Source organism: Pimephales promelas, chromosome 7 (genome assembly GCF_988280905.1).
Source record: "Pimephales promelas chromosome 7, fPimPro1.hap1.1, whole genome shotgun sequence".
Classification (NCBI taxonomy): Eukaryota; Metazoa; Chordata; class Actinopteri; order Cypriniformes; family Leuciscidae; genus Pimephales; species Pimephales promelas.
Genome location: NC_142775.1, coordinates 17,573,232 through 17,695,127, shown reverse-complemented (window position 1 = coordinate 17,695,127; position 121,896 = coordinate 17,573,232). Strand labels below are relative to the sequence as shown.

Genomic DNA, 121,896 nt, shown 5'->3' with positions numbered 1-121,896 from the left:
CTTGCGCAAATAGAAGGGCCCTCGCCCTCAGATCACTTGGACGTGGCTGTAGTTACAAGAGGTAAAAACTATTTAAATACTGTTCGTTTTCTCACACAAACCGCTCGTTTCGTGTCTTAGGCCATCATTGTGTACTTACATTTACGAGTCATTAAATCATGTTTAATTTGGACTTCTCTGTGCATGCTCTTTGAGGTGGACCCCATAGACCTCCATTAGATGACTTGACAGACAAGAACTGTTTGACCTAAAAATATCAAAATTGAAATTACTGTGGAAACAAAGACACCGACATCTTGGATGCCCTTGAGGTAAGCTAAAACATATCAAACATTAATTTCAAAGTGAACTATCCCTTTAAATTGCCTTGTACAATTGGTTCGAAATGATCTTGCCTGCCTTGCATTAGCAAACAAGATCTACTATTGCAACCAAAAATTGCATATATACTATATATACACATACATACATCATCACATACATCACACACAGCCGTTCGAAAGTTCGGGGTCGGTAAGATTATTTAAAATGTTTTTGAAAAGCCTCAAAGCTTGTTTGATTTAATTTTTATTGTTACACAGTAATTTTTAATATCTTTTAAAATGTCATTTATTCCATGGGTTGGAAAAGCTGTCACGTGACTCTTTAGAAATAAAACTAATATGCTGATTTGGCGAACAAGAAACGTTTCTTATCAATGTTTAAAATTGTAAAAAAAAAACATTGTGAAATATAAATCTTTTGTCTTTACAGTCACATTTTTTTAAATATATTTTAATGCATCCATGCTGAATTAAAGTATTTATTCAATACTAATTTTTTTTTTACCTGATCTTACTGACCCCAATCTTTTGTGGATATGTATAAAGCAAGACACATAAAGGCATCCAACAAAGATAAACAATTTATCTGTAAGTTGGAAGATATAAAAATTGCTCCTGAGGTTGTGCTGTGTGTTAATTGTGTGTTGTGGGAAAAGTTTCCATCTCCAAAGCCTCGGCTGCATCCCTTTTTCTCCCCGTCCGAGCCTTTAACGGAATAAACCAATTACATGAACTGATGAATTTAACAAAACTGCAGTCTGTGTAAAAACCTACCAAGCAGTGCAATGTTTTAAAAACCTAAAACACTGATAACAGATGCTTAAGTAAATGAAGAGAGTAAAATAGGGAAGAGAAAATATATAATTTGTAAATAGATATAATGTAATATACCGTACAAAGTGGCCATAAAATATATTTTTATGTAAAACACACACACACACACACACACACACACATACATACATATATATATATATATATATATATGTGTGTGTGTGTGTGTGTGTGTGTGTATATGTATACATATATGTATATGTGTATATGTATATATTTATATATCATATATGTATATATTTATATATGTATGAATGCCATTTAAGTACTAGGTCTATATCAAATCAAGATTTTAAAACGAATTGTTACATTACCTCATCAGATTTGCTCTTGGCTTTGCGAGCCTGCAGAAATAGAAAATAATTAGCAATTTATGCTGATTTTGCTGATTTATAAGGATATTATGCCTCATCATTGGGTGAAATTACACACTTTCCCATGTCCGTGTACTTACTTTGGCTCCTTTTGGTCTTATTTCCTGATATTCATCATTTCTTGCTCCTCTTAGTTCCTAGAAAAGACACCAACCACCATTTAGGAACGATCAAAACATGCAAGTGCACAACTGTAAACAACCACAGGAGGGCAGCAGCGATTAAGCTGTCGCTTTAGGTTACCATGAGAAGAAAGTTTTATCTGGTTAAAAATGTATCTTTTTCTCAGATCTTATCCACATCCTTTCTGACTAATAAGTGGTTTAACTTACCTGATAATGTGTCTCTGGCTCCCGTCTTCTAATCTGAAATATGTTGATATTGATTAGATGAAGTTTGGCTTCTAAAAACAACTTTTCTTCAAAATTGCATTTTCACGTTTATATAATGTATATCAGATTACAAACAGGATTGGATATCATGACACGTCACGAAGTAGGCATAACGTCTGTGTACGATGTACTATATTTGCAGTTAACGCACTGATGTTCAAACTGCCGTGTGGCTAATTTAAATAGGCTTGTTAAATGAAATGAAAACATAAAATAATCTCACCGGTCGGTCCAGTTGCTGATAATCGGAACTCATCTGTGGCAGATCCAAGTCCTAAGAAATACAGCACACACACATTGAATAAAGTCTTTATTAATCGGGTCATTCCTTTTAGTGCAATTTGCCTTTTGCCACGTTAAAAATCAGTAGGCCTATATGATTCTGTACGTAGTAATTTAACTAGATATTTTAATATAGGGTTAAACCATCCTTTTAGAAGCTCTGTCCAGAAATTAATGTTTAGCGTGTTTGTGCGTAGCCTATGTGCATATTTTTTTTTTTTTTTTTTTTTTTTTTTGTCATTTACGTAGCCTATTCTCAAGTTGTTCCAAACATGTATGTAGCCTATTTATTTCTTCTGCTGAACAAAAAAATTCCGATATTTTCAGAAGATACGGTTAACCAAACAAAGTTGATGGGCCACACTGACTGAAACATAATGGAAGTCAAGGGCCTATCAATGGTTTGGTTACCCATATTCTTCAAAATATATTCTTTTTTGGAAGGTAGGGGGCCTAAATGTACGCCTACTATATCTATTTGTTTTTTACATTTAAGTATATAGGCTTAGTAAAATTTTTATCATTTCATTTACCACAAATGTTAGATTTGAAGTTAGACAGGGGCCCAAGGGCTCATATTTTTACCTGGCGATAAAGACCCTAGCGAACAGACATCGCCAGAGCCGTTGAACGCTGTGGTAATAGTAGCTACAGCGCTCAACGGTCAAATGTTTATTGTTAGGATCAAAACAACTCCACAAAACATTAACACTGCCATTATTTATCACTTTATTATGTCATAATAAATATACATCACATCACTTTAAAATAGTCAACTGGCTGTTCTCAGATTGCCAAAAAGACAATTTATGTTGAGTTTCATCTTTGCATGAGATGAAACTCAACAGATAGCGAAAGTAACACAACATTAAAAAACTTTTTCATTATAGATAGGTAAAAGGAAGTAACTAAAGCCTAACAAATACATTATATGTTCAGAAGTGCATCAACGATGCACATCACAAATATAGCAACATCCATCCAAACAAAATAGCTATGTTCACTTAATCATGACTTTGTCGATAATCGAGTTTAATGTTTTATCAAATACAAAGCACTTTCATAGTAGGAATGACTCATTCAATGCAATACATGTCAACACATGAAGTATGTTTTGAACCTTGAACATGATCTGTGAGATATGTATTAATGATAACTCACTGTATAGACGGGCTCATTGGGGTTATGGGCCGGGGCTGCAGGCTCTGCTGGAGGAACAGGCCCTTCCTTTGTAAACTAAGCATACAAGGCAGAACACAAGTCAGTGGTTAAAACCATGAGGTATTTATTCACTTGGAACAAACTGTGAATGTTAAGAGCTCAACTTACCTTCTCTCGGAAGTAGAGAGCAGTAAAAATGATAGAATACAGCAGGAGAAAAACATCTAAAATATAGCAATTTGTTGGGTCGCTCAAAGAGGCCTCTGCGAACAGAACAAACAATTTGAAAGGCCTTCCATTAAGCAAGTACACTAAAACTCAACAAAAATGTGGTGGCTCTACTTATTTATCAAGGTTCTGAATGATTTGTCTATGTTAATAAAACAAGAATGAATAAAATAATTGAAAAATGAGAAAGACAGTCAATTTATGAGAAGCACCTCTAGAACCTAAACCGCCAGATGATTAAATACAGAGATAAATGTTATATATTTAGATTACGGTACATTAAGAGGTTGACTAAATTTTGAGGAAACTAAGAATTTCTGTATCTCAAGGCTTTTCATGTCTAGTTCTGGAATAACCGTCTAATACGAAGACTTCCTCTGATGTTAATTCTCGCCAAACAGAATCATAAACACGGGACGTGATGGAAAACTGTCCATTGTGCCAATAGGTGGTATGCACATGAGTTTTGCCTTGATGTTGAGAGTGGCGTGGGATATATTAACATTTAAGTGGTTTAACCTGAGGCAGCCAAATGATCTGCTATAGATAACGTCGAACACTTTAACTAATCAGTTATCAGGATGAATATGCAAACTGGCTTTACAAAAATAAACCACTGAGACCAGTCAAAACTTCTTGACATAATTGAGGAATCGATCAAAGCTGAATGGATCACATTTATTTTAGATGGTGACCTAACATTGCACACTTTATAGAACATTTAATCGGATAATACTGTCATTCACGGGCTTCAGGAAACTAATAATCTCAAACATTGACTATAGATTTTTTTTTCTTGTTTATGATCTCTTATAAACAAGGCAAAATAAATCTATAGACAATCTTTGAGATTATTAGTTTCCTAAAGCCCGTAAATGTCTTGATTGGGCAGACAAGTATACATTCCTTTTTTTTAATAAAACATAATTATGAGCAAGTGTGGTTTGAAATAACTGTGGATATGAAAATCTAACTATGTTTGCCAAAAATTCAACCAAACAGACAAAACTGGAGATACAATGCCTTTCGAATTTAAATTCATGGCATTTTCATATGCAATATATTGCATTAACCATTAACTATTATCCCTCTTAAAAAGTTTAAAAGGGGCCACCTCCCAAAACTTTACGAATAGGCTATCGTATTGCAATCTATTAATTTAGCAAGATTTTGTGGATAAACTTCAATATCCAACTTGAATCAATTACTTTTAACTGTAATCAGTTCTCAAAGATGTAGACATTCTTGCACTAATGATACTGTATCATTAGGAAAAATAAAAAACAACACTCAAAAAAATAGAAACAAAGATAATTGTGTAATGCAGGACTCTCCTACCAAATAAACAAGTCAACCCGCCACCACGCCAGTACTTTTGAAATATATAGGCTAAATAATGTTTTGGATAGGTAGATTAAAGACGTTACACTCTAAAAAAATGCTGGGTTGGTTTAACCCCATTTTGGGTCAAATATGGACAAACCCAAACGTGGGGTTAAAAATGTAATTTAAAAATTTAACCCAAAGGCATTTTTTTTTTTAGTTTAAAAGAAAGTAACTAAAACTAACATGCACCATGCTATGTACAAAGCTTTGTCGACACACGATGATTTGGCACAATTATCTGCATGTACTGTAATATTAAACGGCTTGTTTGGTAGCCTACTGAAACATCGTCCAGTAATATTTTAGCTAATTCCTGCATGATTAATAAAGAGTCTCATTCCTCACTCTCGTCTGTCATTTATTTCCACATTTAGAACATTGAGTGGGTCCTTTATGAAAAAAAACAAAACCCTGCACTCATGCCTTCCTGTCAGAGGCAACAGGGGCCCAAGCGCCTCTACCTGTCTCTCTGTGATCTCTGTGTAAATGTGTGTGTGTAATCTAGTTTGGTGGTTTCTCTGCATGAGTCTAGTTAAGTGCAAGAACGAGCACAAAACAGTGAAGGTCCTGTTGCATCACTGCAGATCAAATAGGTGTTAATGGGGCCGGTGGATGAAGGTTAGCAAACTGACCACACATTTCACATACTAAATGAAAGTTTTCTGCAAGGGCATTACATATACTCTTATAAAAAAAAAAGGGTTAATTGGGGTTCTATATATGAAGCATAGGGTTTTTTACTCAACTCCAAATAACATTTTATGCTAAAAAGGTTCTTTTGGCACAAAGGTTCTTTATAGGCTATATATCATTCCTTCATATATGACATTTTTCTGCAACATTTCGTAGTTGGAATTCATTTTTTTGTTGTAACTTAATATCACATAATCAGGCTGATTTTTAGAGGAGAAAAACTGAAATGGCACTCTTCGTGTGATATTGATTAACTAAATAACATTATATAAATATATACATTTTCTAAATCATGTGACATGCATTCATAAATACATTTTAGGGTCTTGATGTTTGTCGATAATATGAAATATTGAATCCGGAAAGGACAAAACAAATGATAATGAATGAACCCAAAAGGTTCCATATAGTACCTTTTTCCTGGTTACAAAGAACCCTAAATGGTTCTTATATTATTGAACCCTTAAAAATGGTTCGGTATATAACCTTTTAGGGGTTCCAAATATGTAGCGCTGATAGAACCTTTTAAGGTTCTATTTAGAACCTATTCTTCTAAGAGTGTACAGAAACAAGGACTTATTAACAACCAATATAAAGTATATATTGGTCTAGTCTTATCAAATGAAATCTTTACACATTTATCATAAGCTGTGTTTTAGTTGCTTCATATAACACAAGAAAGTGCTTTAGTTAGAAATTTAAAATCAGCAGTAAAAAAGATTCTATGCTTTATCATTTTACGACCCTATAATTACACTGAAGAAGCTATTAATGCTAAAATAAAGTTGTTTATAGGCTACTTTGTGTGATTCAATTCAATGACAGTTATCAAAACTGATGAATTGAGAAAAATAGGCATAGTTTTATAAATACTGACTGTTAAGAGAGGATTATTATATACATCATATTCAGTGATTTTACAATTCTTTCCAAATACCAGAAACATCTAGTAGATTTGAATGTAGTTGTGCATTCAAAGCATGTAAAGGGTTTCGCCATTTATCTAAACGCCTAATTATTCATTACTGAATACATAATCGGCTTGTGCAGGTTTTTTGTTGTTGTTGCTGTATCTGTTTACCTTTAGTTGTAATAATTACAACCACTACTACACATATAATAATAATTATATTAAAATTATTTATTATTTATTTTAAATTCAATATGGGAAATAAAAAGTATCCTATACTTTGTGTGTCTACGCGGTCGTTAGACTTTTGCAAAGACACCATTTACTGATCTTTCGATTTTGGCTTCAGGTTTCACAAAAAGTGAGTGTAGGTTTTCGAGTTGCTTTTGTTGGATCTTCATTTTTTTTAATCTCAGGAAACAACATTTAAACACAAAGATGACAGTTACACACCATCATAGTACAACTGGAAAGCCTTTCTTTCTTCAAAAACTTTCATCTTTTTAAACATTATGTTGCAAACAAGTATTTTGCACTTAAGAATGTTGTAACATGCCATGTTACAATTCTAGGTTGTGCATGGAAACTAAAATGGCCACATGAAGAGGTGTGTGACCCCAATCTTTCTTTAGCCTACAGGAGATAATGCACGCACACACACAAAAACATAATAAAACATGTATAATTTTCAATTCCTAAACATTTACTCAAATGACAAGTCCATATTTTTTAGACCATAAACCATCAAAACTTTGCGCTAAATGTTATGTGTTTTTGACACCCTGTGCAACAAAATGATGTAAAGAGCCAGAGAAAGGATTTTACCTGCAGAAGACACATGTGTGGCCAAGAACAATACAGTGGTTGTCCTGCTCATTTCCATTACATTCCCTGAAACTATATTTCTGTAGATGCCGTTCCTTCCTGTTGTTTGGCCTATAAGTGATGTGTAACAGTTTTTAGCTTTTCTGTTTTGATTGCTTGTACTGTCAACTTTTACCTAACAGGAAGTGGCCCTAGCCCTAGGTTTTCTGTTCTAGTGAATGACAACCACTGCCTCCACCAAAGAGTTGTCCTCTCTCATCTCAAAAAAGCTCACCATTTCCTGTATATTTTTAGACCCTCACGCTATAAGTCGTCTTTCACCGGTGTTGCAGGTTGCATGCAGCCTGTCTGTTGAATTTGTTGTTTCCTTTTTTTAACAACATTGGACTGTAAACAAATTTGAATAAAAAAATGTCCCTGCAGGAAATCATACACTAAATATTTGTTCAAACAGCTGGGGAAAAAACATAACCAGGCAACATTTTCAGAACAGATCATAAACCTTCACCTGTATTAATAAAAATAAATATTTTTTTTTAATTTAAAATAGACATAGCTAGTACTAATTGACAGGGTAGTTTGTATGTTGTGCCCCCTGCTGTTCTGCATTTGCCATTGGTATGGTTTTGTATGTTGGTTTCAATCAAGAATCAATGTTTTAGCAAGGTTTGACTATATGATGATGGCAGATTTTAGTACTTCATGTCAGATCAAGCAAATTCAACAAACTAGTATTTTCATTGTGAAATATGTAAATGTATGCTAAAATGTATTGTTATTTTTTAATTACAATATTTGTTGTACATTACCTTTTTTTTTGATGATTAAAAAAAACCTTTTTGATAATAGTTTTTTTTTTTTTTTAAAGTCAGGTTCCACTGTGACAACTTAGGCCTACTTATAGATAGAGTGACATCATGCCATTCAATTTTCAACATCATGCCATTCAAGATTCAATGAATTGTAGGGCCTATTATATATATATTTCCTGGGTATTGTAAGAAATGTTCTATAGCTTTAAAGTCTTTATATTGTGTCTATATATTGACTTCTCAAAATAAACTACTACCTTATAATAAATATTTACTGGAGTAAAAAGATTTCTCCCAGTCTCCCAAATTGCTGCCATAAACAGTGTTTGATTAATTTCATCAGATCAACATATCAGGGCCCTTACTGTTAATTTATACGAGTCTTAGCAGAGCGATTCGGGACAGATCTGAGAGCAACTCTGAGTTAGGAAAAGACAAAAACTTTCATCTGAGTGAGGAGGCGGGGTTGACCCCGTTGCTATGTATGACATCATCTTTTGAAGACTGATTGGTTGGTTGTTCAAGAAGGGAAAAAAAGAGAGTGATTTAACCATAAGGTCTATTCTAAGCCTTCACTTTGAAATTACATGCATAATTTTTTCCTATTTTACTGTTCACACACACACACACACACACACACACACAGGGCGCGCTAAGGGGGGAAAAGTTAGGACGATTCTAAGGGCCCAAACACTTTTAGGGGCCCCAGAGATCGATTTTATTAGCTAATTGAACGGGTGCAGTAGGGGCCTTACCTCATAATTTTTCATGGGGCCCAAAATCCCTGGCCGCGCACACACACACACAGACACACAGATTATATATGTGTATAAATCCTTTTTTTATTATTATAACCATGCTGTTAATTTTCTATAAGGTATTTGATTGGCTTAGAATGATACAACTTGTTCCCAGTTACACTGATTGCTGGCATGTCTATTTAAGCGGTGGTTTGAATGTTAATTGGTTTTATAACAAACATGAAATCAAAACCAAGAAGGACGAGAAAGCCCGACTGGACAGAGGAACAGTGTTTACTGCAGTTAATGGATGAACACAAGGCATCCTTAAAGGATAATTTGGGCCGGGTTTCAATCTATAGCGTATTATTAAATAATTATTAAATTATTTAAATTATTAAATTATTAAATTATTAAATATATTTAAATAAATTATTTCATGACTATCCTTATTTATTTTATCATTAATATATTATTTAATTATTTCGCTGATTATCCAAGAACCAAAAGAAACCAAAACACCAACAAAAAAAATCACAACACTAGGCTATCATCAATGAAATGTGACAAACTGTCGTGCTTGAGAGATGAGCTAGCAAATATAATAAAAGTAATTTTACTACTAAGTTTAATTATTATAATTATTAATTGAAGCAACATTTGTCGTCTTTTTGTTCAAAATCAAGACATAAATTAAAATAAATTAAAAACGAGAAAAACATGCGCATGCGCGTTGCCGCTGTTGCGTGCTTTAGAAGCAAGTCGCTCACATCACATGACATGACGGTGGCGTTTCCTACTGCGGTGCGGTTACAAGAAACTAAACAAATCTGAGCTACTGCGTTTTTTAGATGTAGATTTGACACAGCGGTAGCTCAAACCGACCGTAAACGTCTGCGCCATAACAACAGTTATCTGAAGAGCCCCTCTGAAGACGCAGATTGCACAGCCTGATATCATCTGTTTTTGTCTCGAGTGTGTTTTGATTTACGTTACTTTGAAACATGATCCCCGTTATCCGCAAACAAAACATGCCCGCCGGGGCAATTTTTTGCCTGCTGTTTGGTAAGTTTTATTTTAATATAGTGTATTTTGAGCAGCAGGAATATTTGGTCTGGTTACTTTGATTAATGTGTTAATTCATTAATTAATTGCTTAATTAATAAGAATAAACAAGCCATGTATGGTGGACGCTTTGTTTCCTTTTTAAATAATAATGTTTATTCCTGCAATTCCGTAACGTTAGGCCTTTGGTGTAGGGAAAGCTCAGAATGAAAAACATTTGTAAATTATCATCAGACATGACTTCTAAAACAATAACGTTAAATTGTTTTTGTTACTGAAAACCACTACCATCATGTATTTGACTTCGGTGCTACCTGCTTCTATGCGTTTAAAGGTGGACCCAGATATGTTTTTTGTAATTCTTTCTTCTTTTTTTTTGTTACAAATAAAGAAATTAGAAATATAATTGAAATTTTGTGTACATAAGATGAAGAAGACTCAGTATTATATCAGTGAACGGGTCGCCCCCTTATGTTGACGTCAAAATAACATAATAGTGATAATCATGTTAATAAAAACTATAAATAAAACAGGTCTGGTGTGAAGCAGTAGAAGTTAGTAAACAAACAAACATCATGCATCCAGGCTGATGGGGGGTCAATATAAATTCTAAAACCTCTTTTGCTATTGGAATTAATAAAAGTATAACAACAACTTACTGAGTACACCTTTAACCCTAACCAGTGCTACAACTCATCTATCTCACCTTTTAAAATAATGTTTTCATTACAGCTCTAATTATACATCCGTCTTTGACCACTAATGTATCGCCCACTGTGGTCGCCCCTGAAACCAGCTCTCCTCCGGCCTCTCCTGCAACCCCCGGCCCCCCTGAGCGGGGCAGCTACAATATTACCAATGTCAACGACACAGTCTGTCTCTTGGCATGGATGGGCCTGCAGCTCAACATAAGCTTTATTTCAACCTCTCATGGCACGGTACTATACAGCACACATACTGTAACTTTCACTTTCTTGGGACAAAAGTAGCTTGGAATATTCTGCTAATTATCTACTTTTCTCTTTGGTGGGTAACAAGCATATTTTTAATGTTTGGTTGAACCATTCCTTTTCCCAGCTTATTACTGGAAATGGCACATAGAAAAACGACACATGTATGCTTTATTTCTATGACAAATGCTATTATAAATTGCCGCTATTAAAATTCCTTGGGTTAAAGGGATTTGTATGCAAGTAATTCAGAGTAAGGAAGGTTTGGTCCTCATTTCTAAATGTAATCATACTTTGCTTTTCAGATTGTCCAGGAGGTCTTGAACCTTCATCCGAACCTGATTAAATTCTCTGGATTCTGTGCGCCAGACTTTGCAACTCTCAAACTGACAGAGGACAACATTAATTTGACTTTCAGCTTCTCTTTAGTAAGTTCTGAATCTCTTGTTATTATTTCTAGGGATGCACTGATCAAGACTTTATGGCCGATTTGGGTTCCGTGTTTGTTTTTTGTTTTTACAAGCAAATTGTGAATTTCCCTAAAAAAGGGCAGACATAGGACACAAATAATACAATTTCATGATTTGTTTGAAAAGCATGACTTTTTTATTTTAATATTTGTATCCCCCAGGATAAGTTGGCCCTTTTGGGGTATAAATTCATTGAAAACAGAAAGCTTGTTTGGCGATGCTTATAACAACATTTTAGCCACATTTTTTAAAACATTTGATTCTTTCATAACTTACAGTGAACATTCTTTATAACATTTAGTCAAACAATCAGGATGATGCTTGTCGTATATTAGCCTACTACTGTATTATGTGCTGTATCATATTTGCACTCAAACACTATAATACAGAATATTATATGAAACCGTTTTAATAAAACAATATTATACAATATTATTTAAATTTTCGAAAGACAGTCAGTTCCCTTCAGAGATACTTGAATAAAAAACCCCACCCTAAATGCTATATATTTTTCTTCTATTATTTTGAGCATCGCAAACAGTGAGCTTGTTGTGCCTTTTTCAGCATCTGCTGGCACATCTGCTCTTCTGTCTTCAGCGTGTCCCATCTCTGTCCTGTGTTAACGCTCTGTTTATCGACTTGTAATATTTCCGCACAATTTACATTTTGCGCAAGTACGGAATGGAGATCGGTCAAAATAAAATGGAAAAAAACGGCCATTCTAATTATTTCCTCTAATTTCCCCTCAAATTACCCAGAACATACTGATGTCATCATCACATATGGAATATACTTAACTTGCTTTTCAGAATACCACATCAAACAAATATCATCTTAGTGGTTTGGAGCTGTCAGCTGCATTGCCTGATATGGCTAGTAAGTCAGTTTTAAAAAGCCCATGTATGATACAATTTGTAGTTCTTTTAGTTAGGTTTTCTGAAAAGCTGAGCCTTTTTGTTTTATTTTTGCTTAGAGGGCCTTGTTGTCGGTAACACCACTCTGAACTACATGGTGGGATCACTGGGCCACTCTTACATGTGTCAGAAGGAGAAAACCTTGAGCGTTACACAGGATTTCTCCCTCAACACTTTCCAGCTTCAAGTGCAACCTTTCAGCGTCAATGGAGATTTTGGAGCAGGTATTTTTTTTCTTTCTCTCTTACCCTTTCTCAGTTTTGTTCTCTCATTCTTCAAGGAATTTTCTGGCTTCAACACATAAAAGGCAACATGAAAATCTCAGTTGTCATAACATTGAAGCTGATAAACCCAGTAACTTTGTCCACACAAATATACTTAAATATAGTCCTTTATCTGTTTAAGAACTGTAGTCCCATCCAAGGTTTTTATTGTTAACCAAAACCATTTGTGTTACTTGACGACAAAACATCTTGCTACAAATTGTTGCTTTTCAGCCTCAAAATGCAGTGTTTGAGGGCGGGTCAAAGTAGATGTTGTTTATGGGCTGCCAATGAAAACCGTAGGCTGCCATAATGCAACATTTTTACAAACCTACGGCGTTATGGAAGTGAGACTGGAATTGCTGACGATTCGTTTCAGCATTTCAGAATCAATTCTTTCTTTTACGAGACAATTTTATTTATTGTGCACTTTGATATTTAAAACTTTGCTGACCTTTTACGTTCCCTAACAGCTATATTACACACTGCCTTAAAGGTAATGTATATAAAAAAAAAAATAGGGACACTTCAACAGAATTGAAAGGAAATGGAAGAAAAAATAATGCAGTTTTTTAACTAATGTTAGTGATTAATGATTTAACTTCATATTTTGGCTTTTTTTTGGGACACCATTTTCTACTTATTTTACAATTTGATTTTTGCTTGAATATGCATACGTGTTTAAAGGCTCTGTAAAGGCAATTCTAAAAAAAAAAAAAAAATTCTTAACACATTATAAATGTTACAAATCTATTGCTAAAACATATTACAAAGAATGTGAACTGCAAAGAACCGAATTGTGGAGTTAGACCGATAAACAGTTTTACACCATTGCTATTTTCCGGATTTTTTGGGTGGGGCTAAAACGGGCGCTTGATGACGCACTGGAGCCCCTGAGCTCCTGGACACGCCCCTACTTGATGATGCACTGAGGCTGGCCCCTCCCCTAACAATATGTTGATTTCACGCAGCCGCCATTTTGAAATGGCTCCGGTGGGAAGAAAACAGGAAGTGTCGCGAATGTGATGGCGCGTTGTTGTGTTTAATGTAGAAATTAGTTATTCTAAAAAAATGTACATATGTTTCTTTCATACTTTAGATTATATACAGTGAAGTTCATTTATAAATAGATTTTTTTAATATATATACATGTGTGTATATATATATATATATATATATATATATATATATATATATATATATTTTTTTTTTTTTTTCAGAAACAAACTATACACATATCCTATATTGGATAATAACATCTGTGTAAATCGCGGCAGCAGCTTCAGATTGGTACTCCAAGGCATTTTTGTCTATCTGTACTTCCAGGGTTCTTCCCACCGGAGCCTCGCTTTCGATTTCAAAATGGCGGCTGCGTAAAATAAGCGTATAGAGCACATTCGCATTAGTTCGCCGCTCAATAGCGTGTTACTGTCAGTAGTACTATTAGTTATTACAGCCTACAGTTTGCTAGCTAGCCATGCCTTCGACACGGTATGCGTAGGCTACTACCTGGATGCGATCATGTACAAAATAGTTCGGTGTTTTATTTAAATTCACAATCACATCAAGAAGAGGTGGATTAATTTTGTGAAGAACCATCTTGGAGGGCTGAGGATCACCGCCAACACCCACCTCTGTAGTGATCATTTTACTCGTAAAATTTTATAAACTTTCGTCAGAGACAACTAGGATTCACTGATAATCCGCTGTTACTGGTGAACGGGGCCAAGCCAACTATCTTCCGCTTCGGCCTTCATCCTTCCGTCCCGAAAACCGTTTTACCTAATATCATCATCAGCAGCTTTCCCACAAGTGGGCGTGGTTTCAGCGAAGCCAGCGGACACGCCCCCAGCATTTGAGAGCAGATTTTGATTAAGATTTTGATAGCTTATTTTACTTACTTGCCGGCTTTTTTATCATTCAAATTTGTCTGGGTGGCTAATAACACATTTTTCTGTGGTGTGACAAACTCAGAACACATATCAACATAGAAAAACTGCTGTCTTTGTGTAGGTACACACATTATGATCATTAATTTAGATCTTGAAATAGTGATATGATTGATTGAATTGGTTGTTTTCCTTAACTGTTTCAAATTCTTCTTTTGCCACCCTCTCCTCTCGCTCTGTCACTGTTCTAGCCGAGGAGTGTGAGTTAGATGAAGACGACATGTTGATCCCCATCATTGTGGGTGCTGCCTTGGCTGTTCTAGTGCTCATTGTGATCCTGGCCTACCTTATTGGCAGGAACAGAAGTCATGCAGGCTACCAGACCATCTAAACCCTCCCCATGTAATCTTTAATCCAGGATGTGCAGATACCTAGATTTTAGCCCTCTGGTGGTGTCTCACGCTGCCACTGTCCAGGTGGATTTGTGTTTCCTGGACTTTCTGTTGGATAATGTTAAACGTAATATAATTAATGCACACGTAAGGGTACAGGGCAAAATCTAAGGTGTCTAGGTCATGCTAAGGTATTGTTTCCAGGAACCAGATTATGCTTACCTAGAGGAATCTGTTTTGTTTGGTGTCATTTAGGCTTAATCTGGATTTTGGGAAACATACAATCTGTTTGGTACCTTATATTGTTAATTTAATGTTATGCATTTATTTATTTATATGAATAGGAGGATTTAGGGATGCTGATAATGTTGTTACTGTTACATACTCGGTCTAAAAGGGACTACATATTTAACACTACTTTCTAATCTTGATCCTGACTACCTTTTGTGAATTTTTTTTTTGTTTTTAAGCTAGTTAGTTCACTTTTGGAGTTAAACACTACAATACTGGTCAGTTTTTGGGACTCACCAGATTGGAGGGGGGGAAAAAAAACACTTATTGCTGTCAACAAAGCCTCACATAATAGGTTTGACTACATTTTAATGAAGATTTAATGAAATTCCACATCTCTCCAAATCTGCTAATTGAGTCTGTAAATTGAATATCCACTTTCTAGAGTAGAATACCTTTCAATAACACAAACTAGTCCTGTTTTTCTCTTATACTACATATCAAAACTATATAGCCTGCTTGCATCCATTTAGCATTGTATTTGCATCCATTCAGAAACGTTAAAAGGGAAATTCTACTAGAATGAGGAAATATGGTTTTGCACTACTGGATGGGCAAAGGGTACATTTGACACTAACACAGCAGGAAGTTCTGAATAACTTGAAGTAGGTTTAGACTATTATAGACCTAGGTAAATGGTTAACTGTTACAAACTCAAGGAGTGAACTGAGAGAAACATGCTTTATCATGTAGTGGATAAATCTCTCCTTTCTGACAGGCCTTCATATGGAAGGACTGCATAAATGAAGTTGTTGTGGATATTGAAGTGTTGCCTTGATTGCTATGAAGTTCATGTTGTTTTAAGGGAATGTGATTCTAAATTTCTAAATAAAATGAAAAATAAAACACAAGAAAATGAGTTTGCCTCCTAAATATTTATTAGTTAAACATTGCATTTCATCAACAGGATGTATATCTAAACAGACAACTGATTGTCATACACAAAGCAATAGGGGGGAAAAAAAAGTTAAAATTCATTCCAATTAAAAGAAGGTAAATCATACAGGTTTGGAATAACAGCACCAGAATGTTACATTTTATTTATTTTATTTTTTTGAAAGAAATGATTACGTTTATTCAGCCAGGAGGCATTAAATTAATAAGAAATTCCATCAAAGACATTTAAAAAGTTATAAAATATATATATTTTTTTTAAATAAATGTTATGCTCTTGAACTTTCTATCCATCAAAGAACCATAAAAAAACATCATTATGGTTTCCCAAATAAAATTAAGCTGTTTTCAACAAATTAAATTTTTTTTTGGTTGTTTTTTTCACCAAATCAGCGTATTAAAATAGTTTCTGGAGGATCATGTGACATTGAAGACTGGAGTAATGGCTGCTGAAAATTCAACTTTGCCATCACATGAATACATCTTAAAACATAAATATATTTTAAATTGTAATATTGCACAATATTGCTATTTTTAATCAAACCCAGCCTTAGTGAGCATTAGGCACTTTAAAAACATTTAACACCGACCCTAAACTTTTGAACAGTAATGTATCCCTTGACACTTATTTCTTAAACATTTCATAGTTATTTAATGGCATTAAATGTTTATTTTTTATTCCACACAGTAGATCTCACATGCAGTCAGAACTTTATATCCAGTTCAGCATTTATTGTGAGGGAGGGTTTTTGGCAGAAGTGATGCGATTTCTGCACATCATCCTGAGTTTAGTGATCGTTTCCATGGAAAGACCTCCTGGCTCCATAAAGATTTTCTAAAGTTATAGGACAAAGAAACATCATTCAGAGCAAAATTATCATTAATATTAGCTTAGTTTATGAATAAGAAGCATCCACAGAATGTACCTGCATGAATGAATGGCAGTCTTCTACGTACTCCCCACGAGTGATCTGTTTGAAACGTTCACAGATTTCTGGGAGACTCCGTGCCTGTGAGATGAGGTTCTGATGGTGACCGATCAGTGTCAAAGCCACACGGAACAGGATCTTGGATCCCTCATAGAAAAGGCAGTCCCATATTCTCAACACTGTCTGAGAGAAGCACACAGATACCGATCATTACGTTCAACATTTGCATCGAAATGTCTACTTATACACCATAAAACTGGCTAATCATTTCATAAGGACTGAAAATTGTTGAATGACTGCACAGCTTACCATTGACCACTTTTCACAAAGAACATCCTTTAACTTTTATCCTCACCTCTACAGGAAGGATGTCAATGTATAGGCAGATGAACCAGCGCGAGACCACCAGGGTCCACATTACATTGTGCCGATTCATGGCCTGCCAGACAGAAGGGACCTTCATCTTGACAAGCTCTCCAAGCACCTCTTGATCCACTTTAAGCCCCAGCATAGTTGAGGTGTAATAGTCTAAAAAAAAAACTATATATATATACTTGCATAATAATGTCAGAATTTTCATTATTGGGTGAACTATCCCTTTGAGTCAAGGTATTTTGTGTTAAATTACCTACAACAATACCCTAAAACAATGACTAAATAGCTTTTTGGCTCTTGGTTATTTAATATACAACATTATTGTCCTCACTCACAAGGTCTAGGTGATCTCACTCCAAAAACAAAATCATTTCAAAGGTGGAACAAGTAATTGCATTTTGATTAATGTAATGATTAACCTATGCATGATGTTTTGAAGAAGTCCTAGTTGTATACAACAGTGGGTAAAAGTGACAGACCTGGTAAGATCTTGCCAAGTAAAGCATCCATTAACCAGAACGACTTCTCCTCATCTTTGGTGATGATGAGGAGGTATCCAGCGATAAAGTTCATTCCCTAAAAATGCAACAAGGGACACATTTCGATTTCAGTAGCCTACTACTGATTTGAACGCAGACGGGTACAGCAGGTTCTGTATTGACAGGGTAAACAATGTGTCTTACTTCCTCACAAGTTATAATTGACTGTTCACTAGTATCCTTACACAACAATAGTTTTAGATACTCATAGGAAGTTCAATACATCCTTAAATCAAGTTACACTTAAGAAATAATTATGTGTAAAAGGGCATGTGTATATGACAGTAGTACCTGACAGTAACCAACATCCTTATTGTGGTGTGCATAACCCAGGAGTATATTAAACAGAGCTTTTTGTAAACATGGTTGTGAGGAGTCACGGAACTGAATGTTGTCAGGGAAGGTTCTGTGCATATCTGGAAAGGAAAATTAATCTCAGAAGTATTTTATTTCCAACATTACCCGTTCTATCTCTATTCAGGTTTGAATTAGTAGCCTATAAAACTTTTAAATGATATGGTTTCATGAAAAGTAACTTGCCGGCAAGTATGGTCTCCTCTATTTTAGGGTCATGCTCAGCCTTTAATAGAGAATGATAGTACCCAGGATTCCTCTCCAACTGGTCCTGGGCTCCACTAGCTGCCATCCAGATCTGAGTGCGATGTTCACACGGAACCCCCTTCCTCACATATCGCTTCACTGCAAACCCAAACGACAGCTTCACACATGTGAACCTTTATGTCTTATAAAATATAGTAATGATTAAATTAGTAAAAATAATATAGAAATGGCCACCTTTCAGGTTCTTCTCTACTTTCACCGTGCCCTGCAAAAGTTTAGACCACTTCTTTGACCTCCTAGTGAGAACAGCTAAGTACTCGGCCATTAGCTCCTCATTGGATTCATAGCTGAAATCCTCTGATCTCTCAAATCCATATGGGTCTATCCTACAGACACATTTACAGACTTGGTTCTCACATGTGGGAATTATTTGAAACAAGAATAACAGAAACTTATGAAGAAGTTATGAGTTCAGTATTATTTTCTTTACATAAAAAAAAAAAACTTTTTAAAAAGTGTTTATGACATTGACGCAAACATCACCTGACGCACAGGTGTTTTGGACCACATCTCGTGGCGACAGTCACTATCAATAATAAAGCGAATGCTATAAGGCCTATATCAATTCATCATATGAATATAAAGTTACGTTCATACCTCTTGCAGTCGTTGTTGTCTGAACTGGCAGAACATTCCCTGCTTTGATCATTAAAGTGATTCTCCATGTAGAGTTTAGCGCGTCTCTTGCAGCGAACACTATCTGAGACGAGCTGTTTACATAAACTCCTCCCCTATACCTGTTATACTGTATGCCCAGGCTATGTAAATTGCGTTTTACCTGTTTGGTTCATTGAGTGCAAATGAATGAGTAATCTGTATAATTTAACTCAAGGGCTAGTCTGTTTTAAATCATTTGTATGATTTAGATGATTTATATATATTTTTTTACCTATTAATGTTGGAACTTGTGTTCTACTTGTTTCAAAAGCTATAAATATATTATGCTATTAGTTTTTAAATTAAATTAGTTTAATATAATATATAAGTAATATAATACTTTGACCCATACCCAATCATTTATTAATGAACTGCACTTTGTGCGTCAGTAACCAATATGACATGCAACCATTTGAATAAATGTAGTTTGCGTTTATAATATCATTATTTTGGCAAAGTATTTCATCCATATATATATTTCCTCAAATCACTCCTCTATAATATTTAGAAAGGAATAATGTTTTAGTTAGTTAAAGTCCAATTCAAAATGAAAAGCACTGTAAAAAAACAAAAACAAAAAACATACACTTCATAAAATTAATTCATTTCACTTTGTCATGCTTGCTGTAAAACGGATATGCTTTTTGTCAGTTTGCTTTGGCAAAATAAAGGTCCCCAGGCTCTCCTATTTTAAGCTTAAGCAGCTAATGTTACTTATACTGTTTTTGAACTCCTTAGAAAGAGGAAATGTTTTTTTTTTTTTTAAAGAAAGGTTATTTTTAAATTATAATTTACTGTGAAAGACATAAAGAGAAATACAAACAAATTGAATCATTTTAAAAGTCACGTTTTTGGCTCTCAGACTTTTATTTTTAATAATTCATCCAGCGCCATTTAGGAAAGAAGAGTTTTGTTTCCTGCTTCAGCTCCAGTGGGTGATGGCGGAGCTCCATCTCTCCACATCTTACTGGCTCATATTTTCTTTTCTCCATGGGTTGAAATTGTTTCAGCAGGATATAAACATTAGGACGTACGCGTAAAAATATTCTCTCGGCCTAGTTTGCGGTAAACGCGAGGGGGAAAAAAGGGTCGGACCCGTAACCATACATTGCTCCCGCTGTATTTAAAATGGCTCCAGTTCAGATTGGTTCGGACGGGCAGCTGGTCCCCGCCGGGGGTCCGACCTCAGCCCCACAGCCTCCTCCGGGAGCCCCGGCCACTCAAGGAGTTCGACTGAGCGTCCTGATTGAGTTTCTGCTACAGCGAACCTACCATGAAATCACTCTGTTGGCTGAGCTGTGAGTTCATGAGAGAGAGGCTGGTTGTTTTGAATGGTCATTAACTTAGTCAGGCATGGTTAAATAAAGTTAGATTTAATTTAGCGTTGGTCCATATGTTTACTTTACAACAGTCTTGAATGTAAATTGGTAGTAAATAATACGGAAATCTTGCTGCATTCTAGTACTGATAGGCTACATAACATTATTTGGTTAACCATGGCAAAGTGATATATAATATATTTGAACATAAAGCTATATTTGACTTTGGCTCCAGAAGTTACTCTGCTTTTTGCAGCCTACGTGATTTTGAGATATGGCAGGTGACCCAGACATGAGCTTTTATCTTTTAATATTCAGTTGATATATTGCTATCCCAGTATATTGCATTGCTTTAATTAGAGCAGTTATGGAGATTTGATGTGTAGATGTAAGATATAAAATGCTTTGTGCTTTCATTTGATATTTTTAACCATATCTTTATGATTTTCACAGACTTCCACGGAAAACAGACATGGAAAGGTAAGAAACTTAAACAGTTTCCATTTGTATTCTCCAATAAACATTATTGTAATATTGGTTACATCTCAGGTTTTCAAACTCCAGAACCCTCTTGCAACTAGGAGTTTAAAGAACAGTGTAAAAATAAATACATTAGTATTTGAATAAATATAAATTATTAAAGAAAATGCATAAATAATACAGTACAGTAACATGAGTAGAAAAAACATAATAATGTTACTATAGAAATTAACTAAATATTTTCCAAATAATATTTTAGACATAATTATAATATTTTATTAATATATAATATTAATATATTTTTTCACAGCATAAACTGAATCTTTATACAAGAAACCATATCTATATGATCTATATTCTATACTGTCTTTAATTGAAAACCCCTGGGGTACATTATGCATGCATTTAAACGTAACCGATTTTACCCGTCTCTTACAGGAAAATTGAAATTGTTCAGTTTGCCAGTCGGACGCGGCAGCTCTTTGTACGTCTGCTTGCTCTTGTGAAATGGGCAAGTAATGCTGGGAAGGTGGAGAAATGTGCGGTACGTGATTTATTTCCCACCTCCAATCTGAGTTATTTCATTCTTGTTTATGTGGTATTCATTCTTAGCTCTGTTTACAGATGATCTCCTCATTTCTGGATCAACAAGCATATTTATTTGTTGACACGGCTGACCGACTGGCATCATTGGCCAGGGACGCCTTGGTACATGCGCGTTTGCCTAGTTTTGCCATCCCTTTTGCCATTGATGTACTAACCACCGGGTCTTATCCGCGTCTGCCCACATGCATCCGAGTGAGTAGTCAAACGTAGTGTTTAGCAGCGTCTAAATGGATGTTGAAAACAGAAAATAATGGGATTATTTGTTTTCAGGACAAAATTATTCCTCCTGACCCTATAACCAAAACAGAGAAGCAGACCACACTAAATCAGCTGAATCAAATCCTGCGACATCGACTAGTCACCACTGACTTACCCCCACAGCTGGCCAACTTAACTGTGGGTAAGTTCCAACTTCTACACATCATGTATATATTATATATATCAAAAAAATTGTATCCATAAATTTTTATCCTTTTGCTGTGTTTTGTTCTTACAACATATGATCTTACATGTTTTTATGAACTCTTTGCATGTCAAGCCAACGGGCGAGTGAAGTTTCGAGTTGAGGGAGAATTTGAAGCCACGTTGACAGTGATGGGGGATGATCCTGATATCCCTTGGAGACTTCTTAAATTAGAGATTTTAGTTGAAGACAAGGAAACCGGAGGTAATACATTCTCAATGTGTTGGCTAATAAGGCATCAGAACTAAGATATCATGCAACCCATCTGAATGTACATTTGTTTTCACAACTTTTTTTATATAAATAGATTTTTACTATACAGTTCAAATGTTTGGGTTTGGTAAAGTTGTTTTTAATGTTTTTTTAAAGTCTCCTTTATGCTCACCAATAATAATACAATAATATTGTGTAATGTTATTACAATTTTAAATAATTGTTTTTTAGTATATAAAACGTAATTGATTTCTGTGACAAAAGCTGAATTTTCAGCATCCATTTCTCGAGTGTTCAGTGTCGCATGATCCTTTAGAAATCATTCTAATATGCTGATTTTGTGCTAAAGTAACATTTTTATCAGCAGTTGTGCTGCTTAATATTTTTGTTGAAACTGTGATTTAAAAAAAAACTTTCTGGATCTTTTATAAAAAACTAAAAGTCTTTACTGTCACTTTTGATCAATTTAATGCATTTTTTGCTAAATAAAAATATTTTTACTTTAAAAAAAGCAACTAAACTTTTGAACCAGAGTGTGTATTTATGCATGTTCATAACTTATTTATTAATAACATCTCTATGTTATTTATTTAGATGGACGGGCATTGGTTCACAGCATGCAGGTGAATTATATCCATGAATTGGTACAATCCCGCCTGTTTGGAGATGACAAGCCACTTCAGGACATGTATAGCTGCCTCCGTATCCTTTCAGCTCAAGACTTAATATTGTTGTGTTTTAGTAGAGCATTTGTTTGTGGTTGCTTAAAGGGGTACTTTACCACCAGCAAAATGGGCTTTCAATAAAACGTGGCTGCTTGTACAGTAAAAAAAAGACAAATAAATCTGTGCTACCTGACCATAGAAAACAGAGAAAAAAATACTTATATCTCCCAGTCTGCTATGGCTACGCTCGACTGGACTCAAAAAGTGCAGTGCTTAAGAAATACTTGGCAAACTTTCTAGTCATAATGGAGTCAACTAGTATTGTACCCACCAGGTCCTTCTCTCAATTTCACCTCTTAAATTTGGCTTTGCCTCCCCTGATGAGCCACCACTGGAGTTACAGAGTATTATGGGAACTGTTTTCTTAATAACCCTCTGTCGATCCAACCTTTGTGGCCTGGATACAAAAATGCTTAAGTGTAATTCATTTTCATGTAAGCCCTGAAGCTGTCAAAAGTCCACTGGATGATGTGATTAGTGGAAATGCATAGCTTTTGTTTTACCAGCCCAGACAAAGTGTTAAATCAAAAAGGTTTCCTTGATGACTTGTATCAGACTCTTTTTGCCTATCACTACAGCTGGAGGTGTTGCATTCACAGACTCTGATGTTGATCAGAGAGCGATGGGGTGATCTAGTGCAGGTGGAGCGCTATTTCCCTGCCAAGTGCCTCACGTTGTCAGTCTGGAAGTAAGTTAAAAAAAATCACTACAGAGTTTTTGTGCAACTTTACTCTTGTTTTTGCATCTCTTGATTTTTGCCTTTCAGTCAACAGGTCCTGGGTAGAAAGACTGGCACAGCACCTGTGCACAAGGTCACCATCAGAATTGATGAGACGGATGGTTCCAAGCCATTACAGATTTCCCATGAGCCTCCACTGCCTGCCTGTGATTCCAGATTAATGGAAAGAGCCATGAAGGTGAGTGTCACTGGTTAAACTAATATCCTTAACAAGCCAAACCGTTATTTAAAATGGTAATATCTCACAATATTACTTTTTTTTCTTCTGAATTGTTATACAAATAAATGGAGTCTTTAGCATAGGAGACTTCATTCAAAAGCATGTCTTTTTTTTATTAATCAAACTCAATCTTTGTAAAGTTTGTGTATAATAACAGTAATGAGGATAAAAGCTTATCAGGGCTGTTTGTGGGCTGTTCTTTCAGATCGATCATCTCTCAGTGGAAAAGCTTTTGATCGATAGTGTGCATGCCCGCTCGCATCAGAAACTGCAAGAACTCAAAGCCATCCTGAAAAGTAGCAACCCTAGTGATAACTGTGAGTATTTTACACCACAAAGATCTTCACCCTGCTTGATTTACCAGAGGCTGTGCTTTATTGTGTAGGGAAGCAAATATCTAAATTAATAACATCCATTTTCATACTGTTAATACTGATAGTAAAATAATGTAAAAAAAAATGTATCTTTGAACCATCTTTGAACTTGAAAACTGTCAGTCCCTGGCATGGACAGGTTAATAGTTATTAAACAGACGTAGGGTAAATCTATTACAAGTTCTATGTGCTATGTGTTTTCATTTTTCAGCTTTCATAGAGACTGCGCTGCCCACACTAGTCATACCAATACTGGAGCCCTGCGGGCGATCCGAGTGCCTCCACATATTTGTCGATTTGCATTCAGGAATGTTTCAGCCAATGCTCTACGGAGTCGGTTAGTCACATATCTGTTGGATTTGGCCCACATCTGATCATTTGAACTACTTGACCTACTTTGCTGGTTTCTTTCCAGATCAGTCCATGTTGGACGAAATTGAAAAGAGTATCAACGATGACATGAAGCGCATCGTCACCTGGTTACAACAGCTAAAGTAAACAGTCAAGCTTCCTGTTTTAAGCGCGTTTCATATTATGACGGTGGCTGTTGTTAATCTATTATGTTTTGAACAGATTCTGGTTGGGCGAGCAGAGATGTCGACAGTCTGTGAAACATCTGCCCACACTGTGTGCAGACACTCTCCATCTATCTAACTTAACCACGCATCCTGTTGGCAACCTGTCAAAACATCGCCTCTTCATCAAACTCACCCGCCTCCCTCAATACTATATTGTAAATACTTCAATATTTGATTTACTTATCTCACAGATGAAGATTTTTGTAAATTTATGTAAATAAACATTTAATTAACTCTTGTCTTTACTCAGGTGGTCGAGATGTTTGATGTGTCCAGCAATTCGACAGAGCTTCAGTACAAGTACTACTTCCTGTCTGTGAGTCAGATGGAGAGTGAGGACGGGCTGCCTGCTGCTCAGCTGCTACAACAGTTTAAGCCCAACCTCGAGGAGCTTGTGCAGGACATTTCGTCTGGTCGAATGACTCGTCCTGGGTCCAAGAGGAAGGTGGGATACTCACAGGGATAACGCAGAAACTAAAATATTTCTTATCTTTTTCTGAGGGGTGAGGCGGGTGAAATGGTCAAAAGTCGGCATGAAATGGAAATTCACCGTACATCAGAGTATGTGAGCGGAGTGGAGCGGCAACAATTTCCCCTCCACGCTCCAAGCATTATATAATCACTCCGCTCCAGCTCCGCTCCGGGTTCACCATTTACCGCTCCCGCTCCACTCCTCGCTCACTGATATCAGAAACACCGCTCCGTGTTCGCTCCCCAAGGAAATTCCGAATAAAGTATTTAAGTATGCTTTAAAATCTCACAAAATGTCTCCTCATCATAATAGATACATAGGCATAGTAAATAAATAAAAAAAACAACGTTAGGAGAATAGTTGCAATGTTGTTTATTGGATTTGGATAGTGTGCAAACTTTTCCTATGACATGCTATGCTTATTACAGGTTATCAGCATTATAAATTAAATATCATTGCTGCTTTTTGCAGAGCACATTTTGTTTGGAAAGAAGAAAATAACTACGTTTTCATCAGTTATTTATCTACGGGTCGCTACATTTCTCACAGATTCATGCTCATTTAAAATCAAATACTGACAGATAGCCGACTGTATGATTACATTTGTTTGAATGCAATGCATTAGTGAGAAAGCGATTGTGTTAGTGAATAAGTGTTACCTGTTTAAAATGTGCTTTCACCCCGCCCGATCCAGCGCCCCATCTCATGAAAGTGCGTAGGCTATCTATATTTTATTTCTCGTGGGCATAGCCTACGATACGCACTTAATGGCAAGAACGCACTTCACACCCATCCTAACCAAGGGGTTTAGTGTGCGTCATTTGCACGCACAAACAATTTTTTGGCATATAATAATAGGCACGAGAAATAAAATGTGTGCTATAGATTCGCACTTTCATGAGATCGTGGTGCCCGCTCATATTCAGTACAGGCTTGATAACTATAACCTCCCGCAGCCACTCATGTCCATCGGCGTCATCATAACCCTCACATTTTTTTCTGATTTGAGTGATCCATCTGTATCATGCTAGCGTAATGTGTTTAACACGTGAATCCTTACTAAAAATGCAGTTCTATAATGAGCCGTTGGTATGAATTGTCCTCGTGATAGAGCGGTAGTGGAGCGCGCTCGGAGCGAGTGAAAACCACGACGCTCCGACTTTTAAAAAATCCGCTCCGCGCTCCATTCAAAATCATGCCGCTCCACTCCTCGCTCCGCTCCCACTCCACTCCGCTCACATACTCTGCCGTACATATATTCTAAAGGCATGTTATTGATCTTATTGTCAACAATTCATACATGCTTGTTTAATTTAAAAAAAAATATATATATATTTTGACTAGGGCTCGGCTGGGCAACGATTAATCGCGATTAATCGCATCCAAAATAAAAGTTTGTGTTTACATAATAAATGTGTGTGTGATGTGTATAATTATTTTGCATATATAAATACACACACATGCATGTATATATTTAAGAATTATTTGCATGAATAATTCTGTATATATATATTTATACATAATTTATATTAAACATAAATATTAATATTTTATATATTAATAAGACATTTTTTTCTTAAATATATACATGCATATGTGTGTATTTATATATACAAAATAATTACACACACATATATTATGTAAACAACACAAACTTTTATTTTGGATGCGATTAATCAAAGCATTTTTATTTTTTTACAAAAATTGAACATGCATGCATGAATTGTTGTATTTATATGCAGAATAATTATACACACTACACGCACATATATTATGTAAACACAAACTTTTATTTTGGATGCCAGCCCTAGTCAAAACATTGTTTTTTTTTTTTTTTACAAAAATTAAACATGCATGTATGAATTGTTGTATTTATATATGCAAAAAAATTATACACACTACACCCACATATATTATGTAAACACAAACTTTTATTTTGGATGCGATTAATCGTTGCCCAGCCCTAGTTTTGACCTTATAATTTTAAATTAAATGATCATAAATCGATCTTTCGGTTACGCAACAGACTTGGAGACTTGCCAGACTTCTCCAATCATTTGGTCCGCTTAAACCTTAAACCACTTTCTTCCAATCATCTGCAAGTTTGCATTCAGATCTGCCTCCATTCAATCAAAAACCGATTGTCCCCGCCCCCTAAGATGTATGTCCCAATACAGAAAAAAGGTTACTGTCTCTATTGTGTTTAGTTTTATATTGTATGTAATTAATATTCTTGTTTTTGTCTCTACATAGTTGTCTGGAGAGCAAAGTGCCATTGAACCGAAGAAACCCAAGAGGTCAGGAGAAATGTGTGCCTTCAATAAGGAGCTTGCCCACCTGGTGGCTATGTGTGACACCAACATGCCCCTCATCGGATTACGCTGTGAGGTACTGTAACTGTATATCCATTAGATGGTGATGGCAGTTTTGTATTATCTGAAGCTATTTCTCGTAAACGTCACTTTTTGTGTTTACTGAATGGTCTTTTACTCGCAGTTGTCGAATATGGAGATTCCTCATCAGGGAGTTCAGGTCGAAGGAGACGGTTGTAGCCACGCTATACGTATTCTGAAGTAAGATTTGTCTTTGGCTGTCAGTCCAGCGTCTCTGAAGTTGATAAACCAGATTGGCACATGTGGTAGATGTGCATATAGCAATTTTTTCTCATTATTTTAGTCTTTGTCCCATGTACACTACCATTCAAAAGTATGGAGTTATGATTTTTTTTTTTTTGTAAAGAAATTAACTTGTATTCGGCAAGGATGCATTAAATTGATTGCAGGTTACAGAATATACAGTTATAATGTTACAAAAGATTTATGTGTCAAACTTCTGAAGTTAATCAAGGAATCCTGAACTTTTTATCAGTTTCCTTAAATATTAAGCAGCACAAATGTTTTAAACACTAATAATAACAATTATTACTGTAATGTTTCTTGAGTAGCAAATCAGAATGATTTCTGAAGGATCAGGCAACACTGAAGCCTGGTGTAATGGCTGCTGTAAATTTGTGACTTGAAACACTGAAAAAATGTACTGACCCCAAACTTATGAACAATTGTGTATTAATCGCTTTCCTTCTTTCTCAGAATTCCATCTTGTAAGGGAGTGAGTGAGGAAACGAGAAAAACTCTAGAGCGTTCCCTGCTGGACTGCACGTTCAGACTACAGGGCCGCAATAATCGCACCTGGGTGGCAGAACTGGTTTTCTCCAGTTGCCCACTAAACAGCACATCCAACAAAGAGCAAGGTAAAGAGAGTTCCTTGTTTGGCAATGGCTTTCAAAACAATACAGTGATGTGTGAGGGATCACATTTTTTCCTTTTCTCAATTTATTTTCTATTTCAATTCAGCTTCCATGCGGCATGTCTACCTGACGTATGAGAATCCCCTATCAGAGCCAGTAGGTGGCAGGAAAGTGGTGGAGATGTTCTTGAATGATTGGAACAGCGTTAGTCAGCTTTATGAATGTGTGCTGGAGTTCTCACGCTCTTTACCTGGTATGTAACTGTTCTAACCAGGTAAATCACTAGTAGATTTTGCCATAACCAGCTATAACCTGTATTCCTTTATGTCATAGTACATTTATTTGTTTTAATTTTATAGTTTACTGTTGTTTTAGAATTTAGCTGACAAATTGGTAATTTTGTATTGATTGAGATATTGACCTGCACTACCTTTCAAACGTTTGGGGGCAGAGCGATAAGATTTCTTTCTACAAAGTACTAAGCAGCACAGCTGTTTTCAGCATTGATAATAATAAGAATTTTTTTCTTGTGCAAATAAGGATATTAGAATGATTTCTGAAGGATTATGTGACACTTGTTACATTTACATGGACACATTTACTGATTGATGAATCTGAACTTAGTGATTACATTAACACTTAATAAATTGATCGGGTTGATGTGTGTGTTTATATATCAGAAGCTTCAAATCGGAATTGATTTTTTTGACATGTCCACACTGCACGAATATACATAGTTTCCCCTGTTTGCGCATACTATTGTCCAACATTTTCTTTGTATGTATTAAAGAGCAGACTTAATATTTATCTATTTCGGGTCCTAAATTCTAATAGGTGATGATGAGCACATGAACTGTTGTGCTGTGCTGCAGTAAAACATCCCTTAAACATGCCCTAAGAAATTGCGCTTCATTCATTCCACTCATAAAACGTCAATACACTATCTCTGTTAGCGCAAATGCACAGTACTTTCCAGTTTCGGTTCTCAATCCGATCAAGAGTTTACATGTCCTCTCAATCGGATTAGAAAAGGTTTAAACCGCCCCTTACAATCCGGATTTGGCCAATTTCATTCCGATTAATTTTATTTTATTTTTATTCTGACTGTGCTACTAGTCGATTATAGTCGGATGCTGAAGATTTCTAAAAATATTCCACAATATTGCTTTATCACTGTTTTTTATAAAATAAAGCCTTTGTAAGCATACAAGACTTATTTCATAAACATTTAAAAAAAAAGAATCTCACCATCTCCGAACTTTTGAAAAGTAAATAGGTATGGGAAAAGACATGATGTATTGCTTAAAATTAAAAATGAATTGTCTACATTTTCCAGAGATGCCATCATATTTGAGCCTTTTCTCAGAGATACGACTGTATAATTATCGGAAGTTGGTTCTATGTTATGGCAGTACCAAAGGCAGCTCGGTAAAAACCTTTTCAACTTCTTGAGATCTTTATTTAGTGATTTTACTTTAAATCAGACTTGTTTTATTTACTACAAGATCCATCCTGTTTCTTTTAGGTGACGATACAGTGGAATTCAGTAACCCAGCGTTTCCATCTGGCCCTGGGCACTGTTGGGCCCAATTCAGGCTGTAGCAACTGTCACAACATAATTCTCCACCAACTTCAAGAGATGTTCAACAAGACACCCAATGTAGTACAACTTCTACAGGTATCTAGAGCCTTGGAACTAGAAAGCTTAATTTACTTTATTCACTTACTAAAATCTAAACAGTCACTGGTCCATGACCCGTAATTTGTATTATGTTGGTAAATATAAATATACTGTTGGTATGTTTTCAAACCAAAATTAATCACCACTGACCAATTTGAAGTGTTATTTATTAGTAGCTGCTAGTAATATTGCAATATCACATACTTGTCTGTTCTTAGATCCTCTCAGATACTCTAGCTCCTCTAAATGCCATCAACAAGCTACCCACAGTGCCTATGTTGGGACTCACCCAAAGGACCAATACAGCGTACCAGTGCTTCTCCATTCTGCCCCAGTCACCAACTCACATCCGACTGGCCTTCCGCAACATGTACTGCATCGACATCTACTGCCGTAGCAGAGGTGTGGTAGCTATTCGTGATGGGGCCTACAGTCTGTTTGACAACACCAAGATCGTTGAAGGTTTCTACCCTGCCCCTGGACTCAAGGTGGGTGGAGCAAACCATGTCATTAAAGTGATAGTCCTCCCAAAAAAATATGTCATCATATACTCACCCTCATGTAATTCCAAACATGTATGACTTTCTTTTTTCTGCACACAAAAGAAGATATTTTGAAGAATGTTGGTAACCAACATTTTTTTTTGTCAATACAACTGAAGTCAATGGAAACTTAAACTATTTGGTGATCAACATTCTTGAACATGTTTTTTTTCTGTTCTGCTGAAAAAAAACCCCTCAAATGTTTGTAACAACCTGAGAATGAGTAAATGACAGAATTAAATTTATTTATTATTCCTTTATCCAGTAGAGGAGTAGTAGAGGCGTGCATGGGTTTAATTTTCACTCTTCCATTATTTTCCACAGACGTTCTTAAACATGTTTGTGGATAGTAACCAGGATGCGCGCAGACGCTCAGTCAATGAGGACGACAATCCTCCGTCCCCGATAAGCATTGATGACAGCTTCATGCCCCATACTCAAACACAGCCTCCAGGCAGAGGGGTGTATCCACCCCTTACATCGCCTCCCAACCCATACCACGTGCCTCCTTCCCCTTCCATGATGACAACGCAGTCTCCAGGTATAAATGCGTGTCTTTTCTCGTGTCAAATTCTGTCCATTTTCTGTCTGTGCCGTGCTGGTCATGCCACCATGGTGTTAGGGAATCAAAAGGAGAGGAAACATTTTTTATTTGGTGTCCCACTCATTGCAAAACCGTCCCACGAGCTGCTCTTGTCTGTGGACATGCATGCTTTTATTGGTCAGTCTGTGTTTGACACCATTACCGTGCATCCTGGCAGAGAAGCATGCCCACAGTCATAGACGTGCCCACCCATCTCCATTCGGGGCCTGCAGCTCCTGTCACACTTTAGCTGCAGCGTGTGTGAAAGGGAACTCTTGTCAGATGTTGATAAGGCCACTGATTGGTTAATTTTGTGCAGGGAACATCCACGCAGCCAATTCCCCTAGTGGAGCTCTGCGGGCCCCTTCTCCCTTTGGGCCCATCCCTTCTCCCTCCTCTCTGGGCATTTCTATGGGGCAGACCTCCAACTTTGCCAGCCCTCATGGTAAGTGTATGGGAGGCCTGGATCTAGGGCTTTGTTGATTAGCCTTCCTTCTTACCTGTGAGGACCAAGACTTTCAATCTTTGATGGGCTGGTGAAAGAGTTCTGATTTGTTGCTACCACTCGACCTTCCGCATGGATGAATTAGTCGGCTTAAATGGGCACTTTCTTGATGCTTGTATTATTTCTGTTTTTTGACTGATGGTACAAAACATTCAAAAACAATCTATATATGTATATATATTTAGGCTGATTGATTGGGCCACTTCTTTCTTTATTTTATTTTATTTGGATTTTTTTTTATTTTTTATAAATGTTTTATAATATTTGTTTTGTGCATTTCCAGTCGAGTTTGGGGTCTAAGATTTATCTAATGCTCACCAAGGCTGTATTTATTTGGTCAATAATACAGTAAAAACTGTAATATTGGGAAATACTATTACAATAATAAAATGTATATATGTATATATATATATATATATATATATATATATATATATATATATATATATTTTTTTTTTTAATATCTAATTTACTCCTGTAATGACTTTTTTTTGTGTGGAAATTACTATAAAGTTTTCAGGATTCTCAGATGAATCGAAAGTTTAAAAGAACAATATTTATTTGAAATATAAATATATTTTGTAACATTGTAAAAGTCTTTACTGTCACTTTTGATCAATTTAACGCACACTTGCTGAATATATCTTACTGACCCCAACCTTTTGAATTATAGTGTATTTTTTTGTAAATTAGGGATGGGTATTGTCTACTACCTCACATTAGTCGCAATATGTCACTATGCAATACATTTTGATGTGTCAGAATGTCATTACTGGTCTGCCGTTGAAACTGTGAAAGAAAGTGAATCTGCGGCATCAGTTTTTGCCTGGATCGCATCAGTACGGTGCTTCATAACTCATAACCAACTCTGACTTCACAGAGAAATATTGGTTTCAGAGTTCCCTATACTAGGGATGTGCATTACTGGGGGGCGGTGTGGAGCACCATTACTGCTCTGGACTGAAAAAAATAACTGTCTATATTGTCGATGGAAATTGCTACCCACCTCAAAATTTTGAATTATGGTCCAATTGCTTTTTTTTCTTTTTTTTGGCAGGAACTCTTGACCCAAGTTCACCCTACACAATTTTGTCCACCAGTCCAAGAGTTGCCCCCTGGCCAGGTTCCCCGCAGGTTTCTGGACCCTCCCCCGGTGCACGAATCACTGGCATGTCACCAGGCAACCCTTCTTTGCACTCACCCATTCCAGACCCATCCCACTCCCCTCGAGCTGGTACCAGTAAGTCCATAGAGATGGATCTGTCATATCAAAACATGTTTAAAGCCAGAATTTTACTTAATATTTTTAAAATATGCATACACTATCTTTCAAAAGTTTGGGGATTGATAGTTTTTTTTTAAAGAAATTAAATGGATAGTTCACCCAAAAATGAAAATTCTCTCAACATTTACTTGCCTTCAAGTTGTTTCAAATTTGTATTTTTTTTTTTTTTTTGCTGGACACAAACAAAGATATTTTGAAGAATATGGGTAACTAATAGTTGATTGACTTCCACAGTATTGAAAAAATCTAAATCTCTTCTTTTGTGTTTTCAGCAGAAGAAATAACTTCAAACTATCCCTTTAATACTTTTTTATTCAGCAAGGAGATATTAATTTGTGACAGTAAAGACATTTTATAATGTTGCAAAATATTTCTTTTTCAAATAAATGCTGTTCTTTTGAGCTTTCTATTCATCAAAGAATTTAGATGTTTTTTTTATCATGATTTCCAGAGGAACAATTAAGCAGTAACGTTTTCAACAAAAATATATAAGGAGAATGCATTTTGTTTTTATTGCAGTTTTTTTTGTGCTTAATTGTCTTAAATTATGCTGCAATTAAAAATATCTTGATGTTTTTAAAATTAGACTGTTAATTTTATCTGAAATATATATATATATATATATTTATTTTTTTCATTTTGGGGTAAAATATTATTAGATATTTTCCTGACGGTGTATGTGAGAAAATATCTAATATCCCGATATATCCCGATAATTATAAATTATCCCGATATAAATTAATTATAAAATATCCCGATAATTACTATTATTGACTAGGTTTGATGTAAATAAAATAATTTAAATTAATTCACATTTGAGTATTTCTTCAAACAATATGCAGTAGCTGAATTATTCCAATCACTGTGTGTGTGTGTGTGTGTGTGCAGGTTCACAGGCAATGCCCCCTCCTCGAAAACTGCCGCAACGGTCCTGGGCTGCTTCTATTCCAACCATCCTCACCCACAGCAAACTACACGTGCTGCTTCTGCCTTCACCCATGCCGTGCCCGGTGCCAGGGCTGGCGGGTAGCTACCTGTGCTCACCTCTTGAGCGCTTCCTTGGCTCTGTCATCATGAGACGACACCTACAGAGAATCATCCAGATAGAACCCAACGTGAGTCAGAAACCGTTCAAATATTGTTTTTATAACCTCATCATTTGACACATCAGAATGTTGATTCTGCTTGTATAGACCATTTCACAAGATGTAAACAACATTGGTCCAGAAACACTTCCTGTTTCAGTTTGTAACTGTTTTCTTTATTTCACATGTAAAGAAAACATCTTAAAGGTGTTTGTTTAACTTTTTGATTCAGTTTTAAATGTTCTGCTGGTTGTTTTTTATCCCAGCTTTTATGTAGTGTTAAAAAACTGAAACAGGAAGTGCTTCTGGACCAGTGTTGTTTACATCTTGTGAAATGGTCTATAGTTTATTTGAATTACACATGACTACTTTCTCTTTGCAGCTTACTATTGTGAACTCAAACGAACCAGGCGTCATCATGTTTAAGACGGATGTGCTTAAATGTAGAGTGGCACTCAACCCCAAATCCTACCAGACTTTGCAGCTAAAAGTCACACCAGAAAACACTGGACCCTGGTCGCAGGAGGAGCTGCAGGTCCTAGAGAAGTTCTTTGAGACCAGGGTAGGAAATGAACTCCTATCATCAACTAGCTTACTATCATGTGATGTGGTGTTCAGTGAAGCTCAAATTTCCTCTTTCATTATATTTTGGAAAGTGGCAGCAGACAGAATTGCAATCTGTTTGTTTGAGTGCCCTGATGAGCTTATTCTGACACCATTGGCTCAACCGATGTCACGTGTTTGGAAAAACCGGCTTAAAGGAGCAGTATGTTATTTCTCAAAGTCGTTGCTGGATATTGTTGATGCTTAAAATCAACCCAAACAAACATACCCCTCTCTTTATTGCTCCACCGCCAAAGCTCACCCTCCAATCCTAACAGTCCTGTTCAGTCACTCTCAAACCCCGATCGCTGGCATGTGAGGCGGGTGCACTAACAAGGACACTAAACAGTAAACACTGCGTTCTCTAGTAGTCATCAGCCTGTGTTCGCACTGTCTCTACAGTCTTCGTTCTCTCTCCGCCACCGCCATATGACCCGTTGCCCCCCTAATGCTGATTGGCTACACGTTTGTTGTTGAGTCTGGTTGTTGGTCCTGCCAACGTTTTTAAACAGCGTTTATTGATGTTTATCAAATATTGCTTACCCCACATTTAACTATTTACACATTGAAAACACTTATTTTTGCTATTCTGTTTGGTGCAATTAGTGTTTTTTTTTTTTTTTTTTTGTACTTTTTAAAGAAAATCAGTTCACTGAGCCAAGTGAAATCAAGCCAGCTATTCTCCAGTCATGCAAGTGCTATACATTGTCTTTCACTTTTACCTTGCAGGTTGCAGGACCACCCTTTAAATACAACACACTAAATGCCTTCACGAAGCTGTTGGGAGCTCCTACCAACATCCTCAGAGACTGTGTTCGCATCATGAAATTGGAGTTGGTAAGCACAAATTGTTTATTTGAAAAAATGTTGCCTTTTTTGCATAAGCACACACTACTTTTCAACAATTTGCGATCAGTACAATTTTTTTTTTAAAGAATTGTTTCCAGCAAGGAAACATTAAATTGATCAAAAGTGACAGACATTTACACTGTAAAAAATAAAATTAAGGCTGTTCTTTTTAATTTTTTTCATTCATCATAAAGAGTCCTGAAAAAAAATGTATAAGGACTTCCTCAAAAATATGAAGCAAAACAACTGTTTTTAACATTCATAACAATAAGAAATGTTTCTTGAGCAATGTTTCTAAACATTGCTTAGATTAAGCCAGGATTAGGCCTTAGTTTCATAGATTTAAGTAGCTTTTGTAAATGATCTTAGAAAAAACATGTTACTGGTGTTAATCTTGAGACAAATCGGATATAATCTTTTGATATGCACACACTGCACAAATATACTGAGTTTCCTGAAGTCTAAAGTAATGATGCTGAAAATATTATATATATATATATATATATATATATATATATATATATTACTGACCCCAAACATAACCCCTACCGTTTTCTTCTAGTTTCCAGATCAAGCGGCCCAGCTGAATTGGAACGTGCAGTTTTGTCTGACCATCCCACCCAGCGCTCCTCCAATTGCCCCACCAGGAACCATTGCTGTGGTGCTGAAGACCAAGATGCTATTCTTTGTAAGTGATTTTAATCACTCCTTCAACACTCTGAGTGTACAACCAATTCTCAATGGATCAAATCAACTCTTGCTCTACTGCTGAACCTTTGAATTCTGATTTATTTATTGGCCATTGTACACCCACCAGGTCTGTAATGTTCTATGTTTTGAATTTACTGTTGATTCCCGACATATATTAACATGAAGAGATGCTCTTCTACAGCTCCAGCTGACCCAAAGGACACTGGTACCCCAGGAGCCCATAAGTATCATAGTGCCCATTGTGTACGACATGGCTACTGGACTGACCCAACAGGCCGATATCCCCCGCCAGCACAGCTCCTCTGGAGCCGCGGCCTTGATGGTCAGCTCCATCCTCAGGAGGTTCAATGAACACCATCCACCACGATCAGGTAGATTAGTGCTTTTTGAATGTTTGAATATGCATCTTTTATTTGTTTTATTTAATGATTTTTTAAAACTTTGGTATGTTTTATTTTCCTTCATTCACTTATCAATATTAACTCTTAACCTTTTTCTAACAGGGGAGTGCACAATATTTGCTGCAGTTCATGAGCTTATGGCTAATCTCACGCTGAACCCTGGTGGACGGCCATAACTTGGTGTCTCTATGGAAACTTCTCCAGACTTGTCTGTTAATAAATTTATCCCTAACTCCGGGGAGATTCAGGTTTTCTGCTGCAGCCAATGGACTCTTCTGAAGGGTGTATCATATCGTCAATAAAGGGAGCAGAAATATGATGGAACATTTTTTTATTGTATAATGAAGCATGTAAATTAAAAATTGTAACAAAAGCAGGACTTCTTTTTTTTTTAAAATAGCTTGAAGTTCTTCTAACGGATTTATTTTTTTTCAGATGCACTTCTTATGGAAATGATTGTGATAGAAAAAAGTGTTTAACTACAGCTGTATTTTTTTGAGACTTTGCAGAAAAATTCTTGTCTTTTTTGTAATACAAGATATCAGTACTGTGTGAGTATTGATGTTTTCTTTATCAGCACACTATTTAAATGTTTATTTTGATCGCATTACTTTCATTTCTTATGTCACTTGAAATAGGAGACACATTTAAATAAGCCGTGTTTTATTATAATGCATTGGAATCATGGAAGAGCTCTAAAACATTTTCTTGTCTTTGTTTATTACTATTTAATAAAAATTGGAAATAAGTTCTCCCTTTCATTAACAATTACTTATTTTTCGTAGAAAACAAAATTGTTATCCTTATCTGTCACTACAGAAATGTCTGGCATTAGATTTGGGTGTAATTGTAATAGGCTACATCATAGTTATGCAGTCTCGTTGTGCCTTTTTCAGAATTATAAAATTGTGTATGAAAATATAATCAAATTTATGATAAATGTAAGATAAAAAGGTAAGTTAAATCATTTGCCATAGTGGTTACCTTCGTAATTTAACAAAATAATGTCGATGACGTTTTATTACATTTTTTTTTATTGTTTTTATTACATTACATTACAGCCTAGATATAAAGTGACTAATGAATGAGAAATTAACCATGGGGGTTAAAAAATTAGGCGGTTGAAAACTATGCACGTCACCACCCGGAAAAAAGTCACCGGTTCCTCGTGACATTTCAATTACGTTCTGCTTCACTAGCGGTCTATAGAAATTTAAATCTTCCTAAATAATACAACTAAGAAACATCAAAGCATATGAACTGAAAATACACAACGTCAAACTGTATGTATTTTTAATTTCGACTCAGCCTGGGCCACTAAGCCCGCCCATTCCGACACTTGTGTCATAAACTGACTATTCCAGCCACTTTATTCTATTTCTACGGCAGTTATCACTGCAGATTCACCGAACACCGGCACATTTCGGTGGGTTCTCGTCGTTTTGGCCACGCCTTTTATTTGACATCTCATGCCGCGGTGTGAATGAATGAAAACAATGGAGAGAGGAGGACCGCTTAAATGCCCCTTTGCCATAACAAACGCCCTTAATGGATAAAATAAACTAATACATTGAGTATTAGTCATATACATATATGTCACTGGTGCGATTATACGGTGACAATGGCAGCTGTGAGTCTGACGGATCCGCTTTGCAAACCTTGTTCTTATCGTTCACATTTCAAAGGTAATGCCTATCTCTTCAATAAAATGTTGTTTAATGAAATGATCATCTGATTGAATATGAACACATGCTTTCTTTCTCGTTGTTTACAGTTGAGGTGTGTGTGAAGAAGCCCTTGATGCCCATTCTCCTGAGCAGTGAGCAGGTGGCACTGGAGATGCTGTGTCTCTGCAGCCAGCTGGATCTGTTGATCAGAGCTCAGGTCCATCAGGTGAGACACTTACACTGATGCTGCATGTAGGCTATGTGTTTGTCTCAACATTCAAACATCTAATCTACATTTGCCGTTTCAGGAGAATCTTAAACAGGACTCTAGTCCCGAGGAGTCTGAAAGTTTTAAGAGACATGGTAAGCTTAAAACTATAATGGTGACAATAATAACTTTACTGTAGCCTATTAGTATAATTAGTATCACATGTACAACCTCTGAATCTGGTTGTGTCAATAGGGGCTGAGATAATAAATCAGATGAACCTGTGTCTTGAAAATTCGTCTGAACCGGTGCTTCAGCTTGAGGTAGGCTAACTAATTACCAATTAACCATTCCTCTTTTAAACTCAATTATAATTTTTGGATAATATGTTCCCATTTATTTCCATTTCTTTAGGAATATTTGGATGTTATAAATTTATTCGCTATATTGCCTCGAGTGGAAGTTTATATGATACACGGAAGGCCTATTGACACGCTGGGAAAATCTCTTTCAGATGGTGAGACCAAAGAAGTAGAATAATTGGCTAGAATGGTCATTATTTTGGAATGCGTGAGTACTGTAACATTCACCACCCAATGGTTGAGACTATAATAATAGTCTATAAACTTTATAATAACAATATAATAGCCTAATATATAATAATACACTTTATTTGTATTTCACCTTTTATACAAGAAATGCAGCTTCTGGTGTTCTACAATTTAAAAAAAAAAACATTACAATAAGTACCAAGTACTTCACATGAGTACAATACCATAATTACTATAAAGTAAGATAAAAAAATAACATCCATTTCAATATATTACACAAATAAAATTAGTAGGCCATACATAAAATGCATAACAAAAAAAAGTTAAAACATAATAATAATAATACTAATAAGACAACATAATACATAGCATGCTTCAGAAAAGTAATTTGCTATAGTTTTTAGCATTCTTTTACAAACTGGATACATGTATACCACATTTATATTAAAATTAACAAACATGCATATTTAAAAAGTGCTAGAATCTCAGATTTTATTTATATATTTGTATAAAATAGTGTTCTTTAATGACGCAAAGCCCATTAATCACGTTGATTAAAATGTTTCTACTTTCCAGCTTATTTTCCTTATATTGGAAGGCTGAACCAGCTGCTGGTTCTCAGTCAGCAGGTAAATGAAGATGTGAAGCATCTGGGGAGTCATAAGTACATCGCACATCAGCTATCAGCAATTTATGTGAGTTTGTTTGACTTAATCTTCATTCACTTAATATTATCTATACATAAAAAGCATAAAAATGTTTGATTCTGGACAACATTCATTTTTTTTGGTCTCTGTTACAGCAAGTGCTAAAGTCTTTCAAAGACATCTTGCCATTCTCCATCATAAGAAAGGATATTGAGGCCAATTTCAAGCAGTTGAAAATGTCTCTTTCGAAAGAGGACGGGTCCAAGCTGGATCCTCAGTTGCCAGCACATCTATTGAGCTGGTGAGTTTTGATTCCATTTGTTAGAATCAGAAGAGAGTAATCATGCATAAGTAATGGATTTACTTTTCACAGGGTGTCAGAGATAACACAAAACATTATATCAACGGTACTGACACTCTCAGAAGAGCTCAGCGAAGAGTTCAATCCGTTCAAGGAACCTGGCTCTAACCTCTCCTAACCACTGGATCCACAGTGCCTCAAGTGGATGGCGAGGAAGAGTCACAGAATAAAAGGGATTCTCTCGAAAAATGATCATTTTGAGTGTCACTTGATTTTGTTCATCTCCTACCACACATAAGACTGTGATAAACAATGTTATACAAATCTATTTTTAAGACCATGATGAAACATTGTTGTCATATAAGTTAACATTCCGAATATCACTTCTGAGTAATTTATTGTACCTTTCTTGGATATTTTTTTTTTTTATTGTTTGCTTCGTGAGTTTTCATGAGTTTTCATATTCTTTCTTTAAAAAAAGTTTTTTATTTATTTATTTATTTTTTATTTTTTTTATAATTCATCTGTATACTTGAAGTGACTGTTGCACATGTTCTTCCCATTGATGAGTGCAAGCAGTGTTCATCAGCATTTATTACATGTGTGATTTCATATAATGTATAGATTTCATATAATGTATAGTGTATAGCCTGGTCATTGACACAAATAAACTCAAACAAGGTGACCATGATAAGTGGATATAGGCCTATTGGTTAACAGTAAAAAAAAAAAAAAGAAAATATACATAAATATATATATATGCAGAATCAATCTGTACTGTAGCTGTGAACCTTCTGAATTTCTCAATTTATTATATATTAGACTGTTTTATTACATATTTACATATTTATTCAAAATGCATTTTATTCATAGTTATCACTTTAGAAGAATACTGTATAGAATTATAAATAAATTAAACATAAATGAACATAACATAAATTTAAGCAGTTTATGAAAATTGCTGGCTGTTTAAATCAAGTTATTACTAATATTATATGCTGAAGTTATGTAATATATAATATATGGCCTAGCCTACCTCTTTATGGGTTGACGTCAGACGTAGCCTACAGCGCTCTCTCGTTGACGTGCGCGCGGCTACGAAGAACTGGAAGTAGCCCAATCTATTAGTGCAGACAGTTTACATTGATCTTCCAATCCAGATGACGGCTGTCACTGGTAAGATTCATCGATTTGCGTGTTTGCATAATTATCGTGATATAATAAACAGAGATATTAACAGACGCTAATCTCCCGATTATCTTTTCGTTGCTTATTGGTTTAAGTAATAAACCTTATGGCATGCAAAGTGTGTTTTTAACCTGACAGCAACGGTTTGCACCGTTCAAACATTCAGATGAATGAAACTGCAGGTTCTTCTCATTTCAGGCTTTTGTTATAGAAATGACACAGTAACAGAGGAATGAGAGATTTTTGATTGACACTCAAACTAGCCAATCAGTATTTTGGTTTTGTTTTGTTGACGTGCATCTCAGCCAATGGCATTCAAGAAGAGGTCGCTATGTCACCTAATTCCTTTTGTGTGTCTTCCGAGTTTATGTTCATGTCCGTATCAATGAAAATCGAAGTAAAACGTTTTGGAAATATTTTGACAAACAAATTGAACGTTTGCATTTACTAATGTAAATGAACGATTTTCTGTTGATTGTTGTAAAAATCAAGGAAATTCGCGGCAAGAGCTCGTGTTTGTTTATTTTTTTTAGCTTCTGTGATATAAAACAAACATGAAAGCAGTTAGCTTTGTCATCAGACATTAACAGTTCCAGATATTATCGTATTAGGGGCTTTCAAATATTGCTTTATATTAACAATGATAGTTAAAAGGTTGAGATTAAATCTGTTACTGTATTAACACTAATTTTGTCCTGAAAAATAACTATTTTAAATGTATTAAAAGAGAGTGTTTAAGTGATCATAACATTGTTAAACTATAGTGTATATAATCATTAAATATAATAAGTAAAATAAATTTACAAATTCAAAAGGTTCACAGGTTCACTGTATTTGTATTTAATTCTGTTGTATGTACTGCAATTGTATTTAATCTCATTTGTTTTATATAAATACAAAACTGAACTGTGTAAATAAAATGCAAAGATATATGATATTTTTCTTTCTAGATGCATGATGTTGCATTTTATTACAAATTGCATATAACAACATTTTTGTTCTTATATTTTATGATTAGTGTGTAACAAATATTAGTGTGCAACATTATTGTCAGTGATATAGGAACATTGAAGTACTTTGTGATACTCACTTCTATAATTATTTTTATTTTGTTGTAATTCAGAAGAGCATCAGTTGATGCGAGATGATAGCAGAGCCAACTTTACTGTCCAGATCGGTGCAAAAGTGAGACACATGAAAATTACCTCTGCATTATTTTCAAAATTACATTATATATTTACGGTGTGCTATGTGTACATAGTAACAACTGCCTGTGCATCCTGTTTTCAGAAAGAACTCAGTAGTCGACGTCTCTTCCTGTGCATCGGTGCTTCACGTCTCAAGTGAGAGAAATGAAAACAGACAGAAGACTGTGGTAAGAGATACCACTCCTTTCTCTCAAAAACTGAAACACACACACACAAAAAAAAAAAAAACAACAACAACAACCTTACAACATGTTACATCTCATAGACTTTCATTATAGCACAGACAATTTCCTTTGAGGTAAACTGTAAGATCAGCTGTAATCTGGTATTATTTTTTGTTGTGTGCAGAGAGGAAAGAGGAAAGCCCGGGAATGCTCTGAAAATGCCAAGCGAAAGCGTTCAAAGAGCAGTAATGGCAGCCTGGGCAGAGCAGAGAACGAACAGCTCAAAAATGGAGATGTGGAAGCCGTCACCCTGTTTGAGGTGGTCAGCATGGGCAGGAGCGCCATGCAGGTACATCCATCTAGATCACCCCTGTTACAGATAAATATTTGGGAGGTCACAAAATTCTATTTAGATCATATAAGTTTAAACAAATCTGTGTTACATGGATGTTTGGTCTGTTTTGTGCAAGGCTGTGGTGGATGACTGGATTGATGCGTACACCGTCGACAGAGACACAGCACTGCTCGATCTCATCAGCTTCTTTATCCAGTGTTCAGGATGCAAAGGCAACTGTGCTCTCTTTCATAATAGCATTTTTTTTAAAATACTATTGACGTCTAAAATGGACAATTTTGATGGTATTGGTTAATTTTTAGTTGTTTCGTTTTTTGTGGCTTGTATCTAACAAATACCATAGTTCAGGATGTGAATGCTATGTGTGTTTTGTAGGGATGGTCACAGCAGAGATGTTTCAGAGCAAACAGGGTACTGACGTCATGAGTAAAATGGTGGAAGATCTGGATGAGGTTAGTCATTCAGAATACTCCATCCTCATTGAATGCTTTCCCATGTTCTTTGCTCTTACTGATGCCTTTATGTAATCATAGGACACAGGTTTACAATTTAAGAAGTTCCTTGCATTTCCGTGGATTTTAACTGTCACGTGGCCTCTTGACATGGTACGGTTTAAGAGTATTCATTTCTTCGAAGGAGTAGTTCGCTTTTAAAAAACTTTTGCTGATAATTTACTCATCCCCATGTCATCCAAGATGTCCATGTCATTCTTTCTTCAGTCGAAAAGAAATTAAGGTTTTTGATGAAAACATTCCAGGATTTTCTCCATATAATGGACTTCAATGGGAACCAAACGGTTCAAGGTCCAAATGAGAGTTTCAGTGCAGCTTCAAGGGGCTTTAAACGATTACAGACGATGAATAAGGGTCTTATCTAGTGAAACGATCGCTCATTTAAAAAATAAAGTTTTATAAGCACAATGCTCGCCTTGCTCTGTTCTGTGATGAGCGTTCATGACTCTCCTGTTCAAACTCGTTCATCAAAATCTTTTTTCAATTCATGACTCGAAGGGTCCTAGATAAGACCCTTATTCATCGTCTGTAATCGTTTAAAGCCCTTTGAAGCTGCACTGAAACTCTCATTTGGACCTTGAACCGTTTGGTTCCCATTGAAGTGCATTATATGGAGAAAATCCTGGAATGTTTTCATCAAAAACCTTAATTGGACATCTTGGATGACATGGGGATGAGTAAATTATCAGCAAAAGTTTTTTTAAAAGTGAACTACTGCTTTAAATACATCTCACTAACTCCAAACTTATTTTAAATTTAAAACTAAATGTCTCCTCATCCTCCTCAGGACAGTGGTGAGTATCCCCTCATCATGTCCGGGCTGTACTGGAAGAGGTTTCGTTCACACTTCTGTGAGTTTGTATCGGTGCTAGTGGCCCAGTGTCAGAACTCTGTCATCTTTGATGGCTACCTCTTGAACACACTCATTTCACTGCTGACAGAGCTCTCCGATTCCAGAGTTCGCGCTTTCAGGCACACCTGTACGCTAGCAGGTAAGTTCCCCCCTGAACATGAATTCCCCTAGACCTGGCTGAACCACCAATGCATTCTCATCCTAGGGTGTCATATAAGTGACATTGCGTCTAAATCTGACGCACATGGCACCCTGTAGCGTCAATATAACACGCTTCGGTTATGGGTAGGTTTAGGTCTGGGGTAGGATTAGGGTTAGACCACTAGGAGGCGCCTTCTGGCCCATATATATCTGCGTTTCATATTGGCGCTAAAGGGTGCCATGTGCATTGGATGAAGACGCAATGTCAAACGCGTCACCTATAGACCATTTCACAAGATGTAAACAACACTGGTCCAGAAGCACTTCCTGTTTCAGTTTGTAACTGTTTTCTTTATTTCACATGTAAAGAAAACATCTTAAAGATGTTTGTTTAACTTCTTGATTCAGTTTTAAATGTTCTGTTGGTTGTATTTTATCCCAGCTTTTATGTAGTGTTAAAAAACTGAAACAGGAAGTGCTTCTGGACCGGTGTTGTTTATATCTTGTGAAATGGTCTATATGACGCCTTGGGATGAGACCGGGCTGGTTCACGCATATCCCGAATGCTGATGTTTTGCCACTGTTGTGTGTGTCTCTGCAGCAGTGAAGCTGCTCAGCGCTTTGGTGAATGTGGCTCTCAACCTCAGTGTCAGTGTCGATAACAGTCAGCGGCTGTATGAGGTTGAGATGGCTAAGATGGCCAGCAAACGGGCTTCTCAGCGGCTGGACAGGATCCAGAGAAAGATCAGTGAGGTTAGACTGTGACAACAAGAGTTCAACATTTCTATACATAGTTCTTTCTGAAGTATTGTCAGGGTCCAAAACTGACACTCGCCAAGTCCAAATGTGAGTAAAATTTGGGTTTGGTGAGTACATGAAAACAATAGATAAGTTTTGAATCGCATTGTATACTATACACCGACACTCAATGATGTAAGTGACATAGTATACAATTCAAACAGTCATACAAATGTCTGCTAAAGACAGTACATGATTTGCACTTTAAATAACTTTTAAGATACCCAAGTTTTTTTTTTTAAATCACCAGACCTCCACTTGTAACTAATACTGTAGGTGGAATATTAAAAAAATATAAATGGTATATACTACCATTCAGAAGTTTGGTGTTGGTAGGATTGTAAATGTGTTTGAAAGAAGTGTTTTATGCTCACCAAGGCTGCATTTGAAGAGTTCAGATGCAAAAGCCTCTAAATGCCATTTGAAATTTTCTTCTTTAATGATGATTTTTATCAAGCTTGTATATTTAAGTTCAGTGATTTCACTTAAATGGCAATGATAATTACCTATTAATTGTTATTTAAGTGAAATCACTGAACTTAAATATACAAGTTTGATAAAAATCATCATTAAAGAAGAAAATTTCAAATGGCATTTAGAGGCTTTTGCATCTGAACTCTTCATTTATTTGATCAAATAACAGTAAATCCTTTTATTTAGAATCTTTGGTGAATTAAAAAAAAAAAAAAAAAACTCCTACTGACCCCAAATGTTTGAATGGTAATATTGATATACAGGAAAAAATATATGAACACACAATATGTGAACCAGGCTGAACGAATTACTTTCATTCCTCAGTTACAAGACAGGAAATTTGAAATTGAGAACATGATGGATGCCATTTTCAAAGGAGTCTTCCTGAAGAGATACAGGTAATCCTTAATTCAACCACACTTATAGCCCTTACTTCCTTTGAACATTGTACCAATATCACTGTGTGGTGAATTTCAGAGACGTGATTCCTGAAATCAGAGCGATCTGTATGGAGGAACTGATGGTGTGGATGAAGCTGTATAGTTCTGTGTTTCTGAACGACAGCTACCTGAAGTATGTGGGATGGATGATGCATGACAAGGTGGGTGACCCAGTAGTATAGTGTTTAAAGAAAAGTTACTTATTCCGACTGTTGTTGATGAGTTGAGTTGATTTTTGACCACGTTTTATTTGTTGTATATTCTGCAGCAACCTGATGTGCGTCTGAAATGCGTGTTGGGTCTGCAGGGACTTTATCAGGACCAAAGTAGCTCCAAAATGGACCTTTTTACGATACGGTTTAAGGTAACAACTGCTTCCACTTTCTTACACTAGTTGTGGCACAAATAATGCTCTATACACAACTATTTAACTGTGTAGTGTATGTTTTTTTATGGTTATTTTGTCATGGAAGTCCTCCTGTATGCAATGAAAGCTGTGACAGCTGAGTGAATGAAGAGTCCAACATTGCACACTTCAGTGCATCATCTGGGTATTAGAAGTGCACTTTTGTAATGTTAACACTACTCATACTGTTTATACTACAAAATGGCATAGACTGGTGTGTAAGTGCAAAAATCTGAATACATATCATGTCCTAACGAGGCACCATAACAATACGTTTCTAGCCAATTTGTCCACAAACATGCTCTACACCATGCTTCAATCACAGCCAATAGATCAGGGATGTTGGAGTGGTGAAACCAAGCAACTTACAAAAGCTTGTTGCTGTTGCCAGTGATAAAGTTAAAATTAACATGACCGTATTGCGATTTTATCACATAACCGGTTAAGACACTGTGACCGTTTTAAGCTCAAATTGTTCCTGAGAGTAACTTCTGTAAAAAAAAAATAAAGTTGGAGAGTTGTTTACTGGCTGTAAGTTTGTCCTCAAACTCTTGCAGTCATGCTGTTTTGCCCTAACTTCTCAAATGGATGCAGTCTCTAAGCTTTTTTGGCAGTATGCAAGTTCAGGTCCAGTGAAGCTATAGTGGGCCAGCAGGAGGGCAGGATTGCTGATTGACAGGCTAGAAAGCCCCTCAGGTTTTGCCTTGGGCTCACTGGCCTGATGGCTTCCCACAGGACCCCACCCTCACCATACCCTCAATAATGACAGCAAGTACATTAGTACAACTGTAATTTAAAGACCCGTTTAAGTGCATCGTGGGTCTCTAACTCAAGTCCTATTGTAGGTTTTTGAGAGATTGCTCTCATAGCGGGTAGTTAAAGTGTTTACATGAGCGATTGACGGCTGTTTCTGTTGAAGGAGAGGATGATCTCTTTGACTCTGGATAAAGACCATGAAGTGGCCATACAGGCCGTGAGATTGCTCATGGTCATGTCCCAGTAAGTATCTCCCCCTTGCTCCTCGTGCTGACTATTCCTCATAAAGTGTGATCATCCAAACTTTCACTTCTCTGCAAAGCATATTCCTGACTGTTCCTCGAGTAATTGCTGAAATTATTCCCTTTTGTGCCAGATCCTGTGAGGATGTTCTGAGTCCTGATGACCATAAGAACGTCTTCAAGTTAGTGTACTGCTCTCACAGACCTCTAGCTATCACTGCGGGTGAATTCCTCTACAATAGGTATGTGTTGATTGTTTTTGACTGCTTATGAGTCATTCTACTAAAGCCTCCCCATTTGTCTTCCATATGTACATATATGTACATTTTGGTGTAACACTGTAATTTCTTTGCTCTTAGGCTGCTAAGTAACCCTGAATTATCAAGGCCCAGAGAGGGAGCCTCCGATCAGGATAGACACAGAGAATTACTCTTAACCAGAGTGCGATCCCTTATCCACTTCCACACTGAAAGCGAGGTTTGTTAACTCCAAGTGTGTTTTTGTTTGTGTTTTTAACTTAAAAATAGCATATTGTGAGTAGTGAATGGAGCTATAAACATTTAAATCAAAATAAACTAGGGCTGTGCAAAAATTAATTGTGATTAATCGCGTCCAAAAGTCTGTGTTTACATAATATATTTGTGTGTGCGGTGTATAATTATTTTGTATATAAATACCTATGCATGCATGTATATATTTAAGAACTATTTGCGCTTAAATTCTGTATATATATATATATATATATATATAAATACATAATCTAAATGTGACGATCAGCAGCCGTGGTGCCCTCGAGAGCCACTAGAGGGCACCCTCTCCCCATGTTTGTTTCCCCTTGGACTCTTTGTGTTTCATTATGTTCAGCTGTGTTTCATTATTGGTTATTGAGTTCCTTATTTAAGCCTGAGTTTTCCCTGTGTCCCTTGCGAAGTCTTGTTACACTGTAAGCGTGCAATTCCGAGCGTTCTTCCCTGTTCTGTGTCTCCGTGTTTCCCTGGACTCTTGACCCTTGCCTGTTTCCTGGACTGTTCACGAACCTGTGCTGCCTGCCTCGACCTTTGCCTGTTTTGACCACGAGTTTCTGGATTGCCCCTTTGTTTAAGTGTTTGCCTGTGTTCATGTCTGCTTGTTTGAATAAAGTGCTGCATATGGATCCGACCGTCTCTGTCCGTACGTTACAGAAGACTTCGCCAAACGAGGATCCAGCAGACTTTCTGCATCTATCCGCCGTGGTCAAGACCCGCTCTTCAATGCTAGCCTCTCATAGTTCTCAGATGACGAGACTAACTTCTCTCCTCGAGGAACTAGCTAGCTCCGTGCAATCATGGTCTCCGCAGAGCTCAAGCACAGCGGCTAATCAAGCCCAAACCCCCGCTGCACCTGTTCCACCGCAACCCAGTGTGAGTACCGCATGCAGTAATTCCAGTACGCCGTTTCCCGAGAAGTTTAATGGCTCACCTGAAGCGTGTGAAGGATTTCTGCAGCAGTGCAGCTGGTACATGAGTCATCAGCCCCAGTTATACGCCTCGGATATCGACCGCGTTTCTTTCATCTGCTCACTGTTGACTGGAAAGGCTCTGGAGTGGGCAGGCACGTTTTGGGAACCAGGTCGGATGTCGTTTCCTCCTTTCAACGTGTTTACCGCCCTGTTCAGAAAGGCTTTTGAACTCCCCGCAGAAAAGGAGGGTCTCGAGGAACTGCTCTTTTCCCTGCGCCGGGGAGGTTCGTATGCGGCGGATTTCTCTCACTCACTCCGCACGCCGCATAAGCCTCAGCTCGCTAAACTGTTTGATCCTCCCTTAAGGACCGTCAGAGGCGCTTCTAAGCATATCGTTCCTGCCAAAACCACTCATCATGTCGGACCCCTCGAGCCCGTATCCCGCACTGGCCCTGTTAAAAGTGCTGTTTCTAAGACAGCGGAGGTGTCGCGGGTCGAACCGGAGTTTGAGCGCGTGCCAGCCGACTCGAGTGAGTCAAGTGCCGAGCTGAGTGAATCAAGTGAGTCAAATACCGAGCTGAGTGAATCGAGTGCCGAGTCAAGTGAGTCAAGTGCTGAGCCGAGTGAATCAAGTGTGTCCAGTGTTGAATTCAGTCTGTCCAGTGAGTCTTCAGTTCAAGTAATTGAATCTCCTCTTCAAGTGAGCGCTGAATCTCCTCTTCAAGTGAGCGCTGAATCTCCTCTTCAAGTGAGCGCTGAATCTCCTCTTCAAGTGAGCGCTGAATCTCCTCTTCAAGTGAGCGCTGAATCTCCTCTTCTAGTGAGCGCTGAATCTCCTCTTCTAGTGAGCGCTGAATCTCCTCTTCTAGTGAGCGCTGAATCTCCTCTTCTAGTGAGCGCTGAATCTCCTCTGCAAGTGAGCGCTGAATCTCCTCTGCAAGTGAGCGCTGAATCTCCTCTTCAAGTGAGCGCTGAATCTCCTCTTCAAGTGAGCGCTGAATCTCCTCTTCAAGTGAGCGCTGAATCTCCTCTTCAAGTGAGCGCTGAATCTCCTCTTCAAGTGAGCGCTGAATCTCCTCTTCAAGTGAGCGCTGAATCTCCTCTTCAAGTGAGCGCTGCATCTCCTCTTCAAGTGAGCGCTGCATCTCCAGTTCAAGTGAGTGAGTTGTCCAGCCAAGCGAGTGTGTCTAGCCCTGTGACGCGCCGCCGCAGGAGGAGAGGGAGGACTCGTTTGGTTCGCCAGGCCCCGGTGAGCGTGCCCAGACTCCTCGCCCTGCCGGCCCCGCCTCTGCGCCTCGCCCTGCCGGTCCCGCCTCTGCGCCTCGCTCTGCCGGTCCCGCCTCTGCGCCTCGCTCTGCCGGCCCCGCCTCTGCGCCTCGCTCTGCCGGCCCCGCCTCTGCGCCTCGCTCTGCCGGCCCCGCCTCTGCGCCTCGCTCTGCCTGCACCCTTCAAGCTCCGGGAGGCCTTTCCTGTACCCGTTCACCACCCAGAGGTTCCTCCCGGGAATTTCCCCAAGTATTTTTTGGGGGGGGGCAGTAGGTACTCTGTGGGGGCCATGGAGGTGATCCTGACATGGACCTCTGAGTCCGTGAGGGCCATGGAGGCGAGGCTGTCATGGACCTCGCCTGTGTCTGCTCCGCCCTGGTCGCCATCACGTCCTGCTCCTTCCTGGTCACCCACGCTCCATGGCCCCAGGCCTCTCCATGTGCCTGGCCTCCTGCCTCTCCATGGGCCTGGCCCTCCATCCCAGCCCCCGTTGACCTCCCCCCGGAGCTCTTAGGAGCGTCTGGAAGCCGCTCCTTAGAGGGGGGGTTATGTGACGATCAGCAGCCGTGGTGCCCTCGAGAGCCACTAGAGGGCACCCTCTCCCCAGTCAAGTGCCGAGCTGAGTGAATCAAGTGAGTCAAATACCGAGCTGAGTGAATCGAGTGCCGAGTCAAGTGAGTCAAGTGCTGAGCCGAGTGAATCAAGTGTGTCCAGTGTTGAATTCAGTCTGTCCAGTGAGTCTTCAGTTCAAGTAATTGAATCTCCTCTTCAAGTGAGCGCTGAATCTCCTCTTCAAGTGAGCGCTGAATCTCCTCTTCAAGTGAGCGCTGAATCTCCTCTTCAAGTGAGCGCTGAATCTCCTCTTCAAGTGAGCGCTGAATCTCCTCTTCTAGTGAGCGCTGAATCTCCTCTTCTAGTGAGCGCTGAATCTCCTCTTCTAGTGAGCGCTGAATCTCCTCTTCTAGTGAGCGCTGAATCTCCTCTGCAAGTGAGCGCTGAATCTCCTCTGCAAGTGAGCGCTGAATCTCCTCTGCAAGTGAGCGCTGAATCTCCTCTTCAAGTGAGCGCTGAATCTCCTCTTCAAGTGAGCGCTGAATCTCCTCTTCAAGTGAGCGCTGAATCTCCTCTTCAAGTGAGCGCTGAATCTCCTCTTCAAGTGAGCGCTGCATCTCCTCTTCAAGTGAGCGCTGCATCTCCAGTTCAAGTGAGTGAGTTGTCCAGCCAAGCGAGTGTGTCTAGCCCTGTGACGCGCCGCCGCAGGAGGAGAGGGAGGACTCGTTTGGTTCGCCAGGCCCCGGTGAGCGTGCCCAGACTCCTCGCCCTGCCGGCCCCGCCTCTGCGCCTCGCCCTGCCGGTCCCGCCTCTGCGCCTCGCTCTGCCGGTCCCGCCTCTGCGCCTCGCTCTGCCGGCCCCGCCTCTGCGCCTCGCTCTGCCGGCCCCGCCTCTGCGCCTCGCTCTGCCGGCCCCGCCTCTGCGCCTCGCTCTGCCTGCACCCTTCAAGCTCCGGGAGGCCTTTCCTGTACCCGTTCACCACCCAGAGGTTCCTCCCGGGAATTTCCCCAAGTATTTTTTGGGGGGGGGCAGTAGGTACTCTGTGGGGGCCATGGAGGTGATCCTGACATGGACCTCTGAGTCCGTGAGGGCCATGGAGGCGAGGCTGTCATGGACCTCGCCTGTGTCTGCTCCGCCCTGGTCGCCATCACGTCCTGCTCCTTCCTGGTCACCCACGCTCCATGGCCCCAGGCCTCTCCATGTGCCTGGCCTCCTGCCTCTCCATGGGCCTGGCCCTCCATCCCAGCCCCCGTTGACCTCCCCCCGGAGCTCTTAGGAGCGTCTGGAAGCCGCTCCTTAGAGGGGGGGTTATGTGACGATCAGCAGCCGTGGTGCCCTCGAGAGCCACTAGAGGGCACCCTCTCCCCATGTTTGTTTCCCCTTGGACTCTTTGTGTTTCATTATGTTCAGCTGTGTTTCATTATTGGTTATTGAGTTCCTTATTTAAGCCTGAGTTTTCCCTGTGTCCCTTGCGAAGTCTTGTTACACTGTAAGCGTGCAATTCCGAGCGTTCTTCCCTGTTCTGTGTCTCCGTGTTTCCCTGGACTCTTGACCCTTGCCTGTTTCCTGGACTGTTCACGAACCTGTGCTGCCTGCCTCGACCTTTGCCTGTTTTGACCACGAGTTTCTGGATTGCCCCTTTGTTTAAGTGTTTGCCTGTGTTCATGTCTGCTTGTTTGAATAAAGTGCTGCATATGGATCCGACCGTCTCTGTCCGTACGTTACACTAAATTATACAAATATAAATATTTTATATATGAATTAACACATTTTCTTAAATATATACATGCATGTGTGTGTATTTATATATACAAAATAATTATATACAGCACACACAAATATATTATGTAAACACAGACTTTTATTTTGGATCCGATTAATCGCGATTAATTTTTGCACAGCCCTAAAATAAACGTAAAAAAAAAAAAAAAAAAAACATATAACCTTTTTTAATGGTGCAATAAAATAAAAAAATAAATATGAACACTAAATATGAAAATGAAATACAAGTAAAAATAATAACATTGAATAACATTTAAACATTGGGATTATCACAAACATCATTATGATGGACATTATCCAGTCATCTAAAAATATTGCAGAAAGAACGCAAGAATGTGTCCTGTGTTTACTGTAAATGTTTTTGTTGTTGTGTCATTGATAGAAAGGATTAAAGAAGAGAGAAAAGTGGGATATGGAAATAACCCCAGGCATAATCAAACATGGGTCAGAGTTTTGTGATTTTAAAATAATGATTTTAGTTCTCTCCCTTGTGTTATAGCTGCATCAGCATGTGCTGTACCTCGTTGATAGTCTGTGGGACAGTGCTGGAACTCTGCTGAAAGACTGGACCGGACTTACCTCACTGCTCTTACCTCACAAGTCCTGTCAAGAACAAGGCTAGTACACTTTAACAGCTTACCTGCTTATCGCACCTTAGCAGAAATGTTCATTCTTTAACTAACATTTACAATTAAATACACAGCTACCCTATTTTTAATATTCAAACTACACTGTAGATTTGACTAATGTTTTAATGATTACATATAAAATAAAATATAAAATTGATTGCTATCCAGAATTATCTCCACTGGTTGAAACTGAAAGAAACTGCCACTTTTTTTGTGCTGTGCCTGTATATTTATATGAACCGCAGCTCTGAGCAGTGCCGAGGAAGCCTTTGTGATTGAGCTCATGTTGGCATCAGTCAGGCAGGCTGCAGAGGGCCCACCTTTGTCAGGGAGAGGAGCAGGAAAAAAGGTGAGACTTTGTTTTGAATCTCTCATTTAGATACTTTCATTAGATGGCTGTCAGATATTTTTTATTTTTAAGACTCCAGCCATTCACTTTTTTACAGATTGGCTTTAAGTAATTGCCAGCTGCATATCTATGTTTGTTTGTAGGTGATAAGTACTAAAGAGAAAAAGTTACAAACTGATGTCTGCGCTACACTCACTGAACACTTCATTAAAGTGCTGCCTGAGCTGTTATCTAAGGTAAAAGTAAAATAAGTGCACTGTTCGTTTAAACCATGACTGTTTCCCCATAAATTGAGCACAGCTGATCACCTGATATCTAATCACATACTCTAGTACTCAGAGGATGCTGAAAAACTGACCTCCTTCCTAAGAATACCTCAGTTTTTCCAAACGGACACCTGTGATCCGGAAAACTTACAGGTGAGTGTGTTTGTGTGTGTCATCTGATGCACTCATGAATTCACTGTATAAAATAATAGATCTAGCATAATAAGTCTGTATAAAAAACAGTATTATTGTGAAATATTATTTCAGTTTAAAATACTTTTTATTTTAATATATTTTTAAAATGTTAATTATTCCTGTCATGGCAAAGCTGAATTTTCAGCATTCATTACTTCTGTGTCACATGACCCTTCAGAAATAATTCTAATTTGCAGATTAGGTGCATTTCTCATTATTATTAATGTTGAATACAGTGATCATTTTTTTTCTTTTGTTTTACGGTACAAATGTCTTTATTATCACTTTTGATCAATTCAATATCCTTGCTGAATCAACTGATTGATTTCTTTCTAAATAAATCTTACTGACCTCAAACTTTTGAACTGTAGATACCCTTCTCTAGAGCACTTTTAATGTGCAGTTTGGTGTAGTATGTGCAGGCATTGCTGGCTGATTTGGAAGCTGTGGTGGGCAGACACACAGACCCTGGGCTGCTGGAGACGGCTGCTCGTTCTTACCAGAGCCTCTGTGCTCAGGATTCGCCCTGGCACTCCCTGGCCCAACCCAGCTTTGACCGCCTCATCCAGCACTGGACAAACACACTGGGAACATGCTTAGGACAATCACTGAGTGTGAGTATACTCTGATAGCCAGGGGTAGATGCTCTTTTACAAGCTTGCATCAGATACATTAATGGATTTTACCTGGATCTTGACATGAATAAAAATTATTTTATTTATGACATTGATTTATTGTGACTGTACCTTACAGAATAGAGTCTAATTAAAAGGTATTCCTCTCATGTACAGAGCGATTGTTTCACTGCAAGCGAGGATGACACTTTGGAAATTCTGTCCACACTGAAGAAACTTACTGCGTTCAACATGTAAGCAGTTTCTATTAGCTTATTTTATCCACATGCACACTGCAACATTCGTGATAATCACATTTTATTGTAAAATCGAACCCATTCGTTCTGTTTTACACACCCTGCTAACAATGCGATGTTCTAAGAATGTTTTCCTAATGTTCCCATTAGGTTATGAAAACATTATTTTTGAAAGGTCTGCAAACATTCAAAAAAGTATTTTTCCCCCTGGTTTCACAGCCAAGGCAACTTGCACTGATATCTTAAAATATGTCACGTGATGCAGACAAGTAATGTTTTTTTTTCTAAGCACATTTATAAAAGATACTTAAAGGTACTTTTCTGTGAAATCCATCGGATGTCACGTGCATGCTCGCTCCCGATCCTCTCTCCTTTACATACAGTCTATGCGACGGCACTGCAGCAAACAACATGGAGTCTGTTAACACCAATACACTCCTGCGTTCAGCACAACACACACTCCACATATAAAACACAAAACAAAACAAAAATGTATCTGCTGAATCTCGTCAGGCCAAACGTGAATCGGATCGACTGACGAAAACACGGAACAACATCGGCAGAGTGTTTGAATTATGGAGAGACCTCGGCTATTTTTATTGTGATAAATTTCAAGTTTTCAGATATGCTGAAATAATGGTAAACTGTAATGAAATAGCAAGGAAAGACATGAAATGAACACAAAAGACTGTTCCACGATAACAAAATGTAAGTTACATTTAGGATGTAACCAGTGTTGGGGAAGCTACTCTGAAACTGTAGTTTGACAAGCTACAAGCTACTCTTAAGTTAAAGTAGTTAAACAACAGTCAAGCTACTCTTTTGGAAAAGTAGTTAGCTACACTACAAGTTACTATCAAAAAGTAGCTAGCTACATTGAAACTACTTTTGCTTTTTTGAACAACGTATATTATTAATAACTGAATAAGTGTCTGAGGACAGAAGGGGACAACAATACTTTTTGAAATCATAATTTTATTGCATTGTTTTAAACACTAAATGTTTTACTTTAAACATTTAAAACATTTAGTGTTTAAAACAATGCAATAAAATTATGATTTCAAAAAGTATTGTTTTATTACACACAACACCCAAATATCTCAGAATATTTGTCAAAAGTGCAAAATTGCAACAAATAGCCTACAACATTGCAAGAAAAAAATATACATCCAACGTAAATTGCATGTAGAACATTTTCTCAAAAATACCGATTGAACTTGGACAAATAAGGCCATGGGTAATTAACGTTAGTTGTTTCTCCATCCTCAAAATCTGCCGTCACATCTTGCTCCATCATCATGTGTGTGTCAACACACTTCTGTACGTCGGTGAACTGTTAGCCGCAAGATGCATGATTAAACAACAGGTGGCGGTAATGGCAAAAAATGAGTTTGTAATCGAACAAGAAGAAGAATATACTAGCATCGCGCTGATTCGCGCTGGTTCGACAAAGGACAAACACAATGTAGCTTTTGCTCGAGCTACACCGCTACTTGCTGCAAAAAGTAGTTAGCTACTGGAAAAGCTACACTGTTTAAAAAGCAACTGAGCTACAGCCAAGCTACTGAAAAATGTAGTTAAGTTAGTAGCGTCGCTACTTGTAGTTAACTACTCCCCAACACTGGATGTAACTTTTATTTCATGTACTAGATCTACTGTCTAACATCACTTATCCCACTACTATCATATTGTTTATACACATTTCCAGACACGTTCAGTACAGTAATGTTAATTCCTACGATCTTACCGTTACACTGAAATTGTTCAGTCTAACCGTTTTCGTTATCATATTATACATTCACTTATGTTGACATTGCTGATTGTGAAAGATACACAAATAGTTAGTGAAATGCCTTATGCTAGATAACACCACAAATGTAACATTATCATGGTACGAGCATCGAGCATTAGTTCAGTCAAGCTGATAAAAGTAGCCTATTGTTGCAGTGGGAGTTTACATGAGTTTCCAGCATGCTGTGTGATGCTTTCTCCAGTGTGTGTAAAGTCTCAGTGTGGCCGTGTACCATGAGTGCTCACTCTTGTGTTCGAGCCATAGACTGGTTCAAGCACGAGCACTCTTGTAAAAATTGGTTGCAATCTGAAACATCACAGATAGAGGCCACTAAAAAATACATACAGCACCTTTAAATGTTTAATTAAGATAAGGCCTAATCCTGTCTGTGGAACCAGACCTTTATTTGGAAATAGGCTCATTTTACCACTCCCCTAGAGTTAAACAGTTGAGTTTTACCGTTTTCAAATCCATTCAGCCGATTGTCTGATATTTAGAAGAATATCAGTAACCAGATCAGTTTCTGGTCTCATTGACTTCCATAGTAGAAAAAAATATATGTACTATGGAAGTCAATGAGACCAGAAACTGTCTGGTTACTGATATTCTTCTAAATCTAAAATCTAAAAATAAAATCGGCTGAATGGATTTGAAAACGGTAAAACCCAACTGTTTAACTCTGGGGTAGTGGTAAAATGAGCCTATTTCCAAAAAAAAAAAGCGGAGTATCCCTTTAAGAACTTTTTTATTTGGGTAATATCTGGATATGTTACCATGATGTGTTTTTAATTGCACCATTAACAAGTAGTTGTTCAGTTAAGAACTATACACAGAATTATTCAAAAAATGCTCTGTTTCTTAATGTGACTTTCTGTCTGTTGCTTTACCAAATCTGTCTAGTGCTCAGGATCTGTCTAAATGGAGCCTTTATGAGCTGGGGACCAAATTCCTGGAGGCAGAGATAAAACATGGCGGTCTTCCCACGGAGGTGACGTTACCGAACAACCTAGAACCTACATCATTCTTACTTCCTTCAGCAGGTTCATCTTTCTAATTTGTAATTCTCATAGGTGACGGTCGAGGCTCTGCGCTGTATGTGTAGCTGCGTACTGTGGAAGCTCAACACTTTTGGAGAAGGTGTGACCTCCAGGGTGAGCCATATACCTTTCTCTTCCACTCTGATTGGAGCATGACTGCTGTCATAGATGGCCAAGATCATGCTTAGAATGGGAATATCTACGTGCACAGACATACGCACAGAGTTTTCCCTTGGGCGATTAATTAATCAAGCATTTTTAAGCATGCGAGACTGTCTGTCTACTGAGTTGCATATGATCCATCACGAAGATCCGTGTCCTTTAAACCTGCCACATTACATTTCAAGGCTCTATGGGTATGTCTGGCGGATTTTAATAAGTGATAGAAAGCTCTTGATCGTGAGTCTTACGGAAAAGTTGATGCTGGTGATGGATTGTAGGAGGCGTAATGGTTCTCTGTTGTGTAAGCATTTCAACGCTAATAGCAGGTCCTTTTATTAGACCTATATTTCCATGCAGTGCACGGTGTAATCATATCTCCCCAACTCTAACCTTTATGCAGTGAAATATTGGCGGCCATTAAGACTGCTGTAGGTAAGAGGTGCTCAATACTGGCTCAGGAATGGCCGCTTGCTCCTCTGGCCTCGTCATCAATAACTGACAGCGCAGGCGGCAATTTTTGGGCTTAGGCGGCAGCTCGACTCAATCTGCAAGTCTAATATCAATGGCGACCCGAGGTAAGGGGGGTGGGGAGACGTGTTCAGCATAAAATTGGGATGTATGTCGGTTTCAAAAAGAGCCATTTAGCTGAATTGACATTACGACTACGTGGGATGGAGGAACCGATCCGGCACGTCCACCTCGGAGCTCCACGTGCACATAATTATGAAAGAATATTTTACACACGACTCTGGCGGCACTGCTCGCAACGACGCTTTCATCAGTCTACATTGCGTAATTATTCTCCTGTCGCTCAAAATTCATGACTTTCCCCTTAAATGTCAAAGCTTAGTGTACTTTCTCAATCAGTATGGTCATAAAAAATGCATGCATAATAATTCAATAAAAAAATAATCGTCATTGGTATGGATGTGTTTGTGTGTGGTTTTAGGAGTCCTCCCTCCAGCAGAGAAACCAGCTCCGTGCGTTCTGTGAGAAATGCCAGCGCTGTCTCTCGCACGCTGAGCAGCTTGTTCGAGAGCAAGTGAGCATCACGTTTCTCTCTCTGTTCATGGCATGCCATTCGGTTCCGCCTTTTCTTCAAAGTGGATCATTCCAAACACATCAGAGCGTAATGTCTGTGTGTGTGTGTGTGTGTGTGTGTGTGTGTGTGTGTGTGTGTGTGTGTGTGTTAAACAGTAGCATATGTGCCAGTGGGCCGATGCGCTGGCATTGTTTGAATCCTATTTGTTTTGACTTTAATTTCTTGCGGAGTGCCCTTGGCACCTGCGTTGTGTTTTAATGAATCCTCACTCCATGCCAGGGCAAGCTGACAGCAGAAAAACACACTGATTGAAACTGAACCTAATGAAAGTTCCTGGAAATCTGTTTATTTTAAGACTGCTTCGAACTGTCACATTTTTATAGCTGTCATTTTAATCAAAAATAATTAATCAATTGTCAATTAATCAATCGGATTAATGTCAGATCGTTAACACATTCTGTTTGGAGAATGGTTAGTTATGCGGTGTTCACACCGTGTCATAATTGCCACAATGACAACACATGACATTTTACACAGAGCTGTTCACGTTCACTGAATTATGCATTTCAATGGCAAACAATCAACATTTAATTTAGTTTGAGGAGGTCAAGCGGTACGGCAGTCATGTGTTACAAGTTAGAGCTCTCGGAAAATTCAGAGATCTCATACAAGTTGAGTTCTTGAAGGACGTGCATGCTTTTTACAAGTCGAAATCTCGTAATTACAGTAATTGTGAAATGGATTAACTGCACTTTGAATTATTAGATTAAGAATAGTAGATTTTATTTTACGGTTTCCGTGATACAGAGTAATTACTTAATTATTACATGTTTGTTACATTTTGTTACATTTTATTACAATGTTTACTACTAAGTTATGGAACAGCCTGTACTTGCAGATTGTAATTATACTCATGTAATAGGTAGCTACTGTTACACATGTGTAACAGGCCGAGTCGGTTACATACGTGTTTCCGACTTGGTACAATGTAACCAGTACTTAAATATGTCACTAAGGTAAAAAAAAAAAAACCTGCAGTTATACATGGTCATTTTGTACCTTCCAAAATAAAGTGTACGGGAGAGAACACATTTTGGTTTTGGCTCAATTAATTAAAAAATAATTAGGTTAGATTAATATTTTTTTACACATGCAACATACACATCTCGGCTACAAATGAACACTTAAAGTTTTTTTCTAGGACCGACCATTTTCGTACAGTTGCACTGAAAGTGACAGAAGTGCAAATGTTACAACTTACCGCAAATGCAGGGTTAATTGTAACAGACAGAGGGGTTAGTTGTAACACTTGTGTGTAACACACATAATTCAGTACTATTTTATTTGAATAGTTTGATATTGTTTGTGTATCTGTATAGACAGATATCCATACATCCATCCCTCATCCAATCATCCTTCTATTGTGGATCAATATCATGGATAGAGACATAGAAATGGGCTGCACAGTTTTGCAATAAATAATAATAAATAAAATTATAAAATATTGTAATTTCAATTAAATTAGATTTGTGTTAGGCAGCTGCATGTTCAATTATTATTATTATTATTAATAACAGTAATAATAATACAAATGAGCTTAGAATAAAAATGTAAAGGGTTTATTGGATTAAAAACAGGCCATATTTTTAATAAATAAACAAGTTATAATTCATAGTACACTAAATTTTAAACATTTTAAATCCCAACATTGTTTGAGAAAGTCCAACAAAGTTAAATGTATAAATAATAGTCAAACCTGACAAGTTGTGTGGCTCCGCTTTCATTTGATTATCATTGTACACTTGGCGGCTTGTTTGTAACACTGTGTTACAACTAACCCCTCTGTGTATTACATATTTTAAGCCTAGCTAACAGTTGCTTGGAATTGCTGACATGTTTTAAAACGGTGCAATGTTTGAGCCAACAAGACAGTGATTGAGGGCTTTTGAGGCAATATAAAGTTAGATTTGGAAGCGTATACACCCAACTCAGAAACTGCAAAAAAACTTATGATGGAAAAAATGTACTTTCATGGTGTCAAAACACTCTTTGTCCAGTATCTTCACGAAATATAATCAAAACTTTCTGCAAATTCGCGGGAGACCGTCTGCTGGCAGCAAGAGAAAAAAAGCGTAATCATAACCTGATTGATCCTGATGAACTATGTAAATGGTCGGTGTTACATTTAACCCCGCGTTAGGTTGTGCCCCGCGCTGCCCTACTTTAGTTTGAATTAGGCCTAACTCCCTCATTCACAGCATAAATGCAAAAGGTATAGCTTCCTAATTACATTGCAATTACACAATATTACACAGGGATAAGCTACGTAAAATAAAGTGTATCAAGTTTGTACTTAAGTGTACTTCATATGTATCTACATACCCTATACACATGAAATACACTTAAGTATAATCTTGATACACTATTTTAGAAGGTACAAAATGACCATGTGCAGGTTTTTTTCACACCTTAGTAACATATTTGATCACTTGTTGTTACATTGAGAAGTACAACGTACTTTTTTATATAATTACATTGTACCAAGTCGGTAACACGTATGTAACCGACTCGGCCTGTTACACTTGTGTAACACTAGCTGCCTATTACATGTGTGTAATTACAATCTGTAAGTACAGGCTGTTCCATAACTTCTTTACATGTTTATTATATTTTGATACATATAATGACAACGTCTACTACTAAGTAATTACTTAAGTAATTACTCTGTATCATGGACACCGTAAAATAAAGTGTAACCTGATTTTTTTTGTCATGGTGTCTACTTGATATCACATCTTTTGGTCTATTTTATGTTGTTTTTCACGAAGGCCTTCATGTGTCTGAGTGACGTCCTCATAGCTCATAATTACCAGCTTCAGATGTGGGATTCGTCTGCAGGCGCTCCATTGCTGTACACCCCTGATCCCAAACTCCAGAAAGCTCTACTTTCCTTCGTCCTGGAGCATGTCTTCACCAGTCCTGAGCTGGACACCCACAGCAGTAAAGGTTCTCTTCCCTTTTCATTTACAGTAAATCATAAGGGTCCTTGTTTGGCCTGTGCTCTGCTGTGGGCTGACATGTGGGCGGCCTCAACAGACCCAGTGTAGCCTTTTAGATCTGATTTTTCACATGTTCTTGAGGTTTCTTTTGAAAATATGCATAAAATGAGAAAACTTTCATGTTCTTGTATCTCAATGACGCATTCAACGTGGGGTTTGCTCACAGGATGGTTTTCAGGAAGAACACTTACCAAGTGCTAAATACAAGTAAAAATGTCTGTGGGAAGTCAATGAAATGGTGAAATTACTTCCCGATTGGCCATTAACTTTATGAGCTACAATGTCTTACTAGTTTGGAGTTCAAATCAAACGTCTTGTGTTGTGAAGAAAACATCGGATGCCTATTTTTTTTTTAAATCTTTTTTTTTTTGTTGATGAAAAATGTATCCTTATAAGATTATCTAGAATAGCTAAGGTATCATACAATTCTGCCACTAAAATTCACTAGGCCCGGGACAAACTTTTAATAAGTGGGTGTGGGCCCCCCTCTCCCCTGGGCCCAATTTAGCCACCGAGACGAAAACATGAGAAACAAAATCACAACGGCACTTGATGCTTTTGTTACAGACGTAGTTTTCCTGAGAGACAGAAACTGTCTCGTTCTATATGTGATGCTCTGAGTGACACAGTGACACAGTGATGTGCTGTTTGTCAGAAATATGTAAGGAATAACAGCTACATAATTCATATTTCATAATGTTATATATTCATATAATGTTTTGTAAAAAAAATGTATATATTTTTTTACTATATATATATATATATATATATATATATTGTAAAAAATATATATAAAATAGCAAAATATAGTTCAAAATATAGCACAACTGTTTCAACATTAATATTAGTAATAAGAAAAGTTACTTGTGCACCAAATCTGCATGAAGGATCACATGACACTGAAGACTGGAGTAAAATGGATGCTGAAAATTCAGCTGTGCCATCACAGAAATAAATTTCAAAATATATTCAGATTGCAAACAGTTATTTCTGTAATTGTAATTTCAATATTGTACTGTTTTAATTATATGTTTGATCAAATACATGCACCCTTTGTGACTTCTTACTTACTGCAAACTTTTGACAGACACACACACACACACACACACACACACACACACACACACACACACACACACACACAAACGTGTCCAGATAGATCAGAATAGTCTCAGGTTCACCAGCAGATGGCAGTCAGTCACTACACCAGCATATGTCAGGCACAAATAATCACAGAAAAACTCCATCAGTCTCATTTTCCCTCTATTACTCTCGCAGAACACAATAGTTGTCCATAGTTAGTTAATCTAATTGCACCCGGACCTTCTCACTGACCTATCAAACATGCCTCTGAATAAAGAAGTGTAAGTCCAACAGATAATGAATTATGATAATAATCCATTATGATATCATCACTTGAGATCTTAAAGAAGTTGCGCTTGTAAATGAACGGGTAATTAGATGTGAACAGAGCCTTGTGGAATTATATTTAGAAGTCCGAACGAAATACAAGAAGCTTTGGTAGGCATATACAGAATGACTACATCCACTGAAAAATCAATATTATGCCTCCTAAACTAGTTTTTATGTTGTTTTTGGCCTTTGTGCTGCTTTAAGACAAACACTAGCAGCATATGAGATAACCTCAGAATGTGTGGTATTTGATTAGAAATCAAGTATGACTGAAGCAAATCAGATCAATTCTATAAATATTTCAGAGAGTCGTCGATTCGCGCTGGCACAAATTCTTTACCGCTTGAAAAATGCAATATAAGCTTTTGCTGGTAACATGTAATAAAAAGCAATTTAGTTATTGGATTTTCTTCACGTCACTAATGCTGTTATGAAACCTCTCTATTAAGTGATGGCTTCAGGACCAGGCAGGGCGACGATAGACAGATTCTGTTTCCAGAGCAGAAAATGTTGTTAACTTTAGCTCACCTCAGGAAAGCATTTCATTTATAAGATCTGAGTATCATAATTGTACCGCTCTCTTATTGAATTTGCTCTTCTCTGTTTCCCTGTCTCTCTCTCTTTCTCTCTGTCTATCTCTCTCTGTGTCTGTCTGCACAGTCAGTGAGAGTGAGTGTGGAGAGGGACTGCTGGAAGACTTGCATCGGAGGAGAAATCTTCTGGCATCATACTGCAAGCTGATAGTGCACAGTGTACTAGAGATGAGCATGGCTGCTGAGGTTTTCAAGCAGTATGTGAAGGTACAGTACATATGACACTTCACTCATCATTCAAGTTTTCTGCATCATTCATAACCAAAGAGATGGGCAGAGATCTTTTAATCAATTAGATCAATATTTTATACTAATCTGTAGTTTTTACCTTAGTATAAGGTCTACAGAAAATCACAGTAATTTGCCTCTAAAACATAGCATCACAGCGTGCATTCAACAGGAAATAACAGTTCACAGGAAATGTAACTTAAAAAAAAATCTAAGAACAACTCATTTCATTTTAGTTAAAATAAATTATATATATATATATATATATATATATATAATTATTTTTTAAACTATCATTTATTTTATTAGATTTTGCTAATTGTATTAATAAATAATTTTAAAATAATACAATTTAATAATAATAATAATAATAAAGTCATTTTAATTATATATATATATATATAAAATTATTATTATACACTTATTTACTTTAATATACAGTGAGGGTCAGAATTATTTGCCCCATGGTAAATATAATCAAAGTTGGCTATTGATATTTTATTAAGAAAATTAGCAAATCTAATTAGCAAAAATCTAACCTTTCATTGAAGTAAAATAATTGAAAGTGGGGGGAAAATCACATTGTGAAATAAATGTTTTTTTTTTTTTTCCAAAATACATTTGGAACAATTAATTTGCCCCCCCCCCCCCTTTTTTTTTTAATAAAATAACAAAAGGATTAACAATACAGATTTATTTTTACAGCCAGTCTTGATCAGATATACCAGAGGTACCATTAATTCTGAGCATGACTGTATTAATTATTTTATATTATTATATATTAAATTCTATATATACTATATATTTAAAATATTCAAAATGCATATTCACTTTTATTTTAATATGATATATATATGATTTATTTTATATGACTAAATATATGAAATACACTATAAACTTTATAATGTGTAAACATTTAAATATATAAAATATTTATATATACTATATACTTATTTTAAATTATTCTATTTTTGTTTTTTTATTTTGTAAAAACTCTGTTTAGCATAATAATAATTGGATTAGGCTGAGTATTTTTCTTTACCTATTTGGTGTGAAGTTATTCAAGTATTAGATGTAGGTGATCTGTTCATAACTTGAGCTCTTAGGCTTTGAATTTACGAGCTAACATGCAGAAGTTACAGTGCTGTGTGTTTGTGTGTTTGTGTGTGTTTGACACACTGACATGTTTGGAATGCCCGCATGCCTCGGCCAGGACAGAGCAGCCAACATTCTCTTAGCAACATTCTTCCTGATAAGGCGTTCAAAGTTAAAACTACGACTAACACACACACACACACGTTCTTACTCTGAATTACAGCTTTCAAAGCGGAGGCAAATAGCGTAAAGTTGGTGTGCGTCACAAAGTCCTAATTTGAATAGCTTCATATCAGTAATAAGTATGCAGTCACTTCTTTTAACTGTCTGACATTGCCAACTTTCATGACCAATTAGAGCATCTTGAATGAATGTTTTATAGCAAATAGAGGGTAATAAATGGAGGTTGATGTTTGGCAATAGGGGTTCCATAAGCCTTAAAACCTGGAAACTGTGTAAACAGTGAATGGAAAGATTCAACATGTCATATATACTAACGTTCAAAAGTTTGGGGTCAGTAATCAATAATATTTTTATTATGCAAGCACACATTACATTGATCAAAAGTGCCATATACTGTATATACTATAGACATTTATAATATTACAAAATATTTATTTTTAAATTAAATGCTGTTATTTTGAACATTCTATTCAGCAAAGAATCCTGAAATCTTTTTACCGGTATCATGGTTTCCATAATAAAGGCAAAAACACCAAAAATAAAGCACCAGGTCAGCATAGAGTGATTTCTGAAGGATCATGTGACACTGAAGACTGGAGTAATGATGCTGGAAATTCATCCCATACATTACCAATATATTTAAATAGAAAAAAAAAAGCTTTTTTAAATTGTAACAATATTTCACAAAATAACATATCACATAAATGCTGCCTTGGTGTTATAACAAATGTTACAAACATTAAAAATCTCACTGACCCCATTTTTTAACAGTATAATGAGCTAAAACCCCAAACCCAGAGACGGGACTTTGACTCGTCATTTCAGAAGTCTGTAATTAGGTCAGTAATGCATAACCAGAAGTTCATCAACCTTGAAAAGTAGTCCCACCTCAACAGGGATCAACTGTCAACTACCTCAACTCTTTATATAGCTCAGTTATTTAAAAAAAAAATAGTTCATGTAATTGTTTTGACAAAAATACAAGCCTGATGGAGTTTTCCCCATAGACATTCATTGATTCATGATTGCATTATCTGTTGTTTTTACAAACTGAGGGTCTAGTAAAAATAACCCTGTGTGGTAATTCATATCTCAAATCGTCTATTCCTTAGAGACAGACAGACTTATGGGTAATGTGCTCTCGGTATGCCACAAGCTTACATTGCTAGTCGTGAAGCCATATGGCAGACATGAAGCCACATCGAGCGTTCTTCACAGGCCGTATATCGCTCACTGCCGTCATTTCTCTCCTGCAGTACTACAATGACTTCGGCGACATCATCAAAGAGACCCTGAACAGGACACGGCAGATGGACAAGATCGAAAGCGCGCTCACGCTGGTGCAGTGCCTTCAGCAGGTATGGAGGGCTCTCTGTCATGCCACATCTGCTCAGCTGACTGTCCCAGGCCCCTATGCTCTCTGCTCCCTGCAGCTGTCGACACCTCCGAGACACTCTCCCTCCGTCCCATCATGCTCTCTGTGTGTGGAATGTTCTAGCAGCTCTTCCACTCCTTGAATAGCTTAATAGTAGGTTGTGTGCTGACCGAGGAAATGGAGGCAGTGCTCACACACAAACTCATACTCAGATCATTAGACTTTGCTTCTTTTTTTTTTTTTTTTTTACAATAAAAACAACATTTATTAATTTAAACATTGCTGCTCAAAGAAGTCTCTTATGCTCATCAAGGCTGCTTTTATATGATTAAAAAATCAGTTTTATTTTAAATATTACAATTTTAAATAATACATATTTCAATATTTAATATATATATATAAAAAGTATTTTTATTATACAAAATATATGTGTTTCTGTGATGGCAAAGCTGCATTTTCAGTATCCATTCAGAAACCATTCATATGTGATGATTGGCTGCTAAAGAAACATTTCTTATTATTATCAATGTTGAAAAGAGTTGTGCTGCTTAATATTTTGGAATATTAATAGCGTGGAAACATTTTTTTTTTTTTTCGGGATTCTTTAAAGATTAGAAAGTTCAAAGGAACAGCACTGATTTGAAAACAGATTTTTTTCTTCAATATTGACTCTTTACTGTCACTTTTGATCATTTTAATGCCATGATTTAATGTCATGTTTAAAAAGTGCATTTTAGACAACCATGAAAACCATAAAAATATATAATGGACCATAGGATCTTATAATATAACACTAGCAATAGCCACTCCATAATAAAAATATAATTATAATAATTTTGTTCATTAGTATTGCTCATAACTTGTGTAATTAAAACTATAAAGTAAATAAAAACCTATTTGGGAAATTAATCTTGTATTATTAACTAATATTTAATTAATACTTGATCTGATCAATGCCTTTTTTGAGTCTTGCACTAGTAAAATTAACCATGTGTGTTCATTATAATTCAGAATTATATCCGATTTCTCATGCTCGAGTCCGAATGTCCAGGATGAATATAATGAATGTATTTTGTATATATCAGGCTTGTGCACAGTTCAGAATTGAATTGAGAATGACTACTTAATTCCAATTCAATTCTTGAATTTGAATTGATGTCAAAAACAGGATCTAGAATTACAATTTGATTTTGAATTAAAGGAAGCAGAATTGCAATTCAATAAAAATTCAAAGAAATTCATATAGATATTTTAAGTGAAGTGCAACAATGAAGCTTTACAGTATATGTCATATATGATTGCATTACATGTTATATAAATTATATTAGTATTAGTATGCTTCGCTTACTAGCAGAAGACACTAGCCGGGAGTTTCAAACCCAGTTGTGCAGTTGGGGCATGTTGTAACACTGCATTACAATGTGCCCCTATTAGAAATATGATATTATATTGTATAATTTTATGAATTATATTGAGAAAACATGAGAAACATGTACATAAAGACTGAGAGTCAATGTTCAGAAATGATTAATTATTATTTTGTTTTGAATTATGCTGTATAGCTGTGTTTTACCATGTGTTTGTTGTCAAACTCAAAAATTCGTTTATTTTTAATTATCAAAAAATGCCATTATTTTATATTTTTGTCATATGGTGACAGCTTAAAAGGTTACAATGTGCCCATGTCATCACATCTCAACATTTCTTTCAGATTATATCAAGAAAAAAAGTATACACTGCATTAATAAAACAAAACCACATAATTGTAGACATGAGGGAAATGAATGTGGGAAAAAATAAATACTCTAAATAGATTTGCACAAACTGAGAAAGTCATGTTGTGTGACTAAATGGAATTTCTTTGAATTGCCATGAATTTTATTCCACTTCCTGTTCCTGTTCATTTCAATTGAAAATTCAATTGTCAATTCAATTGAAAATTCCAATTCATGAATTGAATGGAGGCCAATTCTGAAATTCTGAATTTTGCACAAGCCTGGTATATATGTTAATATGCAGGAAATAAACATTGTTTCCTCAGTAAAGCTATTTTTTGATGATCATAGGAATTGCACAGAAATAAGGGCAGATTTTATAAAAGCTGTATGGACTTTTTTGTGTGTGTGTGTGTGTTCAGTTGTACCTGAGGCTGAAACAGGAGCAGGACAGAGGGAACACATGCAGCTCCAGGGTTCAGACCTACAGCAGCATCAAGGAGCTGGCCAGGCGCTTCTCGCTCACTTTTGGATGGGACCAGATCAAATCCCGCGAGTCGCTGGCCATGATCCACAGGTACCGCAGTCCACCCGAGTCGACTGGCTCAACTGCTGTCTGCCATAGTTATATAGCTCAAACCCAAACGATTGCTATGTTTGTCCTCGAATAAAAATAGTTACATCAAGATGCTGCCCTGCATGGCTTTATTTAGCCAGTACATAAAAGTCTCATCTTTGGTTATTTCAGTGCTGAGGATTCATTTTGTCAGCTGCAGTCCTGGTCTTATATTAGAATTCAAATATAGATGGATAAGAGAAGGAATATTCAGGTCCTAAAAGGAAATGTCCTCTTGCTAGTATGAATGAATATATTGAATTTCTTTGTGCAGGGACGGCATTGAGTTCGTTTTCAAAGGATTCGTCCAGCAGTCTGAGAAACACTCTCCACCGCACATCTCGTACCTCACCATCCTCAGTGAATTCTCCGGCAAACTGCTCAAACTCGACAAGAAGACTATGTAAGTCTTTAAAGGAGTAGTTCACCTTTCAAAATTTTTTTACTGATAATTAACTCACCCCCATGTCATCCAAGATGTCCATTGCACTTTTTTCTTCAGTCGAAAATAAATTAAGGTTTTTGATGAAAACATTCCAGCATTTTTCTCCATATAATGCACTTCAATGAGAACCAAACGGTTCAAGGTGCAAAAGACAGTTTCAGTGCAAACTGTTCAAAGGGCTTTAAACGATTCCAGAAGATGAATAAGGGTCTTATCAAGCGAAATGATCGCTCATTTTTTTTTAAAAAAAAGAACAAAGTTTAAGTTTTATAAGCTCAAATGGTCGCCTTGCTCTGTTCTGTGATGCTCATTCGTGACTCTCCTGTTTGAATTCGTTTATCAAAATGAACGAGCCTTTTTCCGAGTCATTTGGTTCATTCAATGAACGAAACGAACAAATTGACTCGGAAAAAGATTCGTTCATTTTGATAAACGAGTTCAAACAGGAGAGTCGTGCGAACGTGCATCACAGAACAGAGCAAGGTGAGCATTTGAGCTTATAAAACTTCAACTTTGTAATTTATTTATTAAATGAGTGATCGTTTCGCTTGATAAGACTCTTATTCATCGTCTGGAACCGTTTAAAGCCCTTTGAATGGTTTGCACTGAAACTGTTTTTTGGACCTTGAACCAAAATGCTGGAATGTTTTCATCAAAAACCTTAATTTCTTTTCGACTGAAGAAAGAAAGACATGGACATCTTGAATGACATGGGGGTGAGTAAATTATCACCAAACGTTTTTTGAAAAGTGAACTACTCCTTTAAGCTAAACCTAAAGGAATTCCACACATAAGACATTTTGCTGAAACTTCGTATCAGTCAGTTAACATGTAGCTTTTATAAACGGGTTATCTCCGTTCTAGCTACAGTTATCTGCAGAAGTTTGCTGGTGAGCAGGTCATCAGTAACAGAGAGGAGAGCTGGATGCCGTTGATCTACTACAGAGCATCTCTGATGGGCACGGCTGAGGGTGAAGATGCCACCTCCTTCATCAGCTCTGACACCAACAAACACCCCTCCCTCACCAACCGCTCCAGATCACCCTCCATCAGACTAGTCAACTCTGAAGGTAAGACGCCTCTGAGGTCCAGGATTATAGTAATGCAATTTGTAAAAGGGTTGTTAACAGATAACATCGTTTAACTTTTTACTTTTCAAGGTCTTCAGTAAATATCGTGCTCAAAAGTTTACATAGCCTACACCTTGCAGAATCTACAAAATGTTAATTATTTTATCAAAATAGGAGGGATCATACAAAATGCATGTTATTTTTTCTTTAGTAGTGTATTGAATAAGATATTTTACACACAAATATGTTTACATGTAGTCAAATAAAATATATATTTAAATTAAAAAAAGGACCCCGTTCAAAAGTTAACACACCCTTGATTCTTAATGCTGGGCCGTTACCTGGATGATCCACAAAAGTTTTTTTGTTTGTCCTGAGCCGGTTGGTTCCGGTTCACATGGCTACATGGAAGAGATAAATAATTCTGTATTATATATTTTTAAGGCCAGAAAAGTAAAAGTAATTTTTTAGGTCAATTTGTAAAGAAAGACTACACGCCTACACACACATATTGCATTATCTTCATCAAAAATTATAATATACCCTAAGTTGGCAAAAAAAAAAAAAAAACTAAGAGCGCTAGGTAAACTTTGTCAATGGCATGACAGAGAGCTAATCAAGTTCTCTGCATCTCCAATAGTGTAAAGGATGCCACTCGCAAAGAATTTTAGGGCAATGCAAACATTTGCTGTTGTTGAAGCCCGACATGTGCATTTCCAACAAAATAGTAATGTATAAACGCAACCCGGTATCACGACAAGACGTGAAATAATCACGTTGGTCCACTTTGGAAAACGTGTAAATGTCACGGTTTAACCCTCTCAAACGTGAAACTTACACGTTTGCGTTAACACATTGCAGTGGAGAGATACCCGGATGTTGACCTATTTTACACGCAATCGCCTCTGCCATAACGACCTATTGGTTTTCATTAAACCGAGAAAAATGGAATTTTGTTTTATTGACGATCACTGAGAAATATTCTATTATTTAAAATGCAAAAAAATTGCCTTCATTTGCCTTGATCCACGGCGAAAAAAAAAACGTCTAAATGTCACGTTTTTAATGAACGTCTATTTTTCCGGCGTCCCCCAGCTCCTCGTTTAAGCAAAAAGTACGGTAAAACAGCGTATTATATTGACGTTAAACCACGTTAACCGTGTTAACCATAACCTTTTAAATACTCGACCTAGTTCCGTTGCTTAGCAACGGGTAGAAACTCCTGTAACTTCAGTGCCGTTAGCACCTTAGTGCTTACAGATTAGGAGACATTAATGTGTTCGCTGCATTTGTAATGTTAACATCCGGGTATCTCTCCACTGGAACGTGTTAACACAAACGTGTAAGTTTCACGTTTGAGGGGGTTAAACCGTGACATCTACACATTTTCCAAAGTGGATTATTTAGGCTGCTTCATTAAAAATGTGACATTTAGACGGGGTTTTTTTCGGCGTGGATGGAGGCAAATGAATCCTTTTCACCTTGAAAATAATAAATGTTTTTTTTTTTTGCATTTTAAATAATAGACCATTTCTCAGTGATCGTCAATAAAACAAAATTCCATTTTTCTCGGTTTAATGAAAACCAATAGGTCGTGATGGTAAGTTTCAGTTTAAGTGTAAGTTTCACGTTTGAGGGGGTTTAAACCGTGACATCTACACGTTTTCAAAAGTGGACCAACGTGAATATTTCACGTCTTTGTCGTGATACCGGGTTGAAGAAATGTTGTTTTGGACACTTTGTTTGATATAATCACAACAATTTAACGTTAGCAAGTATGGGAATTGAACTCAGGTCTTCTTGATTAAAGCCTACGCTTTATCAACTGAGCCACTGAATCTGTTGAGTTCAAGGGTGTATTGGATGGTGTTTTATTGCGTTTGGTTTTATTTGTTGGAAAAATAAATATTGAAATATAATTTGACACAAGAGGGCAGTATAGCCCTATTTATGGTTTTGAGTTAACTAAACCGTGACATCTACACGTTTTCCAAAGTGGACCAACGTGATTATTTCACGTCTTGTGGTGATACAGGTTGGGCACTGCAGTTACAGGAGTTCGTTGCTAAGCAATGGAACTAGGTCGAGTATTTAAAAGGTTATGGTTAACACGGTTAACGTGGTTTAACGTCGATGTAATACATTGTTTTAGCGTACCTTTTGCTCAAACGAGGAGCTGGGGAGGCCGGAAAAATAGACATTTTACTCATTAGGCTGCTTCATTAAAAACGTAACATTTAGACGTTTTCTTCGGCATGGATCCAGGCTAATGAATCCTTTTCACCTTGAAAATATTATTATTATTATTATTTTTATTTTATTTTTTGCATTTCAAATAATAGAACATTTCTCAGTGATCGTAAATAAAACAAAAGTACATTTTTCTCGGTTTAAACCGATAGATCTTTATGGCAGAGGCGAATAAACATCTGGAGGGGGTTAAACCGTGACATCTACACGTTTTCCAAAGTGGACCAACGTGATTATTTCACGTCTTGTCGTGAGACTGGGTTGTCGTAAGTCGCTAACTCAGTTAAAGTTAGCTGGATTTGATTGTTGCCGATTTGCCATGATCTTGGATTGTTGTTCTTCGACGCTCATCCTGGACTTGCTGTCATAACGTCCGTCGAGCTTGAACCTGCTCAGTGCTCACGAGCAGGCTTTCATGTTAGCAGGATTAGATCGCGGCTGATATGGGAAGTCCGGCTTTAGCCTATAGCAGCGGGATAGTGTAGCCTAATTTCTGAGATTTATTTTTTTTTTTCTCGTGAAACGATCGTCGACTCATGAGGGTGTTGTTTATCAACCCGGTAACGTTATCACAAGACGTGAAATAATCACGTTGGTCCACTTTGGAAAACGTGTAGATGTCACGGTTTAACCCCCTCAAACGTGAAACTTACACGTTTGCGTTAACACGTTCCAGTGGAGAGATACCCGGATGTGTCTCCTAATCTGTAAGCAAGGTGCTAACCTGAAGTTACAGGAGTTTCTTCTCGTTGTCACGCAACGGAACTAGGTCGAGTATTTAAAAGGTTATGGTTAACGGTTAATGTGGTTTAACGTCGATTAGCGTACCTTTTGCTTAAAGAGGAGCTGGGGGACGCTTAGGATACTTCATTAAAAATGTGACATTTAGACGTTTTTTTCAGCGTGGATCAAGGCAAATGAATCATTTTCACCTTGAAATAATAAATGGGTTTTTTTTTTTGCATTTTAAATAATAGAACATTTCTAGTGATCGTCAATAAAACAAAATTCCATTTTTCTCGGTTTAATGAAACCAATAGGTCGTTATGGCAGAGGCGATCTCTCCACTGGAACGCAAACATGTAAGTTTCACGTTTGAGGGGGTTAAACCGTGACATCTACACGTTTTCCAAAGTGGACCAACGTGATTATTTCACGTCTTGTCGTGATACCGAAGAACGGGCCCCAGGTGGTCAAAAATAACACTGATCTAATGCTTTTGCTATAGTAAATACATTTAGTCAGAAAACATATAACTGTAAACTTATCTGTAGGCATATATATTGGTTACTATAGTTGCTAAGAACAATGTGTTTTATAATGTAAAGTTTATTATGTTCTATTTTTACCAGGGGACCAAAGGTTTCTTTCACCCTCCACAGAATCAAAGGGAAACAAGCTTTTAAGAAGGTGAGGTCAAGAAACACTTATTGACAGTCTGAACCTGTCAATCATTGCGTAACATGTTATTGGATTTTTCTTCCATGTGTAGTTGTGAAGACTTAAAGGTCCACGCTGCCCCACTGGGAAGAGAGCAGCGGAGCAGCAGTCTCGTGTCTGATAACGGTCCAAGGAGCAGTGATGAGGTGGATGTTGACACTGTAGATATTGATGTGTTGTAGTTCACGTCTGTCATCACGGGTCTGGTTTTGTATTTGCTGTCTTTTGAGTGGTGGACAACAGTTTCACTATTGCATAATGTCCTGTACATGAAAATTGTGCCATTTAAAAAGGGAATACTGTAATAATCAGATTCAGAACTATTATGGTGGTGCTGAAATATTTTGTAAAGAATGGAAATACATGGTGCATTGCTTTTGGTAAAATGTTTTGCACTTTCAAATCGACTTGATTTTAAAACTACTAACTGTATTGAAAAAATGAATAAAATTCCAATATGAAACTTCAACCATTTTCCCCCTGTGTACTGCCCTGTGTACTTTAAGACCACATATTTTTTTTGTATATGCTGAATGAAGAATTTTTAAAAAGTGACCAATGTATTGAGGGGTCCTAGCGTGTAAAAACAAAACAAAAAAACAACTAAAATATACTTTAAAAAAGCAATAAGAAATGTGTACATTACAAAGTTTGATTCAACAGCAATAACATCCTGTAGAGAATGCATGAAAAACTTCTGTCTTAATACTTTATTCAGGCATGTGATTGGCTAAGGACAAAAAAGCAGGAAAATATAGTATTTTATATAGTATGTAGTATATCGTTTTATAGTATTTAAATATAGTAATTTTCCATAGTAAATTTTTCCCTATGGATGTCAATGGGGACCAGCAACTGTCTGGTTACCCACATTCTTCAAAATATCTTTTTTGTTCAGCACAAGAAATAAATTAATACAGGTTTGGAACAACATTACAGTGAATAAACAATGACAGAATTTTTATTTTGGGGTCAACTATCCCTTTAAGAACAAGCGGCTGCATGTTTATTATTAGGGCTACTGTCACTTTAAGACCTATGCGCGACGCGTCTAATATACACGGAGCATTTGACAAGCAGATTTCTCTCAATTTTCTCGGTTTGCTTTGAGTTTAGACATAACCAATTGTTTTTATGTAAACCTTGTGTGTATTTGAAAGTAATAGCGAAATAATACTCCAAAGATAACTTAGTCCAGCAACCAGGCGCTGTTAGACAAGCTTTACATGTGCACTTCGGGTGTTCGCGCTTAGAACACTGCGGTCAAGTGGGCCGCGCGTGAAAAATACACGGTCAAGCTAGCCGCACATTTTTTTTTTTTTTTTTTTTTTTGTATGCGCGTCAAATCCTGCAGTTACGGTATGGGTGCTGAAGGACGCCAAAATTGATTTTGACTCTTTTGCCTGATATTTTCCATATTAGGACACAAATAATACAATTTCATGATCTTTTCTTAACACATGACTTTTAATATTGTTTGTTTGTTGTTATTGTAATGTTTCTAGGCTTAAATATTAATTATACCAATTATAATGTATTCGTGTTCATATTATTAAACATTATCATACATTTTTATTGTTAATATTTACGTTTTTTAGACACTACTTTCTGCTATTTTCCATCTTATTCGGAGACAAAATATATATATATATTTTTAAAAACATGACTTTTTCATTTTTTATTATTATTTTAATGTTTGTAGGCCTATATGATTTACATTAATTTAAATTTTATTTTTAAAGATTTAATTTATTCATGCTCATGTTAATGTTAATTATCATACATCATTTTTTTTACATTTAATTGTTAATTATGAATGTTTATGAATGTATATATATATATATATATATATATATATATATAATTAGATTTTTTTATTATACATTATTATTGCCTACTTTATTAATGTAAATTAAATTGAATATTAATATTAATTATCGATAAATTTATTTAGCATTTTTTTTGTTGAATTTAATGTTTGTATATGTATACACTCATTATTAATATATGTAATGATTAGGGATGGGTACCGAAACCCGGTATTAAACGGGCCCCGGTACTGAATTTTGAAAGACCGCTGTATCGATAAGCTTGGACGTTATCGGTTCTGCTGTCGGTACTGGAGAAATTATTTATTATTCCTATAAAGACGTTATCTTGAACATGTTTATATCGCCAGCCATTTCTATATATAAACTATATTTTAATTAAACCATTTGTCTGTGATGCAAATTTGACATTCGCAGTTCAGAAGAGAGAGAGAGAGAAGAGAGAGAGCGATCAAAAGTCATTTTACTGTATAGTTTTGGAGAAAAGTTTAGGCAAACCCAGCCCAATCATCAAAGCGTGTTATAGCACTTAAACCAAAAAGTCATTAGGTCCAATAGGTCGTTGGTGTCAAAATGTCAAAAACCAATAGGTCGTTATGGTAAGTTTAAGTTTGTCGTGATGGGTTGGGCACTGAAGTTACAGGAGTTTCTTCTCGTTGCTAAACAACGGAACTAGGTTGAGTATTTAAAAGGTTAAACGAGGAGCTGGGGGACACCGGAAAAACAGAGCCGGACAGTATCGGAGTGCATTTACTTGAAGAGGGCCATGAGACATAGACCTGAGTAAAACAATGGAGGCTCTAGACCCTTCCAGTGCTGAGATATCGAAACTCAAAATTTCGACCCGAAAAAAACGACAGTGTTACCCCTTACGGTTTTTTTTTGGGCGAAAATTTAAGTATGCCCAATCTTCTCAAAACTCTGGATTCTGATAAAGGGCCATGAGACTTAGACTTGAGTGCAACAATGGAGGCTCTAGACCCTTCCAGAGCTGAGATATCGAAAATCAAAATTTCGACCAGAAAAAAAACGACAGTGTTACCCCTTACGTTTTTTTTTTTTGGCGAAAAATTAAGTATCCCCAATCTTCTCAAAACTCTGGATTCGGATAGAGGGCCATGAGACATAGACCTGAGTGCAACAATGGAGGCTCTAGACCCTTCCAGTGCTGAGATATCGAAACTCAAAATTTCGACCAGAAAAAAAAAAACGACAGTGTTACCCCTTACGTTTTTTTTTTTTGGGCGAAAAATGAAGTATCCCCAATCTTCTCAAAACTCTGGATTCTGATAGAGGGCCATGAGACTTAGACCTGAGTGCAACAATGGAGGCTCTAGACCCTTCCAGTGCTGAGATATCTAAACTCAAAATTTCGACCCGAAAAAAAAACGACAGTGTTACCCCTTACGTTTTTTTTGGGCGAAAAATTAAGTATCCCCAATCTTCTCAAAACTCTGGATTCTGATAGAGGGCCATGAGACTTAGACCTGAGTGCAACAATGGAGGCTCTAGACCCTTCCAGAGCTGAGATATCGAAACTCAAAATTTCGACCCGAAAAAAAAAAACGACAGTGTTACACCTTACGTTTTTTTTTTTTTCGGGCGAAAAATGAAGTTTCTCCAATCTTCTCAAAACTCTGGATTCTGATAGAGGGCCATGAGACATAGACCTGAGTGCAACAATGGAGGCTCTAGACCCTTCCAGTGCTGAGATATCGAAACTCAAAATTTCGACCATAAAAAAAAACGACAGTGTTACCCCTTACGGTTTTTTTTTTTTTGGGTGAAAAATTAAGTATCCCCAATCTTCTCAAAACTCTGGATTCTGATAGAGGGCCATGAGACATAGACCTGAGTGCCACAATGGAGGCTCTAAACCCTTCCAGAGCTGAGATATCTAAACTCAAAACTTCGACCCGAAAAAAAAAAACGACAGTGTTACCCCTTACGTTTTTTTTTTGGGCGAAAAATTTAGTATCCCCAATCTTCTCAAAACTCTAGCTTCTGATAGAGGGCCATGAGACATAGACCTGAGTGCAACAATGGAGGCTCTAGACCCTTCCAGAGCTGAGATATCGAAAATCAAAGTTTCGACCCGAAAAAAAACGACAGTGTTACCCCTTACGTTTTTTTTTTGGGCGAAAAATTTAGTATCCCCAATCTTCTCAAAACTCTGGATTCTGATAGAGGGCCATGAGACTTAGACCTGAGTGCAACAATGGAGGCTCTAGACCCTTCCAGAGCTGAGATATCGAAACTCAAAATTTCGACCCGAAAAAAAAACGACAGTGGTACCCCTTTCGTTTTTTTTTTTTTTCGGGCGAAAAATTAAGTTTCTCCAATCTTCTCAAAACTCTGGATTCTGATAGAGGGCCATGAGACATAGACCTGAGTGCAACAATGGAGGCTCTAGACCCTTCCAGTGCTGAGATATCGAAACTCAAAATTTCGACCATAAAAAAAAACGACAGTGTTACCCCTTACGGTTTTTTTTTTTTTGGGTGAAAAATTAAGTATCCCCAATCTTCTCAAAACTCTGGATTCTGATAGAGGGCCATGAGACATAGACCTGAGTGCCACAATGGAGGCTCTAAACCCTTCCAGAGCTGAGATATCTAAACTCAAAACTTCGACCCGAAAAAAAAAAACGACAGTGTTACCCCTTACGTTTTTTTTTTGGGCGAAAAATTTAGTATCCCCAATCTTCTCAAAACTCTAGCTTCTGATAGAGGGCCATGAGACATAGACCTGAGTGCAACAATGGAGGCTCTAGACCCTTCCAGAGCTGAGATATCGAAAATCAAAGTTTCGACCCGAAAAAAAACGACAGTGTTACCCCTTACGTTTTTTTTTTGGGCGAAAAATTTAGTATCCCCAATCTTCTCAAAACTCTGGATTCTGATAGAGGGCCATGAGACTTAGACCTGAGTGCAACAATGGAGGCTCTAGACCCTTCCAGAGCTGAGATATCGAAACTCAAAATTTCGACCCGAAAAAAAAACGACAGTGGTACCCCTTTCGTTTTTTTTTTTTTTTCGGGCGAAAAATTAAGTTTCTCCAATCTTCTCAAAACTCTGGATTCTGATAGAGGGCCATGAGACATAGACCTGAGTGCAACAATGGAGGCTCTAGACCCTTCCAGTGCTGAGATATCGAAACTCAAAATTTCGACCCGAAAAAAAACGACAGTGTTACCCCTTACGGTTTTTTTTTTTTGGGCGAAAAATTAAGTATCCCCAATCTTCTCAAAACTCTGGAGTCTGATAGAGGGCCATGAGACTTAGACCTGAGTGCAACAATGGAGGCTCTAGACCCTTCCAGAGCTGAGATATCGAAATTCAAAATTTCGACCATAAAAAAAAACGACAGTGTTACCCCTTACGTTTTTTTTTTGGGCGAAAAATTAAGTATCCCTAATCTTCTCAAAACTCTGGATTCTGATAGAGGGCCATGAGACTTAGACCTTAGTGCAACAATGGATGCTCTAGACCCTTCCAGAGCTGAGATATCGAAATTCAAAATTTCGACCAGATAAAAAAACGACAGTGTTACCCCTTACGTTTTTTTTTTGGGCGAAAAATTAAGTATCCCCAATCTTCTCAAAACTCTGGATTCTGATAGAGGGCCATGAGACATAGACCTGAGTGCAACAATGGAGGCTCTAGACCCTTCCAGAGCTGAGATGTCGAAACTCAAAATTTCGACCCGAAAAAAAAAACGACAGTGTTACCCCTTACGTTTATTTTTTTTGGGCGAAAAATTAAGTATCCCTAATCTTCTCAAAACTCTGGATTCTGATAGAGGGCCATGAGACTTAGACCTGAGTGCAACAATGGAGGCTCTAGACCCTTCCAGAGCTGAGATATCGAAACTCAAAATTTCGACCCGAAAAAAAAACGACAGTGTTACACCTTACGGTTTTTTTTTTTTGGGCGAAAAATTAAGTATCCCCAATCTTCTCAAAACTCTGGATTCTGATAGAGGGCCATGAGACTTAGACCTGAGTGCAACAATGGAGGCTCTAGACCCTTCCAGAGCTGAGATATCGAAATTCAAAATTTCGACCATAAAAAAAAACGACAGTGTTACCCCTTACGGTTTTTTTTTTTGGGTGAAAAATTAAGTATCCCCAATCTTCTCAAAACTCTGGATTCTGATAGAGGGCCATGAGACATAAACCTGAGTGCCACAATGGAGGCTCTAAACCCTTCCAGAGCTGAGATATCGAAAATCAAAATTTCGACCCGAAAAAAAAACGACAGTGTTACCCCTTAAGTTTTTTTTTGGGCGAAAAATTTAGTATCCCCAATCTTCTCAAAACTCTGGATTCTGATAGAGGGCCATGAGACTTAGACCTGAGTGCAAAAATGGAGGCTCTAGACCCTTCCAGAGCTGAGATATCGAAAATCAAAATTTCGACCCGAAAAAAAAACGACAGTGTTACCCCTTTCGGTTTTTTTTTTCGGGCAAAAAATTAAGTATCCCCAATCTTCTCAAAACTCTGGATTCTGATAGAGGGCCATGAGACTTAGACCTGAGTGCAACAATGGAGGCTCTAGACCCTTCCAGAGCTGAGATATCGAAAATCAAATTTCGACCCGTAAAAAAAACGACAGTGTTACCCCTTACGTTTTTTTTTTGGGCGAAAAATTAAGTATCCCTAATCTTCTCAAAACTCTGGATTCTGATAGAGGGCCACGAGACTTAGACCTGAGTGCAACAATGGAGGCTCTAGACCCTTCCAGAGCTGAGGTATCGAAATTCAAAATTTCGACCAGAAAAAAAAAAACGACAGTGTTACCCCTTACGTTTTTTTTTTTGGGCGAAAAATGAAGTATCCCCAATCTTCTCAAAACTCTGGATTCTGATAGAGGGCCATGAGACATAGACCTGAGTGCAACAATGGAGGCTCTAGACCCTTCCAGAGCTGAGATGTCGAAACTCAAAATTTCGACCCGAAAAAAAAACGACAGTGTTACCCCTTACATTTTTTTTGGGCGAAAAATGAAGTATCCCCAATCTTCTCAAAACTCTGGATTCTGATAGAGGGCCATGAGACTTAGACCTGAGTGCAACAATGGAGGCTCTAGACCCTTCCAGTGCTGAGATATCTAAACTCAAAATTTCGACCCGAAAAAAAAAAACGACAGTGTTACCCCTTACGTTTTTTTTTTGGGCGAAAAATTAAGTATCCCCAATCTTCTCAAAACTCTGGATTCTGATAGAGGGCCATGAGACATAGACCTGAGTGCCACAATGGAGGCTCTAAACCCTTCCAGAGCTGAGATATCGAAAATCAAAATTTCGACCCGAAAAAAAAAACGACAGTGTTACCCCTTAAGTTTTTTTTTGGGCGAAAAATTTAGTATCCCCAATCTTCTCAAAACTCTGGATTCTGATAGAGGGCCATGAGACTTAGACCTGAGTGCAAAAATGGAGGCTCTAGACCCTTCCAGAGCTGAGATATCGAAAATCAAAATTTCGACCCGAAAAAAAAACGACAGTGTTACCCCTTTCGGTTTTTTTTTTTCGGGCAAAAAATTAAGTATCCCCAATCTTCTCAAAACTCTGGATTCTGATAGAGGGCCATGAGACTTAGACCTGAGTGCAACAATGGAGGCTCTAGACCCTTCCAGAGCTGAGATATCGAAAATCAAATTTCGACCCGTAAAAAAAACGACAGTGTTACCCCTTACGTTTTTTTTTTGGGCGAAAAATTAAGTATCCCTAATCTTCTCAAAACTCTGGATTCTGATAGAGGGCCACGAGACTTAGACCTGAGTGCAACAATGGAGGCTCTAGACCCTTCCAGAGCTGAGGTATCGAAATTCAAAATTTCGACCAGAAAAAAAAAACGACAGTGTTACCCCTTACGTTTTTTTTTTGGGCGAAAAATGAAGTATCCCCAATCTTCTCAAAACTCTGGATTCTGATAGAGGGCCATGAGACATAGACCTGAGTGCAACAATGGAGGCTCTAGACCCTTCCAGAGCTGAGATGTCGAAACTCAAAATTTCGACCCGAAAAAAAAACGACAGTGTTACCCCTTACATTTTTTTTGGGCGAAAAATGAAGTATCCCCAATCTTCTCAAAACTCTGGATTCTGATAGAGGGCCATGAGACTTAGACCTGAGTGCAACAATGGAGGCTCTAGACCCTTCCAGTGCTGAGATATCTAAACTCAAAATTTCGACCCGAAAAAAAAAACGACAGTGTTACCCCTTACGTTTTTTTTTTGGGCGAAAAATTAAGTATCCCCAATCTTCTCAAAACTCTGGATTCTGATAGAGGGCCATGAGACATAGACCTGAGTGCAACAATGGAGGCTCTAGACCCTTCCAGAGCTGAGATATCGAAAATCAAAGTTTCGACCCGAAAAAAAACGACAGTGTTACCCCTTACGTTTTTTTTTTTTGGGCGAAAAATTTAGTATCCCCAATCTTCTCAAAACTCTGGATTCTGATAGAGGGCCATGAGACTTAGACCTGAGTGCAACAATGGAGGCTCTAGACCCTTCCAGAGCTGAGATATCGAAACTCAAAATTTCGACCCGAAAAAAAAAACGACAGTGGTACCCCTTTCGTTTTTTTTTTTTTCGGGCGAAAAATGAAGTTTCTCCAATCTTCTCAAAACTCTGGATTCTGATAGAGGGCCATGAGACATAGACCTGAGTGCAACAATGGAGGCTCTAGACCCTTCCAGTGCTGAGATATCGAAACTCAAAATTTCGACCCGAAAAAAAACGACAGTGTTACCCCTTACGTTTTTTTTTTGGGCGAAAAATTAAGTATCCCTAATCTTCTCAAAACTCTGGATTCTGATAGAGGGCCATGAGACTTAGACCTTAGTGCAACAATGGAGGCTCTAGACCCTTCCAGAGCTGAGATATCGAAAATCAAATTTCGACCCGTAAAAAAAACGACAGTGTTACCCCTTACGTTTTTTTTTTGGGCGAAAAATTAAGTATCCCTAATCTTCTCAAAACTCTGGATTCTGATAGAGGGCCACGAGACTTAGACCTGAGTGCAACAATGGAGGCTCTAGACCCTTCCAGAGCTGAGGTATCGAAATTCAAAATTTCGACCAGAAAAAAAAAACGACAGTGTTACCCCTTACGTTTTTTTTTTGGGCGAAAAATGAAGTATCCCCAATCTTCTCAAAACTCTGGATTCTGATAGAGGGCCATGAGACATAGACCTGAGTGCAACAATGGAGGCTCTAGACCCTTCCAGAGCTGAGATGTCGAAACTCAAAATTTCGACCCGAAAAAAAAAAACGACAGTGTTACCCCTTACGTTTTTTTTTTGGGCGAAAAATTAAGTATCCCCAATCTTCTCAAAACTCTGGATTCTGATAGAGGGCCATGAGACATAGACCTGAGTGCCACAATGGAGGCTCTAAACCCTTCCAGAGCTGAGATATCGAAAATCAAAATTTCGACCCGAAAAAAAACGACAGTGTTACCCCTTAAGTTTTTTTTTGGGCGAAAAATTTAGTATCCCCAATCTTCTCAAAACTCTGGATTCTGATAGAGGGCCATGAGACTTAGACCTGAGTGCAAAAATGGAGGCTCTAGACCCTTCCAGAGCTGAGATATCGAAAATCAAAATTTCGACCCGAAAAAAAAACGACAGTGTTACCCCTTTCGGTTTTTTTTTTCGGGCAAAAAATTAAGTATCCCCAATCTTCTCAAAACTCTGGATTCTGATAGAGGGCCATGAGACTTAGACCTGAGTGCAACAATGGAGGCTCTAGACCCTTCCAGAGCTGAGATATCGAAAATCAAATTTCGACCCGTAAAAAAAAGACAGTGTTACCCCTTACGTTTTTTTTTTGGGCGAAAAATTAAGTATCCCTAATCTTCTCAAAACTCTGGATTCTGATAGAGGGCCACGAGACTTAGACCTGAGTGCAACAATGGAGGCTCTAGACCCTTCCAGAGCTGAGGTATCGAAATTCAAAATTTCGACCAGAAAAAAAAAACGACAGTGTTACCCCTTACGTTTTTTTTTTGGGCGAAAAATGAAGTATCCCCAATCTTCTCAAAACTCTGGATTCTGATAGAGGGCCATGAGACATAGACCTGAGTGCAACAATGGAGGCTCTAGACCCTTCCAGAGCTGAGATGTCGAAACTCAAAATTTCGACCCGAAAAAAAAACGACAGTGTTACCCCTTACATTTTTTTTGGGCGAAAAATGAAGTATCCCCAATCTTCTCAAAACTCTGGATTCTGATAGAGGGCCATGAGACTTAGACCTGAGTGCAACAATGGAGGCTCTAGACCCTTCCAGTGCTGAGATATCTAAACTCAAAATTTCGACCCGAAAAAAAAAAAACGACAGTGTTACCCCTTACGTTTTTTTTTGGGCGAAAAATTAAGTATCCCCAATCTTCTCAAAACTCTGGATTCTGATAGAGGGCCATGAGACATAGACCTGAGTGCAACAATGGAGGCTCTAGACCCTTCCAGAGCTGAGATATCAAAAATCAAAGTTTCGACCCGAAAAAAAACGACAGTGTTACCCCTTACGTTTTTTTTTTTGGGCGAAAAATTTAGTATCCCCAATCTTCTCAAAACTCTGGATTCTGATAGAGGGCCATGAGACTTAGACCTGAGTGCAACAATGGAGGCTCTAGACCCTTCCAGAGCTGAGATATCGAAACTCAAAATTTCGACCCGAAAAAAAAAACGACAGTGGTACCCCTTACGTTTTTTTTTTTTTTCGGGCGAAAAATGAAGTTTCTCCAATCTTCTCAAAACTCTGGATTCTGATAGAGGGCCATGAGACATAGACCTGAGTGCAACAATGGAGGCTCTAGACCCTTCCAGTGCTGAGATATCGAAACTCAAAATTTCGACCCGAAAAAAAACGACAGTGTTACCCCTTACGGTTTTTTTTTTTTGGGCGAAAAATTAAGTATCCCCAATCTTCTCAAAACTCTGGAGTCTGATAGAGGGCCATGAGACTTAGACCTGAGTGCAACAATGGAGGCTCTAGACCCTTCCAGAGCTGAGATATCGAAATTCAAAATTTCGACCATAAAAAAAAACGACAGTGTTACCCCTTACGTTTTTTTTTTGGGCGAAAAATTAAGTATCCCTAATCTTCTCAAAACTCTGGATTCTGATAGAGGGCCATGAGACTTAGACCTTAGTGCAACAATGGAGGCTCTAGACCCTTCCAGAACTGAGATATCGAAAATCAAATTTCGACCCGTAAAAAAAACGACAGTGTTACCCCTTACGTTTTTTTTTTGGGCGAAAAATTAAGTATCCCTAATCTTCTCAAAACTCTGGATTCTGATAGAGGGCCACAAGACTTAGACCTGAGTGCAACAATGGAGGCTCTAGACCCTTCCAGAGCTGAGGTATCGAAATTCAAAATTTCGACCAGAAAAAAAAAAACGACAGTGTTACCCCTTACGTTTTTTTTTTGGGCGAAAAATGAAGTATCCCCAATCTTCTCAAAACTCTGGATTCTGATAGAGGGCCATGAGACATAGACCTGAGTGCAACAATGGAGGCTCTAGACCCTTCCAGAGCTGAGATGTCGAAACTCAAAATTTCGACCCGAAAAAAAAAAACGACAGTGTTACCCCTTACGTTTTTTTTTTGGGCGAAAAATTAAGTATCCCCAATCTTCTCAAAACTCTGGATTCTGATAGAGGGCCATGAGACATAGACCTGAGTGCCACAATGGAGGCTCTAAACCCTTCCAGAGCTGAGATATCGAAAATCAAATTTCGACCCGTAAAAAAAACGACAGTGTTACCCCTTACGTTTTTTTTTTTGGGCGAAAAATTAAGTATCCCTAATCTTCTCAAAACTCTGGATTCTGATAGAGGGCCACGAGACTTAGACCTGAGTGCAACAATGGAGGCTCTAGACCCTTCCAGAGCTGAGGTATCGAAATTCAAAATTTCGACCAGAAAAAAAAAAACGACAGTGTTACCCCTTACGTTTTTTTTTTGGGCGAAAAATGAAGTATCCCCAATCTTCTCAAAACTCTGGATTCTGATAGAGGGCCATGAGACTTAGACCTGAGTGCAACAATGGAGGCTCTAGACCCTTCCAGTGCTGAGATATCTAAACTCAAAATTTCGACCCGAAAAAAAAACGACAGTGTTACCCCTTACGTTTTTTTTGGGCGAAAAATTAAGTATCCCCAATCTTCTCAAAACTCTGGATTCTGATAGAGGGCCATGAGACTTAGACCTGAGTGCAACAATGGAGGCTCTAGACCCTTCCAGAGCTGAGATATCGAAACTCAAAATTTCGACCCGAAAAAAAAAAACGACAGTGTTACACCTTACGTTTTTTTTTTTTTCGGGCGAAAAATGAAGTTTCTCCAATCTTCTCAAAACTCTGGATTCTGATAGAGGGCCATGAGACATAGACCTGAGTGCAACAATGGAGGCTCTAGACCCTTCCAGTGCTGAGATATCGAAACTCAAAATTTCGACCATAAAAAAAAACGACAGTGTTACCCCTTACGGTTTTTTTTTTTTTGGGTGAAAAATTAAGTATCCCCAATCTTCTCAAAACTCTGGATTCTGATAGAGGGCCATGAGACATAGACCTGAGTGCCACAATGGAGGCTCTAAACCCTTCCAGAGCTGAGATATCTAAACTCAAAACTTCGACCCGAAAAAAAAAAACGACAGTGTTACCCCTTACGTTTTTTTTTTGGGCGAAAAATTTAGTATCCCCAATCTTCTCAAAACTCTAGCTTCTGATAGAGGGCCATGAGACATAGACCTGAGTGCAACAATGGAGGCTCTAGACCCTTCCAGAGCTGAGATATCGAAAATCAAAGTTTCGACCCGAAAAAAAACGACAGTGTTACCCCTTACGTTTTTTTTTTTGGGCGAAAAATTTAGTATCCCCAATCTTCTCAAAACTCTGGATTCTGATAGAGGGCCATGAGACTTAGACCTGAGTGCAACAATGGAGGCTCTAGACCCTTCCAGAGCTGAGATATCGAAACTCAAAATTTCGACCCGAAAAAAAAAACGACAGTGGTACCCCTTTCGTTTTTTTTTTTTTTCGGGCGAAAAATTAAGTTTCTCCAATCTTCTCAAAACTCTGGATTCTGATAGAGGGCCATGAGACATAGACCTGAGTGCAACAATGGAGGCTCTAGACCCTTCCAGTGCTGAGATATCGAAACTCAAAATTTCGACCCGAAAAAAAACGACAGTGTTACCCCTTACGGTTTTTTTTTTTTTGGGCGAAAAATTAAGTATCCCCAATCTTCTCAAAACTCTGGAGTCTGATAGAGGGCCATGAGACTTAGACCTGAGTGCAACAATGGAGGCTCTAGACCCTTCCAGAGCTGAGATATCGAAATTCAAAATTTCGACCATAAAAAAAACGACAGTGTTACCCCTTACGTTTTTTTTTTGGGCGAAAAATTAAGTATCCCTAATCTTCTCAAAACTCTGGATTCTGATAGAGGGCCATGAGACTTAGACCTTAGTGCAACAATGGATGCTCTAGACCCTTCCAGAGCTGAGATATCGAAATTCAAAATTTCGACCAGATAGAAAAACGACAGTGTTACCCCTTACGTTTTTTTTTTTGGGCGAAAAATTAAGTATCCCCAATCTTCTCAAAACTCTGGATTCTGATAGAGGGCCATGAGACATAGACCTGAGTGCAACAATGGAGGCTCTAGACCCTTCCAGAGCTGAGATGTCGAAACTCAAAATTTCGACCCGAAAAAAAAAACGACAGTGTTACCCCTTACGTTTATTTTTTTTGGGCGAAAAATTAAGTATCCCTAATCTTCTCAAAACTCTGGATTCTGATAGAGGGCCATGAGACTTAGACCTGAGTGCAACAATGGAGGCTCTAGACCCTTCCAGAGCTGAGATATCGAAACTCAAAATTTCGACCCGAAAAAAAAACGACAGTGTTACACCTTACGGTTTTTTTTTTTTGGGCGAAAAATTAAGTATCCCCAATCTTCTCAAAACTCTGGATTCTGATAGAGGGCCATGAGACTTAGACCTGAGTGCAACAATGGAGGCTCTAGACCCTTCCAGAGCTGAGATATCGAAATTCAAAATTTCGACCATAAAAAAAAACGACAGTGTTACCCCTTACGGTTTTTTTTTTTGGGTGAAAAATTAAGTATCCCCAATCTTCTCAAAACTCTGGATTCTGATAGAGGGCCATGAGACATAAACCTGAGTGCCACAATGGAGGCTCTAAACCCTTCCAGAGCTGAGATATCGAAAATCAAAATTTCGACCCGAAAAAAAAACGACAGTGTTACCCCTTAAGTTTTTTTTTGGGCGAAAAATTTAGTATCCCCAATCTTCTCAAAACTCTGGATTCTGATAGAGGGCCATGAGACTTAGACCTGAGTGCAAAAATGGAGGCTCTAGACCCTTCCAGAGCTGAGATATCGAAAATCAAAATTTCGACCCGAAAAAAAAACGACAGTGTTACCCCTTTCGGTTTTTTTTTTCGGGCAAAAAATTAAGTATCCCCAATCTTCTCAAAACTCTGGATTCTGATAGAGGGCCATGAGACTTAGACCTGAGTGCAACAATGGAGGCTCTAGACCCTTCCAGAGCTGAGATATCGAAAATCAAATTTCGACCCGTAAAAAAAACGACAGTGTTACCCCTTACGTTTTTTTTTTGGGCGAAAAATTAAGTATCCCTAATCTTCTCAAAACTCTGGATTCTGATAGAGGGCCACGAGACTTAGACCTGAGTGCAACAATGGAGGCTCTAGACCCTTCCAGAGCTGAGGTATCGAAATTCAAAATTTCGACCAGAAAAAAAAAAACGACAGTGTTACCCCTTACGTTTTTTTTTTTGGGCGAAAAATGAAGTATCCCCAATCTTCTCAAAACTCCGGATTCTGATAGAGGACCATGAGACATAGACCTGAGTGCAACAATGGAGGCTCTAGACCCTTCCAGAGCTGAGATGTCGAAACTCAAAATTTCGACCCGAAAAAAAAACGACAGTGTTACCCCTTACATTTTTTTTGGGCGAAAAATGAAGTATCCCCAATCTTCTCAAAACTCTGGATTCTGATAGAGGGCCATGAGACTTAGACCTGAGTGCAACAATGGAGGCTCTAGACCCTTCCAGTGCTGAGATATCTAAACTCAAAATTTCGACCCGAAAAAAAAAACGACAGTGTTACCCCTTACGTTTTTTTTTGGGGCGAAAAATTAAGTATCCCCAATCTTCTCAAAACTCTGGATTCTGATAGAGGGCCATGAGACATAGACCTGAGTGCCACAATGGAGGCTCTAAACCCTTCCAGAGCTGAGATATCGAAAATCAAAATTTCGACCCGAAAAAAAAAACGACAGTGTTACCCCTTAAGTTTTTTTTTGGGCGAAAAATTTAGTATCCCCAATCTTCTCAAAACTCTGGATTCTGATAGAGGGCCATGAGACTTAGACCTGAGTGCAAAAATGGAGGCTCTAGACCCTTCCAGAGCTGAGATATCGAAAATCAAAATTTCGACCCGAAAAAAAAACGACAGTGTTACCCCTTTCGGTTTTTTTTTTCGGGCAAAAAATTAAGTATCCCCAATCTTCTCAAAACTCTGGATTCTGATAGAGGGCCATGAGACTTAGACCTGAGTGCAACAATGGAGGCTCTAGACCCTTCCAGAGCTGAGATATCGAAAATCAAATTTCGACCCGTAAAAAAAACGACAGTGTTACCCCTTACGTTTTTTTTTTGGGCGAAAAATTAAGTATCCCTAATCTTCTCAAAACTCTGGATTCTGATAGAGGGCCACGAGACTTAGACCTGAGTGCAACAATGGAGGCTCTAGACCCTTCCAGAGCTGAGGTATCGAAATTCAAAATTTCGACCAGAAAAAAAAAACGACAGTGTTACCCCTTACGTTTTTTTTTTGGGCGAAAAATGAAGTATCCCCAATCTTCTCAAAACTCTGGATTCTGATAGAGGGCCATGAGACATAGACCTGAGTGCAACAATGGAGGCTCTAGACCCTTCCAGAGCTGAGATGTCGAAACTCAAAATTTCGACCCGAAAAAAAAACGACAGTGTTACCCCTTACATTTTTTTTGGGCGAAAAATGAAGTATCCCCAATCTTCTCAAAACTCTGGATTCTGATAGAGGGCCATGAGACTTAGACCTGAGTGCAACAATGGAGGCTCTAGACCCTTCCAGTGCTGAGATATCTAAACTCAAAATTTCGACCCGAAAAAAAAAACGACAGTGTTACCCCTTACGTTTTTTTTTTGGGCGAAAAATTAAGTATCCCCAATCTTCTCAAAACTCTGGATTCTGATAGAGGGCCATGAGACATAGACCTGAGTGCAACAATGGAGGCTCTAGACCCTTCCAGAGCTGAGATATCGAAAATCAAAGTTTCGACCCGAAAAAAAACGACAGTGTTACCCCTTACGTTTTTTTTTTTTGGGCGAAAAATTTAGTATCCCCAATCTTCTCAAAACTCTGGATTCTGATAGAGGGCCATGAGACTTAGACCTGAGTGCAACAATGGAGGCTCTAGACCCTTCCAGAGCTGAGATATCGAAACTCAAAATTTCGACCCGAAAAAAAAAACGACAGTGGTACCCCTTTCGTTTTTTTTTTTTTCGGGCGAAAAATGAAGTTTCTCCAATCTTCTCAAAACTCTGGATTCTGATAGAGGGCCATGAGACATAGACCTGAGTGCAACAATGGAGGCTCTAGACCCTTCCAGTGCTGAGATATCGAAACTCAAAATTTCGACCCGAAAAAAAACGACAGTGTTACCCCTTACGTTTTTTTTTTGGGCGAAAAATTAAGTATCCCTAATCTTCTCAAAACTCTGGATTCTGATAGAGGGCCATGAGACTTAGACCTTAGTGCAACAATGGAGGCTCTAGACCCTTCCAGAGCTGAGATATCGAAAATCAAATTTCGACCCGTAAAAAAAACGACAGTGTTACCCCTTACGTTTTTTTTTTGGGCGAAAAATTAAGTATCCCTAATCTTCTCAAAACTCTGGATTCTGATAGAGGGCCACGAGACTTAGACCTGAGTGCAACAATGGAGGCTCTAGACCCTTCCAGAGCTGAGGTATCGAAATTCAAAATTTCGACCAGAAAAAAAAAAACGACAGTGTTACCCCTTACGTTTTTTTTTTGGGCGAAAAATGAAGTATCCCCAATCTTCTCAAAACTCTGGATTCTGATAGAGGGCCATGAGACATAGACCTGAGTGCAACAATGGAGGCTCTAGACCCTTCCAGAGCTGAGATGTCGAAACTCAAAATTTCGACCCGAAAAAAAAAAACGACAGTGTTACCCCTTACGTTTTTTTTTTGGGCGAAAAATTAAGTATCCCCAATCTTCTCAAAACTCTGGATTCTGATAGAGGGCCATGAGACATAGACCTGAGTGCCACAATGGAGGCTCTAAACCCTTCCAGAGCTGAGATATCGAAAATCAAAATTTCGACCCGAAAAAAAAACGACAGTGTTACCCCTTAAGTTTTTTTTTGGGCGAAAAATTTAGTATCCCCAATCTTCTCAAAACTCTGGATTCTGATAGAGGGCCATGAGACTTAGACCTGAGTGCAAAAATGGAGGCTCTAGACCCTTCCAGAGCTGAGATATCGAAAATCAAAATTTCGACCCGAAAAAAAAACGACAGTGTTACCCCTTTCGGTTTTTTTTTTCGGGCAAAAAATTAAGTATCCCCAATCTTCTCAAAACTCTGGATTCTGATAGAGGGCCATGAGACTTAGACCTGAGTGCAACAATGGAGGCTCTAGACCCTTCCAGAGCTGAGATATCGAAAATCAAATTTCGACCCGTAAAAAAAAGACAGTGTTACCCCTTACGTTTTTTTTTTGGGCGAAAAATTAAGTATCCCTAATCTTCTCAAAACTCTGGATTCTGATAGAGGGCCACGAGACTTAGACCTGAGTGCAACAATGGAGGCTCTAGACCCTTCCAGAGCTGAGGTATCGAAATTCAAAATTTCGACCAGAAAAAAAAAACGACAGTGTTACCCCTTACGTTTTTTTTTTGGGCGAAAAATGAAGTATCCCCAATCTTCTCAAAACTCTGGATTCTGATAGAGGGCCATGAGACATAGACCTGAGTGCAACAATGGAGGCTCTAGACCCTTCCAGAGCTGAGATGTCGAAACTCAAAATTTCGACCCGAAAAAAAAACGACAGTGTTACCCCTTACATTTTTTTTGGGCGAAAAATGAAGTATCCCCAATCTTCTCAAAACTCTGGATTCTGATAGAGGCCCATGAGACTTAGACCTGAGTGCAACAATGGAGGCTCTAGACCCTTCCAGTGCTGAGATATCTAAACTCAAAATTTCGACCCAAAAAAAAAAAAACGACAGTGTTACCCCTTACGTTTTTTTTTGGGCGAAAAATTAAGTATCCCCAATCTTCTCAAAACTCTGGATTCTGATAGAGGGCCATGAGACATAGACCTGAGTGCAACAATGGAGGCTCTAGACCCTTCCAGAGCTGAGATATCAAAAATCAAAGTTTCGACCCGAAAAAAAACGACAGTGTTACCCCTTACGTTTTTTTTTTTGGGCGAAAAATTTAGTATCCCCAATCTTCTCAAAACTCTGGATTCTGATAGAGGGCCATGAGACTTAGACCTGAGTGCAACAATGGAGGCTCTAGACCCTTCCAGAGCTGAGATATCGAAACTCAAAATTTCGACCCGAAAAAAAAAACGACAGTGGTACCCCTTACGTTTTTTTTTTTTTCGGGCGAAAAATTAAGTTTCTCCAATCTTCTCAAAACTCTGGATTCTGATAGAGGGCCATGAGACATAGACCTGAGTGCAACAATGGAGGCTCTAGACCCTTCCAGTGCTGAGATATCGAAACTCAAAATTTCGACCCGAAAAAAAACGACAGTGTTACCCCTTACGGTTTTTTTTTTTTGGGCGAAAAATTAAGTATCCCCAATCTTCTCAAAACTCTGGAGTCTGATAGAGGGCCATGAGACTTAGACCTGAGTGCAACAATGGAGGCTCTAGACCCTTCCAGAGCTGAGATATCGAAATTCAAAATTTCGACCATAAAAAAAAACGACAGTGTTACCCCTTACGTTTTTTTTTTGGGCGAAAAATTAAGTATCCCTAATCTTCTCAAAACTCTGGATTCTGATAGAGGGCCATGAGACTTAGACCTTAGTGCAACAATGGAGGCTCTAGACCCTTCCAGAACTGAGATATCGAAAATCAAATTTCGACCCGTAAAAAAAACGACAGTGTTACCCCTTACGTTTTTTTTTTGGGCGAAAAATTAAGTATCCCTAATCTTCTCAAAACTCTGGATTCTGATAGAGGGCCACAAGACTTAGACCTGAGTGCAACAATGGAGGCTCTAGACCCTTCCAGAGCTGAGGTATCGAAATTCAAAATTTCGACCAGAAAAAAAAAAACGACAGTGTTACCCCTTACGTTTTTTTTTTGGGCGAAAAATGAAGTATCCCCAATCTTCTCAAAACTCTGGATTCTGATAGAGGGCCATGAGACATAGACCTGAGTGCAACAATGGAGGCTCTAGACCCTTCCAGAGCTGAGATGTCGAAACTCAAAATTTCGACCCGAAAAAAAAAAACGACAGTGTTACCCCTTACGTTTTTTTTTTGGGCGAAAAATTAAGTATCCCCAATCTTCTCAAAACTCTGGATTCTGATAGAGGGCCATGAGACATAGACCTGAGTGCCACAATGGAGGCTCTAAACCCTTCCAGAGCTGAGATATCGAAAATCAAATTTCGACCCGTAAAAAAAACGACAGTGTTACCCCTTACGTTTTTTTTTTTGGGCGAAAAATTAAGTATCCCTAATCTTCTCAAAACTCTGGATTCTGATAGAGGGCCACGAGACTTAGACCTGAGTGCAACAATGGAGGCTCTAGACCCTTCCAGAGCTGAGGTATCGAAATTCAAAATTTCGACCAGAAAAAAAAAACGACAGTGTTACCCCTTACGTTTTTTTTTTGGGCGAAAAATGAAGTATCCCCAATCTTCTCAAAACTCTGGATTCTGATAGAGGGCCATGAGACATAGACCTGAGTGCAACAATGGAGGCTCTAGACCCTTCCAGAGCTGAGATGTCGAAACTCAAAATTTCGACCCGAAAAAAAAACGACAGTGTTACCCCTTACATTTTTTTTGGGCGAAAAATGAAGTATCCCCAATCTTCTCAAAACTCTGGATTCTGATAGAGGGCCATGAGACTTAGACCTGAGTGCAACAATGGAGGCTCTAGACCCTTCCAGTGCTGAGATATCTAAACTCAAAATTTCGACCCGAAAAAAAAAACGACAGTGTTACCCCTTACGTTTTTTTTTGGGCGAAAAATTAAGTATCCCCAATCTTCTCAAAACTCTGGATTCTGATAGAGGGCCATGAGACATAGACCTGAGTGCAACAATGGAGGCTCTAGACCCTTCCAGAGCTGAGATATCGAAAATCAAAGTTTCGACCCGAAAAAAAACGACAGTGTTACCCCTTACGTTTTTTTTTTTGGGGCGAAAAATTTAGTATCCCCAATCTTCTCAAAACTCTGGATTCTGATAGAGGGCCATGAGACTTAGACCTGAGTGCAACAATGGAGGCTCTAGACCCTTCCAGAGCTGAGATATCGAAACTCAAAATTTCGACTCGAAAAAAAAAAACGACAGTGGTACCCCTTTCGTTTTTTTTTTTTTCGGGCGAAAAATGAAGTTTCTCCAATCTTCTCAAAACTCTGGATTCTGATAGAGGGCCATGAGACATAGACCTGAGTGCAACAATGGAGGCTCTAGACCCTTCCAGTGCTGAGATATCGAAACTCAAAATTTCGACCCGAAAAAAAACGACAGTGTTACCCCTTACGGTTTTTTTTTTTTGGGCGAAAAATTAAGTATCCCCAATCTTCTCAAAACTCTGGAGTCTGATAGAGGGCCATGAGACTTAGACCTGAGTGCAACAATGGAGGCTCTAGACCCTTCCAGAGCTGAGATATCGAAATTCAAAATTTCGACCATAAAAAAAAACGACAGTGTTACCCCTTACGTTTTTTTTTTGGGCGAAAAATTAAGTATCCCTAATCTTCTCAAAACTCTGGATTCTGATAGAGGGCCATGAGACTTAGACCTTAGTGCAACAATGGAGGCTCTAGACCCTTCAAGAGCTGAGATATCGAAATTCAAAATTTCGACCAGATAAAAAAACGACAGTGTTACCCCTTAAGTTTTTTTTTTGGGCGAAAAATTAAGTATCCCCAATCTTCTCAAAACTCTGGATTCTGATAGAGGGCCATGAGACATAGACCTGAGTGCAACAATGGAGGCTCTAGACCCTTCCAGAGCTGAGATGTCGAAACTCAAAATTTCGACCCGAAAAAAAAAACGACAGTGTTACCCCTTACGTTTATTTTTTTTGGGCGAAAAATTAAGTATCCCTAATCTTCTCAAAACTCTGGATTCTGATAGAGGGCCATGAGACTTAGACCTGAGTGCAACAATGGAGGCTCTAGACCCTTCCAGAGCTAAGATATCGAAAATCAAAATTTCGACCCGAAAAAAAAAACGACAGTGTTACCCCTTACATTTTTTTTTTGGGCGAAAAATTAAGTATCCCCAATCTTCTCAAAACTCTGGATTCTGATAGAGGGCCATGAGACTTAGACCTGAGTGCAAAAATGGAGGTTCTAGACCCTTCCAGAGCTGAGATATCGAAAATCAAAATTTCGACCAGAAAAAAAAAACGACAGTGTTACCCCTTACGTTTTTTTTTTTGGGGCGAAAAATTAAGTATCCCCAATCTTCTCAAAACTCTGGATTCTGATAGAGGGCCATGAGACATATGCCTGAGTGCAACAATGGAGGCTCTAGACCCTTCCAGAGCTGAGATGTCGAAACTCAAAATTTCGACCCGAAAAAAAAAACGACAGTGTTAGCCCTTACGTTTTTTTTTGGGCGAAAAATGAAGTATCCCCAATCTTCTCAAAACTCTGGATTCTGATAGAGGGCCATGAGACATAGACCTGAGTGCAACAATGGAGGCCCTAGACCCTTCCAGAGCTGAGATGTCGAAACTCAAAATTTTGACCCAAAAAAAAAAACGACAGTGTTACCCCTTACGTTTTTTTTTGGGCAAAAAAATAAGTATCCCCAATCTTCTCAAAACTCTGGATTCTGATAGAGGGCCATGAGACTTAGACCTGAGTGCAACAATGGAGGCTCTAGACCCTTCCAGTGCTGAGATATCGAAAATCAAAATTTCGACCCGAAAAAAAACGACAGTGTTACCCCTTACGTTTTTTTTTCGGGCGAAAAATTATGTATCCCCAATCTTCTCAAAACTCTGGATTCTTATAGAGGGCCGTGAGCCTTAGACCTGAGTGCAAAAATGGAGGCTCTAGACCCTTCCAGAGCTGAGATATCGAAATTAAAAATTTCGACCAGAAAAAAAAAAACGACAGTGTTACCCCTTACGTTTTTTTTTTTCGGGCGAAAAATTAAGTATCCCCAATCTTCTCAAAACTCTGGATTCTGATAGAGGGCCATGAGACTTAGACCTGAGTGCAAAAATTGAGGCTCTAGACCCTTCCAGAGCTGAGATATCGAAAATCAAAATTTCGACCCGTAAAAAAAACGACAGTGTTACCCCTTACGTTTTTTTTTTTGGGCGAAAAATTAAGTATCCCTAATCTTCTCAAAACTCTGGATTCTGATAGAGGGCCATGAGACTTAGACCTTAGTACAACAATGGAGGCTCTAGACCCTTCCAGAGCTGAGATGTCGAAACTCAAAATTTCGACCAGAAAAAAAAACGACAGTGTTACCCCTTACGTTTTTTTTTTTTGGGCGAAAAATTAAGTATACCCAATCTTCTCAAAACTCTGGATTCTGATAGAGGGCCATGAGACATAGACCTGAGTGCAACAATGGAGGCTCTAGACCCTTCCAGTGCTGAGATATCTAAACTCAAAATTTCGACCCGAAAAAAAAAAACGACAGTGTTACCCCTTACGTTTTTTTTTGGGCGAAAAATTAAGTATCCCCAATCTTCTCAAAACTCTGGATTCTGATAGAGGGCCATGAGACATAGACCTGAGTGCAACAATGGAGGCTCTAGACCCTTCCAGAGCTGAGATATCGAAAATCAAAGTTTCGACCCGAAAAAAAACGACAGTGTTACCCCTTACGTTTTTTTTTTTGGGGCGAAAAATTTAGTATCCCCAATCTTCTCAAAACTCTGGATTCTGATAGAGGGCCATGAGACTTAGACCTGAGTGCAACAATGGAGGCTCTAGACCCTTCCGGAGCTGAGATATCGAAACTCAAAATTTCGACTCGAAAAAAAAAAACGACAGTGGTACCCCTTTCGTTTTTTTTTTTTTCGGGCGAAAAATGAAGTTTCTCCAATCTTCTCAAAACTCTGGATTCTGATAGAGGGCCATGAGACATAGACCTGAGTGCAACAATGGAGGCTCTAGACCCTTCCAGTGCTGAGATATCGAAACTCAAAATTTCGACCCGAAAAAAAACGACAGTGTTACCCCTTACGGTTTTTTTTTTTTGGGCGAAAAATTAAGTATCCCCAATCTTCTCAAAACTCTGGAGTCTGATAGAGGGCCATGAGACTTAGACCTGAGTGCAACAATGGAGGCTCTAGACCCTTCCAGAGCTGAGATATCGAAATTCAAAATTTCGACCATAAAAAAAAACGACAGTGTTACCCCTTACGTTTTTTTTTTGGGCGAAAAATTAAGTATCCCTAATCTTCTCAAAACTCTGGATTCTGATAGAGGGCCATGAGACTTAGACCTTAGTGCAACAATGGAGGCTCTAGACCCTTCCAGAGCTGAGATATCGAAATTCAAAATTTCGACCAGATAAAAAAACGACAGTGTTACCCCTTAAGTTTTTTTTTTGGGCGAAAAATTAAGTATCCCCAATCTTCTCAAAACTCTGGATTCTGATAGAGGGCCATGAGACATAGACCTGAGTGCAACAATGGAGGCTCTAGACCCTTCCAGAGCTGAGATGTCGAAACTCAAAATTTCGACCCGAAAAAAAAAACGACAGTGTTACCCCTTACGTTTATTTTTTTTGGGCGAAAAATTAAGTATCCCTAATCTTCTCAAAACTCTGGATTCTGATAGAGGGCCATGAGACTTAGACCTGAGTGCAACAATGGAGGCTCTAGACCCTTCCAGAGCTAAGATATCGAAAATCAAAATTTCGACCCGAAAAAAAAAACGACAGTGTTACCCCTTACATTTTTTTTTTGGGCGAAAAATTAAGTATCCCCAATCTTCTCAAAACTCTGGATTCTGATAGAGGGCCATGAGACTTAGACCTGAGTGCAAAAATGGAGGTTCTAGACCCTTCCAGAGCTGAGATATCGAAAATCAAAATTTCGACCAGAAAAAAAAAACGACAGTGTTACCCCTTACGTTTTTTTTTTTGGGGCGAAAAATTAAGTATCCCCAATCTTCTCAAAACTCTGGATTCTGATAGAGGGCCATGAGACATATGCCTGAGTGCAACAATGGAGGCTCTAGACCCTTCCAGAGCTGAGATGTCGAAACTCAAAATTTCGACCCGAAAAAAAAAACGACAGTGTTAGCCCTTACGTTTTTTTTTGGGCGAAAAATGAAGTATCCCCAATCTTCTCAAAACTCTGGATTCTGATAGAGGGCCATGAGACATAGACCTGAGTGCAACAATGGAGGCCCTAGACCCTTCCAGAGCTGAGATGTCGAAACTCAAAATTTTGACCCAAAAAAAAAAACGACAGTGTTACCCCTTACGTTTTTTTTTGGGCAAAAAAATAAGTATCCCCAATCTTCTCAAAACTCTGGATTCTGATAGAGGGCCATGAGACTTAGACCTGAGTGCAACAATGGAGGCTCTAGACCCTTCCAGTGCTGAGATATCGAAAATCAAAATTTCGACCCGAAAAAAAACGACAGTGTTACCCCTTACGTTTTTTTTTCGGGCGAAAAATTATGTATCCCCAATCTTCTCAAAACTCTGGATTCTTATAGAGGGCCGTGAGCCTTAGACCTGAGTGCAAAAATGGAGGCTCTAGACCCTTCCAGAGCTGAGATATCGAAATTAAAAATTTCGACCAGAAAAAAAAAAACGACAGTGTTACCCCTTACGTTTTTTTTTTCGGGCGAAAAATTAAGTATCCCCAATCTTCTCAAAACTCTGGATTCTGATAGAGGGCCATGAGACTTAGACCTGAGTGCAAAAATTGAGGCTCTAGACCCTTCCAGAGCTGAGATATCGAAAATCAAAATTTCGACCCGTAAAAAAAACGACAGTGTTACCCCTTACGTTTTTTTTTTTGGGCGAAAAATTAAGTATCCCTAATCTTCTCAAAACTCTGGATTCTGATAGAGGGCCATGAGACTTAGACCTTAGTACAACAATGGAGGCTCTAGACCCTTCCAGAGCTGAGATATCGAAATTCAAAATTTCGACCAGAAAAAAAAACGACAGTGTTACCCCTTACGTTTTTTTTTTTTGGGCGAAAAATTAAGTATACCCAATCTTCTCAAAACTCTGGATTCTGATAGAGGGCCATGAGACATAGACCTGAGTGCAACAATGGAGGCTCTAGACCCTTCCAGAGCTGAGATGTCGAAACTCAAAATTTCGACCCGAAAAAAAAACCGACAGTGTTACCCCTTACTTTTATTTTTTTGGGGCGAAAAATTAAGTATCCCTAATCTTCTCAAAACTCTGGATTCTGATAGAGGGCCATGAGACTTAGACCTGAGTGCAACAATGGAGGCTCTAGACCCTTCCAGAGCTAAGATATCGAAAATCAAAATTTCGACCCGAAAAAAAAACGACAGTGTTACCCCTTACATTTTTTTTGGGCGAAAAATTAAGTATCCCCAATCTTCTCAAAACTCTGGATTCTGATAGAGGGCCATGAGACATAGACCTGAGTGCAAAAATGGAGGCTCTAGACCCTTCCAATGCTGAGATATCGAAATTCAAAATTTCGACCAGAAAAAAAAAACGACAGTGTTACCCCTTACGTTTTTTTTTTGGGCGAAAAATGAAGTATCCCCAATCTTCTCAAAACTCTGGCTTCTGATAGAGGGCCATGAGACATAGACATGAGTGCAACAATGGAGGCTCTAGACCCTTCCAGAGCTGAGATGTTGAAACTCAAAATTTCGACCCGAAAAAAAAACCGACAGTGTTACCCCTTACGGTTTTTTTTTTTTGGGCGAAAAATTAAGTATCCCAAATCTTCTCAAAACTCTGGATTCTGATAGAGGGCCATGAGACTTAGACCTGAGTGCAAAAATGGAGGTTCTAGACCCTTCCAGAGCTGAGATATCGAAAATCAAAATTTCGACCAGAAAAAAAAAACGACAGTGTTACCCCTTACGTTTTTTTTTTGGGGCGAAAAATTAAGTATCCCCAATCTTCTCAAAACTCTGGATTCTGATAGAGGGCCATGAGACATATGCCTGAGTGCAACAATGGAGGCTCTAGACCCTTCCAGAGCTGAGATATCGAAAATCAAAATTTCGACCCGTAAAAAAAACGACAGTGTTACCCCTTACGTTTTTTTTTTTGGGCGAAAAATTAAGTATCCCTAATCTTCTCAAAACTCTGGATTCTGATAGAGGGCCATGAGACTTAGACCTTAGTACAACAATGGAGGCTCTAGACCCTTCCAGAGCTGAGATATCGAAATTCAAAATTTCGACCAGAAAAAAAAACGACAGTGTTACCCCTTACGTTTTTTTTTTTGGGCGAAAAATTAAGTATCCCCAATCTTCTCAAAACTCTGGATTCTGATAGAGGGCCATGAGACATAGACCTGAGTGCAACAATGGAGGCTCTAGACCAGTGTTTCCCAAACTTTTTTTCTGGCGACCCACATTTTAAAGTCGATAAATCCTTGTGACCCAAAAAACATTAGGCCCATATAGTTCATATATCACGAAGAGAATTTATGCATTAACAAAATATGTATGACCATTTTTTAAGGTCATTTTTTAAGCTTCCAGTTAACTATTTAAAAGAGATACACATATTTGACAAAGCACTTTTTTTGTTTAACCTGTTGTTGACAATATGCAGAGGTGAAATGAGAAAGGAAAAGTTGACAGGGCATCTCATTGTTTTCATATTCTCATAGTTACAGTGTACATAATTTACTATAATAATTATTATAGGCTTAAATTAAAATATTCTGACACTGAGACTTTGTAACCATGCATGGCTCACTACCACTGCATAAAAATGCCTAAACAGGCACAAAAAAAAAAAACTACACACACGATTAAATACATATTCCTCTACCCCCCCTAATAAATCTAAGGCAATATAAATGACTATAACATAGCATTTAATATAAATATTCCACATTTATGCCCAAACCATGGTAAATTATTACATTCAGGCTATTACATGGTAAATGTTTGTAAGGGGGGTGATTAGGGCATTTAGTCTTCTAACTTTATTCATGTTTCTTCTATTTTTCTCATCAGTAGCTAGTGTTGGGAATGTTAAGACTGTTTCATCCGATTTAAAACTAGTTAAAATCATTGAGTGATGTGTGGTTTGTAAGAGAGAGGAGTACGTGTCCGACGCTTCTTAAAGGATGTCGCGCAACGTTGTTTAATAATAGTGTCAGGGACCGGGATTAAACTTATCTCCTTTAAGCTTTGCGTTCCGTTATCCACTGGGCCGTGCTGCCTAGTTCAAAGTAAACTAGTGAAACGACTGAAACCAGCGCTATTTTGTTATCTATTTGTTGTTACTTACCGAGAAACCGCTTCAGGTGAACAAATCCGAATCGTTTCAGACCGTTATGCACGCGCGTTTGGCCAATGGCCAATACATGGAAAGGAAATAATCAAACCAACGAATGATTATTATCGCTGGTTCAGTCGACAGAAATACGGGACACACATAAAAACTGCTGAAATATTCGGACTGTAAACTTTTCTCTCAGGTCAGTCGGAGTGCTCATGGTACACACACAGTGCGTGCGTATAGTCATCCAGCTGCACGCGCCACTGCGTCCACGCGCATATCTAACCAAATTTAGCCGCGCGGCACCACCAGAAAATAGGAGGAGAGGGAGGTTGGGGTGCCCTCGGCCGTATGGAGATGATTGGCGGGTCGCACCAATTGAATAGCCCATATCTAGAGAGTAGCCTACAACACACTGAAAAATAGTGCTCGACTTGGCGACCCAGACAAAATCTCCCGCGACCCACGTGTGGGTCGGGACCCCGACTTTGGGAATGACTGCTCTAGACCCTTCCAGAGCTGAGATGTCGAAACTCAAAATTTCGACCTGAAAAAAAAAACGACAGTGTTACCCCTTACTTTTATTTTTTTGGGGCGAAAAATTAAGTATCCCTAATCTTCTCAAAACTCTGGATTCTGATAGAGGGCCATGAGACTTAGACCTGAGTGCAACAATGGAGGCTCTAGACCCTTCCAGAGCTGAGATATCGAAATTCAAAATTTCGACCAGAAAAAAAAACGACAGTGTTACCCCTTACGTTTTTTTTTTGGGCGAAAAATGAAGTATCCCCAATCTTCTCAAAACTCTGGCTTCTGATAGAGGGCCATGAGACATAGACCTGAGTGCAACAATGGAGGCTCTAGACCCTTCCAGAGCTGAGATGTCGAAACTCAAAATTTCGACCCGAAAAAAAAACCGACAGTGTTACCCCTTATGGTTTTTTTTTTGGGCGAAAAATTAAGTATCCCCAATCTTCTCAAAACTCTGGATTCTGATAGAGGGCCATGAGACTTAGACCTGAGTGCAAAAATGGAGGTTCTAGACCCTTCCAGAGCTGAGATATCGAAAATCAAAATTTCGACCAGAAAAAAAAACGACAGTGTTACCCCTTACGTTTTTTTTTTGGGGCGAAAAATTAAGTATCCCCAATCTTCTCAAAACTCTGGATTCTGATAGAGGGCCATGAGACATATGCCTGAGTGCAACAATGGAGGCTCTAGACCCTTCCAGAGCTGAGATGTCGAAACTCAAAATTTCGACCCGAAAAAAAAAACGACAGTGTTAGCCCTTACGTTTTTTTTTTGGGCGAAAAATGAAGTATCCCCAATCTTCTCAAAACTCTGGATTCTGATAGAGGGCCATGAGACATAGACCTGAGTGCAACAATGGAGGCTCTAGACCCTTCCAGAGCTGAGATGTCGAAACTCAAAATCTTGACCCAAAAAAAAAAACGACAGTTACCCCTTACGTTTTTTTTTTGGGCAAAAAAATAAGTATCCCCAATCTTCTCAAAACTCTGGATTCTGATAGAGGGCCATGAGACTTAGACCTGAGTGCAACAATGGAGGCTCTAGACCCTTCCAGTGCTGAGATATCGAAAATCAAAATTTCGACCCGAAAAAAAACGACAGTGTTACCCCTTACGGTTTTTTTTTCGGGCGAAAAATTATGTATCCCAAATCTTCTCAAAACTCTGGATTCTTATAGAGGGCCGTGAGCCTTAGACCTGAGTGCAAAAATGGAGGCTCTAGACCCTTCCAGAGCTGAGATATCGAAACTCAAAATTTCGACCAGAAAAAAAAAAACGACAGTGTTACCCCTTACGTTTTTTTTTTTCCGGCGAAAAATTAAGTATCCCCAATCTTCTCAAAACTCTGGATTCTGATAGAGGGCCATGAGACTTAAACCTGAGTGCAAAAATGGAGGCTCTAGACCCTTCTAGAGCTGAGATATCGAAAATAAAAAATTTCGACCAGAAAAAAAACCGACAGTGTTACCCGTTACGTTTTTTTTTTTTGGGCGAAAATTTAAGTATCCCCAATCTTCTCAAAACTCTGGATTCTGATAGAGGGCCATGAGACTTAGACCTGAGTGCAACAATGGAGGCTCTAGACCCTTCCAGAGCTGAGATATCGAAAATCAAAATTTTGACCCGAAAAAAAAACGACAGTGTTACCCCTTACAGTTTTTTTTTGGGCGAAAAATTAAGTATCCTCAAACTTCTCGAAACTCTGGATTCTGATAGAGGGCCGTGAGCCTTAGACCTGAGTGCAAAAATGGAGGCTCTAGACCCTTCCAGAGCTGAGATATCGAAAATCAAAATTTCGACCAGAAAAAAAAACGACACTGTTACCCCTTACGTTTTTTTGGGGGGGCGAAAAATTAAGTATCCCCAATCTTCTCAAAACTCTGGATTCTGATAGAGGGCCATGAGACATAGACCTGAGTGCAACAATGGAGGCTCTAGACCCTTCCAGTGCTGAGATATCTAAACTCAAAATTTCGACCCGAAAAAAAAACGACAGTGTTACCCCTTACGTTTTTTTTTTTTGGGCGAAAAATTAAGTATCCCCAATCTTCTCAAAACTCTGGATTCTGATAGAGGGCCATGAGACTTAGACCTGAGTGCAACAATGGAGTCTCTAGACCCTTCCAGTGCTGAGATATCTAAACTCAAAATTTTGACCCGAAAAAAAAACGACAGTGTTACCCCTTACGTTTTTTTTTTTTGGGCGAAAAATTAAGTATCCCCAATCTTCTCAAAACTCTGGATTCTGATAGAGGGCCATGAGACATAGACCTGAGTGCAACAATGGAGGCTCTAGACCCTTCCAGAGCTGAGATATCGAAAATCAAAATTTCGACCCGAAAAAAAACGACAGTGTTACCCCTTACGTTTTTTTTTTCGGGCGAAAAATTATGTATCCCCAATCTTCTCAAAACTCTGGATTCTTATAGAGGGCCGTGAGCCTTAGACCTGAGTGCAAAAATGGAGGCTCTAGACCCTTCTAGAGCTGAGATATCGAAAATCAAAATTTCGACCAGAAAAAAAAAACGACAGTGGTACCCCTTACGTTTTTTTTTTTTGGGGCGAAAAATTTAGTATCCCCAATCTTCTCAAAACTCTGGATTCTGATAGAGGGCCATGAGACATAGACCTGAGTGCAACAATGGAGGCTCTAGACCCTTCCAGTGCTGAGATATCTAAACTCAAAATTTCGACCCGAAAAAAAAACGACAGTGTTACCCCTTACGTTTTTTTTTTTTTGGGCGAAAAATTAAGTATCCCCAATCTTCTCAAAACTCTGGATTCTGATAGAGGGCCATGAGACTTAGACCTGAGTGCAACAATGGAGGCTCTAGACCCTTCCAGTGCTGAGATATCTAAACTCAAAATTTCGACCCGAAAAAAAAAAACGACAGTGTTACCCCTTACATTTTTTTTTTGGGCGAAAAATTAAGTATCCCCAATCTTCTCAAAACTCTGGATTCGGATAGAGGGCCATGAGACATAGACCTGAGTGCAACAATGGAGGCTCTAGACCCTTCCAGTGCTGAGATATCGAAACTCAAAATTCGACCAGAAAAAAAAAACGACAGTGTTACCCCTTACGTTTTTTTTTGGGCGAAAAATTAAGTATGCCCAATCTTCTCAAAACTCTGGATTCTGATAGACGGCCATGAGACTTAGACCTGAGTGCAACAATGGAGGCTCTAGACCCTTCCAGAGCTGAGATATCGAAAATCAAAATTTCGACCAGAAAAAAAAACGACAGTGTTACCCCTTACTTTTTTTTTTTTGGGCTAAAAATTTAGTATCCCCAATCTTCTCAAAACTCTGGATTCTGATAGAGGGCCATGAGACTTAGACCTGAGTACAACAATGGAGGCTCTAGACCCTTCCAGTGCTGAGATATCGAAACTCAAAATTTCGACCCGAAAAAAATACGACAGTGTTACCCCTTACGTTTTTTTTTTGGGCGAAAAATTTAGTATCCCCAATCTTCTCAAAACTCTGGATTCTGATAGAGGGCCATGAGACTTAGACCTGAGTGCAACAATGGAGGCTCTAGACCCTTCCAGTGCTGAGATATCGAAACTCAAAATTTCGACCCGAAAAAAACCCGACAGTGTTACCCCTTACGTTTTTTTTTTTTTGGGCGAAAAATTAAGTATCCCCAATCTTCTCAAAACTCTGGATTCTGATAGAGGGCCGTGAGCCTTAGACCTGAGTGCAAAAATGGAGGCTCTAGACCCTTCCAGTGCTGAGTAATCGAAATTCTAAATTTCGACCAGAAAAAAAAAACGACAGTGTTACCCCTTACGTTTTTTTTTGGGGCGAAAAATGTAGTATCCCCAATCTTCTCAAAACTCTGGATTCTGATAGAGGGCCATGAGACATAGACCTGAGTGCAACAATGGAGGCTCTAGACCCTTCCAGAGCTGAGATGTCGAAACTCAAAATTTCGACCCGAAAAAAAAACGACAGTGTTAGCCCTTACGTTTTTTTTTGGGCGAAAAATGAAGTATCCCCAATCTTCTCAAAACTCTGGATTCTGATAGAGGGCCATGAGACATAGACCTGAGTGCAACAATGGAGGCTCTAGACCCTTCCAGAGCTGAGATGTCGAAACTCAAAATTTTGACCCAAAAAAAAAAAAAAAACGACAGTGTTACCCCTTACGTTTTTTTTTTGGGCAAAAAAAATAAGTATCCCCAATCTTCTCAAAACTCTGGATTCTGATAGAGGGCCATGAGACTTAGACCTGAGTGCAACAATGGAGGCTCTAGACCCTTCCAGAGCTGAGATATCGAAAATCAAAATTTCGACCCGAAAAAAAAACGACAGTGTTACCCCTTACAGTTTTTTTTTTTGGGCGAAAAATTAAGTATCCTCAAACTTCTCGAAACTCTGGATTCTGATAGAGGGCCGTGAGCCTTAGACCTGAGTGCAAAAATGGAGGCTCTAGACCCTTCCAGAGCTGAGATATCGAAAATTAAAATTTCGACCAGAAAAAAAAACGACACTGTTACCCCTTACGTTTTTTTTGGGGGGCGAAAAATTAAGTATCCCCAATCTTCTCAAAACTCTGGATTCTGATAGAGGGCCATGAGACATAGACCTGAGTGCAACAATGGAGGCTCTAGACCCTTCCAGTGCTGAGATATCTAAACTCAAAATTTCGACCCGAAAAAAAAAAACGACAGTGTTACCCCATACGTTTTTTTTTTTGGGCGAAAAATGTAGTATCCCCAATCTTCTCAAAACTCTGGATTCTGATAGAGGGCCATGAGACATAGACCTGAGTGCAACAATGGAGGCTCTAGACCCTTCCAGTGCTGAGATATCGAAACTCAAAATTTCGACCCGAAAAAAAAACCGACAGTGTTACCCCTTACGTTTTTTTTTTGGGCGAAAAATTAAGTATCCCCAATCTTCTCAAAACTCTGGATTCTGATAGAGGGCCATGAGACTTAGACCTGAGTGCAACAATGGAGGCTCTAGACCCTTCCAGTGCTGAGATATCTAAACTCAAAATTTCGACCCGAAAAAAAAACGACAGTGTTACCCCTTATGTTTTTTTTTTTGGGCGAAAAATTAAGTATCCCCAATCTTCTCAAAACTCTGGATTCTGATAGAGGGCCATGAGACTAGACCTGAGTGCAACAATGGAGGCTCTAGACCCTTCCAGTGCTGAGTAATCGAAATTCTAAATTTCGACCAGAAAAAAAAACGACAGTGTTACCCCTTACGGTTTTTTTTTTTGGGGCGAAAAATGTAGTATCCCCAATCTTCTCAAAACTCTGGATTCTGATAGAGGGCCATGAGACATAGACCTGAGTGCAACAATGGAGGCTCTAGACCCTTCCAGAGCTGAGATATCGAAAATCAAAATTTCGACCCGAAAAAAAAAAAACGACAGTGTTACCCCTTACGTTTTTTTTTTTCGGGCGAAAAATTAAGTATCCCCAATCTTCTCAAAACTCTGGATTCTGATAGAGGGCCGTGAGCCTTAGACCTGAGTGCAAAAATGGAGGCTCTAGACCCTTCCAGAGCTGAGATTTCGAAACTCAAAATTTCGACCCGAAAAAAAAAAACGACAGTGGTACCCCTTTTGTTTTTTTTTTCGGGCGAAAATTGAAGTTTCTCCAATCTTCTCAAAACTCTGGATTCTGATAGAGGGCCATGAGACTTAGACCTGAGTGCAACAATGGAGGCTCTAGACCCTTCCAGTGCTGAGATATCGAAACTCAAAATTTCGACCCGAATAAAAACCGACAGTGTTACCCCTTACGTTTTTTTTTTTGGGGCGAAAAATTAAGTATCCCCAATCTTCTCAAAACTCTGGATTCTGATAGAGGGCCATGAGCCTTAGACCTGAGTGCAAAAATGGAGGCTCTAGACCCTTCCAGAGCGGAGATTTCGAAACTCAAAATTTCGACCCGAAAAAAAAAACGACAGTGGTACCCCTTTCGTTTTTTTTTTCGGGCGAAAAATGAAGTTTCTCCAATCTTCTCAAAACTCTGGATTCTGATAGAGGGCCATGAGACTTAGACCTGAGTGCAACAATGGAGGCTCTAGACCCTTCCAGTGCTGAGATATCGAAACTCAAAATTTCGACCCGAAAAAAACCCGACAGTGTTACCCCTTACGTTTTTTTTTGGGGCGAAAAATTAAGTATCCCCAATCTTCTCAAAACTCTGGATTCTGATAGAGGGCCGTGAGCCTTAGACCTGAGTGCAAAAATGGAGGCTCTAGACCCTTCCAGTGCTGAGTAATCGAAATTCTAAATTTCGACCAGAAAAAAAAAACGACAGTGTTACCCCTTACGTTTTTTTTTTGGGGCGAAAAATGTAGTATCCCCAATCTTCTCAAAACTCTCGATTCTGATAGAGGGCCATGAGACATAGACCTGAGTGCAACAATGGAGGCTCTAGACCCTTCCAGAGCTGAGATGTCGAAACTCAAAATTTCGACCCGAAAAAAAAACGACAGTGTTAGCCCTTACGTTTTTTTTTGGGCGAAAAATGAAGTATCCCCAATCTTCTCAAAACTCTGGATTCTGATAGAGGGCCATGAGACATAGACCTGAGTGCAACAATGGAGGCTCTAGACCCTTCCAGAGCTGAGATGTCAAAACTCAAAATTTTGACCCCAAAAAAAAAAAAAAAACGACAGTGTTACCCCTTACGTTTTTTTTTTGGGCAAAAAAATAAGTATCCCCAATCTTCTCAAAACTCTGGATTCTGATAGAGGGCCATGAGACTTAGACCTGAGTGCAACAATGGAGGCTCTAGACCCTTCCAGAGCTGAGATATCGAAAATCAAAATTTCGACCCGAAAAAAAAAACGACAGTGTTACCCCTTACAGTTTTTTTTTTTGGGCGAAAAATTAAGTATCCTCAAACTTCTCGAAACTCTGGATTCTGATAGAGGGCCGTGAGCCTTAGACCTGAGTGCAAAAATGGAGGCTCTAGACCCTTCCAGAGCTGAGATATCGAAAATTAAAATTTCGACCAGAAAAAAAAAACGACACTGTTACCCCTTACGTTTTTTTTGGGGGGCGAAAAATTAAGTATCCCCAATCTTCTCAAAACTCTGGATTCTGATAGAGGGCCATGAGACATAGACCTGAGTGCAACAATGGAGGCTCTAGACCCTTCCAGTGCTGAGATATCTAAACTCAAAATTTCGACCCGAAAAAAAAACCGACAGTGTTACCCCATACGTTTTTTTTTTTGGGGCGAAAAATTAAGTATCCCCAATCTTCTCAAAACTCTGGATTCTGATAGAGGGCCATGAGACTTAGACCTGAGTGCAACAATGGAGTCTCTAGACCGTTCCAGTGCTGAGATATCTAAACTCAAAATTTTGACCCGAAAAAAAACCGACAGTGTTACCCCTTACGTTTTTTTTTTTTTGGGCGAAAAATTAAGTATCCCCAATCTTCTCAAAACTCTGGATTCTGATAGAGGGCCATGAGACATAGACCTGAGTGCAACAATGGAGGCTCTAGACCCTTCCAGAGCTGAGTATTTGAAATTCTAAATTTCAACCAGAAAAAAAAACGACAGTGTTACCCCTTACGTTTTTTTTTTGGGGCGAAAAATGTAGTATCCCCAATCTTCTCAAAACTCTGGATTCTGATAGAGGGCCATGAGACATAGACCTGAGTGCAACAATGGAGGCTCTAGACCCTTCCAGTGCTGAGATATCGAAACTCAAAATTTCGACCCGAAAAAAAAACCGACAGTGTTACCCCTTACGTTTTTTTTTTGGGCGAAAAATTAAGTATCCCCAATCTTCTCAAAACTCTGGATTCTGATAGAGGGCCATGAGACTTAGACCTGAGTGCAACAATGGAGGCTCTAGACCCTTCCAGTGCTGAGATATCTAAACTCAAAATTTCGACCCGAAAAAAAAAACGACAGTGGTACCCCTTTTGTTTTTTTTTTCGGGCGAAAATTGAAGTTTCTCCAATCTTCTCAAAACTCTGGATTCTGATAGAGGGCCATGAGACTTAGACCTGAGTGCAACAATGGAGGCTCTAGACCCTTCCAGTGCTGAGATATCGAAAATCAAAATTTCGACCCGAATAAAAACCGACAGTGTTACCCCTTACGTTTTTTTTTTTGGGGCGAAAAATTAAGTATCCCCAATCTTCTCAAAACTCTGGATTCTGATAGAGGGCCATGAGCCTTAGACCTGAGTGCAAAAATGGAGGCTCTAGACCCTTCCAGAGCGGAGATTTCGAAACTCAAAATTTCGACCCGAAAAAAAAAACGACAGTGGTACCCCTTTCGTTTTTTTTTTCGGGCGAAAAATGAAGTTTCTCCAATCTTCTCAAAACTCTGGATTCTGATAGAGGGCCATGAGACTTAGACCTGAGTGCAACAATGGAGGCTCTAGACCCTTCCAGTGCTGAGATATCGAAACTCAAAATTTCGACCCGAAAAAAACCCGACAGTGTTACCCCTTACGTTTTTTTTTTGGGGCGAAAAATTAAGTATCCCCAATCTTCTCAAAACTCTGGATTCTGATAGAGGGCCGTGAGCCTTAGACCTGAGTGCAAAAATGGAGGCTCTAGACCCTTCCAGTGCTGAGTAATCGAAATTCTAAATTTCGACCAGAAAAAAAAAACGACAGTGTTACCCCTTACGTTTTTTTTTTGGGGCGAAAAATGTAGTATCCCCAATCTTCTCAAAACTCTCGATTCTGATAGAGGGCCATGAGACATAGACCTGAGTGCAACAATGGAGGCTCTAGACCCTTCCAGAGCTGAGATGTCGAAACTCAAAATTTCGACCCGAAAAAAAAACGACAGTGTTAGCCCTTACGTTTTTTTTTGGGCGAAAAATGAAGTATCCCCAATCTTCTCAAAACTCTGGATTCTGATAGAGGGCCATGAGACATAGACCTGAGTGCAACAATGGAGGCTCTAGACCCTTCCAGAGCTGAGATGTCAAAACTCAAAATTTTGACCCCAAAAAAAAAAAAAAAACGACAGTGTTACCCCTTACGTTTTTTTTTTTTGGGCAAAAAAATAAGTATCCCCAATCTTCTCAAAACTCTGGATTCTGATAGAGGGCCATGAGACTTAGACCTGAGTGCAACAATGGAGGCTCTAGACCCTTCCAGAGCTGAGATATCGAAAATCAAAATTTCGACCCGAAAAAAAAAACGACAGTGTTACCCCTTACAGTTTTTTTTTTTGGGCGAAAAATTAAGTATCCTCAAACTTCTCGAAACTCTGGATTCTGATAGAGGGCCGTGAGCCTTAGACCTGAGTGCAAAAATGGAGGCTCTAGACCCTTCCAGAGCTGAGATATCGAAAATTAAAATTTCGACCAGAAAAAAAAAACGACACTGTTACCCCTTACGTTTTTTTTGGGGGGCGAAAAATTAAGTATCCCCAATCTTCTCAAAACTCTGGATTCTGATAGAGGGCCATGAGACATAGACCTGAGTGCAACAATGGAGGCTCTAGACCCTTCCAGTGCTGAGATATCTAAACTCAAAATTTCGACCCGAAAAAAAAACCGACAGTGTTACCCCATACGTTTTTTTTTTTGGGGCGAAAAATTAAGTATCCCCAATCTTCTCAAAACTCTGGATTCTGATAGAGGGCCATGAGACTTAGACCTGAGTGCAAAAATGGAGGCTCTAGACCCTTCCAGAGCTGAGATATCGAAACTCAAAATTTCGACCAGAAAAAAAAAACGACAGTGTTACCCCTTACGTTTTTTTTTTTCCGGCGAAAAATTAAGTATCCCCAATCTTCTCAAAACTCTGGATTCTGATAGAGGGCCATGAGACTTAAACCTGAGTGCAAAAATGGAGGCTCTAGACCCTTCTAGAGCTGAGATATCGAAAATAAAAAATTTCGACCAGAAAAAAAACCGACAGTGTTACCCGTTACGTTTTTTTTTTTTGGGCGAAAATTTAAGTATCCCCAATCTTCTCAAAACTCTGGATTCTGATAGAGGGCCATGAGACTTAGACCTGAGTGCAACAATGGAGGCTCTAGACCCTTCCAGAGCTGAGATATCGAAAATCAAAATTTTGACCCGAAAAAAAAACGACAGTGTTACCCCTTACAGTTTTTTTTTGGGCGAAAAATTAAGTATCCTCAAACTTCTCGAAACTCTGGATTCTGATAGAGGGCCGTGAGCCTTAGACCTGAGTGCAAAAATGGAGGCTCTAGACCCTTCCAGAGCTGAGATATCGAAAATCAAAATTTCGACCAGAAAAAAAAACGACACTGTTACCCCTTACGTTTTTTTGGGGGGGCGAAAAATTAAGTATCCCCAATCTTCTCAAAACTCTGGATTCTGATAGAGGGCCATGAGACATAGACCTGAGTGCAACAATGGAGGCTCTAGACCCTTCCAGTGCTGAGATATCTAAACTCAAAATTTCGACCCGAAAAAAAAACGACAGTGTTACCCCTTACGTTTTTTTTTTTTGGGCGAAAAATTAAGTATCCCCAATCTTCTCAAAACTCTGGATTCTGATAGAGGGCCATGAGACTTAGACCTGAGTGCAACAATGGAGTCTCTAGACCCTTCCAGTGCTGAGATATCTAAACTCAAAATTTTGACCCGAAAAAAAAACGACAGTGTTACCCCTTACGTTTTTTTTTTTTGGGCGAAAAATTAAGTATCCCCAATCTTCTCAAAACTCTGGATTCTGATAGAGGGCCATGAGACATAGACCTGAGTGCAACAATGGAGGCTCTAGACCCTTCCAGAGCTGAGATATCGAAAATCAAAATTTCGACCCGAAAAAAAACGACAGTGTTACCCCTTACGTTTTTTTTTTTCGGGCGAAAAATTATGTATCCCCAATCTTCTCAAAACTCTGGATTCTTATAGAGGGCCGTGAGCCTTAGACCTGAGTGCAAAAATGGAGGCTCTAGACCCTTCTAGAGCTGAGATATCGAAAATCAAAATTTCGACCAGAAAAAAAAAACGACAGTGGTACCCCTTACGTTTTTTTTTTTGGGGCGAAAAATTTAGTATCCCCAATCTTCTCAAAACTCTGGATTCTGATAGAGGGCCATGAGACATAGACCTGAGTGCAACAATGGAGGCTCTAGACCCTTCCAGTGCTGAGATATCTAAACTCAAAATTTCGACCCGAAAAAAAAACGACAGTGTTACCCCTTACGTTTTTTTTTTTTGGGCGAAAAATTAAGTATCCCCAATCTTCTCAAAACTCTGGATTCTGATAGAGGGCCATGAGACTTAGACCTGAGTGCAACAATGGAGGCTCTAGACCCTTCCAGTGCTGAGATATCTAAACTCAAAATTTCGACCCGAAAAAAAAAAACGACAGTGTTACCCCTTACATTTTTTTTTTGGGCGAAAAATTAAGTATCCCCAATCTTCTCAAAACTCTGGATTCGGATAGAGGGCCATGAGACATAGACCTGAGTGCAACAATGGAGGCTCTAGACCCTTCCAGTGCTGAGATATCGAAACTCAAAATTCGACCAGAAAAAAAAAACGACAGTGTTACCCCTTACGTTTTTTTTTGGGCGAAAAATTAAGTATGCCCAATCTTCTCAAAACTCTGGATTCTGATAGACGGCCATGAGACTTAGACCTGAGTGCAACAATGGAGGCTCTAGACCCTTCCAGAGCTGAGATATCGAAAATCAAAATTTCGACCAGAAAAAAAAACGACAGTGTTACCCCTTACTTTTTTTTTTTTGGGCTAAAAATTTAGTATCCCCAATCTTCTCAAAACTCTGGATTCTGATAGAGGGCCATGAGACTTAGACCTGAGTACAACAATGGAGGCTCTAGACCCTTCCAGTGCTGAGATATCGAAACTCAAAATTTCGACCCGAAAAAAATACGACAGTGTTACCCCTTACGTTTTTTTTTTGGGCGAAAAATTTAGTATCCCCAATCTTCTCAAAACTCTGGATTCTGATAGAGGGCCATGAGACTTAGACCTGAGTGCAACAATGGAGGCTCTAGACCCTTCCAGTGCTGAGATATCGAAACTCAAAATTTCGACCCGAAAAAAACCCGACAGTGTTACCCCTTACGTTTTTTTTTTTTGGGGCGAAAAATTAAGTATCCCCAATCTTCTCAAAACTCTGGATTCTGATAGAGGGCCGTGAGCCTTAGACCTGAGTGCAAAAATGGAGGCTCTAGACCCTTCCAGTGCTGAGTAATCGAAATTCTAAATTTCGACCAGAAAAAAAAAACGACAGTGTTACCCCTTACGTTTTTTTTTGGGGCGAAAAATGTAGTATCCCCAATCTTCTCAAAACTCTGGATTCTGATAGAGGGCCATGAGACATAGACCTGAGTGCAACAATGGAGGCTCTAGACCCTTCCAGAGCTGAGATGTCGAAACTCAAAATTTCGACCCGAAAAAAAAACGACAGTGTTAGCCCTTACGTTTTTTTTTGGGCGAAAAATGAAGTATCCCCAATCTTCTCAAAACTCTGGATTCTGATAGAGGGCCATGAGACATAGACCTGAGTGCAACAATGGAGGCTCTAGACCCTTCCAGAGCTGAGATGTCGAAACTCAAAATTTTGACCCAAAAAAAAAAAAAAAACGACAGTGTTACCCCTTACGTTTTTTTTTTGGGCAAAAAAAAATAAGTATCCCCAATCTTCTCAAAACTCTGGATTCTGATAGAGGGCCATGAGACTTAGACCTGAGTGCAACAATGGAGGCTCTAGACCCTTCCAGAGCTGAGATATCGAAAATCAAAATTTCGACCCGAAAAAAAAACGACAGTGTTACCCCTTACAGTTTTTTTTTTTGGGCGAAAAATTAAGTATCCTCAAACTTCTCGAAACTCTGGATTCTGATAGAGGGCCGTGAGCCTTAGACCTGAGTGCAAAAATGGAGGCTCTAGACCCTTCCAGAGCTGAGATATCGAAAATTAAAATTTCGACCAGAAAAAAAAACGACACTGTTACCCCTTACGTTTTTTTTGGGGGGCGAAAAATTAAGTATCCCCAATCTTCTCAAAACTCTGGATTCTGATAGAGGGCCATGAGACATAGACCTGAGTGCAACAATGGAGGCTCTAGACCCTTCCAGTGCTGAGATATCTAAACTCAAAATTTCGACCCGAAAAAAAAAAACGACAGTGTTACCCCATACGTTTTTTTTTTTGGGCGAAAAATGTAGTATCCCCAATCTTCTCAAAACTCTGGATTCTGATAGAGGGCCATGAGACATAGACCTGAGTGCAACAATGGAGGCTCTAGACCCTTCCAGTGCTGAGATATCGAAACTCAAAATTTCGACCCGAAAAAAAAACCGACAGTGTTACCCCTTACGTTTTTTTTTTGGGCGAAAAATTAAGTATCCCCAATCTTCTCAAAACTCTGGATTCTGATAGAGGGCCATGAGACTTAGACCTGAGTGCAACAATGGAGGCTCTAGACCCTTCCAGTGCTGAGATATCTAAACTCAAAATTTCGACCCGAAAAAAAAACGACAGTGTTACCCCTTATGTTTTTTTTTTTGGGCGAAAAATTAAGTATCCCCAATCTTCTCAAAACTCTGGATTCTGATAGAGGGCCATGAGACTAGACCTGAGTGCAACAATGGAGGCTCTAGACCCTTCCAGTGCTGAGTAATCGAAATTCTAAATTTCGACCAGAAAAAAAAACGACAGTGTTACCCCTTACGGTTTTTTTTTTTGGGGCGAAAAATGTAGTATCCCCAATCTTCTCAAAACTCTGGATTCTGATAGAGGGCCATGAGACATAGACCTGAGTGCAACAATGGAGGCTCTAGACCCTTCCAGAGCTGAGATATCGAAAATCAAAATTTCGACCCGAAAAAAAAAAAACGACAGTGTTACCCCTTACGTTTTTTTTTTTCGGGCGAAAAATTAAGTATCCCCAATCTTCTCAAAACTCTGGATTCTGATAGAGGGCCGTGAGCCTTAGACCTGAGTGCAAAAATGGAGGCTCTAGACCCTTCCAGAGCTGAGATTTCGAAACTCAAAATTTCGACCCGAAAAAAAAAAACGACAGTGGTACCCCTTTTGTTTTTTTTTTCGGGCGAAAATTGAAGTTTCTCCAATCTTTTCAAAACTCTGGATTCTGATAGAGGGCCATGAGACTTAGACCTGAGTGCAACAATGGAGGCTCTAGACCCTTCCAGTGCTGAGATATCGAAACTCAAAATTTCGACCCGAATAAAAACCGACAGTGTTACCCCTTACGTTTTTTTTTTTGGGGCGAAAAATTAAGTATCCCCAATCTTCTCAAAACTCTGGATTCTGATAGAGGGCCATGAGCCTTAGACCTGAGTGCAAAAATGGAGGCTCTAGACCCTTCCAGAGCGGAGATTTCGAAACTCAAAATTTCGACCCGAAAAAAAAAACGACAGTGGTACCCCTTTCGTTTTTTTTTTCGGGCGAAAAATGAAGTTTCTCCAATCTTCTCAAAACTCTGGATTCTGATAGAGGGCCATGAGACTTAGACCTGAGTGCAACAATGGAGGCTCTAGACCCTTCCAGTGCTGAGATATCGAAACTCAAAATTTCGACCCGAAAAAAACCCGACAGTGTTACCCCTTACGTTTTTTTTTTGGGGCGAAAAATTAAGTATCCCCAATCTTCTCAAAACTCTGGATTCTGATAGAGGGCCGTGAGCCTTAGACCTGAGTGCAAAAATGGAGGCTCTAGACCCTTCCAGTGCTGAGTAATCGAAATTCTAAATTTCGACCAGAAAAAAAAAACGACAGTGTTACCCCTTACGTTTTTTTTTTGGGGCGAAAAATGTAGTATCCCCAATCTTCTCAAAACTCTCGATTCTGATAGAGGGCCATGAGACATAGACCTGAGTGCAACAATGGAGGCTCTAGACCCTTCCAGAGCTGAGATGTCGAAACTCAAAATTTCGACCCGAAAAAAAAACGACAGTGTTAGCCCTTACGTTTTTTTTTGGGCGAAAAATGAAGTATCCCCAATCTTCTCAAAACTCTGGATTCTGATAGAGGGCCATGAGACATAGACCTGAGTGCAACAATGGAGGCTCTAGACCCTTCCAGAGCTGAGATGTCAAAACTCAAAATTTTGACCCCAAAAAAAAAAAAAAAACGACAGTGTTACCCCTTACGTTTTTTTTTTTGGGCAAAAAAATAAGTATCCCCAATCTTCTCAAAACTCTGGATTCTGATAGAGGGCCATGAGACTTAGACCTGAGTGCAACAATGGAGGCTCTAGACCCTTCCAGAGCTGAGATATCGAAAATCAAAATTTCGACCCGAAAAAAAAAACGACAGTGTTACCCCTTACAGTTTTTTTTTTTGGGCGAAAAATTAAGTATCCTCAAACTTCTCGAAACTCTGGATTCTGATAGAGGGCCGTGAGCCTTAGACCTGAGTGCAAAAATGGAGGCTCTAGACCCTTCCAGAGCTGAGATATCGAAAATTAAAATTTCGACCAGAAAAAAAAAACGACACTGTTACCCCTTACGTTTTTTTTGGGGGGCGAAAAATTAAGTATCCCCAATCTTCTCAAAACTCTGGATTCTGATAGAGGGCCATGAGACATAGACCTGAGTGCAACAATGGAGGCTCTAGACCCTTCCAGTGCTGAGATATCTAAACTCAAAATTTCGACCCGAAAAAAAAACCGACAGTGTTACCCCATACGTTTTTTTTTTTGGGGCGAAAAATTAAGTATCCCCAATCTTCTCAAAACTCTGGATTCTGATAGAGGGCCATGAGACTTAGACCTGAGTGCAACAATGGAGTCTCTAGACCGTTCCAGTGCTGAGATATCTAAACTCAAAATTTTGACCCGAAAAAAAACCGACAGTGTTACCCCTTACGTTTTTTTTTTTTTGGGCGAAAAATTAAGTATCCCCAATCTTCTCAAAACTCTGGATTCTGATAGAGGGCCATGAGACATAGACCTGAGTGCAACAATGGAGGCTCTAGACCCTTCCAGAGCTGAGTATTTGAAATTCTAAATTTCAACCAGAAAAAAAAAACGACAGTGTTACCCCTTACGTTTTTTTTTTGGGGCGAAAAATGTAGTATCCCCAATCTTCTCAAAACTCTGGATTCTGATAGAGGGCCATGAGACATAGACCTGAGTGCAACAATGGAGGCTCTAGACCCTTCCAGTGCTGAGATATCGAAACTCAAAATTTCGACCCGAAAAAAAAACCGACAGTGTTACCCCTTACGTTTTTTTTTTGGGCGAAAAATTAAGTATCCCCAATCTTCTCAAAACTCTGGATTCTGATAGAGGGCCATGAGACTTAGACCTGAGTGCAACAATGGAGGCTCTAGACCCTTCCAGTGCTGAGATATCTAAACTCAAAATTTCGACCCGAAAAAAAAAAACGACAGTGGTACCCCTTTTGTTTTTTTTTTCGGGCGAAAATTGAAGTTTCTCCAATCTTCTCAAAACTCTGGATTCTGATAGAGGGCCATGAGACTTAGACCTGAGTGCAACAATGGAGGCTCTAGACCCTTCCAGTGCTGAGATATCGAAAATCAAAATTTCGACCCGAATAAAAACCGACAGTGTTACCCCTTACGTTTTTTTTTTTGGGGCGAAAAATTAAGTATCCCCAATCTTCTCAAAACTCTGGATTCTGATAGAGGGCCATGAGCCTTAGACCTGAGTGCAAAAATGGAGGCTCTAGACCCTTCCAGAGCGGAGATTTCGAAACTCAAAATTTCGACCCGAAAAAAAAAACGACAGTGGTACCCCTTTCGTTTTTTTTTTCGGGCGAAAAATGAAGTTTCTCCAATCTTCTCAAAACTCTGGATTCTGATAGAGGGCCATGAGACTTAGACCTGAGTGCAACAATGGAGGCTCTAGACCCTTCCAGTGCTGAGATATCGAAACTCAAAATTTCGACCCGAAAAAAACCCGACAGTGTTACCCCTTACGTTTTTTTTTTGGGGCGAAAAATTAAGTATCCCCAATCTTCTCAAAACTCTGGATTCTGATAGAGGGCCGTGAGCCTTAGACCTGAGTGCAAAAATGGAGGCTCTAGACCCTTCCAGTGCTGAGTAATCGAAATTCTAAATTTCGACCAGAAAAAAAAAACGACAGTGTTACCCCTTACGTTTTTTTTTGGGGCGAAAAATGTAGTATCCCCAATCTTCTCAAAACTCTCGATTCTGATAGAGGGCCATGAGACATAGACCTGAGTGCAACAATGGAGGCTCTAGACCCTTCCAGAGCTGAGATGTCGAAACTCAAAATTTCGACCCGAAAAAAAAACGACAGTGTTAGCCCTTACGTTTTTTTTTGGGCGAAAAATGAAGTATCCCCAATCTTCTCAAAACTCTGGATTCTGATAGAGGGCCATGAGACATAGACCTGAGTGCAACAATGGAGGCTCTAGACCCTTCCAGAGCTGAGATGTCAAAACTCAAAATTTTGACCCCAAAAAAAAAAAAAAAACGACAGTGTTACCCCTTACGTTTTTTTTTTTGGGCAAAAAAATAAGTATCCCCAATCTTCTCAAAACTCTGGATTCTGATAGAGGGCCATGAGACTTAGACCTGAGTGCAACAATGGAGGCTCTAGACCCTTCCAGAGCTGAGATATCGAAAATCAAAATTTCGACCCGAAAAAAAAAACGACAGTGTTACCCCTTACAGTTTTTTTTTTTGGGCGAAAAATTAAGTATCCTCAAACTTCTCGAAACTCTGGATTCTGATAGAGGGCCGTGAGCCTTAGACCTGAGTGCAAAAATGGAGGCTCTAGACCCTTCCAGAGCTGAGATATCGAAAATTAAAATTTCGACCAGAAAAAAAAAACGACACTGTTACCCCTTACGTTTTTTTTGGGGGGCGAAAAATTAAGTATCCCCAATCTTCTCAAAACTCTGGATTCTGATAGAGGGCCATGAGACATAGACCTGAGTGCAACAATGGAGGCTCTAGACCCTTCCAGTGCTGAGATATCTAAACTCAAAATTTCGACCCGAAAAAAAAACCGACAGTGTTACCCCATACGTTTTTTTTTTTGGGGCGAAAAATTAAGTATCCCCAATCTTCTCAAAACTCTGGATTCTGATAGAGGGCCATGAGACTTAGACCTGAGTGCAACAATGGAGTCTCTAGACCGTTCCAGTGCTGAGATATCTAAACTCAAAATTTTGACCCGAAAAAAAACCGACAGTGTTACCCCTTACGTTTTTTTTTTTTTGGGCGAAAAATTAAGTATCCCCAATCTTCTCAAAACTCTGGATTCTGATAGAGGGCCATGAGACATAGACCTGAGTGCAACAATGGAGGCTCTAGACCCTTCCAGAGCTGAGTATTTGAAATTCTAAATTTCAACCAGAAAAAAAAAACGACAGTGTTACCCCTTACGTTTTTTTTTTGGGGCGAAAAATGTAGTATCCCCAATCTTCTCAAAACTCTGGATTCTGATAGAGGGCCATGAGACATAGACCTGAGTGCAACAATGGAGGCTCTAGACCCTTCCAGTGCTGAGATATCGAAACTCAAAATTTCGACCCGAAAAAAAAACCGACAGTGTTACCCCTTACGTTTTTTTTTTGGGCGAAAAATTAAGTATCCCCAATCTTCTCAAAACTCTGGATTCTGATAGAGGGCCATGAGACTTAGACCTGAGTGCAACAATGGAGGCTCTAGACCCTTCCAGTGCTGAGATATCTAAACTCAAAATTTCGACCCGAAAAAAAAACGACAGTGTTACCCCTTATGTTTTTTTTTTGGGGCGAAAAATGTAGTATCCCCAATCTTCTCAAAACTCTGGATTCTGATAGAGGGCCATGGGACATAGACCTGAGTGCAACAATGGAGGCTCTAGACCCTTCCAGTGCTGAGATATCGAAACTCAAAATTTCGACCCGAAAAAAAAAAACGACAGTGTTACCCCTTACGTTTTTTTTTTTGGGCGAAAAATTAAGTATCCCCAATCTTCTTAAAACTCTGGATTCTGATAGAGGGCCATGAGACATAGACCTGAGTGCAACAATGGAGGCTCTAGACCCTTCCAGTGCTGAGATATCTAAACTCTAAATTTCGACCAGAAAAAAAAACGACAGTGTTACCCCTTAAGTTTTTTTTTTTGGGCGAAAAATTAAGTATCCCCAATCTTCTCAAAACTCTGGATTCTGATAGAGGGCCAT

At 38.5% G+C, this 121,896-nt stretch overlaps 6 protein-coding genes across 9 annotated transcripts; 4 read left to right on the top strand and 2 right to left on the bottom strand.

Annotated features, from left to right (window-relative positions):
* Positions 1-546: 546 nt before the first annotated feature.
* cd247l (CD247 antigen like) lies at positions 547-7,647 on the bottom strand. Its single transcript, XM_039677721.2, has 8 exons — positions 7,409-7,647; positions 3,535-3,629; positions 3,367-3,441; positions 2,147-2,197; positions 1,864-1,896; positions 1,612-1,668; positions 1,472-1,501; positions 547-1,028 (listed from the first exon to the last, which is right to left on the bottom strand). The coding sequence occupies exons 1-8, from the start codon at positions 7,464-7,466 to the stop codon at positions 957-959; spliced, it is 471 nt and encodes a 156-aa protein (XP_039533655.1). The 5' UTR covers positions 7,467-7,647; the 3' UTR covers positions 547-956.
* Positions 7,648-9,727: 2,080 nt separating this feature from the next.
* Positions 9,728-16,053, top strand: lamp1b (lysosomal associated membrane protein 1b). The gene is made up of 6 exons (XM_039677104.2): positions 9,728-10,025; positions 10,758-10,963; positions 11,281-11,403; positions 12,255-12,321; positions 12,419-12,583; positions 14,763-16,053. The coding sequence occupies exons 1-6, from the start codon at positions 9,965-9,967 to the stop codon at positions 14,900-14,902; spliced, it is 762 nt and encodes a 253-aa protein (XP_039533038.1). The 5' UTR covers positions 9,728-9,964; the 3' UTR covers positions 14,903-16,053.
* Positions 15,632-19,781, bottom strand: grtp1b (growth hormone regulated TBC protein 1b). The gene is made up of 8 exons (XM_039677103.2): positions 19,150-19,781; positions 18,727-18,878; positions 18,472-18,630; positions 18,223-18,347; positions 17,872-17,968; positions 17,373-17,545; positions 17,015-17,200; positions 15,632-16,923 (listed from the first exon to the last, which is right to left on the bottom strand). The coding sequence occupies exons 1-8, from the start codon at positions 19,215-19,217 to the stop codon at positions 16,819-16,821; spliced, it is 1,065 nt and encodes a 354-aa protein (XP_039533037.1). The 5' UTR covers positions 19,218-19,781; the 3' UTR covers positions 15,632-16,818.
* Positions 19,782-20,104: 323 nt separating this feature from the next.
* On the top strand, positions 20,105-37,643 carry med14 (mediator complex subunit 14). Of its 3 annotated transcripts, XM_039676920.2 has the most exons (30): positions 20,105-20,507; positions 20,982-21,008; positions 21,447-21,552; positions 21,633-21,806; positions 21,885-22,014; positions 22,153-22,281; positions 22,885-22,992; positions 23,571-23,703; positions 23,782-23,932; positions 24,180-24,291; positions 24,560-24,685; positions 24,764-24,842; positions 24,922-25,081; positions 25,177-25,371; positions 27,652-27,786; positions 27,895-27,971; positions 28,488-28,648; positions 28,752-28,898; positions 29,982-30,073; positions 30,171-30,323; positions 30,545-30,814; positions 31,193-31,409; positions 31,771-31,896; positions 33,014-33,196; positions 34,130-34,356; positions 34,709-34,888; positions 35,659-35,766; positions 36,341-36,466; positions 36,671-36,860; positions 36,993-37,643. In XM_039676920.2, exons 1-30 carry the CDS (start codon positions 20,338-20,340, stop codon positions 37,064-37,066), a joined length of 4,266 nt encoding a protein of 1,421 aa, XP_039532854.1. In that variant the 5' UTR covers positions 20,105-20,337; the 3' UTR covers positions 37,067-37,643. The 3 variants fall into 3 exon arrangements, with proteins under 3 accessions (XP_039532854.1, XP_039532855.1, XP_088989278.1); XM_039676921.2 differs by lacking the exon at positions 31,771-31,896; XM_089133152.1 differs by lacking the exon at positions 33,014-33,196.
* A 629-nt stretch (positions 37,644-38,272) lies between these two features.
* Positions 38,273-40,961, top strand: LOC120482940 (uncharacterized). Of its 2 annotated transcripts, none has more exons than XM_089133151.1 (8): positions 38,273-38,575; positions 38,665-38,783; positions 38,860-38,920; positions 39,021-39,088; positions 39,180-39,282; positions 39,893-40,011; positions 40,119-40,264; positions 40,337-40,961. In XM_089133151.1, exons 1-8 carry the CDS (start codon positions 38,512-38,514, stop codon positions 40,440-40,442), a joined length of 786 nt encoding a protein of 261 aa, XP_088989277.1. In that variant the 5' UTR covers positions 38,273-38,511; the 3' UTR covers positions 40,443-40,961. The 2 variants fall into 2 exon arrangements, with proteins under 2 accessions (XP_088989277.1, XP_039533634.2); XM_039677700.2 differs by having other exon boundaries at positions 38,274-38,575; positions 38,866-38,920.
* Positions 40,962-41,292: 331 nt separating this feature from the next.
* LOC120482652 (cohesin subunit SA-2) lies at positions 41,293-75,133 on the top strand. Its single transcript, XM_039677189.2, has 32 exons — positions 41,293-41,440; positions 42,576-42,637; positions 42,743-42,827; positions 43,009-43,173; positions 43,295-43,391; positions 43,555-43,631; positions 43,713-43,784; positions 44,479-44,683; positions 45,287-45,438; positions 46,282-46,355; positions 46,435-46,558; positions 46,666-46,761; positions 47,723-47,802; positions 47,936-48,043; positions 48,161-48,278; positions 53,339-53,456; positions 53,714-53,817; positions 53,961-54,053; positions 54,150-54,236; positions 54,692-54,892; positions 55,070-55,146; positions 57,842-57,929; positions 58,012-58,092; positions 59,090-59,182; positions 62,011-62,188; positions 64,315-64,454; positions 67,010-67,111; positions 69,266-69,420; positions 69,734-69,862; positions 70,769-70,974; positions 74,577-74,634; positions 74,717-75,133. The coding sequence occupies exons 2-32, from the start codon at positions 42,597-42,599 to the stop codon at positions 74,844-74,846; spliced, it is 3,534 nt and encodes a 1,177-aa protein (XP_039533123.2). The 5' UTR covers positions 41,293-41,440; positions 42,576-42,596; the 3' UTR covers positions 74,847-75,133.
* The last annotated feature ends 46,763 nt before the right edge of the window (positions 75,134-121,896 follow it).

What these genes read in the sequence shown, in the direction of transcription:
- cd247l (XM_039677721.2), bottom strand. Translation starts at nt 7,466, where the DNA reads ATGGAAATGAGCAGGACAACCACTGTATTGTTCTTGGCCACACATGTG. An exon ending in CACACATGTGTCTTCTGCAG is followed by an intron (nt 3,630 to 7,408) that starts GTAAAATCCTTT and finishes TTCTGTTCGCAG; the next exon opens with AGGCCTCTTTGAGCGACCCA. An exon ending in CCAAGAGCAAATCTGATGAG is followed by an intron (nt 1,029 to 1,471) that starts GTAATGTAACAA and finishes ATTCCGTTAAAG; the next exon opens with GCTCGGACGGGGAGAAAAAG.
- LOC120482940 (XM_089133151.1), top strand. Translation starts at nt 38,512, where the DNA reads ATGGCAGCTGTGAGTCTGACGGATCCGCTTTGCAAACCTTGTTCTTAT. An exon ending in TTATCGTTCACATTTCAAAG is followed by an intron (nt 38,576 to 38,664) that starts GTAATGCCTATC and finishes CGTTGTTTACAG; the next exon opens with TTGAGGTGTGTGTGAAGAAG. An exon ending in CCAGCACATCTATTGAGCTG is followed by an intron (nt 40,265 to 40,336) that starts GTGAGTTTTGAT and finishes TACTTTTCACAG; the next exon opens with GGTGTCAGAGATAACACAAA.
- LOC120482652 (XM_039677189.2), top strand. Translation starts at nt 42,597, where the DNA reads ATGATAGCAGAGCCAACTTTACTGTCCAGATCGGTGCAAAA. An exon ending in TTTTCAAGCAGTATGTGAAG is followed by an intron (nt 64,455 to 67,009) that starts GTACAGTACATA and finishes TCTCTCCTGCAG; the next exon opens with TACTACAATGACTTCGGCGA. An exon ending in CAGACTAGTCAACTCTGAAG is followed by an intron (nt 70,975 to 74,576) that starts GTAAGACGCCTC and finishes TATTTTTACCAG; the next exon opens with GGGACCAAAGGTTTCTTTCA.
- grtp1b (XM_039677103.2), bottom strand. Translation starts at nt 19,217, where the DNA reads ATGGAGAATCACTTTAATGATCAAAGCAGGGAATGTTCTGCCAGTTCA. An exon ending in AGGATGTTGGTTACTGTCAG is followed by an intron (nt 17,969 to 18,222) that starts GTACTACTGTCA and finishes TTGCATTTTTAG; the next exon opens with GGAATGAACTTTATCGCTGG. An exon ending in ACTTGGCAAGATCTTACCAG is followed by an intron (nt 17,546 to 17,871) that starts GTCTGTCACTTT and finishes TTTTTTTTTTAG; the next exon opens with ACTATTACACCTCAACTATG.
- med14 (XM_039676920.2), top strand. Translation starts at nt 20,338, where the DNA reads ATGGCTCCAGTTCAGATTGGTTCGGACGGGCAGCTGGTCCCCGCCGGG. An exon ending in ATGTAGTACAACTTCTACAG is followed by an intron (nt 30,324 to 30,544) that starts GTATCTAGAGCC and finishes GTCTGTTCTTAG; the next exon opens with ATCCTCTCAGATACTCTAGC. An exon ending in ACCCTGCCCCTGGACTCAAG is followed by an intron (nt 30,815 to 31,192) that starts GTGGGTGGAGCA and finishes TATTTTCCACAG; the next exon opens with ACGTTCTTAAACATGTTTGT.
- lamp1b (XM_039677104.2), top strand. Translation starts at nt 9,965, where the DNA reads ATGATCCCCGTTATCCGCAAACAAAACATGCCCGCCGGGGCAATTTTT. An exon ending in AATTTTTTGCCTGCTGTTTG is followed by an intron (nt 10,026 to 10,757) that starts GTAAGTTTTATT and finishes TTTTCATTACAG; the next exon opens with CTCTAATTATACATCCGTCT. An exon ending in TTTCAACCTCTCATGGCACG is followed by an intron (nt 10,964 to 11,280) that starts GTACTATACAGC and finishes TTTGCTTTTCAG; the next exon opens with ATTGTCCAGGAGGTCTTGAA.